The 143,672-nt window shown below is 42.7% G+C and overlaps 3 protein-coding genes across 8 annotated transcripts; 1 reads left to right on the forward strand and 2 right to left on the reverse strand.

Annotated features, from left to right (window-relative positions):
- Positions 1–9,938: 9,938 nt before the first annotated feature.
- GMNN (geminin DNA replication inhibitor) lies at positions 9,939–17,781 on the forward strand. 5 transcript variants are annotated; one of them, XM_067292392.1, is made up of 7 exons: positions 9,939–10,036; positions 11,370–11,433; positions 13,229–13,327; positions 13,717–13,852; positions 14,596–14,678; positions 14,754–14,864; positions 17,298–17,781. In XM_067292392.1, the coding sequence occupies exons 2-7, from the start codon at positions 11,377–11,379 to the stop codon at positions 17,433–17,435; spliced, it is 624 nt and encodes a 207-aa protein (XP_067148493.1). In that variant the 5' UTR covers positions 9,939–10,036; positions 11,370–11,376; the 3' UTR covers positions 17,436–17,781. The 5 variants fall into 5 exon arrangements, with proteins under 5 accessions (XP_067148493.1, XP_067148496.1, XP_067148494.1 ...); XM_067292395.1 differs by having other exon boundaries at positions 13,232–13,327; XM_067292393.1 differs by lacking the exon at positions 9,939–10,036 and adding an exon at positions 10,038–10,116.
- Positions 17,782–20,442: 2,661 nt separating this feature from the next.
- On the reverse strand, positions 20,443–24,770 carry ARMH2 (armadillo like helical domain containing 2). Its single transcript, XM_067292166.1, has 2 exons — positions 24,569–24,770; positions 20,443–20,885 (listed from the first exon to the last, which is right to left on the reverse strand). Exons 1-2 carry the CDS (start codon positions 24,768–24,770, stop codon positions 20,443–20,445), a joined length of 645 nt encoding a protein of 214 aa, XP_067148267.1.
- A 2,413-nt stretch (positions 24,771–27,183) lies between these two features.
- On the reverse strand, positions 27,184–102,102 carry RIPOR2 (RHO family interacting cell polarization regulator 2). 2 transcript variants are annotated; one of them, XM_067290916.1, is made up of 22 exons: positions 101,988–102,102; positions 64,279–64,405; positions 62,860–63,015; positions 62,141–62,219; positions 61,888–61,911; positions 60,509–60,562; positions 57,614–57,763; positions 56,641–56,704; positions 52,261–52,304; positions 50,711–50,836; positions 48,633–48,781; positions 47,474–47,603; positions 43,653–44,342; positions 40,807–40,991; positions 38,768–38,936; positions 37,129–37,264; positions 36,007–36,168; positions 34,302–34,460; positions 33,063–33,265; positions 31,516–31,599; positions 29,186–29,276; positions 27,184–27,551 (listed from the first exon to the last, which is right to left on the reverse strand). In XM_067290916.1, exons 1-22 carry the CDS (start codon positions 102,046–102,048, stop codon positions 27,451–27,453), a joined length of 3,144 nt encoding a protein of 1,047 aa, XP_067147017.1. In that variant the 5' UTR covers positions 102,049–102,102; the 3' UTR covers positions 27,184–27,450. The 2 variants fall into 2 exon arrangements, with proteins under 2 accessions (XP_067147017.1, XP_067147018.1); XM_067290917.1 differs by lacking the exons at positions 38,768–38,936; positions 40,807–40,991.
- Positions 102,103–143,672: the final 41,570 nt, after the last annotated feature.

Consider the following 143,672-nt stretch of genomic DNA (forward strand, 5'->3'; position numbering starts at 1 on the left):
CGAGGTCCGCCCGGAGAAAAGGGGCGCGCGGCGCCCGCCTCCAACCGCCCCCAACCGCCCTGCCCCCAACGCCGACCCCCACCCCCTTTGAAAGTCTTGGTGAGGATCTGTGGTGATCTAAGAGCCGTCTTAAAAGCTTTGTGTATTTTACCAGCCGAAACGCAAGCATTTATAGAGGGGAGGGAAATTTTGAGAGTGCTTTGAACTCTGTTGCAGGAAAACATTTTCTGCGACCTAGGGACTTAAGTTAAACCATGATAGATTCCAGGCATGTCTGTTCTATCATCTCTCAGTATTAAGCTAGGCAGGCTCAAGTCTTTCAGGTGCTTCTGCAGGTCCTGTTTTTTTTTCTTTCTTTCTTTCTTTCTTTCTGTTTCTTCTGAACAATTCAACATTTTAATCCTGCCATGACATATTTGTTCCTGAGGATTCTGAGGCTTTTGCCTTTCATTATTAAACTAGTTGTAGCGGGAGATAGACATAGTGTCCTTAGAGCATAAGATCTTGGCTTTCTACCTCTGAGGGAGTGGTAGACCTTGACCGTATTTAGTTCTGGTACAGACATTGTGATAGGTGCTCCCAAGACACAGAGGAAAACATCATTGTTCTGAGAAGCTCAAAAACAAAAAGGACAAAGAATAGACGTGGAAAATACAAGTAATGTCATGTCTTGTTTTAAAGTCAGGTGCAATAAATTCATTTTTTCTCAGTTCAATCTCCTTTTTATTTTCTTGCATCAATTACAAACTGTAGTTTTTCCGAAATTCCATACTTCCTTCCTTTATAAGAATCCTGTCATAGAGAAAAGGAAAACTTACCTTGTTTCTTTAAAGTTACCTTATATGCCATGATGTGATTGGCAAATCTAGATTTTAAGACTTGCAGGGACCCATTTTTCTAATTTCACTCTCTGGATTTTGCATCAGTCCAGAATGTATATTTGCAGTAAACCATGAATTAAAAAAAAAAATCCAGTACCATCTCAAATACTAGTCTTGCAACAGAAGCCGCTATATTTACAGCCCATGCTTAACTATGTGTTCCTCCATGGTGGTTATATTGCTTCCTGAGTAGATGTGCTAGTTTTTAGAATTAATTGCTACTCCAGAGATACAAATGTAATCCTTGGAGAAAAGTATCTATTTTTATTTCTGTACTACAAGGAAAAGTTTATACCTTACACCCTATACCTTCTCTGCAATGAAAAAGAAGCAAGGAGATAGTTTACTTTTTAGGTGTGTTCTTTAAATCAGAAGACCCAAGAAGAGAAGGAAGAAAAGTCATTTTTAGTGCTTGGTCCAGCTATTTGATTGTCCACTTCTCTTTGGACCCCTTAGGCATGCAATAGGAAGCCTCACCATCAAAAATTATGCAAAATGAAGGTGCTTCTAAAATGTTAGGAAGGTTTGCATTGTGCTGAACCCGGAGTTAAGAGGATGATGACTCATTGTTTTGCAGTTATATATCTCAGCTACAGTAAAAAGTAGGTCGCTGGGGTGAATTCATCTCTTCCACCTTCCCTCTGGTGATGTCTGTGACTCACTAGAACAGAAATAATATTAAAAAAATTACAAGCAGAAGGCAAGTGCTGCTACACTAACTCATATGATTGTGCTTCAAAGGCCACAGAGCATGGTGACGGGCACTCTGTAATAAATTTCATGAGCTTTCAGAGTCTTTTTTCTGTCTCTGCTCTTAGTTGGCTCTGCTGGCTCCCTTTGTTCTCTCCTGTCTTTCGTATTAGTTGTTTTCCTTTAGTTCACCTTTCTTTTACACACTTTCCCTTGAACATCTTGTTGACGTTCCTCCTGCCTGTCTCTTTCCTAGGGAGCTGTCATGTCACTGTCCTTAGATCCCACCATCTTCACCTGCCATCAGTCAAGCCTTCTGATTCAAGTAGTCCTTCAGATACTCTTTCCTGCCCTGTTACAGGCATTATTCAGAACATTTCCCTGTTGTTTGAACAGGAGCAGTGCAAAAACAGACCATTTTTACCCACTCATAGACTTCTATAAGACTGTTCATTTTTCTTCTAATGGCAATGCCTATTGAAAATAGCCCTGTATTTGGAGGTAAAAAGCAAGCTGTCTAAACAGGAGTATTATATTAGCTCTAGACTGTTAGCACTATTTCAAAATGTCAGAAAGCTTTAACTATAATATGAGTCTGACCTTAAAGAGATCTATATTTAGATACCCGCTTTTTTCAGTCAAAGCAGTTTTGTTTGCTGTGCTACCCTTTACCACATTTTGTGCTGCAGCTTGAAATTCCTTGTTGCGTCCACTGCTATTTTAAGCTCTGACTCACAGTTGCCCTGTGACCCTCTTTGTGCTGGCATAACCAATGCAAAGAAGGCCCTGCACAGCAACACTGCTTTGAGTGGGGATTACCCCAGCACAGAGGGCCCTCTGAGGCAACTGGCACCTAGTCTGCCTGCAGAGGAGGGAGGAAGAGTCTTCTTCCATCCCAGTAACTCCAGCTGCCCTCTCCAGGCAGCCCTAACTGTAGCAATACAGCCACAGCTACTGTCAGCTGTTACACAGGACTGGGCAGCCGCCCAGCCCCAGGTAGAGAGCAAGCCCCCCCAAAATTTGTCAAATGTAATGCTGGCACAAGGAGAGTTTTTCTTCTGGAGGGCTTTCTAGAAGGGCTATGAGGAGAGAGACTTAGAGGAAATAAAAATCAGACAATATTCAGTGTTAAGCAGCCACCAGCCATCTTTTGTAAGCTCAGGCTACCCAAATCCTTTTGCAAAATTTTGGAAGGCAAAGAGCAACTGAAATAATTCCTTGTGTATAGATGGCTTCTCTTCCTTATATAGGCAACTGCCTCCCTTACCAGGCTCAGTGAAGATTTTTTCTTTTCGTTCATTGGCTAGTAAAGATATCCTGATAATGTTTACACATAGGAGTAGACCAACCAAACTAAGTATGAGTGTATGTACATAAACATCTGTGCTATTAAAGCCATGAGTAATAGCTGACTCTATTGTCCTACTTTAATAGAGCTGTGCTGGTTTTTATCCATAGCGCACAATTATGAAGCTCATGTAGTAGAAAAAAGATACACGTCAACATCTTAGTTAAAATAACGTACATGAATTCATTTCTTTTTGCTTCTGTGTTACTAAATGAAGTGGGAATTAAAACCTAGCAGAGAAAACTTTAGGCGCTATCCATCCCTAATTCTACTGACCATATAATTGTATGTTGTTATGCTTCTTACTGGTTATGCAATATTGTATCATTTATAAGGGAGACTTGTGTGCCTGAAAGCTTGTGTGTTTTTTACAACTGTATCAGTTTAAAGAGATATTGTCTCTCTCTTCAAGTCTTGTTTAAATCAGTATAAACTCTTCAAATCTTGTTCAAATCATTATAAACTTTATCACTAAGGAAAGGAGAGAGAAATGTTGATGCTATACAAAACAACCCTCAAAAGTATGTTGTGACCGTATATGCAAAAAACATAATGGTTCTTAGGCTGCAATCCCATCAGCACAGCAAAAATATTGTTTCTTGTGCATGCTAAATTGAGGCCGAGCAAAACAGTCAGTAGACTGGGTCAGCTTTTGCTTGCTTAACGTAGCATAGACAGATTAGCTGGTGTCTTTTAGTCTCTCTTTTCTTCTTCCACTCAAAATGAGGGCTTTGTATGTTACTATGTAGTTGGAGTCCTGTAGTTTTTGGGGAATCAAAAGCATGCGCATCCCTAGGGACTTTTATCTCTGCAGGAGGGGGATGACACTGTTCAGCTGTCATCCTAGACAAAAATAGAATCAGGAAGCATGGGCAATAACCAAAGTGAAGGTAGGGAAGTGTCTGAGTAATGTAATTTTGAGAAACAGCAAGTTTGGAATGTTTGGTTGCTTGTATATTTTTTTCCTTTTCTGCTCTGAAAATCCTGCATTTTCTGTTCTCTATTTAATTGTTTTCTTACTCTTTTCCAATGAACTTAGGCACTGTAGTTTTTTCACATTTAAGTTGCATAATTAATTGTGGTTTTGTTTGCAAATTAAAAAGAATTGATAACTTTATAAAAACACCTTGAGTATTTGTTTGAAAACTGACATGATTTCAGATCCTAACACCTGTTTTTAGAATTGAACATTTATTCTTAAGCATGTATGCAAGGTTGGAGTCTACTGCCCAAGTTCTTAATTTCCACCTCAATAACTAGTTTTATTTTTCAAAAGATTGTAACAAAGTGATGTATAAGAGCAATAATTAGGAATAGATGAGATGGAGTCTGCTATCTTCCTGTTACACTTTCCATTCATGCTGTATTGTATGTATATGTTAGAGGTAGTATCAGCCCTGAAGCTACTTTCTTCAAAAGCAGAGCAATGATTGATTCAGTGCCAAATGTTTATTCACCAGACAAAAATAAATTAGAATCCCTTTCTAAATTCAAACAAGACAAATTAGGTGGCAATTAAAACCCTTTAATATACTTCAGGATACACTATGATTCACTGTTTTCTGCCTTTAGAGCAAACATTAATTTCCAAGAAGTAACAGGAATGCTAGTATGAAGGGAAATGGCAATGTTTCATGTGGAAAACATTTCTTACATCATACTATGGACAAGTATATGTCCACTGCTCAGCTATTGCTACAGCATTAAGCTTCATTCATCGCTTCCATATGTCCTGCCTTCTAGCAGCAAGGCTGTCGTCATAAAATTCTTGGGCATGTGAGGTATTGATCCTGAACTGGCTGAAAATACACCTACTATCTTTCTGGGTTTGTTCCAGCTTAATAATTAGTTATATATATATTTTTGAATACAGTTGATTATGTGTGTTGTCATTTTTTGCTTGTCCAACTTATGCTTTCCTGCTCCTATTTAGGACTGCTAAGTATGTGCAGTTATGATGTCAAAAATAACCAAAGGTTTCCAGCACCTTGGCTGAGAAGATAGCTTACCAAAACACTGACACACAGTCAGCTGCCTCTTTGAATTTGCTGGTCATGATTTCTTAAACAGGTTGGCCACCGTATTCAAAGTTTTGTATAATAAATGCAAAGAAATGCACACTTCTTGTTTCTAAAACTTTGCATTTATTTTGAAAATGTCTGAAATACACATTAAAAGACAAGCCACCCTGCCTGCAAATTCAGCTTGAGATTTGTAAATAAACTTGCCATTCAAATTCCATTGCACAAAGTAATTTGATGTTTGAAAAGGCCACTGACTCTTTGTCACTGTGCTGCACCATCTTCAACTTACATTCTTAGTGCAGTGCAAATGCATTTCACAGAATCACAGAATGGTTGAGGTTGGAAGGGACCTCTGGAGATCATCTAGTCCAACCCCCCTGCTCAAGCAGGGTCACCTAGAGCACGTTGCACAGGATCGCGTCCAGGCGGGTTGTGAATATCTCCAGAGAAGGAGACTCCACCACCTCTCTGGGCAACCTGTTCCAGTGCTCTGTCACCCTCACAGTGAAGAAGTTTTTCCTCATGTTCAGATGGAACTGCCTGTGTTTCAGTTTGTGCCCGTTGCCTCGTGTCCTGTCGCTGGGCACCACTGAAAAGAGTCTGGCTCCATTTGTCTTCATTAAGTTTGTCCGATTTGTCAAAAACAGAGATAGTCATGTTTCAAAGTATTTTTTTTTTGTGTTTGCTCTGCAGGTGCTTGCAAGAACAAAATTAAAATTTGAAACAACTTGTTTTAATTACTAAGTCTGTAAATAATATTCCAGAATTGGGACTAGCTTTAGCTTAATAATTCCTAGCCCATATAGAAAATGTTTCATTTTTTAATCTCAAAGCACTACAGAAAAGATATTTTTTCAAAGAAAAACCATAGCTGAGAAGGTTAGGACCTAACAGTGTTTTAAGGGATATCTTGGTGACTCATATAATTCTTTACTAAGGAAATTCAGAGGGAGAGATGTAGATTTTTCTTTTAATTTTTCCCCTCTGAATCACTGAGGATCACTGTACTCACGGGAAAATCTTTTCTACTAATACACAGAAAAGAATTGCAGACTTTCAGGAGATTTGATAAATAGCAGTGGCCACCGTGGACCTGCTGGCATTGTGAATTATACTTGGATTGTGCTGCGTATGTAATAATCTCTCTGGACCGTTTTATTAGAATGCAGCCTTCTGTGATGATTAACCTGGGGGGAAAAAAAAGACAAATGATGAGCTTCTTGCCCATAACACATGATACAGCAAAAAACCACTCATATGATATAACATGGTGGTACCCCAGAAACAATACACTGAGGCAAGGGAAGCGTTAGGCAAAGTAATGCCACGCTGCCACCTAGTGTCGCCCTGAGGAGTGCAAAGGGCTGTTTTCCATGGGCACTGCGAGCTACGCGTGCGTTTTTGGAGCTGGTGTTGCGTTTAACGGTTGTGCACACTTGGTCCAGTGTGTACACCCACAGTTTCCATCTGAACTTCCTAGGCACTTTTGGGGAAGTCCCAAAAGATGTCACACTTGAAGTCAAGTCTGTCAGAAAACAGCTGCTGAGCAAGATGTAGCCTAAGATGAGCAATTAATTTATTGCAGGCCAGGCTTTCTCAATTTTTCTTTTTATCCCTTAATAAATGGCCATTTTTTTGGACAGAAGGGCCAAGAGAACAGCAAGACAAAAGCTAAGAGCTGCAGTTCCTGTTTATTGATTCAAAGATCAAAACCCCAGCCTTGAAGCTGTCCTTCCAGGACCTTTTTGCAAGACTTGCACTCAGAGCAGCACTGAGATAGGAAATTCACATTTCTTAGAGGCACAAGACTGAACTGAGTCTCTTGAGCCTTTCCACAGTAGTTCTCTGCGTCTGAAACGGTTACAGCAGTTGCCTACATTAAGTACTAATAAATAGGAAAGCATTTAAGATATTTACATACATGTGGAAATAAAAAGAGTACTTAAGCACCACAGAGCTAGATAATTCTCTGTGGATTACAAGAAAGGCCTATGACAAAAGCCACAACATGACTGGCAAATAGAAATGTCTTTTTGCTGCTCCTTGTCCACGCTCAATTTGATTCAGATAGCTAAGTCCAGACTCTCCAGTGAGCTCCACTGTATAAACCTTAGGAAGTTTCCGCACATAGGAGTCTAAGCAGGTCTGGATACGAAGAGTTATTAGAAACTAGGCAGTGCCTTCCCACTTATTCCTGGCTTCCCAGATACATGAAGTCCTCCAAGAAGCTTTTTCCAGTTGTCACTTGTTATAAAAACAGGTAACATTTACCAGTGACAACAGAGTATAAAAACTTCAAAAAGTGCACATTCTCTGCTGCCACGAACAACCTAACAAATTGGCTGAGCTCTGTGGGAAATGTTGGCATGTTTGCTCAGGCGCACTTGAAATGCAAATAGTCATAAGTATTCATGACACAGTTTTATTTTTTATGAAACAAGCTGAAATGCAGTATGTCGCTGTGAATCTGAAGAAATATATTTTCTACTAGTCTTGAGACTGACAGACTTTTGCATGTAAAAGTGCCATAACTTCTATTTAAATTTAGCCCTCAACCACAAAAATGGGGATTATTGCAGCAATGAAACCTGAAACCTTTCTGTGAGATTTTTTTATATATAATTATACTGGTTTCCCACAGTTGGACTATGAATAAGCTTCTAATAACAAGCTCTCTGTGTTCTTTCTGATGTGGCGTAGAGATTCTTTACAAATCCTTCAAATTGAAGAAACTGAACAGAAGGAAAACTCTGAGACACAGTGGTTCATTACAGGACATGTTCTTCGGCTGGATAAATCGAAGGAGTGGCACCTTTGTAATAAACCTCCAGATTGCATGCCTCCAGCAAAGAACAGATTAAAAGGAAAAGCAAACAGAACTCTATCACATCAGACCCATCTCCCATTACCTCAGCCCATTCCAATTATCAACCCTTTCAAAAGCAGTTATTTCACTTTTGAATCGTAAATTCACCTGAAAACTTTTGATGAATTAAAACTGAATTTTTAAAAGGTAGTCTTTGAGTTAGCTTCACCTGGAAACAACAATATTACAAATATTATATCGCTACCATGAAATAAATACTCATATTGCTGCGCATGCACATATATTTTAACATACTTTATATAACATATATTTTATGTTTTCTATATAAAAACAACGATTTTTATGTATGCCTTACCTGTATAATGGGTAAAGACAAATTCCCTGTCCAGGATCTTTCTGCAGGGAGATCTAATTCTGCAAAGATCTATGTGTATGTTTAATCAAAGTTTAGCATATCTGCTAGTGTTTTGGAATATGGAAAGCTCAAACTTCCTTCTGCAATCAATGAGAATTAATTTAAAAGCATAAACACTTTTTTTTTACTAGTATAACAGAACCATAGTAATTGAGATATTTCTGCACTTACGTTATTTTTATTTTCTTGATAGAGGACAGCTTATTGAGGTGACAGTTTGCTGATGAAACTAAATTATTCAATGTAATAGGTACAAGGGCTGACTGAAAAACTTTGAAAGAGCACTATGAAACCGAGTAACTGGGCAATACAACAGTCAGTGAAATTCAGTGTAGATAAATGCAAAAGGACAAACATGGGGAAAAAACAATCTTAATTTGACATATCAGATGACAGGCTTGACTATCATTCAGGAGTGAGATCTTGTAGTTATGACAGACAGTTCCCCCAGAAATGTCAGATCAGTGTTGAGCCACCATTAAAAAGGTAAATCAAACTGGAAATAGTCTGTAGAAGAGCAGAATGATGGAGCAGGTCCCATGGAAGGAGTGACCAAGTGGACCTGGAGGAGATGACTGCAAGGGGATGTGATAGAGATGGATGAAACCAAGTGGCATGGAGAAAACAGACAAGGACTGCTTGTTGCCTCTGCCTGTACAAGGACTAGGGATATCATGAGTAGCTCGAGGAGCCAGGTTCAAAAGGAAAAGAAAGGAGTGGTTTTTCAGACAACGGCTATTTGAGCTCTGCAACTCCTTGTGAAAGGATGTTGTGGATAACAAAAGTTTACATGGGTCAACGGGAGACTGAGTGTGTTTATGCAAGAGAGATCTGCTTTATTTGCTTACATTTGTTTAAAGATTTCTTAATTCAGTATTTTTAATATTCTGCCTTTCTTTCTCTTGTCACATCATGTTGTTCCTCTAAAACATTCCTATAAGTGCTATATAATTGACTTCCAAACATAAGCCTGACAGAGTGGCATACTAAATTAATACCTCTTTCTATAATTGTCATCATTCCTAATAGGAACATAATATTTCCTGAAAAAAAATGTTGATAGCTACTCTAGGCTAGCAATCTTTTCTACTGTGAGACCTTGATTGCAAGGAGTGCATCCTTAACCCTGCAAAAATTTACTCACAAGTCAGCAGACAGTACTGTTAGCATAAATAAAAGGTAGAATGTAGTATTTCCAAGATCATACTTGTAACATGGCCTCCGACAAATTTAACGGCATAGCTGATGCGTATTTAATGGAGCTTTATAATTGATACCATATGTAAAATTATTGTAAAATAATCAGGTGTTTCTCTTGTTTGAATGTGGCTTGACCATATTGATTTTCTCCTCCGGTTTTGCAAATACTACTCAGATAGGACTGATGACAATAAAATGGATGATTTACTTTTGCTTTGGTACAACGTCACTGTAAAATACAACAAATAACGGAACTGGGAAAGCAGTCACGGAGACTTAGATCTCGTTTAGGTCTCCAGGAAGGTACTGAATTTGGAGCTGGTAGCCCTCCCGGTCACTACTTTAGCAGTAAAGGTAACAGTCAGACACGCCCGCCCGGCCGCCACCACGGCCCTCTCCGGCCGCGGGCACACGGGGCGCGGCTCCGCCGGCGGGGTGGGGCGGGGCGGCGGCAGCGGCCTGCTATTGGCTCGCAGAGCGCGGAGTCCCGCCTCCGCCGCTGCGGAACGGCCGCGGGAGGAGGGGGGGGTCACGTGCCGCGGTCGCCCCTCCCCGCGGGTGGCTGGGCCGCTTATAGCCACGCGCCGGGGGAGGAGGGGCGGCTCGGTTGCGGCGCGCGCGCGTTCGAATACTGGGAGGGAGCGGGCGGCGGTGAGCGGGCGGCGGTTGCCGCCGTTGGGCCCTGCGCGGGCCGGGAGGGGGCTGCGCTGGCTCGGGCCGCTGAGGAAGGGGTATGGCGGGGGGCGGCGGCGGCTGCAGGCTTTCATGGCCGGCGTTTGGGTTTTGGCGGGTTCCTGGCTTGCTTCCCCATTGGCCGCGCTGGGGAGCGGGGGGGGGGGGGCGGGGTGGTGTCCCGCCACTTCGGCCGTGCCTGCGTGAGCTGCTCTGCCCGGCTGGTCTCGGCTCCTTCGCGTGACGGGGAGCGGGATGCCCTCGGCCCGGCCGGGGGCGGTGGGGCAGGTTGGCCGTTGCTGCCGCGGGCCCCTCGCGCCGGGCGGGCTGTCGATGACGTCAGGCGGGGCGCGGGGCTGAGCGGCACGAGGGGAGGGGGGAGCGCTGGCCGAGCAGGGGGGCTAGCGGCAGCCGGGGAAAAGCCGTAGCCTGGCTCGAAGCAGCGAGGCTCTGCCAGGGTGTCTCCTGAGGCGCTCGAGGGTTTTAGCCGTGCTGCTTAACTGCTGTTACGCTCACGGCGTTTAGTGTGGGCGCTGCCCGCCCACCCCGCTTGCCCCCCTGCGCACGGAGCTGCGTGCGGAAGGGTGTCATGTAACCTTGGTTCGGATGCTGAAGTGTGTCCCGCGGCCCTGGTGCCGGGGGCAGCTCCCCTGGGGGCTCGTAGTGTGCTCCTTGGGGTAGCGCTGCTCTCACCGTGTCCTGGGAGTGCTCTTAGGCACTGTTCTGTGTTGTCTTCAGCGCTACGTTTTGCTCACATCGGCAGAGCAAGTCTTTTGAGGGTTCTGGCACCGGTTCCTCTGGGGAGTAGATGAGGGGAATAGGAGGCTGGCATAGCCAATGCTGCACTGTGCTTTAGCCTCTTATCTCAAGTAAAGGATTACTGTTTATCTGCTCCCTTCCCTCTTCTTCCCCCCCCCCCCCCCATCAAAATCCTTGTGGAAGGATTTAACAATACTCTACTTTGTGGTGGTCTCTGCTACATTTGTGATAAGATTTTTTTGGACTAATGTGGCCATCTGCACCTTTGTGTGGTTGGAGAGCAGCATTGGCACCAACAACATGGGATGTCACCTCAGGGTCTACATCTCTAGTTCAAATGTGTGCTTGTAATTTGCATCTAAAAGAAATTAAGAATGATTTGAAGGACTCTGAAGAGCATGTGTTACCAGCAGAAAGGAGAAAGTCATAACTGACCTTTTAATGCTGTCATAAAAGTTGACAGACAAACTTTAGCATTGTAAAAAAGTATTTAACAACTTTAGTTGCAGTCTAGTGTTACTAACTTCTTTTAATATCACTTCTTATTTTGTAGTGATCCTATGAATTCCAAAATGAAAAAGAAACTGAATGCAGAAAAGTCATCAGGATCTCTACAGGTATAAGCTTTCAAACTCTTGCAGCTAGAATATAGGAACAGATAAAGAACATAATAGACAAAATACATGAAAAGGCCCTGAAACACAGCATTTGCTCTTTTGAAGTGTGCACCCTAATCCTTGGGACATGGTTGCTCTGTCTGACGCAGACTTTATATCCACTGAAGGGAATACAAAGGAATCAATTGCACTGTGTTCCCACCTGGCCTATGTCCTGTTGGCTTGAGCAATCTTCTGGCATGCACTATGGCTTGGAAACACTGTCTCCTGCTTTTAGAGCATATGTGCTTATGACTACTCTTTTTCTATCACTCAGCAAGAAGTTTTCTCTTTAGCTTGACACTAAGGTAGCCTACTGTCTTTCTATGTGATTTAGGTGCTGCTCTTCCCTTAGACCGGTCACTGGATTAGTCTGGTTGCTCAGGACCTGCAAATTGGGTACTAGCCTATCTGTCTTCTATTGGGATGAAATCTAAATGTTGACTCTGTCTTGACTTGAGCATCCTTTAACTGAAATATTTGCGCAGACAGTTCTCTTTCTAAAGCCACCTCATGAAACTTAGTTGCCCTGGAACTGGTGGAAATGCTTGAAGTATTTTAGTTCAAGAGATGACTGGATTAGAAGCTACTAAAGTGTGTATGTAATTTAGTCTTTCTTCCTACAAGACCTTTTTTGTCAAATCTTCTGATGTTGGCCCTAATGGGGATGTACAAGTGCCGTGTAAAGAGGCTAGTATCTCTACCATGAGGGATAAAGAGTGCATCTGTAATAGTCTCTGATATTAATGAAAATCATAGTTTGATAAGTCTGACTTACACACATGGTCATTTTGTCCTGTACTGACTATCAAATATAAATTTCTTAGAGTGGCTTTTTGTACTTTAAAATACTGAAGTGCAGTGGGTTAACTGAAGTATTAGTTAATATTTCCGTGGCAGAATATACTTTAATCTTCAATAGCAGCAAGCAGTGTCTGACACCATCTGATTTTTGTTTTCACAGTAGCTGGTGTTTGTCCTTTAGTTCAATAGTAGGATAATTGCTGGCAGAGACTTTACCGTGGGAAAGGTGAACTCTTGTCATATGAAGTACAGTGTGAATCAGTAACTTTCTCACACTGCTGTGGCATTGTATTCTGGCTATTTTTGCTTGGTTGTCTGCCATTGTTTGCTATCCCATGGTGGCAGCGTAACCAACCCAATCGGAAAGCTTTAATGCAGGAAATAACTACTTATGAATGACAAGAAAGGTGATAAACACGCTGTTTATACAAAATGGTATCCTGTCTGGATCCAAGCAGGGAAGCTTTAGATCCATTTTGATGGACAACTGAAGCAACACAGCTAATTAAATGTACACCACTTCTGGTACTGCCTAAAGTGAGCTGCATGACTTTACTAAGTTTAAATACAATTGCAAACACTTCTGTCACTTCCCCTGCCTTCATCTGATGCTGTTGTGAAATATAACTTAACTGAAGTTTACATGTGTCCTTGCATTGTAGCTGGCCTTGAAATAAAGTCAGAATACTTCTAAAAACCCTTTAGCCTTCTTAAGGAAGCTTGAAGAGGTCTTAAAGATGGGTAGGGGTTGAGACTTCATATAAATAAGGTCCATCTGTGCTACAAATAACCAGATCCCTTTTTGCTTGGTCTGGTCAAGCCTTAAAATAGACTAACATTTTTCATCTTAAAGATGAGCCATGTGTTAATGTAATGAAAACATGACAAACTCTAAGTTTCAGTTCATGTAGAGAAGAGTGGCAACTATTTGATACCATATTCTTCCTTTTAGAAGTACTTCTCAGATACCTCATGCAGTACTGCCCCAAGAAGGACTCTCAAAATGATTCAGCCTTCAGCTGCAGGCTGCCTGGTTGGCAGACATAATGAGGTATGAATTAGAAGATAACCCCCAAATGTGTAATGATTTCTACTCATAGCAAACTGCTTTTGAACTTTTAACTGAAAACCATAATGTTTGACAAATCATATATAATACACTAACTCATGTGACATAACTTGAGCTTATTGTATTTGTGGTGTGCTTAATAATAACCAACATTAACTTCAGAATAAGTCAGGGAAATATTTGAGAACTTTCTGATATTAAATATATGGGTATCAAGGAAGCTGTCATGAACTAGAACTTATAGTGTGAAGAAACAGGGCTTAATACAGATTTAACTTTTAGTCATGGGTGAGCAGACTTACAAATATCTTTTGTGAAAAATACTAGCTAAAGTGTTGCTCTGAAGTCAAACCTGCCTGTATTTTATGCAGGGGAAATCTTCAATCAAAAAGAAACTCTGGAATAGCAAGTTAACTTCAAAGGCATGTAAAACTGAGGCTGATGTGGACAAAGAGCAAGAAAATGAAGAGACAGATGTCATTCAAGCAGTAGATCTCATGATCAAAAGTATGTGGTGGTTTTTGAAATATTTCCTTGCACTTAAAACACTATGCTTTTGTTGGAAGCATAACTTGAAGCGTGTTTTCCTCTGTCAGTTAGATAAGGATGTGGTGTTTTATGTAATGCCTAGCAAGAATTAACTATTCTTACACTCTATAGTATATATATTACTATACTAAATATAGTATAGTAAATACAGTTTTCAACTACTGGCTACCATAAGCTCATTCCATGCAGCAGTGTGAAGTCTTGTAGCTTGTTAGTTTGGCTTAGTTAGCTTTCCAGTGACTAATGATATGTTAAAATAGAAATCTGCTTTGGCTTACTGTGCTGGTACTGGAGTTCTTTAACTTCTCAGAACTAGTTTTGAAATGGAATCTCAAGTTTTGTGAGACACTACTTGAGCCAAGTGTGGACAATGACTTAGTAATAAGACTTGTTTTCAACAAAGCAGATGCTAATCTGACACTTGCAAATGTGACCATCCATCTTGCAATGCATGCTGCCATGCTTGATGCAACTTCTGCAACTTCTTGGAGATTGGGCCTGTATCACCATTAATACAGTGTGAGATATGGGTTTCCTGTAAACTCATATCTCCAGTTGTTTTCCTGGAGACAGCTGAAAACTCGCACTATACTGAGTGCTTATTCTTGCAGTGTATGGAATGCTTTTATCTAAGTTAGATACCTAAAGTCAATCCCCATAATTCAGTCTTAGCACAGACTCACTGTAGCTTCTCTCTTCAGGAAGTCCTTCATCTCAATATTGGAAAGAAGTGGCTGAAGAAAGGAGGAAGGCTCTGTATGAAGTGCTTCAAGAAAATGAAAAGGTAGCTAGTGAAAGATGAGTGATTTCCTTACTGTTTGCTATTGGCATTGTTTTAACCTTTGTTTTTTGAACTCAGTTGCACAAAGAAATTGAAAAGAAAGATGGTGAAATTGCCTGTCTAAAAGAAGAAAATGAAGAACTACTGTCACTAGCTGAACATGTGCGTTATATGACCAGCGTGATTGAGGTACTTGAAGGAATTTTCAGTTAATATTGTGGAATAGAAAAGTGAGAAGGAAGTTTTTAATCATAACTTCTGTTTTGTGTGCTGACATAACATTTCATTGCAAGTTACTACGGATGTGCAGTTTTCTGTGGGGTTGGACTAATCAAGAGACTTAAAGGCTCTTGTATGGAATGAGTCTTTTCCAGATTAGAACCAAAAGAATAATAAGAAAGTACTTAAGAGGGATACATTCTGAAGGGAAGGTGTCAGATATTGTCTAAATGGAACAGGTGGTCTCAGTCATCACAAGCTGCAAAGTCCCCCTTGCTGAAACTTTGTATTTTAGAGATAGCAATATGGGAGAGAAGGGTTCATCTTCACTTTGCCAAGACTAGTTAACATCTATTGCTTAATAGGCTGTGTGAGGCTGCTGGCCGAAAGTGTTTGTACCTGCCATGCCCTTTGAGGAAGTAAGCTTGAAGCAGGGGGCACCTAAAACACTGGAGCTGTAAGAAGGGGGCAACTAACCTTTTGAAGCCAAGGTTTCATGGAGGGGAGCAGTTGGACTGTGTGCTTCTGTGGCCCAAGAAAGGGCTTAGACACAAAGTCTGTAAGGTTCATAAACTTGTAACTTTTGAAATGTCTTGTCATATTTAAATAACTGATAGCTTAGATGCTAATAAAACCTCCAAATTTCCCTATGAACTTTAAAGGAAGCCAAACCAAAGGACTAGTGGAAGTCATTGTTAAAGCATCTGGAGCCAAGGCTTAGTGGTGAAGAGACCTGCAATTTCAAGGAATATTTCTCTACATTTCTAGATACTTTCACAGACTTATGTCCAGGACCTGAAGCTAGCTGAATGAACTAGACTACTAATAACTCATAGGGTATTGGACATATGGAAAGAAGGCTAATTAGTAACTGGAGAAATCTGAAGACTTTAATTTTGAAGGATCTAATGTTAGATATGTCAGACAACTATCCTAGATGAATTAAAAATGTAGTTCCAGTAAAAACTTAAACCTAGTCTAAAAGTTTGTTTAATGAAATTCTGTTCCATCCAAATGCAGCTTCACATAAATGAATAAAAATAGCAAGAAAGAAAATGGATACTTTACACAGTTCTTTACATAGTTTTATGTAAACATAAGCTACCACTGGCCAGGAGAGTATGTATTTGCCCACCTTAAGCAAAGATATTAAAGACTCTGTCTCCTTAGGTAAAAGCTAAGGTTGATACCTTTAGCTATTAAATGTTTTAGGAAACAATACCTGTTTATTTTGCACTTTAAATTGCAAACTTCAGATAAACTAACTACCTGAATAGCAAATCACTGTACACTGCTGCTCTGTTCTCCCTCCGAGATATTCCTTGGGAACAGGTAGCCTTGTCACTGATTCTGTGAAAGCAGGAAAAGGTTGTCTGCAGCAGCTACTGAAGTTTTAATGAATGAGTGTTAGCCATGGAACCTGCAAATAAAGTGATCATCTATGGTGTTTTTGGAGAGTTTGAGTTTTCGATGTGAAGCTGGGTGCCTGGCAGATTATTTTGACTCTAATTAGCTAGGGGAGCTGGAAATACAGCAGAAGTACTACCACAAGCAACATGGTTAAGTAAGGAATCTGATCAAATTAGTTTAATTAGTGCAATTGTTTGGCTCAGTCTTGAAAAACTTCTCTAACTTGCTACACTTCATTTAGTTTTATTAGTGTTCAGAGGACATTCAGTTTGGTTGTTAATAATAAACTTCAAGGCAGAAATTAAATGACTTATGGGCTTAAAGAGCCAAAGTAATTGGAAGCTGTTCAGGAGCTGCAGATGAGACATGCTAAGCTCATGAGGATTGTAAGCTGCTTGCCTGTGAGGCTTTAGTTCAAGAAGCGAGTGGGGATGGCCCCTGAAGTGAGATGTCTAACAAGCTGAAGCCTCAAAAGCAGGCTCTTGCAGTCCTGTCTTTATTCCTTAGATCAGATTAGGTGGAGAACTTAGCACTTCAGTTTGATCAAGTGCTAGAAATTGCCAGGTCAGTATCTTTTAGTTTAGTATTTAATCTAGACTTAATTTAGCTTCATTATTTCTGATTAAAATGGTTAACTGAATATGGCCTTTTTCTAGAGAACTTAGTGCTGTAGTATATAGTAACATAGCAATATTTAACTTGTGAGACAGTTCCCCATATTTTAGATTGTTTAAGACAAATCTGCTTTGCCGAACAACTTCCTAACACTTAAGGAAGACAGGTCAACAAGCCAGATGTAGCCTGCAAATTAGAGGTGGAAGTCTGAGATGAGAATGCAAGTGTCTAAATCATTATTCAGAGTCAATTTTTTTCTAGAATTGGCCATCTCCAATGAAGCTAACAAATCACTTTGCTTAATCTAATATGCAGTCTTATTTCACTGGCTATTACCTACAAAGTATTAAGTTCATGCTATCTTCTGTATTTTTCCAGAGGCTAACTGGGCAAGCACCTGATGGTCTTGAGGCACTGAAGAGTCTGGCTCTAGAGGAATTTGAACAAGAAAATGAAGAACTTAACTTTGGGGATGTTGTAGACAGTCCCCCTGAAGAAGGGCCATCACAAGTATAGTGTGATTTGAGGAAGATTACTTCAGATTTTGTGTTAAATGAAGTGAAAGTTTGAAACTGGAGTGACAACCTTAAACAGGCTCATGCATGTGGCTCTTTTAATTGCAGGCTTCCTCTTGAAAGGATATACTAAAGTTTCTCAGGTATAGAAACTCTTGTGGAAGCATTAGATGTTTGTTTTAACTGGAATTATGTAGCAGTGAGTAACTGGATACTGCTTAGAAAACACATTACAGGCTGTGCTTAGTTGCTTGTATAAAATTCAAATACTGTGTATTTCACACTGTTGTGTAAATAGTACCTTATCAGTTGGTCTGACATGATGCATGAAAATTGATAAATAAATCTTTGCCTTACCAAAACACTCAGCCTCTTATTTGAGTGAGAAACAGCTATTTTTAGATTCATAAATTGTGACTACTGTATATTGAAGTCCTCAAATTATCTAGTGAGTGCCTGGGAAGTCTTGAGCTTCCAAGGTTCGTAGAGCTCTGGAGATCAGAATTGTTTAGGGCTGTTTCACTACCCATGGCTGTGTATCAGGACCTGTATTCCTCTTGTCTATATCCTGCTGTTCCTAAGTGAGCTGAAGAGTGCTGGATATGGGGGGGGTGAGGAAGAAGGATGCTGCTTGGCCAAGGGCATATGCTGATTTTGGCTCTAAGAGCAGCCCTTTGATTATGCCACTCTACAGTATTCAACAGTGAATTAACTTGGCTGATGTTTAAATAAAACACTGAAGACTTCAAATGAACGTGTGCAGGACCCTAGCTTGACAAAATGTTGTCCTTACTAATTAATAAATTTCAATACCAGTCCTTAGTCCCCTGATAGGCAAATACTACAGTTTCTTTTTTTTTAAAAAAAAGAATCTACTGTAAGTGTAGGGAGTCATTTAGAATAGATGCATGGGTTACAAAAGCTAAATGAATCAAAACCAGTCTGTTTTATTAAGTGTCAGGGGAGGTTATGTATTGTTATGCTTCTTTGACCCACTACCTTTGTAATATTTAGTTTGATGCTACAAGACTTTACCAGAGGAGGGGTTCTTATCTAAAGCAGTCTTAGTTGTGAAGGGAAATAAAACATTGTTGTATTTCTTCAGAGGGGAAGATTGCATTATCTTACTGCAAATGCAACAAAGTTAAACTGGTGAGCAAGCAGTGATGAAAACAGTCCACCTCTTTTCCTGTGCTTGGTAGAGGCAATAAGTTTCTCTGGTGTTTGGGGTTTTTCAAAGTACAGTTAAGGTAAAGTACATTATTTGTAATAAAAATATAATTAAAGGTGTGGGGGGGGGGGGAAGGACAAGAGTAGACCAGTAATGTCTGGAAAACAGGCCTAGCCAACTTTTAGAGGCAGGAAGAATATTTTGCTTGTCCTTTCCCCTATCCTGAAACACAAAAACTGTGCTGTTGGTGAGACTTCAAGAAGACTCAAGAATGGGTAATGAGAGTCAGGGTGATCTGAGGCTTATTTAGATTTAAGCTCTTCAGATTTTTCAGATAACTTCCTTTTTCTCTTTTTGGAGGAAGTGTTTTTTCAAGATCTACAACTAAAGGAGAGCTTACATAAGCAAAAAGTATTACTGTCCTCTCTAGAAACATATTTATTGTCTTATAAAGAAAAGGTGGGTTATCATTATTGTTGCCCTTAAAAGCAGCTGCACTGAAAATTAGATGGGAATAAAACAGCATATGCTTGAGAGCTATTCTAAAAGGGAACTCAATGCTTGTTTTCAAAGCAATGTGTTGGTATTTACCAAGAGATGAGGCAATTTATGCTTACTTCATTTTGCAAGCATTAAAGTAGAGAGAGTAAATACAGGTGGGTTTTTTTTGGTCCAAAGTCAGTTTTCAGCAGTTATTCTGTAAGTAACAGTCTTCCCTAGACAGCTTTAAAAGAAGATGGTGGCTATTGCAACATCATGTGAAAAGCCAAATGTATTCAATGACTTTCAGGAGGCTGAGATAATCAGAAATATTCTAGTTTATGGGTCCCTATCAGGACTTCTATGAGCTAGATGCAGAAGGTCCTGGTCTTGCCGAAATGGACACTTCAGGGCAAGCGTGGACAACTGAGAAGCTATCAGATTGGCACTGTGGGCTACAAGTGTCTAGAAGATTAGACCCAAACTGGTCAACGGTTTTGAGGAATGCAGTTCTGAACTTTATTACCTATGTTCAAGCATAGGTAATGCAAAAAAAGCAGAAGCAGCTATACTCTGCTTCTACAGTTATTTATCATTATCTTCATTTATGCATATGGGACATGCTATGTATTTTGTGTAAATCGGGTTTTCTCCATACGTTTCTCAAGCCTTCATTTTTCCCCAAATTTCACCAAAGCGCATACAGAAAGTTGAAACTCGGTGTCTGACAGATTCCTTAGCAGATTTCAATGTAAGTTAGGGTTATTAGGTGATGACTAGTTTCTAAGCACCTTTAGATTCCTTTCATATGTTATTTTCTCCATGTGGATTTCAGAAATTTAGTAGATGTTTCACCACTGATTTCAATGGGAATAATGTCAGAAGCATTATGGGAAGTGATACTCCCTCTAGCTTCCATTTCGTGTTGAATCTGGTATCCACGAGATGATGTATCATCTGTTCCTGGGAATGTAGTAAGCAAACAACTGCACCTTCCAGTCTGTGCTCTAGGGAATGTTTGGGCATAATTCTTCCCATCACAGCACAGAAATGGTGGCCAAAGATGTTTCCTTTATTTTGCACTAGTACTGTTTTTTTTTTTGAAGGAAACTAGATGCTAGATAACTGTTCTGCAGGGTGACCCCAATTTTCCATTAAAGAGAAATGGATAATACTGTCAAGTGACTTTACTGCTTAGTTTTGAGATAGGAAAGAGGGATCTTTCATGCCAGAATAGTTATTTGGGGATGGTAAATAAATAAACAAATGAAATTTAACTTGTTTTAATATTCTTTTATGTTGTGTGTATTGGTTTAAAATATTCACAGATTATAACTGTTCTTTCGAGGTGGCTTTTTTAAACATTTGAGATATTTTGTAGTCTCTGAAACCCTAGAAGGGAAAAAAGCACTGCCGCATAATTATTTGGCCAGCCAGACCAATCCATATGAGACAGCAATTTCAGCTTCTTTTCCAGCTTTTCACCTCCTACTTTGTGAACTGCTGTAATACAGGGGACGGTGCTAGAACAAAGAACTGTCAGCAGATAGCAGATCCAAAATTGGATTGTAATGCATGCATTACCTGAAGCTGACTCTTGCTCTTCATCCAGATGGTCAAGAAGAATGTTTATTAGATTTAAATCTTTTGCCTGTCTTTGATTTTTGGGATTTATATAACAAATACAAGACAGTCCTTGGAGTACTTGGATCCTTACTTTTGTTGAAATGGTTTGTGTGCAAAATATATCATACAAGTCCTGTATGTATTCTGATGCACATATTGCAGCATTTGCCCCACCTGTAATAGACAACATTATTGTTATGTACAGAGGACTTTGGTTAGTAATACAATACACTTGCACAGGAAATCTCTGAACCAAGGCTACTGTGGAACACTTAACTTCATTCCCTTGTCATAAAGAATACAGTCTGCTGTATAAACTCTTCAAAAAATATACTACAGGATAAGGCCAGGTATGAGGACTGAATGGTAGCATGGGAATTGGACCCATATATGTGCTCTTTCTCTCTGTCATGGATGTATTGGACCTTGATCAAATAATGTAATCTCCCTGTGCCTCAGTCATTGTATCAGAAAAACATTAGTATATGAAAATAATCAGGAGTTTTGTGACATTGCATTAATCACTGCATAAAAATGTTCTAAAAGGATGAAGTTTCATTTACTGTCCTCAAAATTCCTTTTCTTTTAAAATACATGCAGTAAGGTTACCCTATATAGGAAGTATAGGAACTTTGTATGCATGTGTGAAGGACTTGTCAAATGTGTAGTAATTATATATGGGTATGTTATTAGTTCTTTTAGAAACTTCTGACCTTCATTATTTTTGTTTAAATATATAGGGAAACTCTCATCTTCCACTGAAACACAACCATGGAACAGCTGACAATCAACATCACTTGGGACAAACAAAGAGATTACAGAGAATGTTCTGGCTGGCAGGATCAGATTATCAGCTCTGGAACCTGACTGCAGAATGGGATTTTCAAAAAGTCGTAAATGCTTTTGTGCACCAACTTGGCCAGCAGGCTGACTCCTTGTCTTTGCACAGGTTACAGCCACAACTTCTTGATTCACTTAAGTATCCTAAGGCTTCCCAGAAGCGGAATCTGCCTACCAGCACCAGGTCCTAGCACTTCTCCCATAAAATGTGCATATCCTAACTGAAGATGGGCTTTCAGGTAAGTCAGGCTAGATGTTTCTCATATTGGGAGTAAGAACATTTTCAGATGCCAGATGTTTCAAAAAGGAACAAACCTTAAAAACCCAAGTTTTGTGTGAGGAAGAACTTTTTAATTGGAAAATAGGTTTAGCAAAAATAACAGTTTTAGTGTAAACACCCATTGTATTCAAGACATAATGTGTGCAGGGTGTGAATTAGACTATAATAACTACTTGGCTGGGAAGCTGAAATCACTTGGTGTTTGGCATTGTATTGCTTACCTGGGGGCCTACACCATTGTCATGTGTTACAGCTTATTTTGCAGGCTTTGCACTAATAGCTAAGTTGCTCAGTAGCTTTTGCAAGGAAGTGCACTGCATATTCATTTACTTTTACTTAAGGGCCATCTGAGGTTGTTTTCTTTTCAGAACTGGATTTGAAATTTTGAGCAGAAGGTTGAAAACCTATCAAGCCTGTGTGTTACTTGTGCTCTGTTGTTCTTGAAACTGAATTGCACTGTTATCAACATTTTCTATGTGGAAAATATTTATTGAATATTGTTAATTTATTTTTCCATTCATGTAATAACACAAAATAGTTCTGAAAATGATAATGGTGTTCTGAGAAACTTTAATTTATTGCCGCTTTATAGATCTGCCTGTAGTGAGAAGTTATCAGCCACATTCAAGGTCAAACCCTTGGGTATAATGATATGTCTGTAGTACCCTCTGCTGGCACCTGAGACATTTGAAGAGGGCCACAGTGGACCTTATCATTAGAAAGTTCCATTGCACATCAGCAAAATTTATCCATCTCTAAGAGTTTTTGCTGCAAAAATAATAAGATAAGGTAGATTAAGAATCTTGCTCTTGAATCTAATAGTGTTCTCATCAATTTACTGTAATATTAATGATAACAAGCTGGACTTTTTATTTTGATGCCTAGAAACTGTGAATAAGGTGTAAGTAAAGATTATGGTTTTAAACAGAACTGATAAAGTCTAAAAAAGGAAAACACTTGAGGACCTGCATCAAAGATGAGATTTTCAGGAAGGCTTTAGGATCTGTGCTTCCAAGTGATTTAGTGTTTAAAATCTTACTTGCTTATTTACAGTAGTGTTAGCTGTAATATTCGCTACATTTATTATGCATATTGGGTACACAGAAACTGGACAACTGTTACTTTGCCAGTTCTCAGAGCATCTTAGTATTTCATTTCCTTATTAAAGCTCAAAACCTGGAATTAGGAGAATCTTATTTTTCACTGGATTATTTTTAGAGCAAATTTCTTACCTTAATGGTTGTAGTGGAAGACTAAAATGTAAACTCCATAGTTTTTAAACTAAATAAACCCATAAAAAGAACAAAGTCTTACTTTATTTTAAATGTTTTGGGCTTGAGTTTTTTTTTTTTCTTTAGGGCTAATAAACATCCTATATATCTGGGATTTCTAGCACATCAAATACAGCATCCCATATAGTATCAAACATATGGGATACTGACTTTTCCTTTAATTCCCATAGACTTATGTATAGGGTTTGAGGCTAAAATACAGGAAATTACACAGCTGCCTTCCCCTAAACATTTTCTTATGGCTTCCTCCAGTTACTTAAATGTATCACCCGGGTAGCAGTGAGAAAGCAGTGGCAGCTGGAGAAGACCCCACTCTTTAGGGCAGATGACCAGCTTCTTGGCAAGCCTAGAGTGGGTGAGGTCCATATGTAAGATGTACTGACAGGTAGTCTTCTTGACTCCTAATTTTGAATGCTTAAAGTCAGCAATAATGAGTATATAACACAGGCTGCAGCTTAGTGTAAAGCTGCATTAGAAGCTGCATTAGATCACTTTCCTTGGAGTAGGTGGAGTACAGGAAGTACCTTATTCATAGCAGTGTGAAACTCTGGGCAGGCTAATTTATCCTGCTGCTGTAGACTAGCGTAGAGGCAATATGGGCTTGTATCTACCAGGCAGAAACCACCATAGTGCCAGAAAACTGTGAAGGTTTTCTGGCATAGCTAGCCATGACCTTTAAATTTGCAAGAGTCAACCAGCTGCAGCCCTAAGTAAGAGGTTTTATAATTAGTGTCTGCTGGGTGTTTCTTTGCTAGTTGGTGTCTGTTTTGTTAAATTCATCTCTACAGGTTTGGTTTTTTTCTACTCCAAAAAGAAGAGCTCTTACATTAACATTTCCTACATTAACAATGTAGGAAAAAGCAGTATTGCCAGCCTTGAGAGCATAAGAACAGGTAAGTTATGAGACAAGTATAATGGTCTGTTTCTTTTTATTTGCCTTCTGGTTTTAGAAGCTTTAGGGTTCGCTTTTTCAAGAGTTTACTTTTTAACCCTGAGGGCAGAAGCTTCTGGGACTTCTGTTTGGTTTTGTTCTTAAATTAAGAGTGTGAGGTTTTTTTTTTCTTTTCTTTTCATATGTTGTCATGAATCATGTCAGAACATAATTCTTTCCATTTTGTTTACCCTTTTTTAAACAGTACTCAAAGAGGGAATTTAGCCTTTATACATCTATAAACCAGGTTTGAGCTTGTCAGTCTCAGATACCACAGTAGGAACTTAACTATGAGACTAACCATTCCAACTGATCTTTCTGTGAATTTTCTCACTGACTTTATTAAGAGCAGGATTTGCTCCTACCTGTTTTGTATGAGCTATATAAGCAGCTGTTAATGGTTATAATGAAGTAGTAGATTGGCTTTGCTTAATACACTTCTCGAAGGGTGGATTCAAACTACAACTAGACAGAAGTAGATATAGTGTATCATCAAACCCATTTGACATAGTACCTGTATATGCCAGCAGTCCCATGCTCACTGCAGCTTTGGCTCTTTGCTCTATTGGTAGTTCTGTGTTCCTCAGGTCTATGCCGTAATCTTGAATTTTTTTATGATGAAAAGCACCTTCATCTGTCTGGTAAGGCTCTTTCTTCACAGAAGGGAAAAAATAATCGATAAAAGTTTGGTAATAGTTTTGGATCCTCTTCAGCATATTTTCTGTTGCTCCTTGTGGAGCCTTTGAAGTGACTTGAATGATATACAAAGTTGTTTTGCTCTGAACTTAAACTAGAAGTAGCTAGAAATTGAGGGTGCTAGTGCTTGTTTGAAAGTAAACTCATCCAGTTTGTAGCTAAGCAACAGTTCAGAATGCATTACATAGAATCTGGTGACTTCAGAGCTTGTAAGTCATGTTCCACACTGTAATACACAAACTATAAGCAAGTTTTTGATAGGTATGTTATGCATTACATGTCATGTATTATGTTATGTAAGAGCTTTCAGTAGTTATGGGAATATAAGAATATTCTGATTTTCTTTTTTAAAAAAGTACGCTTCTTGCTGAGGTTCTAGGATAGGAACAAGGGCCTGTAGACTCACTGTGGAACAAATGGAGAAGGAACACTGAAATGAGACAGTCCCCCCACCCCTTGCTTCTAAAATAATATTTTAGTTTAAAACTTGTTTTTGTAAAATGTGTTTTCGTTCACTTCACATCACATAATTTTTCACTATGTTTTCATCCTCTCTCCACTTTTCCTTCCTGTCTGGTTTACATTTTTATTTTAGTTACTAAAATAGTTTGCCACTTACCTTCCCCCGGCCAGCAGAAAGATAGGTGTCACCAAACCCATTTCCTATGAAAATGCAATGGCTGTGCATGTTAAAACACAAGCTAGCATTGCACCATTTCTCCTAGTGCACAAGAAGTTGGAGTTCTCTGTCTGCCCTCAAACAGAACTCTCTGCTATGTATACTGTTCACTTGCTGTAATTTGTATGTTTTGGTAAGATTTAGAACAAGATTGCTTTAATATCTTCATGAGCTGACATGCTACAAAACAGGAATTATGTATTTCTACTCTATAAGACATTTAGCAGATGACTTCATGTAATTTAGGTAAACTTTCCAAGATTGTGACCAGACTTGAAAAGACAAATATTGCCCACAAACTTTTTGCCTTAATATGATTAAACAACGGTTTGCCCCAAATCCAGTCTCAAGTAGGTTGCTCTAACTGAGCTACCTGGGAGCTGATTTCCATTGTGTTTGGAGGTTGTATGAGCCTCACTTTAGGGAAGCTGCTGATATAACAAGTGACTATACATATGGACTGATGTGCTTAGTAATTAAAAAATAATCTTTATTATAACTTAAATGTGATAGGAAATATGGTGAGTACAAATACCACAAAACTAAAGGCAAAAAAAATTAAAAATAAAAAATAGCAGAAGTCAGTACAAAAGAACACCTTGGAGAATTCAGCTCATGGGATAGATGTGTTATAAAAACCATAACATGGTTACTTCACCTTCTGTAAAAAGAATCTAAACCCCTCAGCAAACCAGTAACTATTTTGAACTGTACAAAATGTACTTTTTTAATTAAAGGAAGAATATATATTTTTATAAATATACAGATATGTACACTGTAACATTCACAGTAAAAAAAAATGAAACAAAACAAAAATCTTTCCTGCCAAATGTGTTTGGCGCACAAGGCTTCCTTTTGATGTGAATTGTTTGCAATCTTTTTTATATAATCTATGCAAATCTGGATACTTTAATTGACATCTAAATAGCATTTCATGCATAATGAACACAGTACAGGAACACTCTTCTGTTAAATTCTATTCATTTCTTTCTCTGTTAACTTAAGGCTCATAATCAACAGCTTGAAGCACTGTCTTTCATTTTTGCAGTGAGGGGAGAGAATGCATTCACTTCATGCTCTGTTTATTACTGCCTCAAAGGTCCACTTTAGTTTGTTCTAGTTCTTTATATTGAAATCACTCTATAGAAGCTATCATCCACTAATTAGAGTGTATGAAATCCAATCCCGCTTGCAACCTGCAGAACAAAATGGCTTTGGGGACTTGTGCAATTAGTTGTACTCACTTTTTCTTCCTGAAGGGGGAAAAAAAGCACTTTACCTTTTCATTTAGTTTTTCCAAACCTACGTGATTGTTTGATACCCCTGGCAAATCCCTGGATTAATGATGGCTTATTGTTGAAGGGCAAGAGAAAGGAAATAAAAGACCAGCAGAAGCATTTAGAATGAGTCACTGAAGTGACACCTCCCAGCGTTTACATCATGCTGTTTCTGGAGGCAAAACTTGAAGAAACTTGTTCTATATTTCATTATTGAGACAAAACTGAGAAAGCAAAGTGGTGTTCTGTGCTGCTGGAGTGTTGCTGGGGACACTGCAAGGCAGCAGACACTTAGCTCATGGTTGAAGAGAAAGCTTCTTTGTAGTTCTGCTCAGGTGTCCTCCTACTTGTTCTTTTTAGATACAGCATCACATATTTCAAGCTTTCACAACAACTTAAAAGAAGCAAATATAATATTCTGTAAAATATATGAAGATGCCAGATTTTAAAAACTCAGAGAAGTTTGCTGAGGCTGAATAACTGCAAATACGTTATTTATTACGGATCAGTCAAGAAAGTATTGTTCCTCAACATCCAACTGTTCCATCATAAGCTGCATAGAGGAGCCAATAGGAACTCTATAGCTGGATCTTACATTTTGCTTTTCCTTAAAAGATCTGTAAATTGCTACATTTCAGGACATTCTCATAGAATTCTTCCAAGTCTGCTTTCTACTTTCCCATACTTAATTACGGCTCTGTCCTAGTTTAATCACTGTTAAATTTTAGGCAGGTTCTTTTCCATCTAAAAAGCTGTGGCAGCTTCCATTCCACGACGACTTCCAACTTTAACAAATTCCCGAGGGAATTTGTCCAGCTGTTCGTATGCCAGTCTCCCGTCTTCACCTGAACACAAAATATTAAAGCATAATAAAATATTATGTCAGTGCCATACAAAATTTAAAATTCTGGATTCTCTGCTGTTAGAAAGCACTGGTCTGCTGGTAACTTCTCTCCATTCTTAGAATTTCTTATATTGTTAAAGGCAACTTCAGAAATTACTTTGAAAAATTAAGTGTGCTCTGAATGTTCACATTATTTCTTTTTTTTTTTATCATTGTAGTTCTGGTTTTATTTAGACCAAAACAGATGCAGATGTGGTTTGTATGATTATATGACAGTATTTGTATGCTTGTCTTACTGAATAATCTATGTCTCTCAAGATCTCAGCTGCAGCTGTAATATAGTTGAGGCAGATGATGTTTATCCCCTTCTAAACTGGACAATATAAAGTTTACCCACTTCTCACTTCCTGGCTTGGCACTTTTAAAGAGTAAGTCTAACCATGTCTTTACTTACTTATACGCCACAAAAAAAAGGAAATACTATGTTTGCTGAATTTAACTGTGTCTGTCAAGCCCTTGTTTCTTAGGTACTGTCATCTGTATGCACCTAAGTATAACACTAAGTCTAGTGTGTAGAACTGACCATTAGGAATCAAAAAAGGTCTCTATATGTCATACAGAAGAATGGCAGAAATTCATGCATAGCCTGCAGAGTCGGGGGAGGGCCAGCAAAACACAATTTTAATTTATATTGTAGCTGTGCCACTGAAGTATTGGAGCCCTGAAACTGTGCAGCCATGCTTCCAGTCACACGCTGATATGCAGTCAGATTACAGGCTGATGAACAGGTTATCTGTTGTCCCAAGGACAAATGAAGGTCTATGCAAGATGTCTGAGTTGCTGCGTGAAGGAGGACTTGCAGATTAGAATCTGTCCAAATAAGCATATAAATACAATTTAGCACAAATGGAACACATGGCAGTGCTAATGGCATTTGAGAGTGTGGTTTCTGTTTGAATAAACTGTTTAGCCAATTAAGAAATGGAGGCTATGCGCATGACAGAAAATGATCACCAAGAGGAGAATGTGTGATACACAGTGCGAGGTGCACCAGGTCTCAGGTGGAGATTACACTCCCCATGAGATGCAAGACGCAACGGCTGCTATTCCAGGTCAGTGCAATATCACTGGGTTGGCTTGAGTCCCTGTTGAACGTGGGCCTGACAAAGGCATCAAATTCTAAATCACAGCAGCCGTGTAATTTGCAGGATGAATGTGAAAGGAGGTTGTGATATACCTCAGAGAGACATCAATCAGGGCACACCTGAGCATGTAAGATAGGAAGCTCTCTCTTTCCTTGTCCAACTTGTTTAAAAGAAAAAGTATGGCGCAAAACATTTATACTTGTTTTTCAGCTTCATTATGAAATATTTCTGTTCGTCACCTTCTCCTTTGCTATTTTTTCTCTTTTTTCCTTCCCTCTCCAAATTCATACAATTTAATTTCTCTTTTTTGGTCCATTTTCATGGTTTTCAAAACCAATGATTTCTAAGAATATATATTTTTAATCTGTTTGAGCCTCTAGGTAAAGTTTTATTTCAATTTAGAGCCTTGCATTTGTATGTCTTAGGTGTCTTAAATAGCTGCTCTGTTTAAAAAAAAATAAAAAAAATTGCTATAAAACATGCAACTCACCAAGTGAGAGCAGGGTTTCAGATGCCACTTTTCTGATCTCTTCATTGTCAGACTGGCAGAGCGTGACTAGCATTTTAATACTCTCAGTAGCCTGGAAAGTGCAAAACCAACCATATTAACATTGCATATTACAATGTGGGTTTTATTCCACAACCTTGTGTGACTATATTGATCATTGTTTACACTTCCTTTCCGAATGTCTACGTGTGCACAAATACTGCCTTGTATCTCTGGGCCTGGCTTGAAAGGGTTCACGAGGATGCTGGTATAGCCAGAATTGCATGATAACATCCACCCCTTCTTCACACAGGAAAAGAAGGTCTCTTGCCCCATTAGCCTCAGCCAGAGCAGTGACTAGAGGAAGCTGCTGGAGCACAAAGGTGGGAGCGCTCACATTTCTGCAACACCAGTGCAGGAAGCCCTGTGTTTAAAACCTCACACCTAGGGGAGGTCCTGGGTGAGGCCTTGGTGGCGATGCAGGTAATGTGACTTTCAGGGGTTTCTTTGCAGGTAGGCGCCCTTGGAGAAGGATACTTTCTCCTGCCAGTGTGGACTCCAGATTTTGTAACCTATGTGCTATATGCATAAATATGGCTGACTAGCTACATCTGCCACTTTTGCAAGGGGCTGTGGGACAAGGCCATAAATGTGCCAATATACGGGTACAGCAGGAAGAAGAATGGGACACAGGTGACAAGGGAGTGAGTTTCATCCTCAGCATGTCAGACTTGATAGGTCAGAAAAGGCTGTTCCTGCAGGCATAACTGTGTCTGTATCAGCATTTTTGCTAGCCAGCCAAGTCACTCGAAGTTATTACTGCAGGCTCCTCACTGATATCTGTGCTGACCAACACTTCTACAATTTTCCTTGCCTCTGCTATTTTGGGAAGAAAGCAAGGAATAATTCTGCTTTGCTCTGCTGCAAAATGTTAGGCCTACAGAGACAGCAGCTGTCATAGTGTCTCTAGGTAGGTCATGCAATACCACAATAATAGAGTGAGTGAAAGGAAGGGCAGATATGACCTCTGGCCATGACACAAGGAAGAGGCTCTGAGCTACAGAGTCAATATTTGTATACATCTTGTTGATGCTGGGAGCATAGGTGCGTTCTGCAATGTTCCTAGTCAGGACTCATCTACCACAGCTGTTAAATCTCATCTCTCCATCTTGAACCCAGTCACTTGGGCTTGACTAAGGGCAAGTCTGTGCAAGTAGTGACTACAGTTCATATATTGAGATGAACAATGGAGCTTGCTGTGGTCTGCAAAACCTGCGAGACACAGAGCAGGACCTTGAGTGGCTGATCTCTATTAGCTCCATGCTGTGGGTGAGACTACTACTGGGTTAGCTCATTTGCAGGGTTGGCTATCGCCTTTCAGTTGCAACATTCACATCCCTGAAATAATACCTTTCAGACAGGCATCAGCTTTTTATTTAAAGATCTCAAAAGATGGAGAACCTTTCCCTCATTAGTTGTTTCTTGGTTTTTTTGTTTTTTTTCCTAACAGTTGCCATTCTCACTGTTCAAGAGTCACTGAAGATGCACTGCACAGGTTCAATCTGTTTGGTCCCAGTTGCCACCACTGATTCTTATTCTGCCTTTTCCCAAGAGACCAAAAACCACTACTGCACCTTGTATACAGCAGAGGTGTAATGCCCCTTTATCACTGCCTATAAGAGATCCCTGGTAGCATCTTGTTCTAGGGAAAACAGTCTTTCATATCTAAGTGATATTGGACTAGGTACTGAAGAGTATCGGTTTTGGATGCAGTTATGTTCTAGAGCTGTCTTCTCTGGGGGCAGTTTTGAGGGAGAACTAATCAGTCTGCAGTGTGTCTGTTCCATTGAATACATTTTTTGGCCTAATGTCCAGTACCAGATAGGCTTAGACAGCTGCTGCCTCCCATGGCTCTATATAGCCAGTGTAAGGGCAACTTTTTTCCTTTCTGTCACAGGAAGAAGTGCAGAATTGGCACCAAAAGCTAGCTGAAGACCCAGTATTCAGGTGTACCAGTTATTTGCCAGTGTAGTTTGTGCTTCCTGCTTACACTCTTTGTGTGATAACACAAAATGAGCTGTGACTTCTCTCTCCCTTTCTCTTTTCTACAGTTGCAAGCCATGTGCATTATAGCTAATTTTATTTTGGGAGAGGATGATATTTTTCTTCTTGGTCAGAACTCAGAATTTTTTCTCTGTTACACAGAAGTCAGTCTCCTAAAATCAGTATAATAGGGAGCAAAAGATGAAATGCAAAAGATAAAGTTTATCATTGGCATATGCCCTTTCTTTAAAGTAAAGCCAAGTGCCACAATTGAATTCCTTGCCTCTTACCTTGAGGTATCTTAGAGCCAGGCAAGCTGCTTTCTGCAGCTGGAGGTTGGGCTGGGTAAGTGCTTCACAGTAATAAATCAAGGCCTGAAAGCAGATAAAGAAGGCTATAACAATGAAAATGTCTGCACCTGTGTGGAGCGGAAAGGTGGAGTGCAGAGGTGCTGCTGCCCAACTGAGAGGGGCAGCCCTTCCTTGCTAGGGGACTGTGTGGTCACAAGTGCAGAGATGAGGTCAGTCCTCAGCACAGATCCAGCCCAGGCCACTAATTATAGTTCTGTGAAGGTGTGTGGTCTGAGGCCAATTTTTGGTGAGCAAATGTTCACATTAAAGTGAGCAGCAAAATCTGGCATTCCTGAGGGCCTTTCTGCATAAATTACCAGGTAGCAAATAGGCTTTGGAGTCTAAATAGCTCAAGAGCTGACTCTTGAGATGGTCTCTCTAATATAGGGATAGTAATGAACAGGCTGGAATGGGCTCCAGAGGGACTGAGAATGACTATTACAAGCTTAGCATGAGCTGCTAGACCAGTTTACTGCTTGATTCTAGAAATCAGTAGCTATTGCTAAGCAAACAAAACCAGCATGAGTGGCAAATCTTAGTGGCAGACGGCTGCATAATGAACTCCATAATGTCTTAAGGCACCTTGTGGTTTTTCCTTCAGGCAGGGAACCAGGTATTGGCTGAGTGCATGTTCCAGGAGAAGGTTATATTTTCCCTGAAATGCTGTCTCCCTGAAGCTGGGAGGGTGAGAGGATGGTGTGAGATACCAAGAGGCTGCAAAAATGGAAAATGAAGTGGGTGGACAAAGAAAGAGGAGGCTTAATTGGCGGAGAAGTGCAGCAAAGAATGAGCTCCCTCTTTTTCTTCCCATTCTGCCACTCTTGCTCCTCCAGCTTCCTGTTGTCTCACTCTATCCTGACCGGGAACAAAAAGGATGCAAGAACAGGAGGATAGTAGGGAAAGGTCTGCCATGAAAGGGATAGAAGTCAACCCATAATTTCTTCCTCTTCTTCTTCTCTTTAATTTCTGTGTTTAATCTGGCCCTGCTTATTATCTTCTGTATGTGTGATAGACTCAGATCTTGGACCAGAATTCTTTGGCCTCGCAAAAGCCATCAAAGCTGATCCTTGTTCACTCAAGGCAGTTCATCCCCTCCCGAAATGGTGGGAGATCCCATAGATGTCTGCCTTCTTTGGAATAAAATCTCAGACCTATGTCTTTGCACAGTGATGATGTTGGGGAGTGTTGCATTGAAGCCAAGTCTGAGACAGTCCATCAGAAATGCTAAAATGTGCAAGGCAGCTGGAGAGTACAGGACTTGCTAACTATTTGCACAGGTTTTGATTAGTACCTGTTTAGTATAATGGCAGGTAGAAACAGACCTACATATTTGCAGAAAAAGTAGACAGGAAAACCCTCTGTATCAGTTTAAATCAAATCTGGAGAAATTATTTTATACATGTAGACATTTGAAACCTACAGGCAGAAATTTATGATGTCATGATTATACAGGTCCCTTAGGTGATAGGTGAGTTTCTGCCACTTACCTTCTCCCTGAAGAGCCTGTTTTCTGCTGTAGCTGTCAAAAGTGATGCCACAGTCTCACTGACTTCGTTTTTATTTTCGGTTAGAAGTAAAGCCAGAGCTCTCAATACTTCTTGTTGTGGTGGAAGGTTATTAGAGTTTATTTTGGCCATGTTCTGCTGCAGTTTCCCATCTTTCACTGACTGCAGCATCTGAACCACAGAGGCTAGAAATGGCAAAAGGAAGAAAGGTCCTTGTTACTTGTTTTATCCTCTCAGTACTTCAGATTGCTCCTTTCCCTACTAGCAATCCTCAATTTTTACTACCCCCAGGAAGGACAGATGAAAAAGCCTCAATTGTCAGCATTGCGATGTGTGTGCTTTTAAGGTGGGCTGGGCTTCTCAGACCTCCTTCCTAAGGAGAAGGAGACGAGTAGATAGATGAGCTAGATGGGACACTAAGGCTCACCCAGAGATATGCTATGTGCCTACTCATCAAATCTTCAGTTCTGCTGGAAAATGCAAATTCTCCCCCTAGCAAGTGAAACCCAGTATTCTAGTCAGTACAATGACTTTCAGAGCATATTTGTGACACTTTTTTCTAAGCAGGTTGATGTCCCCCACCAGAGCCAGGGCTCATGTATTTCAGAAGTGAATTGAAATGCCTTTTCCCCTCTAGGCTTTTTAGCAAAAGCTCTCCAGTATGTCCAAATAAAAGTGGAAACTAGGCAAGGTTCCTCAAACTTTTTCAAATGGAAAAGAAGAAAAATTTGCTTCCCAGGAACTGAAGTTTAGCATGCTTTGTGGAGTGTCTGCTTCCCTCTTTAGATCTCAGTGCCAGAGCCTGCTAAACACTATGGTGCTGAGATCCCTTGGCTCCTGAGAAGAGCTCAACACTTCAGATGATCTGTCCATAAAGGATGATGAAAGATTGGAACTCCATCAAAGCCATGAGCACAGAAAACTTCCCAGACCTGGGGCCCATCCCAGTAGCATCAGCCATTTCCTAAAAAGCAACTCTTTCAACATAATTGTTTCCCATTCTAATATGGAAATAGAAATTACTGAGGATGTGAGTGCATCAACTCTTTCTTTGATATGTACAGCTGTTTAGGTGCAGCCATACATAGCGTCCAAGGCAATTGCTTGCCTTCTTTCCCACTTCTTTTAAAAAAATCAAGCTAAGGGCCAAACTGTTTTGTGCTGACCTCAGAAGGACATCAATATATTTCTCCTTTAGCTTTTAAAATTTATATATCCTACCTTCTTTTGCAAGCTGCAGCAAATAGCTTCCAAGGTCATTAACACTGTGGCTGGCAAAATAGTTGTAATATTGAAAGACTGTTATGATTTCTGAGGACATACTGGAGTAGAGGACGGGCTCTGTTCGGTCCAGGATCTGAGACACCAGAATTCTGAAGACTGCAGGCAGCAGACAAAAGGATGTATTAGTGAGAACAGAAACTGATGGCAAAATCCCACAGTCCACTTGAAAGTCCAAAAGAAAGAACTGTATTTTCAAAGCCAGATACCTCCCAACATTTCTAATCTCAACTATAGGCACAGCTACTTTCCCTCTGTCTAGCCCTCATCCCTAGATAATATCATCGTGAGCTAAGGACTAATTTCTGCCAGTTTACAGGTGACAGGGAAGCCCAAGTTAGACCATGCTCCTTTCTGGGTTGCACTAAGAATTGAAACCAGATCTTGCAAGGCCAGTGCAGCTTCTTATCCAATACAGTGTCCTTCCTAACCAAGCAGTATAGTGAATCCCTAAACACATATCCACATGCACTGCCCAATTACACCTCATTAATGCCACTGAAGTAGGGGAGACTTGCTTAGAAGCAGAATTTGGTTTTGCTTATTTTTATTTTCATATATAAGTGTGTGGCATGCAGAAGGCTAGCTTGAGATACACTGTTTGTGATTTCTATAGCATGGAGCATGAAGGAAAACACGATCCTGTGTAGGCACCTCCAACATAGGTGCTCATATCTGAGCAAGTCACTTTATGTTCCCATTATAGCCCATGGAGAGCCAGCCAATATTACTGTAGTTTGAGATGTGGTACATCCCACTCCAAATAGGAAACTATATTCAGATAAACTTACTTTACTGTGTATGGATTTGATCCAAATGAACTGTAATGGGGCATAGACTGTTGGATATAATAGCATTTGCTTAGCACTAGTAGCTAAATTTACTGAAGCCTAAGGCTGCACATCGCTGAACTTTTCCCTAAATTGTTTGAGCCAGTTTGAACAAGGAGGGAACAAGGAGATAAGAAAGTAACAAAACAGCTTCAACAATGGTAAGTGAGTACCATAACCCCGCCTGGAGACAACAGGGAAACCAGCCAAGAGCGAAGAAGCTACTACTTGTCGAGCAATCGTTGGTGGAACAAATCGGAGAATGGACAAAGAGCTTAACCCATAGGGGTATGAATACTCAGGGAATTTTCCATTTGGGGTCCCTCTGAGGAGGCACCCAGCTCAAGCTGTAATATTAATAAAATCATCTTATAAAGAATTATTTTGTATCTTTTGGATAAAGCGGAAACCTAGAGTTGAACCCTGTTGAGGACGCCGGATTGAACAGTTTCCCTAACATAGACACACTACAGATACCTAAAATTAGGTGAAAGGATTCCTGCTTCACTGAATTGCCTACTAACCTGTATTTAGGAATAAATCTACTTTCTGATTACTTCATAAACCTTAAAACAATGTTTTCTCTGCTGCTGACCTCACCTTTTTCTCCTATTCCAATCTAATTATTTGCGGCCAAAATTGTTTGAAGAGCTGTGGCATTAATTTTCAGATGAAATCTTGGAGCCACATCCAAACAGACCTCCATGGGGTTGGAAAAAAGCAACCAGAGTTGAGTAAAGCCCAGCAGAAAACAAATATACCCAATTTGTCTCCATTCTAATGACAAATACAATTTTTTTTGCAGCAGTTTGTACCTGTTTCTGCAAGCCCTGGACATTCTTCATTCACAGTGGTGGCAAAATTGATATCCAACTGCTTCATCATCTTGTCTGCAGATGTATGATACACTCCTGAAGGACCAGTACATTTTGTCCAGAAAGCCAGTAATGACAGCTTCTTGTGAAACTCTGGAATTGCTAGAGAAGAAGACAAAATGAATGGTGAAAGAAAGTCATGCTGAAAACATTGTGTTCCTAAAAATAAAATATCGTAAGTGTGGAGGACTACTGACCTCACTAACTGACAGTTTTGTTTGGTAGTTTGCCCTGTGTTATTAATTTCACAGTGCATGGTCATGTGTTCACCCCAAGACTGTAATGTGTTGCTTCCGTTTGCCACAGTAGGATGTGAGAAAATTTGTTCCTGATCCAGTTCAGGGCACTGATGTCTCATTCTTTTAAATACCATGAAGTACTAGGGGAATATAGCAAATGGTCTGAACACAGGACTGGGACCCAGGAGCTGATCCTTGTCCTAGCACTGTTTGTGGCCTTGAGTAAGTCATTCAACTTTGCCTCTGTTTTCTGATTTCACAAAAACAAAAAATGCCAAGGTGTATTTACCTATCCTGCCAGAGTGCTCACAAAGATGGGTAACTGAGTGTATGTCAAACTCATCCAAGGTATGAAAATAAATGCAACAAAAGCCATACAAATAGTTCTTTATTGAGATGACTGAAAACAGTCTTCTGGATAAACCATCCAGAGAGTTGTATTATATCTCCAATACTATAAGGCAGATCCCATCTTTCCTCAGGAAAGAGAGGTGGTGAGAGAATTGGGCTCTTTTGGAATGGCAACATCCCCTCCCCACTGCAGCAATTCCTTTTGTCCATCTTCTGCACATCAAGCAGGATTAGGATCCCCATATTCCTTTCTCTTCTGCCCTCTTTATTTCTGGATACCAGTGCTTAGGCTAGAATAAGGCCTCTGACCAACTTTGGTGACTGAGGCAGGATCTGTTCGTAACTGTGAGTCAGCCCTTGCTACAGTGGAATTTGCTGTAGTCACAGTGCGCTCTGTACAATGAATATTTAAGCAGATACACATATCCAAACAAATCCATGTCAGAAGGAAACCCCCTAACTTGTCTCTTACCATCAGTAAGGGAGGTGAGGTTTCCCAAGTTCTCACTGCTGATCTCCGCAATATTCTCCATCACTAGAATCTGCCTGGATAGCTTATCCAGGAGGTCTCTTGCTACAAATGGTGTTTTACTGGAGAACACAATTTGCTGATGAAAACAAGTGGGAAAGGAGGAAAAGGAATTATTGAACTGGAAAAATTCAGGAAAAAAAAAATCCCTCCCAAATTCCTGGCACCTGACAAAGTGCAATGGCAAATTCGTCTGGAATCTCCTTAACTTCAAATATTTTTTGTCTCTGTGATATTTTATGGTCCCTGTTGATAACCGTTACTGCTTATATTTTTAGTATCTACAGCCAGATCCAGGCACTTAAGTATCCAAGTACCATTTTGCATAAGTTATTTCTGATTTATGTGCTCTGCTAAGCTAAAGGAATCCAGCTTTGAGAACCTTAAGGCCAGAAAATATTGTTAGTTTGATTTTTGCATAATATAGGCTATGGAATTTCAGAACACATCTGCCAGCAAACAGACCATAAATTACTCTCTTTCTGCTCTGTTTCAGCTCTGATCAACTACCCAGGTGCCTTTATTAATTTGGTGCTTTTCCCATGCTAACATTTCCTGCTGCTGAGATCTGCATTTTCTTCAGCTGTCCACCTTATTCATATCAAATCAGCTCAGTGTGTGGACAGAGAGTTCCACCTTGTCTTCCCCCACCTGTATATTTATTGTATACTCTTTTATTTAAGCCAAAGCCCTCTTCTTGTACTTGTGAGGCAGCAGCATCTAGCTCAGCACTAAGGATACTGAAATGAGGATTTCTCTGCATTGCTTCAGTGGGGCCTTTGGAAATAAATACTAATTATATCTAACGCAGGAAAGTCAAACTGTAATAAGGAAGTTGCAGTATGTTTTGATTCAGCAGGAAAACTGTGATGCCCCTGCTTGCTGTAGCAGCTTGCTAGAGATTTAAAATCAGATTTGTTGTGTTCAGGCTCTGAAAAACCCCGCTGAAAGGTTGTGCTAGTCAGTCATGAGCACGGATAGACAATTCTGATGTCCCACAGAGACTGTCATGCATCCACTCTGTTTTAGACTCCACATATGGACAATTTTAAATGGAGATTCTTCTCCACTTCATATGCAGAAATACTTTTTTGCTTTTAAACATCACTGTCTGGGACTCTGTTAAAGTAAATAGTGGAGCCATGGGCTTTTAATTTACCTCTGAAGACATGAACTGACTTAACAGGGAACCGCTCTCATTGAGGATCTCTTGGTGAAACCAGTGGAAATTTCTAACACCTGGCAATGCCTGTTTCCTGAGGGAAGCAGGTCTGGCGAGTTGCCCATCATTCTTACTGGGTGGCATCTTAAAAATGCCTGGTAGTTTGTATGTCTGATCTATTCTGAGATGGGCCAGGACTGAAACAATAGAGACTTTTCCAATTTGGGATGAGAGGTGTCACTGGAGCAGCTTTTGGAGAGGTTTTCACAGTGGCAGCTACAACTGTCCCAGCCCTGAGCTCTTGCTGCCTCCCATGAGCAGTGCTAACCTTGGCAGCCAGCTCGTGCCCTATGTCATTGGCACACAGGTGCCTGTAGGAAAGATTAAAAATATATGCCCAGAATGAGCTGGCTCTGATACCTGAATGAGCTGTGTACAATATTGCAAGTGCTTAACTATGGTTATATCAAGGCTGTCACTTCCTGTGGTCAGTGGAAGAGGACTGCCAGCAACGCTGGTACCAACCCCCGTGTCTTCGGTGAGAGCTTCGCTGAGGTGGCCTCTGGCTTCGGGGTGCTCTGGCCTGTAACTGTTAAGGGAGGGAGGTCAGTGAAGGGCTGAGCGCCTCCTTAGCAGACAGAAACACACATTCACTCAAAGTGACTAGCAACAAGCACAGCAAGAATTGCTGAAAGCAGTGATCTGGAACCAAACAGCCCTTGATAAGCCAGAAACCATTTAATGAATACATCATATCACGAATTAGCAGTGTTATCCTCAACTAAGCGCAGAACAGTTGTATGCACTGAGAGGACAAATTTCTTCCATGGTGCCCTGACTTGTTTGCCTTGAACGATGCAATACCCTCACCATCAAGTCTTTCTAACCTGCAATTATTATTGCTTGGTGGTGAAAATGTTTTCTTCCATCTGTAGATAAATTATTTCCCAAATTGGCCTGGACTAAGCAGCATTACAGTTTGTGCCATCTCAAGCATTAAGCTGTTAAGAACAAATCTGTTGGTGTTTTCCTGGTGCCAAATTTAATGCTCAGTGTAGAAGGAAAGGAAAACCACTGCTGGAGTAAGAGACATGATGTTTTCATATGCTGTTTTAGGCACAATGTGAACAGCTAAGTTTGCCAATAGTTTCTGTAAGAGCATAAAGCTATTCTCACTGTGTTTTAAATCATTATTTCCAGCTTTGTCTTGTTGTACAAATGGTCCTCCCTATGTCTAAATGCGAAGCCCAGGCTCAGTCCCTGGAAAGCAAGTGTATATGGCTGCAAGTTGAAGTTTGAACACCTGCAGTCTTTTCACTGAGTCACACACACATCAAAAATTGGAAGCAGGAATCTGCGCTGTCTAGGGATGAGCCAGAGGGGAAAAAATGAAATTTTTGCTTCTAGTTTAACTTAAAAATTTTAGTTAACTCAAAGTTAGTTTGTAACTAACTAAAACTTTTGCCGATTAAACTAAATTTATGCTAAAGTGCCTGCTTAAAGCCAGATCCTTAAATCAATGCAGTTTGAGCTGAGTTCAGAGTGACAGTTTAGCAAGCCACATAATTTTCCAAGTTCTTCTTCCCACCAAGTCTTAATCTGGGAAGAGAATATGCAGTGAGATGATGGGAACTGAATGGTGCTTGCTTGTTTGTACTTGAAATCCTTTTAAACTGGCCATGATAAGCTGTGAGAAGTATAGCTCCCTTCAAAGAAAGTGTGGGGCCTTAGGGAACCGTCCTTCTATTCTGTTTTCCAGTTCCATTGCCACGCAGGTACCTGCTGGACATCGTGTCAGTTCTGAGGGCACAGACATGCTTTTAGGATCTAATGATTGAAACACAGCTTCTTTAGGTCACATGGCAATGACAGACCACAGCACAAACAAAACAGGGTTTTTTGGTGCTTTTTTTTTGGTTTGTTTTTTCTCAGAAAGACCAGAAGTGATGAAAAAAGGGCACATAACACGCAGGGCCATGAACAGAGTACCAGTCATCACTCTTACATTCCAAAGGAAACCTACACCATGCTGCTTAAATCTGGCCCTGTGTTATTGTTACTGACAAGCTTAATCCACTGCAAAGACTCATTCGGCTAGAGAGAAAAGACAAGGGGGGGGGGGAAAAAACCACAGAGGAATTAGTAATTACATCCAAACCAAGGAAAGCCAGGTCCAAACCTATGTCAAGGAAGAGGTTCTGCCAGTACTGATGTCTGGTTAATTTAATTTACCCTTCTCTTTTGGGGGATAGATTGTACGTATTTGAACAGGAAAAAAATATCCTGGAAGCTAAAGATTTTGTATGCAGCAGCCACAGGAAACCCTCCGACCCTATAATCTCCTCAAGGATTTAGTTTAGTCTTCCTTGAATAATGTGTGCACCAGAATCCCCTGTTAGTGACAAAGAGCTGGTACATCAGTTTTGCTTAAGCACAGCTGGCAGTTGCTACAAACTTACCTATGCTTCTCAATCTCAGTATCTGAAAATACTGAGTCTGCACCTCCTCCACCATTACAAACCTCCTCACCACCACCATCCTCATCATCAAAGTCAGAGGTGTTCAGGAAATCAAAGCTTTCTAAAGCACTTTCAACTGTTAGACTTAAACTGGAGGACCTGCTTCGGTTTACTGCTGGCTTGCACTGCAAAGGCAGAACAAACCAATGAAAACCCCAAATATTATCTACTAGTAAAAAAAAAAAAAAAAAAAAGGATAAAGCTTAAAACTTTCAAACTCTTCGTTTTATTTTCAAAACTTCATTTTATTGAGTGTTTTGTTTCAAACCTTCATATTCATAGTATATACAATCAGTATCTGAGAACTGAAAAACCCTTCCCTTCTTCCTCCCCATCCCATCCCCTCCGCCTGCAAAACCCTCAAAGGTAAAATTCAATGTGTTTTATAGAAATGAGAAATACATCTTGAATCCAAGTGACACAGCTTTCAACATCCTCCAAAAGGAGACATGGCAATTAATGCACTGAAAGTTGAAAAGGGAAAGCACATTCCATAATTGCTATTGTAGGTACAGAAGCTTAGTTACATGTATCCAATTATACTATCAGATTTATTCCTAGTGTAACTCCAGTGGAGCTTAGCCAGGAATGAATCTGGTCCCATATCTGCAGGTTAATGCATGTTACGAGAGAACTTTTGTGGGCTTTGAAACCACATAATATCAAGGCTCATTACGGAAAAAGCAGTCATGCATCAGCAGAGAGATTCCTAAGTGACAGAAAAAAGCAATACTGTAACTTGGAAATTAACAGTGCTAGAGAGGGAGGAAACCATCCTATCGCACTGCTGGGAAGACACGTGGCTGAAGCCTTGCTGTTGTTGTAAGAAGTATCAAAGGCCTTGGTCCCATGTGGTGATTCATACAGACATGCCCACAGAGTCGCTTTCAGGGTCATCTTGCAGGATCAGATGCCAAATCAATTACTCGAAGGATCACCTCCATCGGTTTGTGCAATGACTTCTGCACCCCTGGCACTACGTGATAACCTGATCAAAACAGCCGGGATCCACAGGTGCAGTTCCAGAGCAAACCTTCAAGTCCTGAGTAAGAGTCAGGACTTTGACTCAGCTTGTAGAAAGAAATGAGTTGGCATTCAAGTTCAGACTCAAGGCCAGATGTGAACTCTTCTAGAGCTTGAGGAGGCATGGAGTTTGTTTCTAATTCATTCGTACATCTATAATTTTCATATGTTAGCATTTATGATGTTTTACACCTTAAAATGACGGTACAATCATTAAGTGATCAAACACTTCATCCCTGTGACATAGGTAGGGGTTGTATCCTGCTCCCCCTGCGGTACTGACACTCTTAGCTACTGTTCCTTTCAGGGCTGGTAGTGCAGCTTCTTCAGGCAAAAGCAAACAGCAATATATAGGCTTCTCATTTTCTCTTCCCATTTGATATGGCCAAGAGAGCTTTCTTCAGCCACAGCGGGATTCCAGCTCAGCCTTTTTGCATGTAGAGCCCGGCATTGCCTGGGCACTCAGAATTGGGGATGCTGAGTGTCAGTCTGCAAGCTAATCGATAGGCCACACGGAGACATAAAACAGATCTGGAAGAAGTGGCTGTCTCCAGTGTGCAGGAATCTTGTCTGCACTTGTCCATCCTTCTCTTTCCCTCCCCTCTCTCCCACGTCTGTCTCTCTGTACCTTCTGATAAAAGGAACATCAGTAAACACTCTCTATTGCCCTTCTGCTGTTTTGATAGCTGATATCTTTATACAAGTTGCAGAGCAGCCAAGAAATTTAAAAATAATAGTACTGGTTGCCTTGTCTGCCTGAACCAGCTTGGGATATAGTGCAAGGAGCAGGGGCTGTGGGCTGTTAAAAAGTACTTAATTTGGGAAAATACCATGCAGCTGCAAGCACCAATGGAAACAAAGATATAAACCAAGTTAAAAAAAAAAGGTAACGCAGAAGGATAAATGCTTCCTTCTTTCCTTCTCAGCTGTGTTTTTAAATAGTGAAGCTTAAATGACTAGCAGACCAACCTGCACATGAATATGAAGCATTTGAAATGAGTATTTCCCATATAATACTCTACACAATACTGTGTCATGAATTTTTGTTTATGGTGCAGATATAAGTCACAATGATTGGCAGTAAACATATTAACAACACACATGCAAAGCCCTTTTCTTCTTTCTAATTGAAAAACCCATTCTGTCCATCTTGGTGTAATGACAGGATGTCTATCATTTAAAAATTGACAGGGAATAAAGGAAAAGGCTTGGAAAAAGCCAGGTGATGTGTGAATGGCAATCTTCAGTGAGCCTTGTGCTCCTAAATTACTTTGGCAATTTAGAAAACTCAGCTTCTAGGGCTACAAGGCCTGATTCTCAGCTGGTGTAGCCTTGCACAGCTCTACTGGATTCAGCGGTGGTATGGCAAAGTACACCCACTGAGGATGTGGCCACAGATTTTAAAGGCAGAAGGTTGGCTATAGTCTGATCTCGTGCATGGCACAAGCAATGGACTCACAATGATTCTGCAGAGAAGGATAGAATTTAATTACTCTCTTTTATGAGACCTTTTTCTGCTGCCCCCAGGTGCTGAGTAGTTTAATAGATCCATTGCTTGAGGATATAAGGTTATGGTAAGCGCATTGCAGACAAAAGTTTGAAAAGCAACACTGTGAAAGGATGCTCCAGGCAGGAGCAAATCTATTGCTACTGAGGAATTTTACTGATTTCCAAACACCCTGCTTTGATGTTTGCGATGAAAGAGAAGAGATCCTATCCCCTCAGATTTTCTTTAGGGTAGTATTTTCCGAAAACATACTCACTTTTAGGATGTCATCCAGATGCATCACTTCTTGGTCCAGGTCCTGAAACTCTTTATACTGCTCTTTGTGTGGCTCAAGAGCTAAGAGAAGCCCCTGAAAAGCTTCTTCTATACTTCCATCGAGATAAGACTTATATCCTTCTGATTCCCCACTTATCGATCCCTCACACGGCAGCCTCTCTGGGGTCACGGGTGCCTCTGCTGACGTAAGCCTTTTCACCAGCTGCTTTGTGATGTTGCCCTCATAGGTATCCAGTTCCACTGGTTTTAACTCTGAACCTTCATCTGTGTCCTGCAGGAGAGACACCGGGACACTTGTCTCTATAAAGACACTATCGCTCTCGGCATTGGAGGGTTTTTGGCAATCTTCAGAAGCTGCCCTTGGAGTTGCCTTGTTCTCAACCACTGCTCCCTCTCCCTGGGACTTCAGGTTCCTAGTCTCAGGGACTGAGTCTCTGCAGGAGTCAGTGCTGCTACAGTCCAGGCTTGAGCTTTTGGAGGACTTGAGAGCTGGGTGTTGGGCGGGGGTAGCCGTGATATCAGGGCTGGAACTGATATGAGCAGAAGAGGACTCTGCTGAGTTGGCAGGGGACAAGCGGTCTTCATAAGGCAGGTCGCCAAAAGTGAAAGAAAGAGGCCGCTTCTCAGTGGTTGCTGTTCCATTTTCAAAGACATCATCTGGCAAATTCGACTGAAAAGATAACAGAAACTTGTTAAAATAGAGAACATGTTTTCCATGTAGCACTAGACAGAGGAAAAAAAGAGTTTGTGGCTGGGAAAGAAAAATGCAAGGAAAGAAATTAAAGAAACACTTGAGACTTGAGAAATGGGAAAAGTATTTCAAATCCAACTTTTGCTTTCATTTGGCAGAACTCCTGATTTCAGTGGGAGTTTTGCCTGCCCTGGCAGGACTGGAAATCTTGGTTTTAGCATCTCTTTGGGGGCAGGGTAAGCTGAGAGCTCTAATAAGTGTATCCCAAAAACAAAGATCCAAAAACTGCATGTCTTATCAGATTGACTCAGTCAACAATTCCATTCCGCTGTTTTGCTTCCTGATGGATTATGTATCTTTTTAATGGGGTTGTATTTAAGCTACCTTGTATACATTTTTGGACCCATTATAAATTTCCATTGTGTTTATTTTCTAACTTCTAAAGTAGCAATCCCTAAAATGTAAAACATTGTTCCAATGGTTGCTCCAATGGTGCTCCAATTGGTTGCTCCAATAGTTTCTTTTTTATTATAGCATTTTAGTGGTCAGATTACTACACTATTTCTTTTCTGTTGAAAGTATTTTCTGCATATGGCATGGCTCTAATAACTGTTGAACATGAGTTACACAGAACTCATGTTCAGCATGAGTTTCCTTCTGAAAGGAAACAGCAGAATATGTGTGGTGGTGTATTGACAGGACACTGATGATCTAGAAAATAAAAAGAATTTACAGGGACCCAAACTGATCAAGCATATCTCAGTTACATATGTTCATATCTCTGAGTGATGTACAGGGAAAACTCACTGCAGGAGTTGCAACCTACCATGATAATCTGACCAATAGATTTTACTTTAATGGACCTTATGTATAATTCTCTTACCGCACATTGGACAGTATGAGAATCTCGCTGCTGACTTCTTCCCTGTCATCAAGTTTGAACCATCCCAGAGTTGTAGTACAAGTATTATTTTAGGCAATTTTTAAAATTGAGAAAAAAGGGAAAAGCAATAAGGGTGGGAAATATCAGACTCTATCTGGAGCCAGAATGTAATACATCAAAGCCTGCAATTTCACACTGCTGGATTCTGAAGTAACTTTTAGCCTTTGCTATGTGGCACACTCATGCAAACACACAGCACAGACGAAAGGCAACTACTGTTTTGCTGACAATTTGCTGGAAAGAACTGTAGGCATTCATACCTTGGCAAGGTTCATAAGGTTAAAGTGTCCAAAGCTTGCATCTTTTTCCCAGCACTATTAGCAGCTTTTTTCCCTAACCATAACTACGTTCAAAGGTTCATTTCTTTTATCCCCCAAATGGGTATGCTTTTAGCTTCTCTTTTACCACTGAAAGTCTCATTACTAGGCAAATGTAGAACATCAATCACTGTAGCAGGCCATCTTTTACAAATATTGTGTTGGCTTGTATTCCTGTCCTGCCCTTCACCCACAGATAGTTGGCTTCTGATCAAAATCCCTGTGAAAGGGAAGAGGAACCTTGCTTTAATGTGAGCAATATGGGCTCACAGTCATCTTCTCTCCTTTAATCCATCAGCAAAAGTGAGTTGCAACAGAGAACAACACATGAAGCATGCATGGAAAAGCAGATGCATAGGGACCAAAAGACTCCTTCACCAAACGAAGACCAGGACTCACATATAGCTCTAGCCCTGCTTTTGGGCTTAGCCTGAGCGATGGCAGGTCACTGAAAGAGCGACTGCGCCGAAGCTTGTCAAAGAAAGTTTCTTGCAGAGCATCTAAGATTGACAGCTTTGGCCTCTCTTGCAGAGGATGCAGCCATTTCTTCAACAATTACAGCAAATAAGGTGTGAGGAAGGGCAAGTTAATTGGATGCTTTGTACTAAAGTACTTAAATGACAGGCATGAGATGTAGCACTTGTAGGTAAAATTCATATCTGTACAGAAGACCTATTCAGCTCAATATACAGTCCTGATTAAGCCTTCAGAATCTGATTCATGCAAAATGTAAGAGCACCTTGTGAGTATCTTCACTGTAAGGGCAAATGTTACCATGGGATAGATTAAACAACCATTACAGCAACATTATTTTTAACTACTGTTACAAAATGAACACATATTTTAAAAAGATTATGCAAGTATTACAGCAGTCAAGCAAGAACTGTAAGTATGTGACGGGCGAGTGAAGAGTTAACAGGACTGAAGTTTGTCAATTGATATGCAAAAGAACTGATAGGCACATCTTGTGTGCAAAGCTGTTGAACAGAGGAGTCAACAGGACTAAAGAAGTCTACCAACCGATATGCGATATGTGCAAGGATTGATATGTGCAAGGCTGCGAAATGATTAACAAGACTGAAGAGGTCTGCCACCTGGAATCTGCACGGACCCCCGGGGAGGGAAGAAACAATACGGAGGTGTTGTGGTCTTGCCTCGCTAGCAGGGTCCCCCCAAGCAGACCAACAGTGCTGTGATTGTGAAACTCGCAAAAAGTCAGCAAAAGCAGTGTTTGCCCAGAGCCCCAGCCATATAAAAAGAGAGTTGGGAGCCAGGAGAGTTTGAGCAGGGACGGGAACGTGACCTGATCATCCTCTCCGGCTGGACCGTGAGTATCCCCCCCCCTCCCCTTTTCCTGGGTCGCTGGGTTAAGGTAACTCCTCGAGGCTGAGAGCCCTCTCACTGAGAGAGTGAACAAGAAAGCTTTCAAGTAGGGATAAGCAGTCCTTCCAATTAATAACGCAGTAATCGACAGTTTCGAGTTATCCTTTCTAAATTAGTAATCGCATTATTTTAATGGATGTTACTAATCCAAGAACTTGTGTGAGGAAATAAACATTTATTATTACTATTATTATATTACTGTCTCAGTCGTTGCTATCGAACCTTCATAGCATGACAGTGTGACAGTATGCAATAATTGGCGATAGAGCATTTTAAAGAGTACAGGATCATCGTCACCCTCTTTCAGGATTAACAGCTAGTGATGCACTTGTTTTATAAGTATTTGCAAGGGTGTCCTGCTGAAACCAGGGAGAAAAGCTTATATGTGTAAAGCAATGAAGTGTTTGCTGTGTTTGAACGGTGCTAGGGTTTCTCATTATAAAAACACAAAGCTGAACAGAGCTTACAAAGAATGAGTGGTCCTTGAAGGTTGGCGTTTCTGGAGTGCCTTGGCTGTACATGGACATTCTTCTTTGGAGAGCAGATGCCTTGCTCACATTTCCTGTGGAGGGGGTCAAGTCTTCAACATCAAATGGGCTACAGACACACAAGCAGGAAAAAAATTGTTAGGCTGAACTAAAAGGAATTTCAGGTCCATGGAAAAGATTTTTGAAAAGGCACTTTATTAGCACATCAAAAACAAGAGGTAGCGGTTCTTTTACTGAAGTCTTTAAAAGAAAACATTGTTAATTACACAACATGCTCAGAAGTGCATTTTCATTTCTGATAAAAGTGTTCTACTCTAAGAAATCATTTATGTAGCATAGTCTGATGCAACTCTTATCACATGAAGAATATTGTTGGATTTGAGTTGACAACTGTCATACATAATAATGAGAAAGGTGCTCGACTATTACTAGAGCTGTTGCATTATAAAGGAAACCGGTAGGTGTTAGGGCTGGATTCACATTTATTGCATTATAAGAAATAACATAAACAACTGTAAAAGTTATAAGGTTCAATGCTTCTTTAAGGAATGACACTTACTTACTTCATTAAAGAGCTGTGAGAATTAGGCATGAATCTTAACATTATCAGCCTATGCTTATTGCTGCAAACAGGCAACACTAAGAGATTTCCCATCATGCTGAAGCCACATATCAAGTCCATAAAAGCTAGCTTTTAAATCCAGGCCAAATTTTGATCTTAGCTATGCTAGTGTAGATCCAGAGTTTTTCCACTGAATTTTACACCAATATTAAAAACTTTAATGAATATATGAGGGTTCAATCTTATTCCTTTATTGAGTTTGGGGGGGAAGTATATATTTTAGGCAATTATATGACCTCTCATCACTATCTATTTTATATATCTTATAATGTAATTGCTCACTATCCCTATTATAGCAGCTGAAGAAACTAGGCACAAACAAATCTGTCACAGATAATACAGGGAGCTTATGGCAAAGCACAAACTATTCCTAGTCTCCCAAACTCAGGCCACAATTCCTTCCCCATTTGTCTTACCAGGAAACAAAAAGTAAAGAGTCCATATAGACCTCTTCTGTTAGTTAAAGCTTTTTTTACAAGCCCTTAACCCAGTGGCCAACCAGCCAGTTTTACTTACTACCAGGTGATTTCAAGGTTCAGCTTTATTGTGCCAAGGTCATTAATGTCTACTGCAACCACCTGAGGTCGAGCTGCAAACAGGTCTTTTGTTTCACAAGTAACACTTCCTACAAGGATGTGAGTAGCAAGTCCTTTAACTTCTATGACCTGCAAGAGAAAAGAATTGGGTATCTAGGACACCACACAAGGTATTGTAGTTCTTAATTACAAGTCAGTGGTTTTGATTTTCTTGCCTGGACCATTTGTTAAAAGGCTTCAAAATATGATTGTGTCTGTTGTATCTTAGCTGAGAGAAAATACATATAAACAAATGCATAGTTGCATATACTTGTGCTTATAAAACACAGGCATAATTTCTATATTTTCCTTGTGTTCTTATGGGTGTCAGAAGAGAACAACCATACTGGCTCAGACCAAGGGTCTATCTAGCCTTGTATTTGTTTTTTTTGCAGTGACTGTAAGTGGACCCCAAGGGAAGAGTAAGAACAGGGAAAGCATATTTGATGTTTCTCCCTCTAATACTCTTTCAGCTATTGACAATTTTCATCTTGGGGTATTTCCTGATGTAGTTTGTCTGCTTAGTAACTCCCAAAGGAGCTCTCTTCTATGTATTTGTCCCATGTAACTCTGAACCCATTTAACTGTTTGCATCTGCAACGGCCTTTGAGGAGTTCCACAGATCTACTAATGAAAAACCACCTGCATATGTGTTTTTATAATAAGAGCAGAACATATGACTATCCAAAGTTACACATATATTCATCTGAAAATTCAGAGGGACAGTTATGTATGCAGCTCCTATATACAAACACACCTTTGGCTATTTGCTTGAAAGTCAGTTCTTGGATCTTTTATGTGAAAGTGTTTGTAGAGAGTCCATAAAGGGTGAGAATATGCATAATAACTTTAATATATCTGTAACTCTCACTTACTAAAAGAAAGGGTTCTTTACTGACCTCCCACCTTATCAGCCATCCTGTTAGATTCAGGAGAGCCACTCACTGTGTGTCACAACTTGACTTTCTATGAAAACTTACTGTCTCATACGTTCCAGGTTATTTTGTTGGTGGTTTTGATGTTACTTGCTTTTTGTATGTGTGAAGGCTTTGCAGTGTTTAAGTGGGACGTTTCCCTTGAGCCTCTTGAGATGCTCCCTTGTTTAAACTGCCTAAACAGGGATGTCTGGCATATAATCAGTGGCAATTTTCAGATGGGGGTCAGGGAACAGGTGTCTTTGGATTGGAAGTATGTTGGAAGTAGGAAAGAACATGGCTTTCAGCCAGGAGAAAGCTGTGTGGAGAGGCCTGAGGGAATGGAGCGGTGGTGGGGAGGATGCAGTGTGTGGGGAGGAGAAGTTGCTGCTGACTGCTTGGAGTTGCATGAGTGGTTCTTTCCCTTTGGGACAGGGCAGAAATCAGAGGGCAGAAGAGGCCAGAGGCATTAAGAAATCTTGGGAACTGCTGTGCTCTAGAAAGCTGCAGAAGAGTTGCAGTGACTCTTTTACAGGCTTCTGTCTTGTGAGCAGAAACTTAGCAGCACAGACGGGTGGAGCTCTACTGGATCTCTGGACTATTCCAGCTTATGCCCAGCTGGCTCTTAAATGCATTCAAATTATAGGTGCCTGTGTTTCTCCACCCTTAACAGATACCATTCTCTTATCTGAGTAGTAACAACAGACTCATTAGGAATGGGTATTTTGTTTTGAGGTTGTTTTTGTTTTTGCCTTAGTATTGCTGGCAAACAGGTTTCTAGTGCTCTCTTACTTTGCTGCAAAACACATCAGTTGTTGAAGAGCCAAGTTGGCCAAGGGTTGTGTTAGTAAGGTTATGACGCCCTCTGGGGAAATATAGGCCAGGCCCTCCCACTGGGCTCCCAAACCGGTTACAGCCTTGTAGCATTTAAGACTGGATAATATTGTATTGCTCAATTCTAGTAGATGTGTTGGAAATGCTAATGATGGCTCATTTCCACAGAGTGTAATGACCTGCTTCTGTGTGTTTGCTGATGACAAATGGTGCGCCAAAAGGCAGCCTCGATTCCTGCCTTGCTTGCAGGCAAAGGAGTTGGCATGCTCACCTTAATGGAGATCAGTCCAACGATGAGAGGGAGGAAAACCATTTCTTCTCCATCCCAGCTTTGCTTACCATTCACCTCTATTTTGCCCTTCAGTTTCCATCGCTGGCGACCATAACGCATAAAAATCTGAGAAAGAAAAGCCATTTTACGTTCTTGACAAACCTGTTTTCTCAATACACAAATATCGTAAATGGAATTGGGGAACGGGTCTGAAATGGGTCGGAAGAATTAGTGGTATAGACGCTGCCCTTCTGCTTCCCAGCGAGTCAGAAGAAAAATCTGTCCTGCAGGATCTCTGCCCCTGAGCTCTCCTAATTGCTTCTTTCAGTAACGCACGCCTTGCCCCAGCTTTCATCTACATCTAACTAGATGACTCATAAGAAAGAAGCTGCAGGAGTTTTAATTCTCTTTACAGGGAAAGTGGCAGTGAGGGGAGAAGAGGAGGGGCAGCAGGAATTAATTTTCTTTCTTCCTCCCCCATAACACCTACAGCTTCCTGGTCGTGCTGCCTTCCTGGGCAGGAGAGGACAGGTGAGCTGTCAGCCGTCCTCCTTCAGCAGCCTTGCCAGCCACTGCCAGCGGTGGGGAAACCTGACACAGAGCAAGATTTTGGCCAGGTGGTCATGAAAATTAATGAAACCCGTACTGTAACAACACGATTTGAAGTGGTAAGAGCAGCAAGTTAATTCTCAGCTGAGCGGCTGGCTAGGAGAGAGCAGCATCAACTAATCAATCCTGCCCGCACAGAGGAAGCACAGGCTGCTTGTCGGGGTGGAAACTGGCAGGGGAGACCTGTCACAGAGAGTGAGAAGGGGAGCAAATGAATTGGTGATCAAGATATCTGGGAAGTACAGATTGCGGAGAATCCATAATTGAGCCACTTTAAACTTCTTGCAGGTTTAGCTTTGTTCTGGATAGATCTGGATTTTTTTATTTTATTTTAATCCCTCTCTAATTAATCTGCTCTTGATGTTTTCCACTGGAACAGTGCAGTGACCTTAGGCAGTGATACGACTGTACAGTGTGCAGCATCTGCATCTCAGGAAATGGTTATTCTTTGTCTTTCTGCTACTCCACTTGATGATGAAGTAAAACCTGTGTGTCCAGTAAAAGATGCTGGCAAGGATTTGTTCCATTTGCTCTGCATGCTGGGAGGGGGGAGATGCTTTTTCTCAGCAGAAGTGGAAATGCCTGTCAAGAATAAGACAGAAGCATGCCCTCCTTCTGGAACACAGCTAAAAATAAGTTGTGTGTGTCTTTTTGTGTCCTTTTTTTTTTTTTTTTTTTTTTAAAGCTTGTAATTCTCTGAATAACTGTCATCCATTGCTCTTTATATAATTTTCAGGTCTTCAGGCATATGTCCTGATATAGGCAGATATAAAGAGAACAGGAAAGTTCTTCATAGAACATGCAGGGAAAATAATAGCTATTTCTTGGAGTGTTGATGCTAATGAGCTTTAATCATTGCTAGGTAAAAAAAGTGATGGAAATCTATCTTCCTTTTTGCTCTTTTCCTATTAAATAAAACCTTAAAAAGATCACAGACATACCTCGTATTGATCTCCTGGACACAGACGAGCAAAGCCGGCCAGACCTGAGAACGAAAGATGTAGGGGTGATGTTGAGAAGGGCCCCCCCGGCCCCGGCCGGCAGCAGGGGGCAGCAGCGCCCCACCGCGGGAAGCCCGAGAGGGCTTATTTTTTTTTCCTTAAGCCCCCTTCCTATGCTAGTGCAGAAAACACGGGTACAGCCATCCCCACGCCTTCGAAAACCAAGACCGCTCCCCCCCCACCCGCAAATCGTGACTGGCTTAAAAACTTCTGTCCACAAATTCATTGCCTTCTGGATTCTTGCATCTCAAGAATTTACATTTTCCAGCCGTTCCCTACCAGCACAAGAGCAAGAAGTCTCTATATAACAATTAAAGAAAAATAAAGTTTCATGGCATCATCTGGCTTTGGAGACCGAGCTTAACATCCTTCCTATCGTGAGGTGTAGGGCAGCCGATGATGAATGCGTGCCGTTTAATGCTAATCGGACTGAGTTACAAATTGTAACACAGACTCCTTTTTAGGACTGCTTAACAGAGACGGCAAGTGAGAGAGCCTCCCTCTGTTGGCATTTCCATATCATGCTCATTCCCATAGTATCTGAGTATCTTTCAAGAGAAAGTGCATTAAGAAACGTGGCTGACATCGGTAATGAGAGATTTATCCTTTCAGCCTCCCCTCGAGAGGGGAGAAGCAGTGCAGCAAAGCACTGGTTTGGGTATGTATTTGCTTGATTTTTGTAAAGGGGGAAGGGATGATGCTATTTCTATATTGACAGTGCACATATGAAATGGGAAGCTGCATGAGGCTTGTGACCATCCGGAGCTCCCAGGGAAGTTACCATCCCTCTCCCTGTGAATTCCGGTTATGTCCCTCTCCTGGCCTTGCAAGCCACTTTCCTACAGGGTGCAGCTGATGGTTTTTCAGTAACCAAGTCCTCATTCTCCACAGGAGAATCTTACCTTTCTCACAGATCTCTTCATTGGGTAACTATTGCATTTGTTTTGGTTTAAAAATTCACTTTGTTCTTTCCAGTGGGTCTTACTGTTTTTATAAAATGCCTTGGCCAAACGTGTAGGTGTGTTAAAATCAACACAGGTGAGCTAAACCCTAGTGTTGGCTTTATATATTGGACTAACTTAGTCCTACTAGGTGGACTGCTGGATCACCTGGATTCCTGCATCCAGTTATGGCCTGTCCCTGTGATCTGCCAATCTGTTTCTTTGATCAGAAAATTTTTTCTTCAGTCATCTTGCAGCTTTGCAAAACAAAGAGGCCCTTGCTCAGAGCTCATATTACCAATTCCTTTCTAATTTATTTACTGTTTATAAATAATTTAAACTTACTAGCACTCCACTGCTGCTTCTCTCTCCCTAGGCATCCTTTTATAAGTGAATTTGATCTCCGCTGGGACACCTCACTGAAAGTATCTGAGGAAAATAAAAGGCCCTTTCTTTGCTCAGTGGATGGGTGTGTGTGTGTGTGGGGAAACGTGGTTCAAAACCACATGCACACTGTCCTGGATCAAGATCTGTGAGAAGTGTCTGGCCTGACCAAGCAGAGGTTTGGGCAAAGAGACACAAAGGAAGCAGTAGGGGGAAGTAAATCTGGAAATGAGCTCTTGCAGCAGTCAACTCTGGCTTAATCTCTTTAGCCTGAAGAAGAAGAGGCTAAATAGTGACTTGATTACAGGGTACTGTGTACTTCTATAGGAAACAACTTCTGGATAACTGAATGGCTCTTCAGCTTTGCAGACTGAATGTACAGCAAGAGCCAATGTCATACAGCATACCATATATATATATATAAAATATCATGCCACTCTAAATATCACAGCTGTGTAACAGCAGCATCTGAGATGTGTAATGCAGAGGGGATGGGCGGTTGCTCCTGGGAGGTCAGTGTAATTCATTAGGGGATAGTGTCATTAGGTGGCTGTGGTAAGGCAGCAGTGCATTAGCCTTCTCCATCAGCAGGGCCATCTGGAGGGGTCAGGAGGCCCTGGGTCATTCGTGTAGTATCTACAACTCTGTTTCTGTGCAGGGAGCTGGATACTTTGGGCTTTTATGCTTGTTCTGGGCTCGGCATTGCAGAGACCATGGTGTCAGTGCTGCGTGTTGGCATCACGTGCATGGTAGGTCTGGCCTGCCTGGGAATGGTGGCTCTTTTGAGGTCCCCCTTACCAGTCAGGGGCCTGTGCTCTTCTCAAGGTTAATGTCTTGCTCTACCTGTTTGAAATGGCTCGACATTTTACCTTCCGCTGTTCCTGCGCTTCAAATGAGTATGGGGCGCTCCCCTATATGTCATAACAGGATATACAGATTCCATACAGGGACTTCTAAATTTCCGCATTGGGTTTCCCCTGTTTAATTTCAACAGCTAATTAATACTGAACAATAATCTGAACCTGCTGGCAACCTTATTATCCGTATTTTGGAAAATGATTAGGATTTTTTTTTAAACAATATCAATCATAAAAACACAGCGTAGGCCCTTTACTTCCTGACAGCACTGTGTAGGTTGGCTTGCTTTTAGTGAAAATGACAGGATATAAAATAAAAAATAACTAGCACTGGAATGACTAGGAATGGATCAGCTTTGGGAGAGGAGTACTTGGATTTCACCATTAGATCCTAAAGTTAGCTGGGTATGCTGCAGTATAACGTAAGAGGGAAGCTCACCGCATGATCTGTAGACTTAATGCTAGAGCTGTTTTGCAAGCTTTAGCAATAACAGTGGCTGGACTGAAGATTCCTAAGAAAAAGTATCTAGATGGCAATTTTAAATGTCTTAATTAAAGAATACTTAATGATACGGCATTTCTCTTTAACTGTTATTTTCTAATTGGGGGTCCTTCTTGTTATAAGAACTGTATTTTGAAGTAGCTGTCCTCTGCTTATTCTCTGCTTTTGCACGTGGAGGGCAGTATCTGGCTTCTCGAGAGCCCTTGAGCCCTGCTGGAGGATTTGGGCATACCAAAGAGAAGGAACAAGACTTCTTACCCTTGTCATGTGTGATACTGTGACGTCCACTGCAGCTTGTGCTGCCGCAAACTGAACATTGCACTGCGTTTACAAGAAGCAAGGAAACGCTCCTAGGACACGGCCTGCCGCAATTTCCTTTCCGCACTGCGTGGCCTCGTGTTTGCTTTAGTGTGTCCACGCGGCTGTTTTGTTGTAGGTCTTTGTACAGAAATAGCTGGCCCTTTCTCTGTGAGGCCATCTAGTAACTTTGATTTCTGCCTATGCATCTTTGACTGCCTTTCCAGCAACTAAGAGTGGGGGCTTTAAAACACGAGGTACTGTGCTGTGGTGTGGAGTTAGAGTGAGCTAAGCTACTATAGCTGCTGCGCTCGGTTTCTCTATTACAGGATCAGGAAGTAGCTATTTCAACTTGATCTAAGCTAAATCATGTCTCATGTATTGCAGCCATTGGACACAGTCCATTCACATCTCTGACAGGGCAGATGGAAGCAAAACCCCGTATAAGGCTTGTGAGCTCAAATAGTCCAATATCAATGTTTTTTGTTTTTTACTTTTTTTTAGTGAACTCTTATCAAGATTTCAAGCGAAAAATTGTGAGTATAGAGTGCATGTATGTTTAGATCAAGATTTAGTTCTACAGAATGATTTTCATGCCAGTGATTGAAGAGGGTAATGGAATAATAATAATAATAAAAAAATCCCACAATTTTTTATTTGAGACATTTAGTCTTAAAGGGATAACAGCATTTACAATACCTAAGGATTCACTAAGATCACCTAAAAGTATATCTATGTCATTAAAGCAGGCTTCAGGTAAAACTGTTTCCACTGTATTCAAACCCACCAAATCCTCTGTTATAAACACAAGGAATAAAACTGAAAGATGAATTCCACCCCTGAGCTATCTAGGTGTTTCAGTGGTAAACTACTCCCAGTTCTTTGCTTTTTTTACATTTGCTCAGAAATTATTACAGTCAGAATCGGCAAAACTAAAGGACTTGGAAACAGCTGGTGTCAAATTAAGGAAGGATTTGGAACTTCAGCTCCACAGGCACTGACATAATTTGCTAGTTATCTTCTTAAAGGGTTATGGAAATAGAGGCAAAAGGTACAGCTGCCTTTGAAACCGAACTGCTTGGGCTATAGGGAGGAGTGTTTGAGGGAGCCTAATTAGCCCATCTCCCTTCAAAATGAGAAGAATCATCTCAGAAAATCTCTCTGTACAACTTCTATGCTCCTAGCTACGTGATCTGTTCCACTGGGTGTAGGTGTAAGTGGGGGAAAACCCAAACCTATCATAAGTACACCTAAAATTATTGTGCAAATGCTCTTGGTAACATGCACAGAGAGGTTTATTCTTTATGCAGGAAGAAGGGAAAGGTGAAAAGGCACTTACCTTTCATCTTGATGCAAAACTCCCCCAATAGGTTTTCCAGCTCTGCTTCTATGGTACACATGTTCTGAGTTGGAAGAGAGAATACAGAGGTCAGACAAACCCTCTGCTTTTTGTTTTTTAAGGTCTATTTGACAAGAAAAGATTCTATCATGCAGATAAAAGATATTTTGGAGTAAAATCAAAATGCCAGAGTCATCCTTGCTGTTTAGCTAGATCTGGCCCTAAAGATGGCAGCTAAGCTGTGCCTGCTAGCACCAAAGCTGAATGTAACTCTGTGATCTTTTTCTGTTGCTTTCTAATCCTCACGTTGGCAGAAGGAAGCTGTGGCCCTTGGAGTAACCTGTTCACTGTTGCAGTCCTCTCCAGCCAGGACATGTGCCAGCAAGAACTCCTTGCCAAAGTGGTTCTCGGCATGCTTTTTGTCTGTCAAGAAATATGGACTACATTAAGAAAAAGACTGTGGGACATGGCTACTGGCCTGCCTCCAGTTCCTCCTTCAGGTCTAGGAAGGTTGCCACAGGTTGCGTGCTGTGTTGTTTGCAATAGTATTAGACCCTTCTTAATCTACCTCCTGTTTAATAAAATGGACGTTGATCAGAGCAAGTAAAGTTGGCTAGGATACAGCAGATGTCTCTGCATGCATGGATTCCAGGCAAGCTGCCGTTCTGAAATCTGCAGGGTGGGGAGGACCTGGTTGGAGCGTACGTGGGTTCAGGGCATGCCTAAACCTCTGTTCTTGTGCAGCAGTTCCAGGGTATAACCCTGGTCTTGTAGAACATAAACACTATTATTTCAAGGAACTCCTTGGGCCTGTGTCACCCATTTTTGTGAATGGTTAAGTATTTGTCTGAAGAGGAAAAACAAGTAGTAGTTCTTCACTGACTTTTGTTCCTAATCCTCTTATCTGGATGGAATCAGTGGCAAAGTTTCTGTGGACTTCAATCAGTGAAAGAGCAAACAGAGGAGGACATACCTCTGTGTACTCCTTGTAACTCCTATTGATTTCTGTTAAACTCTCTCGAGCTGCTTTGCTGGCAGGAGACATCGCGAAGGCTTGCTTCATTTTGCTGGCACCATCACAGAGACGTCTTTGGATACAATAGGCTTCATAAAGCTCATCCACCTAGTGGGAACAATGAGGGCACATTGGAAAAACTTCAAAAAACCCCCAGCAAAATAAAACCAACAAATAATGAAATAATTTGCATTACACAGGAACCAAGCCAAACAATTGGCAAACTGTTAAGTCCATCAGAGAGGTGAGCAAATGAAGCTGTGATACCATTACAGTCTATGAAACGGAAACACAACATAAAAATAACTTCTACTGTAAAACTCTCATTACAGCAGCAATAGAGGCTGTCAACAATTCACCTGTTTGCCCTTCATACCTTTAACCATTGGTACTCACTACCCTTCCCTCCCCTTCTCCCCCCCCCCCCCCCAAATTTGGGATATGTAGAATTGTAGCAGTACAGGGGGAATGCAGCAAGCTTCTAAAATATCATGGTGTGGAAGAGCCCTTTCAAAGGCAACTGTGATGGCCACGCTGTCAAATGGGACTGTGGCCTGCTTAACAGTGCCAGCAATGTTTTCTGTATCACTAACACCAAGCACTGGATTGAGACTGTTGCAATATCTGACAAGTAGGTGATATAGGAAGCAGGGAGCAGGTTTGAATTCTCACTGTCCATCCTCCAGAAACTGGCAGTCCCTTAGCGTGACTTAGGCACACAAAATTTAGCAAGCACTCTGGAAGTACCTAGTCACGTACAGTTTAAACACTCACCTGGGTCTAGCTTCAGAATGCAATGGATTTAAAATTATCTCACGTTTTAGTTTCCTTTTTCCTTCTAAGCCTTCTACTGAATGTATACATTTACTCCAGCTGAGTTGTTCGGTGGGGCTCCACAGTGATACAGCTTCATTTGTATAAATGTATCTGCTACATGCAGGAGATGTAGGAAAGGAATAGAAGAAACTGTCTCCTTATTTCTGCTTCTAACATGTCCTTGCTGAGATAGGACAATACTTGTTTTTTATCTAGAATAACTTTTCTTCTTTGTTATGATCACTCTGTGCACCATTGTGCTGGTTGTTCAACAGTGGATTTTCACAGTAGTATTTCTAATGCAGCAAAACAAAGTCAAGGAAGGTATGACTTAGGAAGCCAAGGTGATGAAAGCATTAGAAATAAGGCTGATGTGACACTCCAGGTGTGTTCTCAATCCTGTCTTCCAAGGCTGCTTAATCTCTAATAAAGAGTGCTGTAGCTTATCTGTTTGCAAGGGGACTGTTCTTCCTGATAGCTTCAAAGCTATCTTTTTAAACAAGGCTAACTTGGATTCCTAATGGTTGAAGTCACTGGTTTGAGGGATCTCTAACCAAAACAGGAACTGCCTTGCAAGTGAAATAGTTCAACAAAAAGTAATGGAAGGACAGGTAGATTTTGCCATTTCAAAGTTGCAAAAAAAGCTTCTTGGAGTCATATCCACTACCATTTCTCTTGTAAGTCAATACCATTCCTCACGCTAAAGACAATTACTATAAATAGTTTTCTCTTGGTATTTACTTCTGCACTCAGGGTGGAGCATTCCCCGGTGCTCACATTCTGCCCCTGCACATGTGAGCACGGTTAGGACATGCTGCTCTGCCCCAGTAAATAAATGCTGTCGGTTACTGCACATCCTGTTTTCCCCACTTTGTTTCCTGTATAGAATGACAACAGGTACGCAGCAGAAGGCATTGCTGCTGCTGTGATTCGGCACAGTATTTTTTTTTTTCTGCTGAAAGAGTCTTCCCTCCTGTCATTTGAAACAAAAATGTTTCTTTACTTGTACAAGCCCTTAGGGCTTTAGTGCAGTACAGCTCCATTCTTTTTGTATCTGTTGCTGTGGGTTACAAAAAAATGAACTAACGTATTTGGGAAGCTTGAGTAATACTGACCAGCATTACCTCTTACGTTTGGTGCTTTTCACTCCTATTATAAACACAGAAATCATTAGCTTTGAGCAGGCTGGAGTGGGAAGGACTTGAATAGAAATGTTCTTTAAGCAATAATTTTGCCATTCATGCTGCCAACAAGAAAGAAGGTGGTTTGGGGGAGAAAATTTCAACCTTTTGCTTGATGATTTTTTTTCAGCTCCACGAGTAAGAGAACACTGAAATTAAAGGGTTTGGATGGATTGTCATAATTGGAGCACTACAAGCTGCATGAGTGCTTTTCAAATGACTCTCAAAAGACATTTCATCCATCAAAGATAATTCATTCTTTTGTCAGGCTCAGAAAAGTAACTAATCACTAGCAGATATGTTTATAACTAGGAGAATACGTGCCATGGATTTTGTCCAACTCTAAAATGTATTAGTATAAATCACAAGTAGCTCTACTGAATCTGGTGGACTGATTCTCACCAATGTAATCAAGTGGATGTGGACCCCAAATCATACAGCAAAATGTTAGCAGTGAAATCCAGGAATACTTCCCATCTAACTGTGATGTCTAGTGGAGATAACTGTGGAATTAAATTACTTTCAGCTGTAACTCTTTCTACCTGTATCTTAAAAATAAACACGCTATGAAGTAGATTTTTCCCAGCAAGTGTCTGACCCTATGTTCTCTGTATACCTAAAAGCATGTGGGAGCATCTCGGGGCATGGAGAACTGCTGGATCTCAGAGGCTGCAGCCCATTTTAAAAGCCTTTCTTTGTCTCTGCCCACCAGGCCATTACCGTAAAAATACTGAATCTGGGAGAGGCTTAGTGGAGGAGATCTCCCTGGAGTGGAGGGGTAGTGGTAGGCCAAGGGTTTGTTTTCCTAATAACATAAGAGCAGATGCAGAAGAAAGATGATAGGACTGTTCATTACCTTGCTAATGTGGAACTCCAGCCTTCTCATATATCTTTCAACTGCTTTGATTTGCTGAAGGAAACAAAATGGACGGTGAGGCACATTTAAATAAATCAGTGAGACATCTCCACATGAGCTGCTTTCACATCTTCAGGTCCCCATGAGTCTTGATTCATTGTCCATGAATCTAGAATCAGCTGTTTCACCTTACTATAATTAATCTGCTGGTGAAAATGGAGCTCACTAATGTCTTTACCCAACATATTTTTAAACAAACAAAACAAATGCTTTCTAATACAGTTGGCATAGCCTTCTTTGATAGAAATTCCCTCTTTTTTTTTTTCAATTCAAGAGAAAATGGAATCTGAGCATTTTTAGGTCAAAATACAGTATTTTCAGTACCATGAAAACCTGTATTAAAATTCATCAGGTTTTGCATTTCAACATCCATTTTTTCCTTTGTAAACTATTTTTGAAAACAAAAACAAGTTTGGAATGTTGATGAAGAAAGACAGACTTGTTCAGAAAACATTTTTTTGAAAGCTTTTCTTTTGTTTTATCCAAGATTTCCTGTGGGGGAAAAATATTTTCAAATTTTCAGCTTGTTCTTCTTGCAAACTGGCAGGAAAAGGGATGAGCGAGGATGGCACAGCCTAGAGCTACTGTGAGGGCAGCTGCTCGCAAGCCCACCTCCAGCTGAATTCACTCCATTACTAAGTTTGTCCCTCTCCCCTCCGTGAATGTCTAGATTATAAAGCACTGACTGGCCCAGATACAGAGTGAGGCTATTCCTCCCTGAACTCCTCTGAAAATCTGCCTTGGGCCTAATTTGGAGGTGTGCAACCCAACAGAAAAAGCTGCTGCTTGAGCTCTTGACTCAGCTCTCCAGACTTGCTCCAGCTCCCACAGCTGTCCTCCCCCTTGGAGCTCGCCAGGCCAAGTTGCCCAAACCCATTTAACTGCTTGCAGCTGGCAGAAATAGGAGGTCTCACTCTTCCTCTGCTGCCCCTGCTCTGCCAGCATGGGTCTGCTTCCTGCTTTGTGCCCTTGGTGGTGCCAGTTTAACTCAATAAACCCTGAGGAAAACACTGTCTGGGGTGCGGGATGGGCTTAGGTTAGCTTTCTGCTGGGTCGGTGAGCAAGACTGGCTTGCGGAGGAGCCTGGTGGGTATCAGAGCTGGCGTGAGGTGAGCAGCAGGAAATAACTGCTGAGAAGGGGAGTGAGGTGTCTTTCTTCTAGCAGCATTTAGTTTGGCGCAAGTCATCAGGTCAACTTCTCCCTAAACGGTGTTGGTCTGATAATAGACCAGGTTCAGAGAGGTTTCCTGTGCCAGCTACATACACCCTGCAGATAATGACGTTTCCTTGCAAAAACAGTGCCAAAGAGGGTAACGTACCTTATCTAAATCATACAGCACTCCCTGCAACAAAGAAGATGAAACTGTGATTAATTTTCCAACATAACAGCACTAGAGCACTGTGAGAAAGTAATTTTTAAGTGAATGGAAATCTAAAACAATATCATGGCTGGAGACTATGCAGCTAAGGGGAAAGAGCTGCATCTTTGCAAACTCCCTGTATCCTTCTCCCACCCATGGCTGTTCCAGTACTTGTGGAAAGTTACTGTATAATTAAGAGTATAACACGTACCAGGCGTGAGTTTCTTTTCATGTCTTTTAGCTGAGTAGTCAACTTATCCAGCTCCGTCTGGTGAACTTCCAGATACTCGCTGTAAACACAAACCGGAAAGGGACTTGGGAACTCTGCAGCACATAACTGAGCCAGTTGCTGACCATTGGGAAAGAAAATCTGTGCAACAAATGACTTTCCTCCGTGGATGCACTTTCCGACAAAAACCCATTTACGTTGATCTGTCCTAAAAACAGCTTCCTGCTGCCTTTTAGGCAATAAATAGGAGACACTTCCTTAGCTGTGTGTAACAGCTCAGTGTTTTCCTTACACTAAACAACCAGTTTCGAGTGAGCTAATCTGCTCTTTAGTTTATGGGCTGGTGCCTTCCAATTGCTGTTCTTGTATCTAGCTGGTAAAAGCCCTGTTATCTTCTGGGATGTTATGCGTGATATGCATGAGCCTCTGATATGATTCAAGGAAATTCAGAGAAAAATCTATTGCTGAAATCCCAGTCATTGGGAGCTTTGCTATCAATTTGAGCAGAATCAGAATCCCCCCCTCCCCCAAATATTCCTGTTTTCTGTACAAATATTTCAGATGGTAAATTTTACAATCCAGGCTCTAAGAGGTGTATTTTCCTCTCCTGTGATTAAGGATCCCTACTCAGGTGATATGTTGCTTTAGGCTCTAAAACGACACAGAAAGCTTGAATCAGCTAGCATGATAAAGGCTCTTACTCCAAGCCATTCTTTAAGGCTCTGTAGACTTCTTCCACCCTTTTAGGCTGGGGGTCTTTAGGTGTGGTGCTGTTCTTATGACCCAAATTATGCATTTTCTTCACCTTTGCTTGGGGCTTCTTGAGTGCAGAGGAATTTTCAATAAAAGAGTTGCACCTGCAAAATGAACATTAAAGAGGAGGAAACCCCTATAAATCAGAAGAATCTCAAAGGAGCACAGCTTAAGGAAATCTTCCTGATGTTATCCCTGCTGGCATAAAAGGATCTGCTTATGCGCCTGCCTGTTAAAGGCCTGCATTTGTTTACAGGTTAAGAGATCTGAGCAGTCTGGGAGGCATGCTATCAGCTTTTGATGTGCCAGTTGCCTTGCCGAGATGCGAATGCTGGTCTGGAAATGCTGGCTTAAGTCTGAGGCTCATCAGACATCTCTGTTATACCATGTCTGTCCTGTCTCACATTGCTCGGCCACAGCAGTAAAAGGACTGAGCTACAGCCAGATGCTAAAAGCAAAGGAGATCCCAGTTTATCCAAAATATAAAGATGGGGGACGCTTCTAAGAAAGACGGTGGCTTGGCTAAGTGTTTGTGTGGAGAACAGCACCACGCTTCACTTGTCTTGTGCATGGGCCTTGGGTAGCTCTGTATGGCAAGCACAAGTAGTCATGCTGTATATAGGTGACTCTTTGGTTGCTCTCCTGTGAGCAGGTCAGCTGCGAACAGCTATCATTGACTTGAGCTGAAGACAGAGAGATGAGCCTTTGCCTGCTGTTACAGGCTGCTAACTGGTGGTCTGCCATTCAGCGTACACAAGCTAAAATTAATTATAATTAGCCTGGGGAGGGTGGGGGAAAGGAATCAGGACCTGGTTGACTCGGCAAGCATCTGATTCAAAGCCCCCCGTCCTGCCTGGACAAAGGAGGGGGCAACAAAGGGCTCTGCAGCCAACCTCTGCTCCGTTGCTAGCTGAACTGTCAGGCAGCCTTGCCGAGCAAGTGGAGAGGCTTTGGATTCACAGCAGGGTGGCAAGAAGTAAGCTGTCTTTCAGGTAGCGCTGGTCATAAATTGGGGATGGTGGGAAGTGTGTTGTGTTTCTGCACACTTCAGATGTTGAGAAGATCGTAACACAAGTTCATAAATTAAAATAATTCTCTGAAATTCTCTCATAAGTCTGAGGCATGGGAGGAAGCCTTGCATTACAGGGTGGGGGTAGGGGAGAAGGCAAATAGACTCTTGGTAGTTAAGACACAGGATCACAGCTTGCTTTTAAAAACAACAGAGAGATTTTAGCCTACAACATTATTTTTCTGCTAGTCAGAAAGAAGACACTCCTCTCTTCCCTCTTTTCCACCTCCACCCTCTAAACTCCAGGGCTCCTTTAGCATCTGATTCAGAAATTCCCCTTAAAGTGCATAGTACTTGCCTGGATCGTCTTTCTTGAAGACCGCTGAAGCCAGCAAAGGATTGGCTCCTAATAATCCCATTAGGACCTCCTGGAGAGAATGAATGGGATCCTATTGACATGATTTCCGGGAGCCTGGAAGATATTCCTGGAAAACAATAGGAAGAAGGTCAGCAACAATGGTGAGCAAGAGGCAAGCTTTAAGGCAGGGCCTGCCTGCTATTCATCAAAGGTGCTACAGGGGAGCTGCCTCCCACAGGGCGAAGGGAGCGACCAGACCAGTTTATGAACAGTACTCTACACTTAGATTAGTTTGCTTAGCTGGATTGCTCTGTTTTCAGAACAAATAACAAGAGCATCTGCAAAGGGGTTTTGTTTTCATGGAAAAGAGCAGAGATGGCTGGAGCTTTTTTAGTTAACTTGTTTGTATTACCAGGTTGTCCTGCCTCAAAGATAAAATGGTTCCATTTTCACTTCTGACTTAGTCTCAGGGTCTGTATGCCCAAACAGCTGAAAATGCTGGAGACACAAACAGGGCTGGGACGTGGGACTAAACCCAAATGTTTTGGTGTGCAAATTCCAACACTATCCCTGACTTGTGCCTTGCCCAGCATGCGTCTCCCCTGGCCCCAGCAGCTCCATCTGCTACGTCAGTGACCAGGGTGTCCTGGAGATTATTTCAAGGATGTGAAGAGCTCTGAAGGGATGCTCATCATCACTGTGAGGTGTCATTGTAAGAAAATAATACTGAGGGTTAGCTCAGTATGAATCAAGTCCTACAGCTCCCCTCTGATCCTTCCTTGCATTCCTGGTGGCTCTTTCTGCCTTGCTGCGGAGAAGGAAGGTGATGTGGGTGTGTGTGCAGCAACAGCAAGCTGTGACACCCAGGGGACGCTCCCCATGATGGCAAGAGGTGAGTAAACAAGTCCCAGGCACCACATGCTCTGCATTTCGTGTGTTCAGGGGAGCCCTCAGCACCCCTGGGAGAAAGCACTTGGTGCGCGTGTTCATTTTCAATGCCCGGCTCAGCATTTGCAGTGAAATAAGGTGGAGATTCCCCTTCACCACCTAGGAGGCAGGTATCCCCCTAACAAAACAGCAAACAAGTGCCACAGATCACAGCAGATCTAACGGCTTGCTGCTGCCAAAAGGGGAGAAGGGGATGTCTCCCTCTTCCTCCTCGCTCTGTTGCTTTCCTGATCCCGACCCTGCTGTTCACTGAACTCAGCAGCCAACCAAGTGGATTTCTCTGCTGTGTCGGATTTGTGCTGCCCTGGTGAGTCGAATAGCCTCACCAAGCCGTCTGACAAGTGGCAAGGCCAGCTCAAGACAGGCAATAGGAAAACGCGTGGGAAGGGAAGGAGGCCGGGAGAGGAGAGGGCACCGTTCCCGTGGTGTTGGCGAGTGACCTGTTCTCCTGGCTCCTGCCTGTCCCCTGGGACCGCAGCAGTGCTGGCTGGATGCATCCTTCCCCTGTGGTGCCAGCATAGCTATTAACAGGGTCGCACTGTGAACTGGACTGAGGAATGAGGCCTACTTAAAAGGAACCCAACAAAAAATGAAACGAGATTTTTATTTTAAAAAGCTGGACCCAGCCTGCCCCATCACTCCCTGTTCATTTTGCTCCCCACAGCCTCACTTGCAGTTGTGCTGAGAGGGGAGTTTGCTGCATGGACAGGAGTGAGTAGCAGAAGCTGGAGTTGCCTGCAGGCCACTGAACTGGTGTTTGTGAAATCACCGCCTAAGGGACTGTGCTGTGAAAGAGAGCTTAAGCCATCTTCTCATCTCCACAGATAAGGAATGACCATGGGCACCCAAAAAAGAGCAACGTATGGTGTAAAGCTATGCTCTTCACAAGCCTTGACAACCCAATGTATTTATTAAAAATAAGCACAGGAGCTACATGGTGCCTCCATTGCAGACACTCGCTGGGAAAAGCTAATACAGGGAAATGTCGTGTGCAGTCCAGTTATGTTTGATTTGTAAAGCTCAGCTGGGCGAATACTCTTTGAGGTGGCATTAGGCACGATGGCAAGCTAAAGCTTCTCTTTGGAGAGGATTCTGTTGCTCAAGAGGAGATGCTTTGTCAAAAATTTTTTTTTATAAGAGCTCTGCCAAAAATATTTCTTCTAGTCCCAGAATTGTCAACACCATTAGTAATGTGAAGTTTTCTCTATTACACAATCAAAAAAGCATTGATCTTTATGTTTCAAAAGTGAGAACTGGATAAGTCCTGATGCAGCTACACAGCCCTCACAGATATGATCTCGGCTTTGTGACATCTGGCTTTGTAAGTGCTCCTAATTTTCTTCTCTGCTGTAACTACTATGTAGCTGTGATCTATTCAGAGAGTCTTGAAAAGCTCTGTTTGAGTGAACCTTATGCTCCTTTTATCTGAACATGGGGAGCCACCTAACTTTCTCTTAAAATAGACTAAACTACTTCTTGTAATGCATAATGCATCCCATGATTGCCCAGTATAGACCTGCTAGTTATTGAGCTCATTACAGCTCATTAATCAGACCTTAGCTGTGTGCCAGGCCTACATGTGAGCAGGCACATTGAGGATGCTTTAGCGTAGGACTGTTATGTTCGCAGTACTCTATGTCCGGTCCTTCAGACTTCCCTCAGGCTCAAAGGTTGTGTTTGTACCAGTAAATTAAACATTACCAGGGAACATTCCCAGGCACTGGAATTTGACTGTAAAGTTGTTAGCATGCTCCCTGTCATTGCACTGGCAGTGCCAACTAAAACTTTCTTGAATAATTCCCAGGCATGTTTTGGGGATTAGCATGGGCCAAAGGCTATTCCAATAAGCAGTCTGGATGTGGTCAGACCCTCTTCAGAGGGTAAGAGACTTTCACAGTCGAAGGCTGTTCCAGTCTGGCTGGCCTCAGGCCTGGAGAACAGACCCAGGCATGATTAATTTACTAGTACAGAAGTAGCCCAAGGGTATGGCTCCACAGCTGTTTCTGCAGATATGAACCCAACTGCCATGGTCCTGCTCTTGTCCTGCTCCTGGCCAGTGCTTTCCACCCCCTCCTCTGTACTGGCAATGGCGCTGTCACCTGCTGAGCTATTACAAGAAGCTCATCCACAGCAGCTGTAAACAAACCCTTGGATAAAAAAAAAATTGTTTTCAGCCAGATCAACTCCCTTAACTGGCTCTCCATGCCACTGCATGAGCTGGCACAAGCATGGGGCAGAAACTTGTGGTGGGAGGAGAAGGAGGACGGGGAGAGGGTGGGAGCAGCCGGGACGCTGAAGCAGGGCTGGTACACAACAGAACAACCCCCTGCTCCCCTCCCGCTCCTCTGGCCCGCGGAGATCTCCATGTAGGCACAGAAGGAACTGCAGAGAGCACGCGCTTTTGGTTAATTTACACTGGGATAAACATACTCCAGCCACAGCTGGAGATACTTGAGTCTTATGTCAATGAACGCCCAAATTTGGCCTCACGTTCACCTCTGGTTTCGAAGGCTCTCACTGCTCCCTCTGCAGGGCTGAGCTGCTCTGCTCAGACTTGCTGATGCCTGGCCAGCAGCAGAAGCCACTTTGCAGCTTCCAGGGTCAAACTCGCAGCTCTGTGCACAATACAATGTCTACACACACCATCTGGTTCCCATACCCCTGGGTTTTGCACACCCAGTTCTCTTTGTTTTTACAAGTAACTTTAAAATGGTTACACTGTGTGCTGCATGCTCCAATTTGCATACGAAGATTTGCATTAAAAGTTGGGTCTAGAAAGCCAAGAAGCAGAAAATTATTTGCGAGTGTTCAGCACTTGCCTTGTGTGACAGCACACCCCCAGACAGCAGCTAGAGACGTGCAAAGGTAGAAGCTAAACAGCCCTGACAGGCACAGGAGGTTTAACTGCACAAACATCAGCATTTCTCAGAAAATAAGTGAAATAAAAACAAACTTGAAGCTGGGTGCTAGTCATGATGACTCTGGCTATAATAACATAGTTACTTCAGATTCAAAACTTATGTCAAAATGCTAACATCATCCACAAGATGAATATCTTCTGTATTAATGTGAATGAAACATGAGAGTGAATGTTGGTCTGAACAGCATCTTCATGACCATTTGTGAGTGTTTGCATACACACTGGAAGTGCTTAGGCTTTTTTTCCTTTGGGGAAACTTAAAAATTTAGTAATTTTGAAAAGGGCATTTACTGGTTTAAATTTGTTTCTGTGCTTTTTTTGTTTTTTTTTTTTCCACTCAAATGCTCAGGTGGTTTTACATTTCTTTAGTGAGGAACACCTTCCTCACAATACCAAAAGGAAGTGTGGAAGAAGTGTAATTGAAATACAGACTGAAGACTTTCCTAGAGCTACTTTTGCTTTGTGTTTCTATAAAATGGTCAGTAGTCAGAGTCCAGATAGGCTTGGGCTTTATATAATTTTTGTGATTATTATATGTGTTTAATTTCTGTACTGAAGAAAACAGTGACAGAAGGAAGTAGTTGAATGTCAGGAATGACAAGACCACACAGTTCTGTTCAATTGCTTTTCAGTTTCTCATGTTAGAGGTTGACTCTACTGCACAAACGCATGCTGTATTTAAGACTTAAACTTGTGGTGCTGACATCTCAAATATTTCCAACTGACCTCACAAAACTGCCCAGAATGTTTCCAGCAGCAGTCACGCAGCCCAGATTCATACAGGCACCTGTCAATGGATTATTTATGACACCTACACCTAGGAAGTATGCTTTGGGTGATGAGTATTCGTCACATTGTTGTAAAATACTTTGTAAAGGGGGATTTATTTTCCCTGCCTATTAAACCATTCATAGGCCTCTATGCTATTGACTATTTGACTAAATAAATCTAGTTCTGAGTTCAATAGTACAGTTGTATGCTAATTTTATGCATTTAATATATATAGTCACTACTATAATTTCAGTAGGCTCAGCCCACAACCATTTACTCATGAACACCGATGGGAAGACAATACTAAGGGGACTTTGGTGGTACTCTGATGTCATGACCAGGTTTCAACATTTGCATTTAGTAGTTACCTGATATAATGCCACTATCTTCTAGATATGATATGTGTTTTGCTATCAGCATACAGTATATTATGTATCTAAAATGGCAATCAATTCTTTTGATATTCCAGAGTTCTACCTCAGCAGTGGATACAACTAATATGCTTACATTTTTAAACCTATATAGCTGAGGCACCTCTGATGTTTGGTTAAAAACCCCACCAGTCTGCTAACTACTACTATAAATATGCACAGTGTATGAGCATAATTAATGTAATTAGTATTACTTATGCTAATTGCATGGCAGCTGAATGATTAGCCTGTCAGCATAGTCTAGGGATAAGGTGAAATTGTATCAGTATTCTTTTTCTGCCCCATTCACTGACAGCTTATAGTAGGGAACAGCAGATAATTGATAATGCCTCTGTCCCTGGGGAAATAAAAGCCCCATCTCTTCCCATCTCTCCTTTCATTCTGGAAACAGAGTGAAACAGCTGAGTCTAAGCTAATTAGAGGGGAAGGGATTCAAGAATGCACCACTTCCACGGGGCTGCTCTCTTTTAATCACCCTTGGAATGGACGTTCATCTCCCACAATGTCAAAATATTTGATAAACAGCGCAGACTTCAATCCAAGCTAACAGAAGGGAAATTCAGTCACAAACAGGTTTGCTAAATCCAGCCTGATTTTTGTCTGGTCTCTTTTTGTTTGCTTTTTGCATGTGAGCAAAGGAGGCCATATATTGCCTGTGAGCCCAGAACACAGTATTTTTTGCTCACCTGCATGGTGGGGGGAGTTGTTTTTGCTACGGGCATACTAGCAAGTGTATAAACGTGCAATAAACTTAAAAGTGGTGGGGGTGTCCTTGATTTCTCCTGCTCTCTACAAAAAAGCAATTACAGTTATGGCTTTGGGTGCAGGGTTTGTTGTATTGTGTCAGGGAGCCATCTGCCACTGAGGGTGCATGGAAGAGAGGCTTCGAGGACCCTTTCGGTGCAATGTCTAATACTTGGTTAATTGGAAATGTGGGGATAGGACTTGATGACTACAGTGATTCTTGATAATCCTGTGTTCCTATCTATTGTTTCATGTGTTACGTGGCCCAGCCTGGATCTAAGAAGATGCAATCTCTATAGTGAGAGGTTTTATATGTTGTTCCCAGTGCTGATCTGTGGTCTGCATGCTGTCCATCGAGACCTGGTGATAATTGTTTAGGTTATGATAAGCAAAGGTGGTTTGCTAAACTCATGTGGGTAGATTGCTACAGAAGTCAACTGGTTCTATTTTGCATACCAATGACTTTTCTTAACTAAAAACCTGACAATAGGATGTGTCTAACAGGTGAATTGATATCTTATTGAATAATGAAAGACAAGAACATGCTCATCTCTCATTTATGTCAAGGTTTATGTTCTGCTTATCAGATGAGCTGGGCAGCTTACCAATATTTCTATTGCAATAAAATCCTGCGTAGGAACGTGCATCTCCGAAAGAATATATCCAACAAGGGAAGAAACAGATTATTTTCTAGAAGTCATATCTTCATCCCAGGTAGCCAGGTACCATTCTTTCTGCATTGCACTAATGTATCCAAAGATCACAGTTCAATTCTAAGCTTATTCAGCATGCATCCAGCTGGTATTTACTGCATTTGTAGCCTAAAGTCTAGTAATTTTTAATACTAATTTTCCAACTTCTGTCTTAATTAAATCACACTGGCAATATGAGGCCAGTATGGCCAGTAGCCCAAACAATCACCTGGGATTCTTGGTTTCCATGTTCACTAGACTCCTAGAAGGCAAAGATGTATGCATCTTGGATGATAATTTAGACATTATTGCAGATTTTTTTTTAATATTAATTTGACAATAATATATGGGTAAGAATAGCCAGAAGCATTATAAATCTTTCTCAGTAATTTTAACATTTTAGGACAAAAACTCTTATGCATTAGTGCATAGGCTTCTAATTCCTGGGTTTGGCAGGAAGATTTTGCAGGACAGGCTCTCCTGGAAGTGTCTGTAGAAGGGTGTCTTCTTTTGATCATTGGATTACATGAATTACAACTTTCATGGCGCATTTTATGCTCCCAGTGATTAGGTTGCTACTTCCTTGTGCACGGTAACATTTGCCAGAGCTATACAGACATGTGAGCTCCATCTGAAGAACTATTCTTGGTTGCCAGGACAAAATCATTTGCATTTGTTCCACCGAAGTCCAAGTCTATGAGATATTCCTAAACAGCAGCATATGGCTATACTGACAAGCATGCTTCCCAAGCCTGTATCAGCCAGTGAAAGGCCAGCAGATCTGTGAGCTTCAAACGTTAATTTTAGTGTACAGAAAAATAGCTATGTGAGCTTATCAGCATTATTGCATGGAGAAGGACCTACAGCTGAGAGGGCTTCTTCCCCTTCAAATGGGAGATGTGGGGAGCAGCCAGGTCATGGCTGGGTGGGCATCAAAGCAGCTGATGGCCACTTATTCCTGTCCCAGTACAAGGAGGGAAACTTCCCCACCATCTCTTGCACCAGTGGGAATCTTAAACTACCGCAGCTCACGCTGTCCTTGCTGACAGCCTGAACCTCTGCAGGACTGGATGGAGGGATGGCTGATTGCCCCGGGGAACTCTAAGCCTCGCTTCTCACTCGGCGGACACTAGTAGTGGTCAGCGTGATCTATCTGAAGGCTGGTGTGCCGTTCTCAGCTTTGTCTGTGTCAATGATGTTTGCAGCGATACTTTCTCTTATGTGTTGTATTTTGATACCTTTCGTTTGGGTGGATTCAATTTTTACAACACACAAAAAAGTGCTTATGTAACTTGTGTTGTGTCTCTCCTAGTTCTGCTTAAGTCTGTAGCTGAGGGTTTCACTTTGCCATGCAGAAAACCCTGTGAGCAATCACAAGGCACCATCACGTATTTCTAACAAATGAGAACGTTAGTTTGGGGTACTTCAGAACCAAATTTTAGCTTTTGTTTCAAATCATATTTTTCCTGAGACTTGATACTAATTGAGAGACTTGAACTTTATTGTTTCGTTTCCATAAGTACATTTTTTATGTTGTATGTAAGGACATTTCAACCCAAATGCTGCAGTATTTGCTAGCTCATCACTAGATATTCTGAGTAGAAACACAAGTTGTCTGCCATCTGGAAAAGCTCATGCTGTTTGTTCTGCTCCTCCTGCCCAAACTGGATGAAGTACCTAAACCAAAAAGCAATAATAGTAATAAGAAGAAAGCTAACAAGCCAGGTCAATAGCAAAATGGCAAAGGAGTCTGTGGATGTAAATACGTAGGACCTGCTACTTGCTCCCACAGTAATGTAACTCCATAACTTCAATAAGCATCAATCTCTTATTTTACATCAGCATAAGTGCCAAATTCAATGTTGGGACTTAATACTTTTCTCTTTTATTTTTACTATAAAACATGCCTTTGGTTCTAGCTCCCATTGCCTCACTAACACACAAGTATGACTGATGGCCGCTAAGGCGAAAGGAGCACTCTTGCTGTGTTATGCCATTATTAGCTTTCTTCCTGCCCTTGTGGTAGCTACTCTGAGCAGTGGGCTCAATACATGCCCCACTTCTGAGGCTCGGAGTCGCCAACTGCCCTTTCCTTCGCTTACCTTCCCCTCAGGGAAATACCTACAGCAGCGCTCCTTAACCTTGCTTTAGCACACACTGAAAACATAAGGAGAGAGAAATGCAAATGAGTTATTTTGCTGTAATAAACCCAAGGAAAACAAATTTGATGCTAAATGGCTCCCACACATGACAGATGGGTTCATAGTAGCTGACCTCATTTTTTAGTTTCAACATTTGTTTCACACAGGCAGCTGGAGTGATTGTGAGCATGAAATACCTTCAGTGCTGTTAAAGCCAGTCTCTTGCAGCAGTACAAATATACAGTAATCGTATTGAATTGGTTTTAGTGTAGACAAGCAAAATTTGGTCTGTAACAGTATGTATGAGTGTAACTGAGAGAGCAGAATCTGGCCACCTAATTAGATGTGATGTTCATTCATTTAAAACAAACCCTGGTATGCAGAATTATCTTTGATTAGAAGTCAACTCCAGTTCTATTCAGCATTGATTATTCTTTATGTCAATTAAAGAATTAATTACAAACAAAACCACCCTGCCATTCAAGTGCCAGAAAATAATACAAAGAAAAAGCATTTCTGAAAACCAGGTGAAAATGATTGTCTTGTGCTTGAAATCTACCTTTCTTTGAATCTGTAACAGTGGTTCAGTCCCTGTGACCTGTGCACGTAATGAACCATGCTGTCACTTCAGCAGGGTTGTGCTGGAGTAAATGTAGATTTTGTGCTAATGTGCTATCTATCCCTGTATTAGGAGATAAACTAAAAGGAGCGGTCTTTAAGAAATAATAAAACTAGCAGGATGCAAAGTGGACCATGGGAGTTAGCAGCAGCGCCTGGCTTCTTCTCTAACTCTTTCACCATATGCAGATAAACACTCTACAGTTGACCAAATAGGTTAGATCGGATTTCACAGAGACCATTAAAAAAAAAAAAAAAGTCCTGTATTCCTCAAAGTGCTCTGCACTTTTGCAAGCATTAACAGCTGCGGGTGCTCTGGTAAAGGATGAGTGGTGCTGCTGCTGGCCCTTAGTGGTCACAACTGGGCTAACGCAGCCCTGATGTAAATAGATGCAACTCCCGTGGCAGTTAATATGCGAAATTCATGGTGATACTGTGCAGGGCTTAAAGTTGTATGGCACGTGTAAGCAGTAGCGTAACTTAACTTTCCCAGACTGCGTGGTCATAACTTTCTCAGACTTTGTGTGATCAATGAACATAAGCCCTTCCCTCTGGCAGGAGAGAAGAGCAATGGCCCAGCACCATATTTAACATAAGATCCTCATTAAGAGTGCTGCTTTCTCTTACGACTTTGCACCAGTATTTCTTCTGTTTATAAACCTTGGTTAAGGCGGATGGTAGCAGCCCTGACAAGGATAGCTAGCTGGGGCTGCCTCTTTGCATGTGCAAGAAAGTAAACATGTCAAGCTCTGCAGGACGGCCGAGGTACCTAGTGTGCCACTCTGGAGATAATGCTTTGCTCTGGCCAAGACAGAAAAACTGTAGCCCTACTTGGTATCCACCCCAGGTATGCTCTAATGTAAGCATGAGTGAGATGAATTAAACAAATGAAACTGGCTTTTCATCCCTGAAAGGCACATAAAATATCATTGTTGTCAAAGCCTTTCAGTTGCTCATGAGATGCAAACTCTTTGCTGCTACTCTTTAAATATGGGGGATTAGGGTGACTTAAAATGCCTTGGATGTTTATACGATAATTCTGTTTCATGAGGTGTCTTAACAGCTCATTATTTGTTAATATGTTTTTGAAGATACATTGCCACGTATTTTAGGACAGACCATTGTATTTAAAGCTGAATGTTCTTGTCCCAGATATGGGTATTGTAGCAATGTATTTATTTAGTTTAATCTTTTCAACACTTCGCAAGTGTGTCCATTTCAAGAGCACTGCCATAAAAGTCCCGTGTTACTTCATTTATATTTGGCTACAGAATATGTCTGAAGCTTTCTCTCTAGTACATCACCAAGTAGTTGAACATTGTCCATGTACAGCTGAGAGCGGCTGTGTGTTCTGATGCAACTGTGTCATTTCTTGGCTTTAATTCATTTAAATTCAGAACTTGAATCATATGTTAGGGAAAATCCTGCATACATAACTTTTAAAGTTTTTATTTAAAGTTGTGGCAGAGGTTATTATTCTGGTGACCAAAATCTTTTCAACTTTGAAAACTCTCAAAGATGTAGGAGGCAACAGTGCTTATCTAATACCACCCAGTAACCCAAGTGTCTCCAAACCACCACTGTCTGCTCTAGCCAGTTCTGACAGAACAGTATCTTTAAAGGAGCCATGAAAAGCAGCTGAAAAAGGCATTTCATGTGGGATAAAGGGTTAAGGGGAGTCTGCATTAGATAAAGAGTTCATGCTGGAAATGCTTGTGTCAAAGATGCTGGTACTTGAGAAGAGAACTGTCAACAGAGAAGTCAATTCACCAATAACTGCAGAGTTATTGCTATATGCAGCCTGAAGGAAGACAGAGGTATCTGAGGTCCCTATTCCCACACAGCTGTTTTACATTTAGCAATTGCAGCCCACCAGAACAAAAAGCAGCATAGCTTTATAGCCATACAAGCGCTTACAGAAACTGCTTTGGTAAAACAAACAAACAAACAAAAAACTAGAATCTCATGGAGAACTGATCTCCTTGCTGCAAGTTTCTGAAATCACCTTTAATTTCACAGAATCACAGAATCACAGAATCGCTGAGGTTGGAAGGGACCTCTGGAGATCATCTAGTCCAACCCCCCTGCTCAAGCAGGGTCACCTAGAGCACATTGTACAGGATTGCATCCAGGCGCGTTTTGAATATCTCCAGAGAAGGAGACTCCACAACCTCTCTGGGCAACCTGTTCCAGTGCTCTGTCACTCTCACAGTGAAAAAGTTTTTCCTCATGTTCAGATGGAATTGTCTGTGTTTCAGTTTGTGCCCATTGCCTCGCGTCCTGTCGCTCGGCACCACTGAAAAGAGTCTGGTCCCATCCTCTCGACACCCTCCCTTCAGATACTTGTACACGTTGATAAGATCTCCTCTCAGCCTTCTCTTCTCCAAGCTAAACAGGCCAAGCTCTCTCAGTCTTTCCTCATAAGAGAGATGCTCCAGTCCCCTAATCATCTTTGTAGCCCTTCGCTGGACTTGCTCCAGTAGTGCCACATCCCTCTTGTACTGGGGAGCCCAGAACTGGACGCAGTACTCCAGATGTGGCCTCCCCAGGGCTGAGTAGAGGGGGAGAATCACCTCCCTCGACCTGCTGGCAACACTCTTCCTGATGCAGCCCAGGACACCATTGGCCTTCTTGGCCACAAGGGCACACTGCTGCCTCATGCTTAACTTGGTGTCCACCAGCACTCCCAGGTCCTTCTCCGCAGAGCTGCTTTCCAGCAGGTCAACCCCCAGGCTGTACTGGTGCATGGGGTTATTCCTCCCTAGGTGCAGGACCCTGCACTTCCCTTTGTTGAACTTCATGAGGTTCCTCTCCACCCACCTCTCCAGCCTGTCCAAGTCTCTTTGAATGGCAGCACAGCCTTCTGGCGTATCAGCCACTCCTCCCAGTTTTGTATCGTCAGCAAACTTGCTGAGGGTGCCCTCTGTTCCTTCATCCAGGTCACTGATGAAGAAGTTGAACAAGGCTGGACCCAGTACTGACCCCTGGGGGACACCGCTAGCTACAGGCCTCCAACTAGACTCTGTGCCACTGATCACAACTCTCTGAGCTCTGCCATTCAGCCAGTTCTCAATCCACCTCACTGTCCACTCATCCAGCCCACACTTCCTGAGCTTGTCTATGAGGATGCTATGGGAGACAGTGTCAAAAGCCTTGCTGAAGTCTAGGTAGACAACATCCACTGCTCTCCCCTCATCTACCCAGCCAGTCATTCCATCATAGAAGGCTATCAGATTGGTTAGGCATGATTTCCCCTTGGTGAAGCCATGCTGACTACTCCTGATCACCTTCTTTTCCTCCACATGCGTGGAGATGGCTTCCAGGATGAGCTGTTCCATCACCTTTCCAGGGATGGAGGTGAGGCTGACTGGCCTGTAGTTCCCTGGGTCCTCCTTCTTGCCCTTTTTGAAGACTGGGGTGACATTGGCTTTCTTCCAGTCCTCGGGCACCTCTCCTGTCCTCCATGACCTTTCAAAGATGATGGAGAGTGGCTTAGCAATAATGTCCGCCAGCTCCCTCAGCACTCGTGGGTGCATCCCATCAGGGCCCATGGATTTGTGGGTGTCAAGTTTGCTTAAATGATCTCTAACCCACTCCTCCTCCACCAAGGGAAAGTCTTCCTCTCTCCAGACTTTCTCTCTTGCCTCCAGGATCTGGGGTTCCTGAGGGCTGGCCTGAGCAGTAAAGACTGAAGCAAAGAAGGCATTCAGTAACTCTGCCTTCTCTGCATCCTTCGTCACCAGGGCACCCACCCCATTCAGCAAAGGGCCCACATTTTCCCTAGTCTTCCTCTTGCTCCTGATGTATTTGAAGAAGCCCTTCTTGCTGTCCTTGACATCTCTTGCCAGATTTAATTCCAAACGGGCCTTAGCCTTCCTCGTTGCATCCCTGCATACTCTGACAACGTTCCTATATTCCTCCCAAGTGGCCTGTCCCCCTTTCCACTTTCTGTATACTTCCTTCTTCTGGTTGAGTTTTGCCAGGAGCTCCTTGCTCATCCATGCAGGTCTCCTGCCTCCTTTGCTTGACTTCCTACTCATAGGGATGCACCGCTCTTGAGCCTGGAGGAAGTGATGTTTGAATATTAACCAGCTCTCTTGAACGCCCCTTCCTTCTAGGGCCCTCACCCATGGGATTCCTCCAAGTAGGTCCCTGAAGAGGCCCAAGTTTGCTCTCCTGAAGTCCAGGGTTGCGATCCTACTTGGTGCCCTGCTGCCTCCTCGCAGGATCCTGAACTCCACCATCTCATGGTCACTGCAGCCAAGGCTGCCCCTGACCTTCACATCTTCCACCAGTCCTTCTTTGTTTGTTAGTACGAGGTCCAGCAGCACACCTCTCCTTGTTGGCTCCTCCACCACCTGTGTCAAGAAGTTGTCACCAATGCTCTGCAGGAACCTCCAGGACTGTTTGTGCCTAGCTGTGTTGTCTTTCCAGCAGATATCGGGGTGGTTGAAGTCCCCCATGAGAACCAGGGCCTGGGATCGTGAGGCTACTTCCAGCTGTCTGTAGAAGGCCTCATCGACTTCCTACTCCTGATCAGGTGGCCTGTAGTAAACGCCCACAACAGTGTCACCCATGCTAGCCTGCCCTTTAATCCTTACCCATAAGCTCTCGACTCGCTCTTCATCCACCCCTAGGCACAGCTCAATACATTCCAGTTGCTCTCTCACATAAAGAGCAACTCCACCACCTCGCTTTCCTGGCCTGTCTTTCCTAAAAAGCACGTAGCCATCCATGACAGCAGTAGTTATCAGTAGTTTCAGTAGTTATCAAGTTTCCCAGAAGAGTTTGAAACATCCATAGAAAAGCTATTTTTCCTGTCAAATTTGCAAGGGCTTTCTGCTCCTTGGGGCAGAGGAGATAACGCTGTTTGAGCAACCACTGGCACAGTTTTGGCTTGGGTCAATTAGCGCCTTCCCAAACTACGAGTGGGCATGGTTTGGGAAGTAGCATGGGCCAAGAACCATTCCCAAAGCACAGTCTTCATGTGCTACTCTGTTTTGTAGGACGAGGGAGTTTAATAATACTGTGGATACAGGCTGCACGGTGCCTGCTGTTCTTAGTGCCAGAGAACAGTCCTGAACACACTTAGTTTACTGGTCTGGACACAGCCAATGCAAACCTGATGAAATCCTTAAATATATTTTAAGTAGACCTAGTCAGTCTAAATTGGTACATTTAATCTCTAATGAACATTAAAAAAAAAACCTTGAGTTTAAAATGTCGTACACTCCATCTATGCTATAAGATTAGTTACCATTTAAGTCTTTTAGATACAGAGAAATTAAGGATAAACCAGGTATGGCTTAATCAGATCTGACAGCACTTATTATTACTGAACTTCAAGATAATTATCTTGCATAACTTTTCATTGCATAAATTAAATCTGCATACATCTCTGAACACCTCTCCTTTTTCTCATTCTGCCATTTAAAAAAGAACACACTAGGGCCATCACAGGCTGCTGAAAATTTTACAGGAATGATGCTGTAGTTTGTCCTCCGTTGCCATCCTACCCTTTCCTCATTTCCTTCTTTGCTGTGGTTTCTGCATCTTCCAGTTTGCATAGTAGTAATAGACTGTTGTTCTGGGTTTATGAAAATGAGCATATAACAGTTTGCTGCCCTGTCTGGTTTTCTCTAAGGGAAAACTATTTTGTCCTTCTGCCAACAGAAGTAATTGTGTCTTTCTTACCTGGTGGTAGCATGACGTGCCCGTAGAGCACACGACTGACACTAGCTGTACTTGAGAGAAGCCAGTCTTTTAATCCCAATGGCTTTTGCATTGCAAAGCGCTCAGCGCTACAGAGGTGATAGACCGGCGTCTTGGCGGACAGCCTTCGCCAAAGCTCTGGGCTTCCCGACAGCACCGAGGCCCTGAAGGCCCCTCTCCTTCGGCGCGTGCATGCGCAGCGCCACTGGGAGAAGCGACGGCGTGAAAGTGCACGTGTGAACATTCAAAGTCGGGAGTCCTGCGGCTGCTGTAATTTCCTACTTCCCACACAAAAATACAGTGCCTTGAGTAAACACCTATATAGTGCTCAGTTTATGCTCGCATAGAAGCTGTTATGCTAGATTCACCGGTGCCTTGTTACGTACTGGGAAGAAGAATTATTTTCTTTTTACGGAGAGAGTCAGGAAAGAATGGGGCAAAAGACAACCCTTATGGGATAACTGCAGATGAAAAGCTGCCTAACCTGCAGGGAGCTTCTGCTTTTGGTGAGTGCCATGGGAGTCAAATATATTGAGAGCACTTCCAGTCCAGCACCTGCATGTAGGGAAACATGGCCACATCTGAAACACAGGCCTTCTGGGCCCACTGACATCTGGCGAGATAAAGACGCATCTCCCTGTGATTTCCCAGAAAGCAGAACATCGGTATATGTGAGCAGAGTTTTAACCTGATTATTCGCCAGCCTCAGCATCAGCTGAAGTCTTAGCATGTTTAATATGGCCTCTGTTTGGTTTTGTGTAGCACAGACAACTTAGCATTTCCAGCTCTTGGTTTTATTAATCTGAACATCTAATAACCTAAACAAATTGATTTCTATTTACTTTAGCTGGTGTCTGTTCTTGTTAATAAGAGTTTGTGAGTATCTAAATAGATGTGGTCAGCAAGCACTAAACTGAAGTCAGGAAAATGTTTCATGGTACAAAGAGCACCTCTCAGCCAGTTGCTTCCTATCCCACAATCGATTCTGTGCAAAAACCCAGGTCTTTCTGTGAACTAACAAAATGGCATTTTGTGGTTGTACTAAGACGAGGAAAGGTCATTCATTCATTCATTCATTCATGCAGGACTTGACACATCATACACTTAATTGAGCAGTGGCTTTTGTTCAACAGCATCATCATTCGACAGACATGCCCGTATGTTTGGGAAAGTGCATGGGGATAGCTGTTGCTGCCATAATTCAGTCACGCTTGCAGCGATGAGGCTGGAAAAAGGTGTCTCCATGCCCAGGGAGGTTCCCTGGGCAAAGGCTACTTGCTTGGATGTTATTGCACAAAGGTGTGACATGTGGCCCTACTTTTGTACCACCATTAAAGTTTTAAAACCAAACATTTTTAACTTTATCACAAACAGAGGATGTCAAGTTACTTAATTACGAAAAAAGTCTTTTCCCTCATGTCATACAACCACAAAACGCCCATCAGACACTGAATACAGAGCCACATCTACCTTCTCAGCTGTTGACCTGAGAAAGCACCAAGGACCAGCATGACCGTTTCAGCCCCAGGTTTAAGCCTCTCTCCCCAAGAGCTCTGAGGCTTCTTCATGGGATGTGTCCACTATAAACCATATTTTTTCTCTGTTGTGCTTCAGTCTTCTAGCAGATGTAAAATAAATTCAATGAAGTGGAAAGACACCTCATTCAGAGACAAATTAAGCTGTTTTGGCTGCTCAGACAGTGAAATGGTATTTCAGAGAAAGAGGGAGGAAAAGGCAGGGATTACGCTTGCCCATCTGTTGAAATAAGAACCTCCTGTGGCTATTTGCAGGTGCTTATTTGCCTATTTGTCTCCAACAGATTTCACTGTAAATGACTTCCTCCCTTTGGTCAGCCTGTGAATAGAAAGCTTTAAGTAGTAATAAATAGGGCCAGTCTAGCCTGATCTTTTCTAGATGTTAAGGCACAGGCTAAAACCATCAGCGATGAATAGATTTTTCTCTGCTGCAGCTCCAGGAGCTCTTTGAGGCAGACGGATCGCTTGAAGTTTTCCAGTCAGTGATGGTTTTAGGACAAAACTGTTTGACTGATCTCTGGGTGCTGCAGCTAAATGGTTTTTTGAATTAAAAAAGAAAAAAGCCTTGCACAAGTGAGTATTCAAAATAGATAGATACAGTGTCACTTACGGGTTACCAGCATGCTGGCCTGACCTGGAAAGCTCGAGCTGCTCTAGTTAAGCTGGTGGTTTGAGTGCTGGGAGAGAGTGCACCCTGGGAGCAGTGGTATAGCAGTAATTAGGTGCCTGGCTCTGGCAGCCAAGGTCAGCTTGCTATATGCAGCAGGGACTGTAGTGTTTCTGATGCTTTAAAAGGGCTGGAAGATAAAATGTATTATTGCGACTACCTCATGTATTGCACTGGTTCCAGGGAACTGTCAAGTTCAATTTGTTCCTCGCCTTGAAAAGAAGAAAGATGCTCGCATACTTTTGTGCTAATCTGTCATCTCTTTTGTGTTAGTTGAGAGGGAAGAATTAGAGGATACCCTTGTAACACAAAAACACAACAGAAAAAAAAGTTAGGTCTTGCTTCACGTTTAAAAGACTCACTTCTCAAGGAGGTCATGGAGTGCCGAGCTTATATAAAAAAGACCAAGGCAAGGTCTGCACTTGTGGCTGCCAAAAGGCAATCCTAGAGCACCAAGGCTACCTGCTTTCCCCTGCGTGGCAGCGAGGGAGCGGGTGTCTGCTTTCTGATCACTGCTGGGATGCAGATGGCGCTTGGTGGCCTCACTGCCACTTCCTAAGTAACCTGGCACCAGAGAGGAGGGCAGCCTCCTCCTTGTCCCCAGGAGCACCAGACCCAGCAGCAGGGATGCTTAAAAGTTACAGCTGCAGAGCCAAAAGTCAGGGAAGTGAAGAATAAAACTGCTGATGACTTAAAATAAGAGCTGGGCCTTCCGCACAAGGTATTACATGGAGCAAAGGAGCACGCCCTCTGCTCCCTTTTGCACTAGCTGCCCAGCCTTAGCTAAGGTATTCCTTACGTTAGTTCCTCGCACAACGGCAAGAGCTGTAATGTGATCTGGTTTATTGAATCCAGGGTTGGCTCCCACCACTGCTCACCTCAAGCTGTCCCTGAGAGGAGGGACCCTTGTACCTGCAAATGTGCTCAGAGGGCAGTGGCAAAGCCCATCCTCCGGCCGCCCAGCACTTCGCACACACTGCCATCCCTCCTCGCTCTGGCAAAACTAACTCTTTGAAGGACAGTGAGGGAAATCCTGAGTTGCCAACTCAGGGACATGAAGGAGAATAAATCCTACTGACAGTTTGTTGCAAATCCAAAGCAGATCCACCATGGTTCATGCAGTCCCCAGGGCAAAATTGTTTCTTCTGTCAAAAGTCTTTAAATTTGTTTTTAAATTCACCATGGACCCAATTCTTTCTCTCTCTCTTCTAATAGAGCAAGCACATTTGGGGTCAGTGACGCAACCGGTGCAAAGCTGGCAGGGAAAATGGTAGTGTGCATCCCCTCTTGTTCATTATAGTTTTGAAAATCTTGTACTGGGAAAAATTTTAACAACCCCCCTGGAACTGCTGTTCCAGCAGTGGGAACTGGAAGTCGGGTGAACAGAGCAGCAACCTCTGAGCTCCTGCTAAGTGGGAAAATGAGCAGTTTTCTTAGCATTTTCTTAATAGAGTCATCTGGGGACCATATAGCTTGAAAGTGATGTGACAGGACCAGTCTGATACTAGCATGTGTCCTGGTGCTCTGAGAAGCTGTTTCCAGGAGCGCAGCACAGGGCCCCACTTCCCTTCCTCCCTTCACTGGCTGCTCTCAGCTGACGATCTCTGCTGCCTGAACAGCTATGGATACAAGCTGCCCATCTCCCACTGCTTGCAGCTTAGCCGAACCCAGTAAATGGCTTGTCCAGGAGCAGCCCGTGTTGCTTGTCCCTACCACATGTACAGCACAAGGAAAAAGTCAGGCCAGCCATCCCTTTTTTGGAAAAAGCAAATGCAGCCTTTGCTTTTAACTCGCCCTTCCTCCTGGCTGGGAAGCAAGCTGGCCTTCCTCTGGATCCAAACCTTTCTTGGCAGCGGGCTTTTCCTGAAAGTTACCTTTCTTCCTGCTCAAGAGCAAAAGGTAACAGTGAGTGGTTCGTGAGCACACTGCCGTGAGTTTTGAGGCTGTGCTTTGTACAGCTGTTACTCTGAGTGTTTGATCTGCCATACAGTTGAATAAAATGGTCACAGGCCCTGAGACCACAAAAAAAGTGAAGCAGCCTTTTTACTTAGGGATGCTGGGCATCTCCCCTTTACAAAGCACACAGGTCTCTCCCCTTACACATTCCCAAATGTTTAAGAAATACTAATTCAGCTTCAGAAAATCTCTAAGATGTCACTGTACTGTCATTCCAGAGGGGAGTAGAGAGAGGCATGGAAAAGCTAATTGCTCTGTTCCTCTGGAGGAACCTGTAAATAAATTCATCCTGTTGCTTCCAAAAACCAACCAAACAGACAAAAATGCCCCAAAGCCAGCCAAGAAAGGGCTTCTTGGATGTAAAAAAAATAAAAATAATAAAAATAATAATAAAAAAAAATCAAACCAGCATCAAGTTATGGATGCTGGGATTTAAAAGTCCACACAGCCCAAGTACCTATCTGCACTAACAAGCTGCATAGACACTATCTTAATTGACTGTCTTAGTGACTTTGTTACTTGCTGAGAAAATGCTGAATTTATGGAAGAAAATGATACATTTGCTGCCTTTAGACTCACACTGTCCAATACATAACAACCCATACTTATTAAGTGAGAGACTGGCCTGGAACAACCCGTCAGGTTTGCCCTTTACCATTGCAACTCAGGGCTTCTCACCGCTCCCAGTGGATACCTTGCTTGAATCTGGATAGAGTAAACCAGATCACATTTTATCTCTTCTGATGGTGTGAAAAACTGATGTAAGGGATATCTTAGCTAAGGCTGGGCCGCAAGTCTTGCAGAAAAGACTCCTTCCTTGAGCCCCCTCTTTGGGTCCGCTCCCCCTTTTTGTTTATTCAGATGGAGGGCGATGCTTGTGAAGCTTAATTAGCCATTGGAGAATACGGAAGATAATATTCTTGTTTGGGAGTGCTCCCGGCTCGGGGCTCCAGCTGCTTGACAGCAGCTAAAACATGGTAATTAAGAGCAGCATGGCAGAGTGCAGGGCCAGATTAATGCATGTAGGAGTTATGCTGAAAATAAATTCAGCTTTGAAAGAGAGATGGATGGATGGATGAAAGGATGCAAAGACAGAATGGCTACACACGCGCACACAGAGTTTCCAGAAAGCTTTTTACAACTTTGAATGAGAGACAGCAAAATGATTGGTTACGCAGCAATAGGAAGATCAGTCACAGGATTAGGATGACCTTTTGCAACCAGGATGTTCAGAGGTAAACTGAAGTGCAATGCCAGTGGGTAATACGTTTGCATCAGTTCTTGGGCATGATCCAAAGACTACAGGGAGAAGAACTTAAGAGGGTCTAATCTTTCCTCAAACCGGTAATGCCATGAAAGCTCACTGAAAATAGAAAGACAAAACCTAAGGAAATGCTGAGTGGTTTTTTTTTTTGGGGGGGGGGGGAGGGGACAAGACTAAGCACTTCCATGCACCATGAGCAAAAACTAAAACGGTTCTCCCACACATCTTGTCCGACCCTTAAAGAACACCCATAAAAAAGAGGATTTTCTTTACATGTCCAGCTTAGCACTACACACAAGAAACTCCACAAAAGGCTCTTTTCCCTCCCCGAAATCTCACGCCGGTGCTATACAACCTTTAAAGCGACGGGGCTGCGGGAAGAACCACTTCGGTGACAGCAGCGCTCAGGCACCAGAAACCCCTAGGGAGCAGCGCGCCCGCTCCCGGGCTCGGTTTCAGGCAGCCCCTCTGCTTCTCCACCCCAATGTCTTTTTCCTCCGCCCGCCCTCCCCTTGCCCCCGGTCGGTACCTGTGGCCGGCGGCGGGGCTCGCCTCGCCAGGGGCTCAGAGTCCGTCCCGGGACGCCGCTCGCCCGCCGTGGCCGCCCAGGGCTCCCCGGCCACCGCGGCGCCCCATCCCCGGCCGGGCGGCCGCAGCAGCGAAAGGAAGAATAATGCTAGCAATTAAAATAAAAGCCAATAATTATAACAAAGCTAAAAGGCGGAGCCGGGGGAGCAGCCTGCCTCCAGCCGCGCTGCCTCGCTCCTCTGCCAGCCGGAGCAGCCGCTGCTGGCTTTTCCTTGCGGAGTCGCGGGGGGGACGAGGAGGAGGAGGAGGAAGAGGCGCTGCGCGGCCGCGGCCCGCCCCTGCGCTGCGCTGCGCGGGCGGTGCGCGCCAGCCCCAGCCTGCCTTTGAATGTGCACCTTTTTGGGGGGGGGGCAGCGCGAGCGGCGCAGTTATTTCCTTCCCCCTCCTCCCCCCAATATTCTGGATGTGTCACCCAATAGCACCGCTTGTTTGACCGAAAAAGTGAGACTCGGTTCCTTCCTCATAGGACAGGTGCAGGAAAGGGGTCACGGCGTTTGTCATCGCGGTTGGCCTCTCATGGTCAATGCTCGCTTTACCAAAATTGCCCTTAGCAGTGTATGCAAAACCAGGCCCTAAACAGATAGGATATACAGGATATACTGAAGAATATAGAATAGATAGGATATAGAATCCTATCCATCCTATTTATTAAATAGAATATGTCTATTCTATAGAATATATCTGTCCTATCTATCCTATAGAATATATAGGATATACTGAAGGCTAAAAACAGCAGTTAAAGGTGAATAGGAATGAGAGAACATTGCAATGAACGAACCTTACATTTTTTCCTTGCTCCCTCCTTCCAGTACCCTGAGAAAGATAAACAGACATGAGCACTGTATTTTTCCGAACACTGCAGGCTATTTGCATCAAATTCAGTCTTCCTTCTAAACTATATAGACCTAGTTATTACAACTACATCTCTCTATAAATGTTAAAATTCTGAATATATTTATTGTTGGCCTTAGGACTTTTTCCTTTCTCTGCTGCAGCTTTCTTTCGTACAGAATTTTACTTCAGGCATCACCCAGCAGAAGGATAAAACACCCATGTCGTATTTTCTATGCGATCTGCTGTCCCTTTTCCAACATTTTTAGCTGCTGCGGACTCCTTCAATGAGCTTTCCCTTATGCCTCTTAAACAGCTGCGAGGATTTTTCTGGGGGGCAGCAGCAGACACAATTTGGTAGGTGGCTTGAGGAGGCAATAGTGACACTCTCCCTATATACCTACATCTTTCCCCATTTTGGTCAGTATAGATAGACCTACCCCTTCAAATGCAGATGTTTTTTGTAGAGCCTACAGACCTGTCACACACAGGATGATACTGTATGGGTAAGTTTATGAAGTGACAACAGAAAATAAGATTTAGGGCTTTACAGAGCACTGAATAAAAAATCCAAGCTGCCAATTCCAATTGACCTATAATCTTAAGTAATTTTCAGCAGTATTCATGAACATGTATTATTTATGTTGTATGCTGAAAATAAACAGCACCCTGTATCCTCAAGAAGAAGTAGAAATGAGCGAAAATGATTCCAGATTCACTAAAAGCATAAATGGATGCTTTCCGCGCTGGTCTGCTGACCTCTGGGGCCTCTGGATGACTTCCAAGCTGACTAAGTTGAGACATGCTCTACAGCAACCATGTAGGTGAAATTGTCAAAGGCCCCACCTGGTTCCACACCATTGGAAGAAGTGCAGGGGCCCCTGCAGAGACTGTGGTACTGGTGTTGCTTCAAGGCAAAATTTATCAGGTGATCTTTATACGTCTCTGACTGAATCGACTATGCTCCTGCCTGTTTCATTTGTTTCACGGAGGACTTGAACTCTGAGTCCAAGGCAGAGAAGTTGCTTTCTGGAAAATGCAGCTGGGAGCTTTGGGCCATGGAATGTCAGGGGAAGAGAAGAGGGAATATTTGTGGTGATGCTGAAAGCTATAAATGTCTCATCATGCATGCTTAATATGCTTTTGAGGCCGTTTCAGCCTTTTAGGGGGTGGAAGCTCTCAATGTGGAAGGATGGTTCATTTGTTTAAGGTTTGCAATGCTAAATACTAATCGCAGCATCTTACTTCAGCCTTGAGTCTCCTACAGAAGTTCTTGGCAATTACTTTGTGTGCCCCATGTTGCAGATTTCCTCTGGCTCTTTTGGTCTTACCTTTCAGAAGATTTTTTTGAACTTAAGCTTGCAGACGCAAATGCCTCATCTGTTTGCAGCCTCCTCTTCCAAGGAAATATCCTCTCTCCTTTGCAAATACATGTGCTGGGGGGATATGTGAGCTGTTTCTCTTGGTATCTCAGTACAGTTTTGCAGCAGCAAACACAGAAATCTAATTCCCTCCTCTCTGTCACCCCCCTACACCCTCCCACTTCCCTGCTCCCAGTGCTGCAGCTTGCCAAAACTGCTAGGAGACTGAGCAGGTTTAAGGATGCTCTAGATAAAATCTTTGCCCCATTTAGTCCTTCTGAACGTGCATTCAGACTGACGTGCATGCTTTTGAAAGGATGGTTGGTCATTGCATGTGGTGTATTTTATTTTGCTAATTCAGTAGAAAATGCCAGAGAATGCTGCCTACCTCCATAGTCAGGCAGGAACTGAAGCTGCTGTTGTATTGTTGCTGTGATCATGCTACTACTCCTATAAATTATTCACTGTATTGCAGTGTAATCTGCTGTTATGTTAGAAATAGGTCAGCATGAATGTCCTAAGTGAAATTTTGAAGGGACAACAGCAAAACCAAGTCTAGTTTAATCTCCAGAAAATGGAGTAACCTCTCCAAAACAGCAGTTGCCAATTATGTTACGCTTACATTTCCCTGGCAGCTTCAGTGTACCTTTGCAAACATTAATTCTCAGCAATGGTAACTCCACATAATATTTGAGAGAACTAAGCCACAGTTCTTCAATTACCTGCTAGGCTTTACAGGAGCAATTTGCTCTCTGTTGGCCTTTGCTCCGAGGCCAAAGAGTAAATCAGGATTATCAGAGATTAGAATTTGAGAATGCCTAATTGCTGTGCTCCTCCCAGAAACCTGGAAGGTTTCTTGCAAGGCCTGAGCAGGATTTTCTGGCTGATATACATCAGCTACCAGCCTAGGTGGCGAATATAATGAAAAGTACTTTAGTTTTCCCATAACCCCCCTGGCTCCAGCCCACCCAATCCCCAAACCAGCAGAGCAGGAGAACTCCAGGCCTTCAGGTCCATTGTAGCTGTATCATCTAGAAAAACCTAGAAAGGGGAAATGGGACACTATCATCTGGACAGAGGTCTTAGGGCAAGCCCGCTTCCCCTCATAAGATATTCTGGAGGAAAACTCTGGGAGGACCCTGTGAAAATGTGGGCTATCTTTGTGATTTCCCTTGTTTAATGTGGGGTCTTAGGTCCATTATGCGAGCATAAGGACTTAACCTGGTCCTGGATGATTTCAGACATCTGAAAGCAGGGGTTAGTGGTGGTAGACAGCTCAGTCGCAATGCTTAGCAGACCATACAGATGGCAATTCATGTGAAGGTTTATCTTTAGCACTTTCTGATCAGCCAGAGATCAGAGGAAGCGGGGATGGGTGCGCAGACAATGTCTTAGAGCTTCAGATGTCTGAGGTAAATTAGGCCTGCCTTAGCCTTTCAGGAAGACAATTTGAATATTGGCTTTTGCTCTTGTAACTCCTCTTTGTTATATTTCTGTGGGTCTATCAGAACTCCTTTGTTTTGAAGGGGATGTCTGGAAGCACACAGCATTTTCACACTCCTGACAGACGTCCCCAGGGACGCCTCCAGCAGGTATCATACCCAGCCAAGCCTCCTATAGGAACACAGGTAGCAATCCTGAGTGCTGTCACCTCAGGACCCCAGTCTAAGAAGAGATGAACAAACAGGTTTGAGATTGGGAACCACTATGGGTGCTCGAGCCATCACTTGGAAAGGCTTTGACTGGAGAGTGTGGAGAGAAGGTTAAAAGGCAAAAGCCTGACCCCTGTCATGATCAATTTGGGCAAGGCCTGAGTCTTTAACTGGAAGATTTGGTTGACCATAGACAAATTTGCCATTACTCTTTCCAGCTAAACCTATTGCAACATTGCCACAACTCTCCTACTCTCTATAGTTTACCCTGCCCAGGCTGCTCTTTGGACTGACTTCATTCCCATATTTATACCTTCTCTCTGATGTGTACCTGCCCAGCTCATCCAGCTTGCATTCATGGTCATCCTGTAACACTTCTTGCTGTTCTCCTAAAAGCTTTTCATACCCACTTGTTTTTCACTGCATACGTCCTCTGACCACTGTGCAACCATTTCCCCCCTTTTACTTCCCATCACTGTATTGCTACTCCACCCTCAAGTTCCTCATTTTACTTTCTTCTTTATGTTGCTTTTGCAAATCTTTCCGTTTGTAGATCTTGGAGCGGTAGATGAAGAAAAGTGACCTGAGCCAATGTTCTGCAGTGATTCAGGATTAAATTCAGAAAAGCAAGCTGTGGGTGTGGAGGGAGAGGATTAGGGAGAGAAGGGAGACTTTCCTTTAGTTTCTAGTGCACAGCAAAGGATAACCATTTCCATGGGTTACCCTTCTTTTCTCTTCCTTCATTTGCATTTGTGGCAGTCTGAGATCACCTGCTGTCAGAGCAGGAACTTCTTCCACTGACCATCTGAAGAGTGTGGTGTGTACCCACAAGCATTTGAAGATAACATGTTAACTTCAGAAGACATATGCGCAAGCGTACACTCTACCTGCCCTCGTGTATCACTTGGGGGAGCAGGAGGGAGGAGCAACCAATTGCATTTTTTTCCCCAGAACTCTCCCCCATCAAAATCCGACATTATGTACTCCAGCCCCTCTGCTGGGCAGGTTTTTCCGTGGCAATGCAAGGAGTTCACGGGAGGGTCCGGCTGAGCAGTGCATTCCAGTTTCTCAGACTGCCTGGCAACCAGGGCCGGCTGGGCTGCTCTTAAGTACATGCCAAGTGTGTGGATGGCATGTCTATTACTGTAACTCTGGCCTTATTTTTCCTCCTGTTGTTTTTGAAAAGCATTCCTTGTTTTCTAATTAAGGTGCATGAAGAACTGCTGGTAACTTATTTACTCTCCTGGACAGCTAAAAGTCAGCTATGTGATGAGATGATCAAAGAACTGTAATGATCAGAGATCCCAAGTGCCAGGTATGGTACTGTCAGTCTGTTTTGGGGGAGTGTGGCTGTCAGACAGCCTCTTCCATGTTGTTAGGGATGAGCTGGTTTGAACTACTGCTGGACAGCCTTGAAACCCTCTCCCTGCATTACCTGAAGGAATATGGCAAGTGGGACTCAGCCCTTCACACAGGTCTCCAGGGGGTGAGATACCTGCCTACAGCTGCCACACAGGTAAAGTACATTGCCCAGTACAACCAATGTGTATGTAAGATCAAGAGGGCTCTGTTAGGCTACCTCCAGGAAAGGATTCAGCTTTGTAGACAAAAAGACAGTCTGATGCCAGTTTCCACTGTGGTGTTTCTTTTGAATCTTTAAATAATCTCTTGGCTGCTTCTGATTCCTTGGCTCACAGGTGCCCAGACTCAACTCCCTCCAACAAGCCTCCTGTTCCCCACGACCGTCCCAGGAGCTCCCCCCATGCACTCGCTAGAGGAGTTTCTCAGAGAGTGACATGATCTCCAGCCATGGTGCTAGCCTGGAGCAGCTGCTGCCTAGACTTGCTGGGTCCCCCAGGGCTGTACTTCAAACCTGGACCAAGGCCTATGTCCATCCCTTCGCAGCCTCACCTGCACTTGAGCAGCAAATCTGGGGCAAGCTCTGAAGTATGGAGGAGGAGAAAGCCTGTGCTTTCTTAACGCAGGCCCAAGCACGCTCTCCATTTGCAGTATGAACTGCAGGCACAGACATGGGTCAGCCAACTCCCTCCTTGTCCACCCCTTGTTATAAAGCCAACAAAGGACTGGAAGGACTAAGGGTCATGAAGAATAGATGCTATATGGAGTGAGACAGTGGGATATGTTAGCAACCACTGAATGTATCTTAGGTCCATCAGTATGGTTTTAAAGAGCAGGTCAGGGAGCACCAGTCTCTTCAGCCTCCCTTGATCTGCACTCCAGTGCAGTGTAGAGACAGCCTCTGTGCTCCTTCTACTCAGGGTGTCCCACAAGTCACTGCAAGAAGGGGAAGAAACTGCAGGGATGGAGGGCATGCTCTGGGGAAAATGATGGCCAAGTAGAAGAAGGATGCAAGAGTTGGTATGGAGGGAAAGGAGCCAAGTAACGCCATTCAAGTTTCAAAATCAAGTACCGTGCATGAATACTGCAGTGCTGGATGCTTGGATTCCTGCATGTTCCTAACATGATGATTTCATAACAGAAACCTAGAAAGAGTCATTGGGGAAAATGTGCCAAGGCTGCCCTCAATTGTACTAGTATAAAACCAGAGGTGCCCGGAAATCAGTTCCAGATAGACCTCAGTATTAGTGGGACCCAAGCTGGGTCCTCAAGGTTCACAGCCATCTGACCTGACAGCACTCCTTCCCCGTGTTGGCCTACCATTCTGCACACAGGATCACAACCTAGAGAAATTATTTTCATTACCTTACTGCCTCCAAGACACTGCTATAGCCCTCTTTTCCTCATCAGCACATATTTCTGTGGCTTAAATATAGCAAATATGAAGCAAGTGCAGCGTGGATGAAATGCCATTCGGGGGAGCACAACGAAAAGCCTGCCTGTGTAATGTAATGATCCCAAAGTGCATCTGTCACGTATTTAGAGTGAGATTCTTGAGCAGAGGGGGGTCCCCAGCAGCAAGATGCTTGCGACCAAAGCCCAGTGCGAGTGCTCCTACACATCTTTTGGGAGAGATACAGGTTGCTCGTTGATCCAGCCAGCCTTTCACGTGGGAGTGTTTCACCACTTGTAACAGTCATTTCCTCTAGGAATGGTGAAGAGCAGCTTTTCGTGCCACATCACTGGGGCTGTGAGTGGATTTGAACTAAAAAATCACAAAGGTTATTTAACATAAAGCAAGAAATCGTGTTGATTAGGGGCACGGTGTGGCTTTGTATCTGAGGTTAAATGACACCAGTTAAACAAGGGCAGCATTTGAACATCTGACCCTTGGTACTATTTTCAGTACAGTGATTTTTGAAGGGATTAATAACAGCAGCTTGGCACTAGTCAGTGGCTGGTGTTGCTGATTAAGCTAACTCTTCCTTGGCTCACAACAGGCATCAGGAGCAGAAAGGGCAGAAAGCACCACAGAGAGCTAGAAGAGGCAGAGAAGATCAGGACCTTCCAAACTGCCTGCCTTTCCATGGGAAATTGAAAAAGCTACAACCGCGCAACTCCAGGCCTGAACTCAGCAGTATTGGAGGGCTCTACTTCTCCTGTGGCTTCATTTAATTTCGAGAACATTTTTACATGGACCCTTTTCAACGCTTCCCCCTCTCCATTAATAAGAAAGACCCTCCATTGTTAAACATACAGTAGTATTGCTAGTGCGGTATTCCTTCTATATGTTTTTAGCAGGATCTCAGAGAAGCTGTCTAGTTTCAAATCTATCTCCATCTCAAAAAGCTTTTCTCAGTGCAAGATGCTCGTGAGAGAGAAAACTGATGGCTCAGTGCGAATGCTGCACATTATGACCCGATCCTTCAGTCCTGACATATCCACAACTCCCAAACTCAACCTGTTTATAACTAAGACAGATTCTCCACATGCCACCACAGAGATCAGGGATTTGCTTGAGGAAGTGGGCTGTGCTCTCCCTGCTCTTTACATCATCACCATCCCCAGCTGCACTGAGCTCTGAGGTTGGCTGGTGATGTGCGAGGCAGAACAATGTCTCATTTGCTCTGCACTAACTCTGTTAGCTCTGTGACATTAACTGGGTCCTGCCCTATCCTGCTTTTTTTTTGTTTCTTCTGAAGTGAGAAAATTCAGCATGCAGGACTCTGACTTACAGGGAGCTCTCAGTTGGGAAGACTGTATTTCTACACAGTCACAACAACAGTGCTAAGACAAACACAGTGCCTGCTAGGTCACGTCCATGTTTGCAGTAGAGCTATGCACTGAACTGTCATGAAATGAGAAAGATGAGAACAAAACTACATTTATTCCATGGACTCTGTATGCTAAATGACCTCATTAGCCACATGCTTTTTATTCACAAACTTTGAATAGCTTTAGGGGAATGACATACATTTTTATAAGACCATCTCTAACAGGCTTCTATAGGAGTCCTCTGAAAATTTCGTGAATATGATAACTTTAATGTTTTCACAGATTTTTTTAGGCATCCTGTCTAATTCCTTTGAGAGGCTGTCACTCTCTTTTCTGTAATGGGAGGCTCTGACAGATCCCTTCAGGGAGCTCCTGTATTTTAACTCGGTTGCAGCAGTTCTTGAATTATAGGTGCGCTCCTCAGTGGAAGGGTGGGATTTTTCACTTCCATATTGTGCAGTATGAAGAAAGGAGTGCATGAGATTTCAGGAAGGGAGAGTCCCTTTCACAAGCAGTTTATTAGAATTGGGGGCATCATGGAAATGCTTGCACAAAAGCTTGTTGCTTCTGGCTGCTTCCCCTTCGCTGTGGTCACAGGGGAGGCAGGAAGACAGGCCTCGCCGAAAGAGGAGCCTCGCATGACGAAATGGGAGGTGTTGCAAGTACTTGTTTGCGATGTTACATGCACCTCAGACAGACTGAGGCTTTTGGTGCAGCTGACAGTTTTGCTTCACAGGGTGGTCATTTCGCAGAGGGTCCAGGCTCAGGGAGGTTGAGCGTTTAGGGGTTGGGGTATTTTCGGTACCTTCCTCCCTGTACTGTAGAGTTTCGGGGTGGGTCTTTGTTAATTCTAGCCAGGATCGTGCGATGTAGTTACGTGGGCAGCAAAGGCCTAGATTTGGTGGTTCCCGTGGTGCCGGCCACGCGTGGGTCTGGTCAGCAATGCTGCGGGAACCACCTGGGTGCTGAACTGTCCCTGCCAAGCAGCAGGGCAAAAACCAACTGTTTTCCCAGCAGCTGGCGGGGCGAAAATAAAAACACTGCTGTGGCCAGCACCGACTGCTGTGGCAACCTGCCTTTGTGTACGCAGTACCTCAGCTACGAAGTCCTGTTTAGAGGCAAAGCATGTGAGGCCAAGCAGAGCATCGCTGTGATGGTAAATGGTTGCTGCAGGGCACACACACACACACACACACACACACACTATTGACTCTATGGGGAACCTAAGGAAACCAGCTTGAGGACATAGGAAACAATATCTAATAAAGTTGGAAATGAGGTCATTCAGACTGCCCAAATTTGGATGCAGTCCAGATGTGTTTATTCCTCTGCCAGTTGTTCAGGCAGGGGTTGGTTCCCAGTGAGACTTCTTCAAAATTCTCCCTTTCTATTCTACTCGGTCTCTTGCAGTTTCCTTTCTTTTTCCCCTTGCCTTTTGTCTTTTCAGGGAGGTTCGATTCTTTTTACTGGTTATTTAAACTGTAGGTATCACTTCCTAAGCTCTGGAGCTGAACTTTCCAATTTCCAGGCTACTTGCAATTAAACCCCACTGTGCCACTCTCAGCCCCTTTTCATATTTGTAAGTTATGCAACTCAGGCCTGTTGTGCTCCGGATTTCCGTAGTGGTTTTGCTTCACCTGTTATCCCGCTGCCAAAGGCACAGGAATATCAGTAGCTCTTCAGAGAGTAAATGTTTTGGTGCAGCCTGCCGACCCGACCTTCTCCGGGGGCACAAATGCACACCCACACGCACAGAGGCACAGCCTTCTGCCAGAAGGTCTTTAGGTAGAGCTGTGAATTTCGACAGCGAAAACGATTGTTTGGAAAACAGCCACAGTGGGACCCTTGTCCAAATCATTTGATCGCTCTCCTTCAATGCCAGATCAAGACTTGGGAGCTTTGTAAATGTTGCTTAAAACTGTTTGGAGCCTGACAACCTCACCCACCCCTAAGCGCATGATGAGACATAGGGGAAATCCTCCTATAAGGAAATCATCCCGTTATCAATTTTTAGTGCCTCTGTGACACTGTCAAGTGCTTGACTACTCTGTCCTGTCTCTTTAATTTATTTTCTGTTTTCACTGGTAGCCTTTAACTCTGCACTTCCTCACCCTGTTGTTTTGTGACTGTCACACCCTTGATACACCAACCACAAAACCTTTGTTTTTAGCATATATGCAGGCGGAAGCTTATTTCACAGACTATGAACTGTGCCTTGAATTGTTAAAGGAGTGAAGTTGTTTATGCCATCAACTCATTCTAACCCAGCTACATTTATTTTGTTACTTTAATAATGGCACTGGACAACAAAGAACTTGCATTTCACCGAGCTTTTTACAGAGACAACCTAAAAACATTAAAAAGCCCTTGGAAAGAATGGCAATTTTGTTTCAAATTTTGGCCAGACACTTGTTTTGAAAGCCTAACAGATTGTCTGAGTACACCTTGTAAGTGGTTTCTAACTGGCTTGTAAGTACCTTCTTCTTTTCTCTGAGGACTGGTTAAATGCCACTTATTCAACCTGTTTTTTTTCCCCCTTTGCTGTTATTATTAGTGATCTAGAAATATTGTCAACAGATGTGAACCAAATAAGTTGCCTTCAAGATACAGAGAAAAAAAAAAAGGATCAAAGGCCTTTAACTAAAAAATAGGGAGACAACAAAGTAGAAAGTGTCTCTGATTTTGATTATTTTTAAATCCCAGGCATCATGGAATCAATCATTTCTGCTGCAAATGTGGAGCTTCATGCTCTGTTAAAAATAACGCTCCAGCTGCCAGGGGCCAGCTGAAGCGCTGAGGAGCAGAGGCTTGCGAGGGCTCAGCGTGGGGGCATCCAGGGTGGGGACTGTGGCTCACACTGACTCTCAGCCACAACAGGCTCCCACAGCTCTGCATAACTCTGTATCTGCCCATTGACCAAAACCCAAAAGAAGCAGCTGTAAGAAGCAGGTGAGTGAAGCATTTAGCATAAACAGGAATAACCATACATGCTCCATATGTCACACCCTCTTCTCAGCACCATCCTTGCCCTGCTTGCTAAGTAGGTCTGTCCGTGTTGTTGTTGAACTATGCTTTAAATCTGAGCTTAGGGGCTAAACATCTCTTATTGAGATCTATCTATCTAGTTCAAGTAAACAGTGTTGCCTTGGTGATGAAGTGTTGGGATTTTTCTTTCCTTACACTGCAGTGAGTATGCCATACGCATTCTCTTTCTCTGGCAACATGAGATAAGCTGAAAGGACAGGTAGGGCTGGTGGGGAGCTGTAAAGATTTTCAGAACATTTATCCATAACCTCCCAGTAGTCAGAAAGCAGAAGCACCCATGGCATAGATGTTGATCATTACTGAAGACTTCTTAGGTATTTGGCATTCAGTGTTTTAGCAAATGGAGATGTGTAAAATATTGTTTTGGGTGAAAATATAAGAGGGAGGATGTCTCTATGTTTCTTTGAGGTACACATCCCCTGCAATACAGTGCTGATATGTACACATGAATATCCTCAACAGACATAATTTGCTTGAAGTTGCATCAGTCTGATAGACTCTGTGCAAGTGGATATACATTAGCTATCTCTCAGCAAAGTGTGGCTGGCTGTGGTGGGTGAACTGCTGGATGGCTACGGCATGGAAAGAAGCCTAGTCTGATGGTTCATGGACAAGCCATGACGTTGACCCTCCCATGCGACTTCAGACAAGTCATTGAGCTATATTTCCAAGGAAAGAAGGGCATCTTGTTTTATTTTGGGCAAAGAAAAGATTGATTAACCTGCACTGCTGCTGAATGAAGAGCATGTCTCAACTTTCAGATTGCATCCAAGGCTTTTTCCTCATTTTTCTCTAACGTCAGCAGGTATGTTACAATACATCAGGCAGAGCATGTAACCATGAGCAGTAGCTACATTTCATTTCAGCTAAGCTTCAAAGCTGATCCCAAACCCCAGAGCTAAAATTCTTTTCTCTCTTAAAAAGGAAAGCTCACAAGGATGTTAAGTCATCTTGCACATTTTTTAAACATACTTTAAAAGTTTGATGTAATTACAGTTCTGCTGGGAGCCTTGATGGACAGCAGTGCTGGGAGAGTGTCTGTGTGCCATAGCAGCACATCGGTATTGGGCAAGGAGAGGACCTCTGGGACTCCGACACCTAGCTGTGCACTGTCTAAAATAGGGCACTTGTCTACTGCACTGGGGCACTTACTTACTCAACATTATGAAAAAGACAGCTTTGCATTTTTTTCTCCATACTTTGGAAACATTGACTGGATTTTGTGTTGGCTTTATGGGAACAACTGAAAAGTAGGTCAGTTACCATAGGTACAGCCAGAAGGCGTAGACAGGAGGTGGGAAATGCAGATGTGAGGAGAGGTCACTGTGGAGCAGCTGTATGAAAAGGTCTGTAATCGCTGTAATAAATCACAGTCTAATTTCTAATTCTGTGCATTCTCAGTCTAGATACATTGATCAGTGCTAACTAAATGCCTGGGCCCATGTGCTTGCAGTGTAGAGCTGAGGGCTTGCAGACTCTGTGCATAGATGTATCTGAGTTGATCTCTGAGGACCCGCTGTGCCAGAGCCCTGGTCCTAGACTGTGCTGGAGGCATGGTGTTATGCCTCCTATCCTATGTGAGCACTCAGCTTTCTTCTCTGTGGACACCAGAGCCTGTCAAGAGAGCTGACTCACACCCAAATCTCATTCCAGCAAGCTGTCAGCCTATGGCCAGGGATTGTGCCTAGACCCAGAAGCTGCAGAAGTGTTCCCAAGTCCCTCAGTTTAGACAGACCTTAGGAAAACTCGTGTCTGTTTGGCTACAAGATAAGGGAAAGCTTTCTGCTGCTGGAAGTGATGTGTTTTTAATGAAATATCATGCCAAAATCTCAGGCACTTACAGTCACTAAAAATTAAAAAGTGTTTTCCCCAAAATAGGTATATTGACTGTATGTAAGACTTAAGTCACTCTCCTTGAATTAGTATAGTGATTAAGGCCATGAAAGAAATGAAACCTATCACCAGCTGTACTTTCAAGTGGCTAAAATAGTTCCTTCTCTAAACTTTTGCATAATGCAGCTGTGCTCTATTAAACAATGACCTTGTTTCAGAGAAGAGGTAGTTGCACTTCACTGAACCTAAGCATAGTCATCTGCAAAGTCTCCTCAGATCCTTCAAAGTAGATAGCAAAATGTAAGGGCAAGGCTGTTACTAGAAAACAAGCAAATTAACTAAGAGATCTTCTTTCAGGATGAACACCTTCGAGCTTTGAATAGCTATTGCAAGAGTCAGCCTGAGTTTATGTGAAGATATGTATATTATACTCTGTATATACTTTGTCATCCAGCTATGTGGCCTGGGATTTCAATGTACAGTAAGGAAAAACAATGCTTTGGACTATTAGTAGGTGAAAATGCTGGAATCATCGATAATACTGCAGAAAATACAGAAGTATTCTACAAATATTTTTGTTTGCATGTGGTAAAGTGTCAGAGCTGGATTATAGTCTGTATCAATGGGAAAATATTTTCCCTTTATCTTTCTCGAAGAAGGATTTTACACTACAGCTTAAAAAAAAAAACTATTCAGGGAACTCTTTGTTGATTTTCAAAAAACTTGCAACATCATGGGATTTCCAGAGAACTATGAGTTAATATTCTGTCACTAACAGTGTGATAGCTTGACAGTGATCCTGGCTTAGTCATGAAATAGCGGATGCAGGAGTCATATAATCAAAATTAAAGGACATGGAATATAATCAATGGCACTTTCATAGAAAGTTTCACAGAAAATAATTGTGTTGATACTATGCTTGGGCTTCTGTAAGAAATGTGACATGGCACTGCATGAGGTCTTGCCTAAGAAATTTGAATGAGATTAGATCAATTTGGGACATGCAGAAAGGTTGCAAAGCAAGTCTCACAGATCTAATCTAGCTGAGGAACCAGCAGGGGTGCCAGTTGCTAGTGAGGACCTGCACAGATTGGGTCTGTCCCCATGGGATTTAACACTTTTTTTCAATGACCTTGAACGACACTTTAAATTGTGACTGACTGATTTTACAGATGGCACAATGTTGGGGTAAGTGGTAAGAGTGGGGTAAGTGGGGTAAGAGTGTTCTGAATGCAGTCTATTGATAGTTTTATGAGAAATATCTGTATAGTAGTAGTGAGGTCCTTGCTCTCCTGCACAAGAGAGCAGCAAACTCCAAAAACTAGAGAAATATTACATTAGAAGTAAGACGCAGCTATTTTTAACTGTGATAATAGCTAACCGCTGGGACAACTCAAAAAGAGTCTGTGCGAAGCTGAAAGTCAGAGCTCAGCAACTGACAAGTGGCTCCATCTGGCCTGAAAACCTATGACTATGTTTTGGCTGGTCTACGTGTCTCTTCATTTTGAGGTTTTGGGTGTCACCGTAGGTGCTGGCTCTGCCTCTCTTGTCTGAAGTTCATATTCCTTCTGAGTTACCAGGAGAGAAACACCCAACCCCCCAACATTGCCAAAATTAGCAAGTTTCTGACAGGGAAAATTTTAAACAGATTTCTTGTATGGTCATAAAATGACATCTTTTTTGACGTCCAATCTCAGCCTAAACAGGAGTAAGAGCAAGCATGCTGGCACAGCCCTACACAGGATTAACTTCTTTTGGGAGTTCGGGTGCTGAGTTGTGCTTCCTCCTACCTCTAAGCCAATAGATGAACTTTTTTCTCCTGGGTGACACAAGCGGATCCACCACCCAGCACGGCTGGATCCGTGAGGCCCCGGTAGCTCAGCCAAAGGGACAAGAGGGAGGAGCGGCGTTACCTGTGTGGCTGCGCAGGATTTCTGCAGGCCCAGCACTCCCTCCCTCCCAACGTCAGCGCTGCTGGGGTTCCCGCGGCTACTACTTGCCTATTTCTTCCCACCTGAGTGGGGGTGCCCCATGACCGAAATGGGCCTTGCTACTCCCTGCTTGGATCCCACCCAGCCTGGGGGAGTGACCTGGCTCTCCCAGGGTCAACAGTGCTGCAGAAATAACAGCCAAAAATTTAATGTTTCCCTGCTAACCCACTGACGAGAAAGGAGAGAAGGCTGAAGGAGGAGGATAGAGCAGTGCCCTGTTTATTTGGGCCTTTCACCTGGCAAGTCTGCAAAGCAGACTCTCGGGTTGAGAGTACAGCCGGGGTAAATCTGTTCTCGCTTGCACACAGACGAACTGAAGAGGCTATCGCCAGCCTCGTAGGGTCATAGGATAATTCAGGTTGGAAGAGACCTCCAGAGGCCATCTAGTCCGAACTCCTGCTCCAAGCAGCGTCATAGAAAGGTCTTTAAAAATTTTCCTGCCTTTGAAAGGCCAGCCTACTCTAACTATTGCTAGATTGGCCCTGCCAGAAACAACTTAGCTGAGAGGCTGGAAAAGATTTCAGAAGAGCTGTATCTTTGCCTTTAGATAATGCAATATAAATGTCAAATAACCTGTACACATTTCTCTCCTCCCCCACTGCATTTCTAATTAAGAACATAGGCTACAGGTTTCAGAAACAGAGCAATGAAGCCTAAATCCCACCGGCTCTTCAGAGCACTTAAAAATGTCTATATTGAATTGGAGCATGGGTTTGGCTTGCTGCTGGAAGCAGTCACCACCTGTGTGAGGGTAAGTTATAAGGAATGCAACAGGGTGCTTTTAATATAAGTTGATTTGCCCAGCGGCATCAGATCTTCTCTTGACTATTATGATTTTTGTCTGAATGAAAATGTTTTGACCTCTGCTTTCCGCAAATCCATTGCCCTCCTGAGCTAGGACTACGTCACAGAGTAGAGATATTTATGTGAGAAAGGTATTTGAATACAGGCAGTACATCACTGAAACTGCTTTCTTTTCTATGTCGATGTCTTCACTGAGGCTCAGATAACTTGATTTGGCACTATTCACTGCTAAGTTTTCCATACCAACCACAGCTAAGCTTTGTTTAAATGAGGTTTGCTGAAGCTGTGCTGAAAGTGAGTTTAAAGGTTCACAGTCTTTGGAGCTGATCCAGGCAGCTCTTTGTGCTTTCAACTCCCTTGGAAACTATTAAGGGCTGGGAGAAGATTTGCATGAGCAGGTTCTCCCCCCGGCCTCCACTCAAACACAAAGGGGAGCAGTGAGCAATGGCAGGGAATTAGCCACTGAGGGCTAGATTCGTCCTTCTTCTCTAGCCAGTCTTATCTGCGCCTCTTCCATTTTGCTCTAGTAGCATTTGGTACATGCATAAATGGTGGCACAGGATGCAAGACAGTGAAGAATCAGGTTCAGGTCAAAACCTTTTTAGGGATAAGTAATTACAGCACTGACTCTGTGCCCTGGGTTGTGGCAGTCAGAAAGGAGGAGGCTAATTTTGCTCAAAAAAATTAGGTAGCAAGTCACCTTCAGCCCCTATGCATAGACCCAACTCCTTTAGTAACAGCTGCACCTGCAGCATTGAATGCCGAACACACTACTTTGCATAGTGCAACCACTGTAGAAAATATACTTGGTGTCCCCCCAACTTTCTTCTTCTGCAGTAACCTCCTTGCTGAGGAAGCAAGCTGCTGAACTGATGTGAAAGTTATTTTATTGTATCTGGTAAGCTTTTGTTCTCCATTCTCTTGGGCAGAAAAGAAAGTCTTTTTCCTGATCACCCTGTGACCTTGGAGCCCGTAGAGAAGTTCACGTTTATCCGAGAAATATCACCAAAGCTAGAAACCTGTCTCTGGTCCGAGCAGGAGAAGGATTAGTTTAATAAAAGATCACTTTACCTTCCCCAAAGGCATCATCTTCTTCTCCGGGTGCAGTTGGATCCTCTTGGGCATGCTGCATCGTGGCTAGGACACAGCTCAAGGGAGCAGCCCAAGAGCCGAATGCTTGAGCTGGTTCCTATGCTACAGAAAGACTGTTTCCTTTTACCAGTTTCCTAAACATTTTGGTGGTAACAGCTTCCGCATCTGCACTTATGAAAATAGACTCATTCATATGAATAACGCTTCTTGTTTTTGCTGACAGCCTTTGTGATCGGTTTTGAGGTGGGGTGCTCCTAATGCTGAGAGAGGAGTTAGTTTTGAGAGCAGGTGCAGGCAGGACAGGCTCCAAATGCACACTGCCCTCACTGCCTTATTGCAGCAAATGCTGCTGTACAGCAACAGTGTCAACTCTGAGCGTGGGGGGTTTTGCATATGAATGTGAATCCTTTCTGGTGGCAGTGGTAGAGCCAGGGAATAGCTCACACTTGTCCATCTGTAGAGCAGCTCAGTTTCACTGCAGAGACAATTTGACCAGAGTAAACTCCCCGGCTCTGTCAGTGTCATGCGTTCACAGGATTTTATTTTTTATTTAGCATGGCAACAGTGAGAGCACTTTTGCACCTGTGTGTGACAATGGGAATTTGGACAAGTTGAAAAGCTATAGGCAATTCCAGTTGTCTCATGGACAGAATCACTAGCAGGGACATAAGCTTCCCCGAGTTATCATTTTTGCTGCACTACCAAACTTGAGGACCCTCCCGATGATCAGGTGATTAATGCAAAAATATCTGAAGTAAAACTCGCTTTCTGTCAATAATAGGCATATTATTTGAATATTTCTGTCAGTACTAGTTCTGCATCACTTTGGTCCTCATCTTCCGCTGCATCTTCTGAATTTTATAAAGCAAGCGGACTCTCTCCTGCCAGGTCTCTCAGTCTATGCGAGGACCATGCCCACAAACTAGCTTACCTCTAGACTTGCACAAAAATACATTTAGGCTTCAGGTAATGCTTGAGCCTTGAATAGTCCTGCTGGCTTCATTGGGGCCACTCACAGGTTTCTTCATGTGCGTGTGTGTGCACATACAGGACTGGGGCCTAAGACTGGTAATCTCTCACATCTCTGCTATCAGAAGTTAATTTGTAGTGACAATAAACCTGTACTGACTTTTGATTACTCAGTCTAGTAATTGCACGTGTCGCCACACCCGTGAAAGAGAGACTTTCAGCACAGCAGTGGTGTTCACTACAGCTTCCAATAGATGAGTCACGAGCAGATATAATGAGCTCATCTTTAATTATTACGCTTTTTTAAAAAAAAACTCTAACAGTAGGTTTCTGCAGGGCTGAAAATGGAGACAGTCAGTCTCCTAGGCAGTTCACAGCTTAAACAAACCCAGATGGAGAAGACAAGAGAGAAGACAAGGCAAGTCCATTTAGGGTATCTAACCAACCCCAGCACTGGCCTTAGGTCCTTGCTCACTAATTCCTGCAGCAAATCCTCTGGCAGAACTTTTGGCTTTGCAGGAAGGCCAAAGTCCCCTTCTTGGCTCTGCCCTTCCTCTGAGCTTCAACGAAGCTGCCTCCCAGGCCTTGGAGAGCCATGATGCCTTGCAGCAGAACTCCGCCTTCTCCCTCCCTGTCCCGTGCTGCCTCGCAGCTGAGCTCCCCTCAGGACGTTGTCTTGCCAAGGGCAGGGAGCTGGGTTTTCTTGGCTGGTGTGGCAGAAGCCAAGAGCCTCTGAGGATTGCTTTGTGGTGGTGTGGCGTGGCATGGCTGCTAGTGTGTTCCTCCGCCTAGCAGTGCTGGCGCAGCAGTGCAGCATCTTTGACACAATCACCTCCTAGGAGGACCCTATCTTGCTTTTCTTTGCTTTAAAATTACATCTGCTTAAGTCCCCACAGGGGAAAAAAGACAGCTTGAACTGATGTATAGGAGAGAAGACTTAGGTCTGGCCCTGCTGAATAGACTTGTGAAAATCACTTCTCCTTTCTAAATTTCTCCCCTCACCCTTTTTCCAGTCTCGTTTATTTGAAGTGATTTTTTTCAAGCAAGGACCATCTCTGATTAGGTGTTAGCTGCACTCTACCGCACTCAACAGGAACATACTTCTGCCTCAGTAAAGGCCTCCTTCAGTTTAAGTGATATTAAGTAAAAGAAGAAAGTGGTGAAAAGAAGGAGGCACCATTACAGGAGGATGAGAAGACACAGTGGAAGAAGGGAGCAGTAAAAAAAAAAAAGAAAAAAGGAAAGAGATATCAGAACAGGAATAATAAATTAGTGAAGGGCAAGATGCAGCGACAAAGCACTGATGTGGAGGGAGGGGAGTCCGCTGCAAGGGGAAAGGGCCCCTCTGAGTGCTGTCTCCTCAAAGGTGGACAGGGTCAGGGTGCTGCACAGCTCGAAACCACTGAGCTTGCAGAGGGTGGCTGGGCCAAAATGTGAAGAGGGTGCTGAAGGGAAAGGGAAAGGAGAAGTGCTAAAGATCAGAGAGTCACACTGCGTACCTTGCATTGAAACACTTCCTGAGCAGGGCTGCTCCCGGCAATGGGCGGCCATTGCCTTATCATTTCCTTGAAACAGCAGGAGGGTGTACGGGAGCAGTCTTGAACCCCTGTAAAGTCAATGGCTAACCTGCCCCGGGTGCTGCGGAGCCACATTTCAGTCTCTGAGACCAACACGGACCAGAAGAGGCTTCAGTGTTCCTGCTGAGGTTTTGGGGGGCTTGATTCAAATAAGCTTTAAGATTAGTGATGCCACACATAGAGATGTGAATTACTCAAAATACACAGCCAGCCCAGCAGGAAAAAATCTGGAACAAATGCCCTATAAAAGAAATGCGAATTTTTCTGTGCTGCCCTGCAATTGTAGCTCGTTTATAAATTGAGCATGGAAAGTTTTAGCCATTTACCATTTCCTTCAGAAACCTGAAGGAGCAAGCCATGCTGTCCTGGTTATTGTGGCATTTCCCTTTTGTGCTACATTTCCCTGGGACTTAAAGTTATTTCCTTGCACACTGTTTTCAGTCAGCCTTTCTGGATGCTTGTTACCTTGATAGCCCTTTTTTCTTTTATTTTTGGGAATTAAAAGGCGTCAAAAGCTGTTCTCTTTCCTGAAAACAACTGTCACCAGAATGAACACACCAACTGGGCTGGTGATGAATGATAATGACTCAGTCTCCATTGCGAATGTACAAAGACGAGTCACTTTGATTCGTTCCCACTTGCCACATCGTCTCCTGATGGCAGCCTCACCTACATCACCCTCAGCATGCGAAGTGCCTCGCAGAAGCCTGTCTGCGAAGGCAGCACGAGGCTCTTTCCTTTCAGGGGGAATAATTTAACATGTAGAAAATGGCCCACATCATCCAGATGCCTGGGCCATGAAATTTTGCCATCAGGATGCATGCTGATGTCTTTGCTGTTTACTGTCATCTCAACTGTCCGGCCTAACAAAGTGGCTTGCTCCCTGTTTTATTTTGAAGCACCTCAGCTTTTCTTTTTCCCTCTGTACCCACAAGAATTACTTTTATCTCGTTCTTGTAGAGTTGTTGCAAAACACAGCAGCTTTTCCTTTTGCCTGTTGACTAATGAACCCCTCCCCCCCCCAAAAAAAAACAAATCGATCCTGCAGTCACTGCAAAGCTGTCGTGTTTTTCACATAACCACATCTGATGTTGCTGTCAGAAAAGGCCATCACCCGTCCTCTGAGAACCTGTCAACACCGAGCCGGCGTTGGAGGGGAGACAAGGGAAGTGTCGAAAACAAGGGTGGATCAAGCAAGAAGAGACAGCTTTTACAACAGCTCATTTTAAATCACCTTAACCCTACTCTTCTTCCTCTGTGACTTAGGGAAAAGAATACCAGTCTCACTGATGTCTGTAAGGCATGATGCCGCAACAGCTAAGGGTTAGCCCAGGTAGTACATAATTTGAACTTCCACATGTTTGATATTTTGAGAGCATATCTTCTCCATAGGGGACTTCTACGAGTCTGATTAGAGTCCTCAGGCAAATAGACCAGGCCTGAGCTGGACACACTCATTGTCTTAAATATGTGATAAAAATAACAACTTAGCACTTGCAGAGAGGACAGAAGCTGCATCGTGGTTAACCTGCAGCGCAACAGGGTAGCATTATGTTTAGTATCATGGGTTCTGATAGTGTAGCCAGGGAAATCACATTCAGTGGTGAAGGGCTGGCTTCTCGCATGGCATTTTGGTCTTCCCAAGAAAGGTATCTACTGTACCTAGGAAGGACAATATTCTCTCTTTGTTGCATTTGTTTGCTTGTTTGTATTTTCTGTGACAAATCCAAGATATAGTACCAACAAGCCCATATCAGGCAGTAAAGCTGAGTGAAAATAAGGATTTCTGAACTAGGAGAAAAATCCTGTATTCTGGCATTTTATTTTCAGATCCAGATCAGGACTAAAAGCCAAGATATTCTTAATGGAAAAAAAAAGATGCAAAAAAGTGTGCCATTTGGCAATGTCAGATGGGGTTGTTTTAATTCATCCCTACACTAAATTACCAACATCTCCACCAGCAGCACGAGAGACGTGTCAGCCCTTTTCTGCCCTGTTACGCTAGTGCAGAAGGGAGGTGAATTACACAGCGTCTGCCTTATCGACACCCCTCCTGCTCCCCCACATGGGTGATTTACCACTGAGGGCAGCTGGGACTGCCGGAGAGGAAATTTCCACACCAGCTGGGCAGTCACTGTGTCTCCGGAAAAACCTGAGGCATGGGGCACCCCCAGTGTTGTGCTGGGGCACCAGCGGGGCGGTGGGGACCATGGCGTGCCTGCTCCCGGTGCTGTGCCTGTGGGCAGCGCTTGGTCCTGGCCTCAGGTTAGGTGCTAGAGAGCAGTGACAGTTAGTTTTTCTTCTGATCCCTTCCCCTGGGGATGTGTGAAATGGGTGAATGCAGACCCCAGATCCATAGGCCCCCCGTTGGGCCTGCGAAGGGAGCAGTTGCTTGCCCAGGTGGTCCAAGTAGGGGCAGGCCAATGCTAAGGACAGGAGGAAATTGTGCAAAAGCAAGGGGGAATAAGATGTGCCTGAGGGGAAAGGGTGACACCTGGGGTCCCAATATACAGGTCCCAAAATATGGGCAAGATTAGACACTGGACTAAGCCATCCAGCCGTGATAGTGTTGCGGCTCTCTGGCGTTTATTCTCCCACAGCCAAGAATCACAGTTTCACACAAGGCTTTCTGCCTGTTACGGTAGTGCCAAGGCCTGATAAAGGAGGAGGCCCGCTACATAGCATGGCCCTGCCTTCGTGGGTTAGTTAGTGCCGTGTTTTGCTCTGAGGCTATTTTGGGGGTAAAGATTGAACTGGGGGGATAAGCTATACAGAAAACAGAGAAACAAAGGAGGGGGAAAGGTAGATAATGAAGGGCAGGTGAGTCTAAGGTGGAGAAAGTATGAAAGAGGGCATAGGAAAAGGTGATTAGAGCCAGTTACTGCACAGTGCAGAAGAGTTCCAGTGCAGTTCACTTGGACTGAGAGTACCTGTAAAAATTTTGCTCTGAGTATTGCTGCAGTTTCAGTTCTTGTAAAACATCCTCCTCAGAAAACTCAAGGATTGAGCCACAATATCTTGTCTGGTCTATCAAGTCTATCTTGACTCATTTGAAAGTTACAGGGACTCCAGGTACTTAGATTATATTTAGATGCTCTGGATCAATAACTGACTGAGTTTAGTATAGTTTTTTCCTTGCCTAACTCTTGAAACATTTTGCACATTTTTCTCCAAAGCAAAGCTCCAGAGAAACCTCTACTCCTTCCTTCTTACTGTATAAGAGGAGAGCCAGCAGGCCAGGCTGGTAGAGAGTATGACTCATTACACACAATTTTACAGATGTGAGGGGCCCTGTGCACAAATCTTCATGAAGCTACAAAATATATACTACATATTTTGAAGCACTGAGAAAAGGACAAGCTTTTGCTTGAACTGAACAGTTCACCCAGAAGAAGGGACAGTGCTTTCTGAGGACTCCTGTACTGCATTAGATGATGGAGATGAGCTGGGTTTATGAGCTAGCTTCTGGAAAAACTAAATTCTTGTGCCAGGGAGGTTATGGTGCCAGGTTGGGATGTAGCTTAACATGGGAGCCATACCTGAACTATGCAAAAGCCATGGTGGCTCAAGAGCCACAGGTTGGCTCCCCTAATGCAACCAGTGCCCATGCTCATCTCAGGCACCTCAGTTTGGGGTCTGGGGGAGGTCTGTGTGTGGTCTTTCAGTCCATGCCCTGTGGAAATGCACATCACAGTGCATTGCAGAAAATTGTACTCAGTGAGTAGTTCTCAGTGGTTCATTATCAAAATAGAAGAACACTATCAGGTATGACTTTGCAAGGTTCTCCCTTAGATCTGTTGTTATTCAATATATCCTTTAATGTTCTAGATGATAGAATAGATTTGATCATACTTACTACATTTGCAGATACCAAGCTGCTCAGTAGTGTACGTTCACTAGAGGACAGAATTAAATTTCAAACTAATCTTGACAAACTGGAGAAGTGGTCTGGAAAAAATTAAATGCAATTCAAAAAGATAGCTGTGAAGTACTATGCTCTAGCAAGAATAATCAACCTCATAAATGCAGGATGAGGGATGATTGCTTAAGCAGCAGTTTTTCAGAAAAGAGGCTGGAGGCAGCCAGTTGCAGGCTAAATGCGAGTCAGCAATAACACCTGAAAACAGCAGACAACATGCCATCAGGGATGATCAAACGCGGAGATGTGAGATAATTGTCTCACTGTGCTCAGGGCTGGCAAGGCCTCTGCTCAGGTATGACATCCAGTTTCAGGCATTGGATGGAGACCACTTGGTGACGGTTCTGAGGAAAGCAATGAGACTGTTCAGAAAGCTAGAAAACAAAAAATTAAAGAAAAGATGGGAGAAACGAACCATTTTGTTTGAGGGAGGGAAGATTGAGACAGGACAGCAGTCTTCAAGCCTCCACGGTGCACAAGGCAAGGAGCCATGGACTTAGATTGCAGGACAGAAGAAGCAAACTATCTAGGAAACTAGCAGAAACTGTGAAGAAGCAAGTTAGGAAAAAACTTTCTAAAAGTGAAGATAACGAAGCAGCAAAAGTGATTGCTGGGATGAGTCACTGCTGAGTGAATCAGACTACTGCTTTGAACTTATAAAGCATCAATAGAGCTTTTGAAGAACAGACTAGACAAGTGTCTATTGGGAATGATATAAGAATAGTTGATTCTTCCTTAGGGAAGGGCAGTGAGAGTAGGTGATCTCTTCAGGTTGTTCTCAATCCTATTTTGCTAGAGCAGCTATTGAGTAATGTTGGATTTCTATTTGTTGGACTTCTCAGTGATACTTAGCTGAGAACCATGTTGCCCCCCTGTTTGAAGGTTCAGCACACTCCAGGGACTTTTGATTCAGAGGCGAATATGTTTGTTGTTTCTACCAGTTTAAGTATCCCCATCACCTTTATCCTTCTGTAAGAGATATTCACATTCATCTGCTTTTGCCTTCACTCTTTCTTCCTAGTTACTTTCATACCTTTTCCTCTGTGATCCAATAAGGTCATTTTCTTCAGCAGGAACTATCAGCAGGGAATCATCCTTTGATGATTAAATCCCATGGGTTTCTCTAAGCACTATTTAAGATTTGTTCCATAGCTTGTTAAAGAGAAGCAGTCTGCATACAATAATACGATACTATCTGATGCTATCCCCAGTAAAACCAGTAAATTTGTTCAATCCCTAAGAGCATCAAAAATCTTATGTCTCAAAAAGGATTACACATTAGTTATATAATCTTTTTACCAGCTTGAACAAATTCTAAAATCGACCAAAGAGATCTGTGCCTTATTCTAATTCTTTTGCCAAATTTACAGGGCATGTTCAAACCTTCCCAATTTTCTCTACCATAGCATATGTAAATCAAACATTTTTTCCCAGTACTACTTTTTCTTGTGAGTAGGGGGAAATACAGGGGTGAAACTCATCTCATTGCTCAGCTGTGTCTTCCATCTTAGGCAAAGCAAACTCCAAGCTGATTCACAGCAATGTTTTGCTAATATTTCCATTAAGGAGATGAGTTCCTTTTTTTTTTCTCTCTCTCTCCAAATGAACTATTAGACATTGAGTGGAAGCTCTGGTCATTTATTTTAGACTCTCGAGTCACACTGATAAAACAAATGGTGTCCATAGATGAATGCCTCTCTGTCACATTAAATTAATTCAGCTTGTAGACTATTCAGTTTGGGGCCTTTATTATTCTTTGTTGTCTACACTGTGCTTCCGGTTCCTCTGGCCGTTGGAAGGGGTTCAGGAGCCAGCCTTCTCACATAGGCTGCTCTGCTTCTTCCAGCTCCAACACAGCTCTCGTTCAGCTCGTGGGATACAGTCTCCAGCAGTACTGACCCCAGGCTTTCTGCAAGACAAGATTTTTCTTTCTGCCAGAGGAATATTTAGAGAGATTCTCCCATATTCCCACCAACTGTGGGAAAGGTGGGCGGCCTCAGCTGTGTGGTGGCTCAGACACTGCCTGTGGAGCTACAAAAGGAGCATGCACACATTGCTCTGAGACAGTCTGACTTAGCCTTTCGCATCATCAGGACTGTCAAGTCTCAGTATTTCCTCCTAGCCCACAATGCATTCCTTTCATTGTCCTTTTAAAATGCTATAAATTACTGTTTAACAAGATTCTGCAGCTCTCTCACAGAGCACCATTTGGCAGGGCCTGACAGACATAAGGAATTGCTGCTGTAAATAATGTTCCAGCAGAACTATGAAATTCAGCCCAAGCCTTTGCCTTGCAAACCTTGTGACAGAGAGGGTTCGAACACTACAGCTCCTCTCTAGCAGGGTTTCCACTGCCAGGCTCTGTCTTTGCAAGAGCTGGAACAAAATTAAGCCCTGAACATTGTCTGTTTTATAGGAAGGCACCATTTTAGTCTATCTCGCAGAAGTAAAGGCAAAACTGGTGTGCCGAAGCTGCTTCGCTGCAGGCTGGGGACAATAATTAAGTTGCTGGGTTTTTAGCCCGGCCTGGTTTCTACTTTGCTGGTCCTGGTCCTGAGTTAGGTGCATTTTCCCAGGCCATTATGTACTTGCTTCTGACACCAAGATCCCAGGGAAGGGATCTGAGCATTTATTTCCACATTCAGTGGCAAAGCCAACATTCAAGCTGTTTATCCTTCCCCAGTTCCTTATTCCCATCCTTGCATTGCAGGTGACCATACTTTCAACTGTGCTGGCACAGTTAGTTGTGGGGTTGCATTAAAACCGGAGTAAGGAGCTTATCTGGCTTTTAAAAAAATAAACGCTTGGCTATGAAGGATGGAAAACCTCTCTTATGCTGGCTGTTTTGGATCTGATAGCAGAGGAGAATTTTTTTGCAGAGTTATGGCGGGGATATTCTGGTCTGACTTCCAGGCGACCTTGCGAGAATTCTTTCAGAAAAATGTCCCTGCTTTGTATTTGCAACCTCTTGGTACATCAGTGCCACCCTGGGAATGAGTTCTCTGAATAATTGCAACAGCAGGATTTACTTCTCTTTTTTTCTGAAACCCTAGAATAAATGTATAGCTGAGAACGGAAGCTGTGGTAAAGGAAATCTCACCGCAAGGGATCCCCACCCTGCCTGCCTTCCTCCTTGAGCAAGCAGCGCAGAGCATGTGCAGAGATGGGATCATAATAGCTCTCCTGGAGGGATTGCTTCATTTTTACTCCTATGAAGTAGGACAGAAAAGTGGATTTTTTTTTTAGCACATTGTCTCACATTTGGTGAAGTGATTGGGATCTCAGAAGCAGCGTAATGGTCACAGCAGACAAATTTTGCATTTGTGTTTTTGGTTTGTTTTGAACTGAGGAGTGACACTTCTCCCTACCCCACAAAGTACACAAGGTCATAAGAAGGGATGTGGATTTGGCGACCAATGAAAGAAAGAGGTGAAGAGCCACATACATGTCTTTCCAAAAGAAGCACTAGCAGCTGGGTGGCCAAGGGTTGGTGATATTAGGGCACCCTAGACTAAAGACATCACTAAGGATTTTATACACTTTAATTGTTAACTGAATTAAGAGCAGTATTAATTTACCCTGAAAACATTTACATGCATCTGCAATTCCATACCACCAAACAGGATAATTGTTTAAGAGAGGAAGTAAAGAACACCTTTCTCACCTTGAAGTGACAGATCAGTGTGTACTTAAACTGGCTGCTGTTGACCCTGGTACCCTGATCAAATTTTGCTTGTAAAATGTACTTAAAGCTTTCCACTGGCCATACATGGATAGGATTTTGGTCCCTTGCTACTGCACTGCTGCACTAATACTTAGCTGATTCAGTAGAAAATCACCACCCACTGCATCACTATTTCTTCCGCAGCCTTGATTTTCTTAATAGGTCTGTCTTTCATCCTGGCCGTGTTTGCTAAGAGCTACTTGAGAGAGCCTAACAACACAGATAAATAAAAAATAGCAGCAAGAGTTTCACCAAAATGTGGCATTATAGGCTATTAGGTTTTTTTTTCCTTTTTGAATCTCCTTAACTTTCTTATTCTAACTAGTTTAGCTCTTGTGTAAAGACCCCTGCTCCCAACACATTTAGGCTACTGAGAGACTCTTAGCGGTAGCGGTAGAACTGAGAGTTAGCTTCTCAATGTAAATAAAAAATAGCTCTGTCTGAAATAAAAGTGTTAATGGGATTTAGTATTTTACACAACAGGCAGTTCAAAATAATGTTCATGATAAAAAATAAGGTAAGCTGGCCAAAAAGAAAATCAGAAACTACCTAGCTTATGTCCAGAATTTTTGTTCTAGTGCAGAATAGTGCTGTGGCTGATTTAACAGCCTCGGTACAGCCTTCGGCATTGTGGGACAAGCAAGGATTGGTGACAGCAAAGTAGCAGCTTAACCGTGAACTGCAAAATAGCTATTGTCAAAGACACACTGGCATGCCTTCCTTAATACTCCGCACAAAGTGCTATTTTAAGGAGAGGAAAAAAAAAAGGTATATTTTATCTTAATTAGACTTCACGCTGCCTACCCGGTTCCTATGATAGAGAGACGAGTGTTGTCGGCAGGGGAGTGCTGCAGGCATGGAGCCGGCCCTGGTGGAGGCTGGCTGGGTGGGCAGCGTCGGAGCTGCCCAGTGCACGCCCGGGCTGCACGTCTGACCCGCTCCACCCCCCTTCCTGCAAATCCATCCTGACTACAGGCTCATCACCCCCCTTTCTTGTTGCTGAAGCCACCACTGCTCTCTGCCACACTGCGATGCCATCAGATGCAGAGCGGTCAGAGAAGCGGTGGCTACAGAGGGCCGCAGCGGTCTCCAGGCAGGCAAGAGCGCTTGTTTTATCTGCAATGTCTCCCATCTGCATGGCAGGTTGCTTCTCTCACTGTGTGCACCACACCAAAAGGACTGCTCTCTCCCTGTCCCTCAGCGGCCTTCCCCTTACCCCTCCCGCAACTCCTCCCTCCCCTCCAAAAATACAAAGTCGGAGGAAAAAAGGTTAATATTTTGTTATTGTGCTTCTTAGCAACACCACCTACACGAGGTAAAGCTTAAGTATGAGATCTTTTACCCTCGGCCTTTCCAAGTCATTAGCATGCTGAAATAGAGGCGAGGAACAGGACGGTGATGTCAAAGCGGATAGACGGAAAGTGTTTCCCTTCTGCAGGAGCTTCATGGGATGGACCAAACCTACCGAGAACAATTTCTGAACCTTTCTCCTTCCCCATGGAGAATCCCCTCTGTATCAGTTTGGATAACTGTCCAAAACTACCTGCTTTTTGCGACTGGCTCTCTCCTGGTAGCAGTTGCCCAGAAGGTCTCACATTTTCAAACCAAAAAAAACCCCAGCCCCCTCAGACTAATCTCTCCAGGCCTCCAATACGGGGGAAAGGGGAAAACTTAAAAAAAATAAAACAAAAAAAAAAACACCCAGAGAAACCAAATTCATGGGTAATTGAATCCTCTGCTAGGAGGCATTTTTAATTCTCTGCTTGGTTTGTAGCTGCCACCAGAGTATCGCCTGCTGACAGCAAGGCTGAGTTTGGCTCTGAGCATTTATTTGAAGCAGAATTTGTCTCTCCATCAGGCAGCACCAGTCCTGGGTTGGAAAGGGGATCTCCTGTGGGACCAGATCTGGCGGGCACCGCTTGCTGGGGAGCAGGACAGCCCTTCAGCAGAGGGGCAGGCAGGGCAGAAAGCAAGAAGGGCCTCCTTCTGCCAGCAGGCTTCAGGAAATACCCTGGAGGAGAGTAAAGGCACCATCTTTGGAAAGCTGGGATGTTCACTGAAGCCTCTTTCATTTTGGCAGCAGCATTACAAACTACAGGGGATGGATGGACTTTGTGGCCCAGCTCCCTCTGCGGCCTAAATTGGGATGCTTTAAGACATCCGCAGATTACATCGAAGAAGTGTTATACATAGAGAAGTGAGGCTGTATCTGATGGCAAGCATTTCATTTGAAAGAAATGAAAGAAGCTGCAGTCACTTTTATTGTCAGAGGTGTTCCTCCTTTTTCTTACAGCCCTTGAAAGAAGCTGCCAAGCTGAGCTCCAAATTGCAGATCAGTGAATCTAGGTTTCTCAAAAACATCTGAGAAATGTAGAAAATGAAGGCTGCCTGTTTGAAGTATGCTGTCTTTTAGAGCAGAGCAGAGAAGAAAGGCAGCTGGTGACATATTCAGTGCAGTGCTGGCTCCATCAGAGCCTTGTTTAATGGGCCAGATTTTAAAATTAATCTCGATCCAGTCTCTAAATCTTGCCTGCAAGTTTCCTGGTAAATGTAAGACTTGCAGGAGACTAAGGAAAGATGCTAGTTAGACCAATTCATGCTGCAGTTTCCAGGTGTGACTAATGGTGCCTGGGAAGCTCTGTCCGCAAAAGTAGCGGCTGCTGTTCCCTGCTTGGCCCTGCACGTCCAGAGACCCCCTCCAGCTCCGCATGTTTTCTGGGTGCAATTCCCTGGTGCCATGGACAGGCCAAGCCCCTGCCTGAAATGCAGCCAGGGGTACATGGTTGGCCATATAACCAAATCTGATTACACTTGTGAACTGATACTCAGGTCTTACATCCTGAATAATCAAATGAATCCAAGCCCTCAGCTCTTGATTTATTTTTCTTCCTAAAAGCAAACAACAGTTGTTTTCTTAGCAACCAAGCAATGTTATTTCTGCCCAGAAAGTTTGCTCTTCCAACTCACAGCTGATAAACTGAGCAGACAATGCAAAGCATAGCAGTGCGAGCGGACTGAAAGCTCAAGGTGGGAAGGAAACATCTGATAGTTTCCTCAAACTAGTGTTTAGGAAACTGAGATCTCCAAAGAGTTTTTCTCTTCATTTCTTCACATTTATCGAGATTTGGCCTCTGATTGGTCTGTCTGACTGATAGTCTGACTCCTTTTCATCTTTTCTTGCTCCATGAGTCTGAAACGCTGCATAATGCCAACTTGTCAGAGCACCTATTTCCACTTACCCACTTGCCCCTATACTGAGTCTAGAAACTTGTGACTGACTCCAGACAGACAAATGGTCTTGTCATGAAAATCAAAATAAACCCCCCAAGAATCCCCACTTCCTTGGTAGTTAGGCCAGCAGTCCATCACCACTGTGCTTGCAGGTCTATCCCTTTAAGTATGTCTCAGTAAGGCTGTTTCCATTTTCAAGGCCAAAACTAAACTTTTGAAGCAGGCTATAAGCCTGCAATTAAGCCGTTTAAAAGTAGATTGTGTTTTAGAAGATGTAGTAACCTGTGGAATGAATCACCAAAATTGATGTTGTCAGAATTTTTTTTCTTAGTGGTCAAGGTTCTTTATAAGAAAGTAACTCAAGTGTAGGAGGATCACAAAATATGTTAAGAGCATAACAGCAATTGAAGGACTGATCCAACCCTATGAATTTGTGGGTTTGACTTTCTTAATGGCTCTTCTCTCTTCAGAGAGAAACACACTTGCTGAGTAGCAACACACTGAGCTTTTAGCCCTTACTCTCCCATTCTTAACTTCATCTTCAGTCAAAGCCAAGCAACTCGGTCTCATTCCCTCTGTCATTTGCCCACAAGAAGGCTTTTGCTCCACAGCACAGTGAGCTGAGTACGATGTGTCTGAGCCGGAGATGCGCGTTCCTCAGAGGCTGGTCTGCATCCATGGAAAGGATTCCTGCAAGGACTGACCAGCCTCCTTGGCCTGCCTGCTAGTGCACGCTGCTCTTCTGTAGGCTGGCTTTCCAAACACACACACACACACTCACACACAGAGCAGTTAATTACATACATTAAAAAAACGCCTCAGAACCCAGAAACAAACAGTTCTCCGAAACAAAACCCTCCGCTGCACACTCCTGTGCCTTTGGGATAGAGAAAGCAAATAACTCAGCTCTGACGGATGTAGTCGCACTGCTCCGCACACCACTGTGGGGCTTGCTCGTGGGGATGAGCCCAGCCATGAAGCCAAGCAGAAAATGGACTATAGCTTCATGCAGGCTCCCACAGTGCTTGTTTAACCTGGAGCTGAGAAAAGCCTTTTAAGCAAAGCTCTTTGCATAAAAATAGCGGCCTACCTGGAAGATCAGGGTTATCTTCCATTTTCTAGACAATCTCAGAAGCTCTGCTAATGGGCATATTAGCACCATCTGTGGAGAGCACTATCTCCTGAATTACTTGGAGGAAAGGCACCACAAAGCAGAGCTGGGCACTTCTCTTGCCTGAGCTGTGTTTAAGGTGATGCTTCCTGTGCTCTAAAAGGGAGAGGTTCCCAAGGGCACATAAATATATTATAGAGCAGCAGAATGCTCAATAATTAATTTTCAGGAGGGAGAAGATTTTATTTCAACCAAAACAATACAAAAAGCCTTTTGGATTCTCACAGCCAGTGAGCGAAAAGCCAAGACAATTCAGTCTGAAGGCTGTTGAGAAAAAGCCTCAACCATCATGTTCTGGTCCCCATGCAGTGACATCCTGTGCCCGTTCAGGGGCAAATACAATTTTCAGTGTTATTTCCCAGTAACAGAAAAACTGATTCCACCAAGCAGCTGATCCTTTTTCAGTCCTTTTATCTTATTTTACAATTAGAAATGTTCTTAAAAAGTGTCAGAATTATACCAGCCTGGAGAATCATGAGTCTCTTTTCCATCAGCAGTATACTCTGTTCACTTGCAGTGTCCATCCCTTCTCATATACAACCAATTGGTAGTTTGGGAAATCAAGTGTTTTTAATGTATCATTGCTACTTTGCACATATTGTGAATAACTAAATATTAGCTTTGATGAATTAATGAAATACAAATAGGAGCTCCTGATGGACTCAGTCTTTACTGGGACAAATCAGTCTTCTTTTTATGGACACTTTGCATGGAAGAAGGAGGAGAAGCAGTTATGTACATATCAGGAAGATGCCTGTGTGGTGTAGCTAGTTCAAGAGAAGAACCAGCAAAAGAGGAGAGATTTCCTAAAGACATGCAAAACCTTCATAAACAAAGAAGCTGCTACAAAGCCAATTATTATAGTACTTTTCTGCATGCAAAGATGTATATATAGGATTCTGACTGAATGACCTGTAAACCACCTATACTAAATGTAGGTGATTAATTATATACTACATACTATATTAAATTTTACTCTTCATTTATTGTCTTTGATGGTGTCATGTATCAACCTGAAAGAGGGTATCATTTGATGTCATATGGTTAAGTGAGTGTATTAATTTTACAGTGATGCTCAAAATGCCAGCAGATAAATGAATAACCCTATGCAGTGCATCAGCCTAGCTTTCTTTTGTTACTGGCCTTTATAATACTTCCACTCCATTACTTTTTGTGTCATTCCTAACAAACTTTACCAAACAAGTATTTGAGGGTCAGATACAGCAAGGCGCAGCCCCTGTGGGGGTCTCCCTGACCCTGCAAAAAGCTTGCTCTGCACCGCACTTCCTCTGCTCCGCAGTATAGGCAGCCACGCAGACCCACTGGTGATCTAATGTCCGAGAGAGGCAAAAGAAAGCTGCAACTGCTGCATAGCCCCCAAGGTACAGGATATTAATAGAAATAAAAGCCAGGCATACCAGCTTCTGGTGTAACTGTTAAAGTTAAAGCCAGGAAGATTTCAAGTGACGTTGGTTTTTCCTCACTGTTTTATCCAGGGGGTGGGGAAATTAGAGACGGGGAGGTCACATTTAGTGAGACTGCTGTAATTAAAATGTATAAATAAACTTCTGCATGTTTGACAGACAGTGGTGGTATTACTGCCTTGCAACAAGGACTGAAATGGCTCAGGGAGGAGGGTAAACTGTGCTCGTCTCCCAGTGAATTCACCGGCAGCTCCGGGAGCAAAGCAGCTACCGAGGTGCTCCCACAGCCCTGGCTGGCTGTTACTTGTCATGTTTCTGCTGCACATAGTGATGTGTTAGAATAACTTTTTCACATTCCTGATAGCCTGGCAATGGTTCTGGTAGAAAAAAATATCTCTGTTTCATATGTGTTCTGTGAATTTTTATGGCAGCTATTTTAGAACTCATTTTGGTGAGTTTCCTCAGATTTCCCTAATCTGAAATGCTATGCATTCCTGTAGTAAAGATGCTACTCACAGCTCGGAGGCATTTTTCCTACATTATTTATTCATTTATTCTTTGTGATGACAGTGGGAGGTGTTATGAATCTATGATAGGAGACCTGGAGGTAGACTTGTTTGCTTTTAGTACTGATTTCTTTGGTGTGATTAAAAAGAAACTCTCTGCTTGCATAGGCAATAGTTACAGAATTTCTCTTATCACCTAGATGGTGAAAAACTTGATTTTTTAAATTTCCTCCATCAAGGAAGCAATGACTGCCCGCACAAACATACAGTGTGATTTATTCAGAAGACACAAAGTTACTAGACTAGATCTGTTCTCATCACTTGCAAAACGAAGAGCCAGGAAGTATGCATTTAGAGGATAAAATCAAATATTTAGAAAATTAAATCTGCATGGAGTATAAAATGAAAGATTTAATCTGAGTCTTACCTCAAAGACCTGGATCTGGTTTAATATCTAGTATTTACTGTCCAAATCCAAATGAAATGTTAGAATAGATTATTTTGGGGTATAGACAACGTAGAATTCAAAATCTCCTGGTTTGGGAATGCTCTCACTCAGAGTTTTGTTTTTGCCTGTGACAGAAGTACAGACTTCAAATGAACAGGTGAGCTGGTTGGAGGTTTAATGCAGATTTAAAAGGGAATAAATGAAGGCACATCTTTTTGTTCTCTTTATAGTCCTAAAGTTTCAACTTTTCCTTAACACCCCCCCTCCCCAAACCCACAAACCCCAGCAACCTGAACATGCTGATGGCATTTAGGAAAATCTAGGGGAACAGGCACATTATAATATTGGCACTTGTATTCCTCAGCAAGGAGGACCTGGACTTGCAGCCAGTACCAAGAGTGTGGTCTGGATGTGGAACAGCGAAAGCAAGAGCCAGCGTTGCTCTGAGCGAGACAGGGGCCTGCACAGCAGCTCAAAGCTGCTGAGGAGGGAGGAGCAGGCAGATGGGCATGCCCAAAGAGCCAAAAGACAGTATCCTCCTAGGGAGAGGATAGTCCTTCTTCAGGCAACTGACACAGCACCATGATTTAGGAGTCAGTAGATGACACCAGAGACACTGGAGCGGTTGCACACCAGTTCCTTGGGGCACAGGACTGCATGGTTGTGCTGCTGGAAGCACAGCAGAAACCTGCTTGACTATAAATGCCTGAAGTGGGCTGCTGTTTGCATATCCATGCTGTCCTCAGCCCCCGGCTTTCTCCCCAAACTTTCCCTCTCCTCAGATCCCACAACCCAGCCATCGTCCTCCCCAGGCAGAAACGCACTCCCTGAGCCAAGGGCTTAACAGTATCTATTTTTGTCTAGAGCTTTCCTATCCTTAGCTTGCATGAATTCACTACTGACCCTGTTCATAATGTTTCCTTTAATAAATTGTTGCATTGTGTTTCTTAAAATTTTTCTTGTGCAGCTATTTTGCTGGGTATCTAGTGTTGAAGGAAAGGACAGGTACAGGATGTTCCAGAGTTAAAACGTCCTTTATTCAGTAGCCCACAGGAGGTTAGGGAGCCTGCAAGCTGTGAGTCCCGTGCTGCAAGGAAAGACCTGCTTTTAAAGGCCTGTTACGTTAAAAATCAATGCTGACAGGTGAAGTGAGGGCTCTCCTGTACTCCCAAGTCATATATAGGCCAAGTAATCATCAGACACATAGGCTGCAGACTGAAACTGAGAATTAAATGAATGTTCAAAAACTTAATTTCTTTGCTTTGCTTTCCAGAAAGCACACTATAGCAGCCACCACTAGTACTGCAAACACATATGCCTCTTTTGTACTACTGTCAGCATTTTGTATTTGAGCTAGCCTTCCGGGTTTTTCTGAGGAAGAGGAAGGTGTTAAGGCCGTTCACAGCACGATGCCACCACCCTGCTCCCTGCTGTCAGCTTTCACCCGTGCCTTCATGCTGGTGCTGGCAGGCGCTGTGCAGAAAGCAGCAGGCAAACAAATCCCTTGCCTGGAAGCTTTCAGCAGGGCTGCAGAGAAATTCCCTGGCAAGGTCCGGCTGTCATTAAGCAGTTTCTTGTGACAGCCAAGACAGCCCTGGAGAGCTTCATAGCCCACAGCAGTGAGGAGCTGGCCAGGCTGCCAAGTGCTGGGGCGGGACAGGGACGGGGACTCCACAGACCTCAGCTGCTTCCCCAGCAATTGCTTTTAAGCTTTTAAAAAGGCTTTTGGGGTAAGTTGTGGAAAACCACAGCATCACGCCCTCTATCAGAGTGCCCACAACTGCTGTGCGCAAAACAGACTGGTAGTTGACAACAGACTGAAGGTCAATGGAGAAATAGCTTTCACCATTATGTTGAAAAGGGAGGAGAGAGGGCACAAATAGTTGGGATAGGTGTATTTTTGATCATCCCAAAATGAGGCTGTTTTGCAAGAACAGCCTGCCAGTGGACCATGTGTTAGTAGCTGCTACCTATCAGATAGAGGCCATTTCCCGAAATGCTTTTGCATGGGGATATCTTGCTGCGCGTCTGACCATACCCTTCCTCTCCCTGGTGTAACTAGAAACCAAATGGAAACAAAGTAGTGCTACAAAGAATTAAAACTTCCCCAAAAGTTTAAACACAAAGTGAGGTTGCCCCTCATCACTGATGTACCAAAAGGAATATAAGGAGTATAAATATCATTTCAATTAATTTCATTTAAGCTGGACCACCATTCTTGAAATAGGAAGCTGAAACACAAGGTAAATCAGAAGAATGAATTCAAGACACTCAGAACGAGTTGTGTGTGATGAAGACAACATGAAATACGGACTATTCCACTTCATCAGAAGTTACTGCAAATTTGTAGGAATTATTTTAGCATTCTGAAAATGATCCAGTTCTTAAAACACACATTATTCACTGGGATGCTTTTTTAATAGCTGAGTTCATTATGCTTTCTAGTGCAACATGACAGTTGCATATACTTAAATAACTCCATTAACTTTGCCGATGGTCGTAATGTACACTACTCTAAGTAAGACAACATCCAGATCCAAAATATTTATTCCAAAACTTTTGGCAATTTATGTTAAGCCTTGAACAAAACAATGTAGAGAGTATGACTTGAAGCTTTCAAGTCTCTCCTGCACAAAAGGCACAGAAAATACTGCCGTTCAGAAAGCTTTTCTAGAGGCATGTCATATACTCTTAACCAAGACTGCTTGGAAATCAGCACTATTTAAAGCAATGAAAATTCAGACTATGTGAGAAATAAAAATATTTTGCTATAGCTTTCTAAGCACATCTTTACTGGTACAAATTCCCTCCCCTGCTGTTCAAATAATGGGAATTTGCTTATTGACTTCAGAGGCAGGAAGTTGGTTCCAAAGGGTGGTTTTCTATTACTACTCCTTGAAAAGATGCCAACAAAATGAACAAACAAACAAACAACAACAAGAAAGACTCTCAAAATACCCACAGTGGGAATACACGGCTGTATATCTTTTTGGTATACAGTTAATATTCTTATCTAAGCATACAAGACATATTTTTTCCTAAAACAAAAGTCAAGTAACTGATACAAATCCACTATACTGGAAAGTGAATGCAAATCACATGAAATCCTTGTGCCCTGCTGTCACAGCTGGTAGTTTAGCAAAGCTCTGCTAAAGCTCTGGTTAGGAAGCTATCAAAGTGACGGCGCCTCAGATGGGGACTGTGAATGCCGATGGCTCCTGCAGACGCATGGGCAAGGGCAGCGTCCCAGCAGGGGGAAATCATGAAAATCGTCTTACATCAGTGCTCCCTCATTAGCGAAACACCAATTCATACTGGCTACGTGATCACTTAATCTGATTATGGTCTGGAAATTTAGCTTTTAAGAAGAAAATTTATAGAGAAGTGAGGGGGTTACAGAACTGCACAGAGAGTGGAAAAGACCCATGGGTGTCCCAGCTAAGCGGTGGGTACAGCTGTGCCAGATTTTTTGCCTGAAGGAAAGGAATAAGAGAAAAGGAACATGAAGGGAAGGAAATTGGAGAACTAGTCAAGCAGCAACAGCTAAACATAAAGCCCCCAGTCAGGCTGAGACCAGTCAGCTGGGTAGAAAACATCAGAGAGCCATTTTGGCCAGAATGAGATGCTGAAATACCAAATTAAAGTTAAGTTAATCTGGAGTTAAAAATCTTTTTTCTTGGAGAATATCCCCACTAATTTTCTGACAGGACATTTTGTATCTCTGAAAACCATCTCAGTGAAGTTACAAAACTTCTGGCAGAGGCAAAAATGACCATCAATTATAATTTCCATTCGATCTGAAAACTGTGGTCAGGTGCCCTGTTTGCAGGACCCGTTTCACCAGAAAACAGCACCTTGTTGCAGCACCTGACTCTCATAAACATTCGAGAGATGAGAAAACTCAGGCATGGACCAGGAAAATGGTTACCTGATGTTATCAAACAAATCAGCAACGAAGAATGGAAGAGGAAGACTTCTTGCTGAAACCACTAGGCAAACTGTCCTTTCAGAGTAGAACCTAATCTTGACTCAATATCATCTGTAATAACACAATTGCCAGGAATTCCAAATTTGACAACAAATCTTCCACTTAATGGAAAACACTTTACACTATTTGATCAGGCTGGCAAGTCAGTCTTTAAACAACAGGAAAATGCTGAAAGATCAAGCAAACAAAATAATTATTAAACTACCTAATCAGTAGTTTCATGGAAATTCCAGGATGTCTTCTACATTGCGCGCCCTATCTTATCAAAATAAAGTGCAAAGCAGCTGCATCTTGGCAGCAGCGAGCTGGTGTTTCTGGACCTCTCGGCAGCTCTGCGAGGAGCAGTGCAGCGTGGAGCTCCACTTCAGGTGGCACAGGAGCAGGCGGGAAGGACCTCTCTGCTCCCGGGCTGGTCCCCGCTGTTGACTTCCACCCAAGGCACTGTACCTCATGGTTGATTGCGGACGTAAACTGAGAACAAAGAAAAACTATAGAAGTGTGGAAAATAAAAAAAAAATAGAAAAATTGGGCTGGAGGAGACCTCAGGAAGTTCATTCTCCTGCCCTATGGCAAGATCACTCTTGACAGACACTGGCTAAATTATTCCGACTGGTCTTTGGAGACCTGAGCGTTCCCAGGTGGTGTTTCCCTGCTTCATTATCTCTACCCTTCGAAAAGGTTACCTAAAGTCTCATCCAGATCAGTCCTGCTGCAGTTTAAGACCAAACATCAATGCAACATTTACTGTTTAACAAATATGTTTAATTTATATACACTTTAAAGGACACACCTTGATTAGGGATTTTTTTTTTTTTTTTTTTTTTTTTTTTACTTTTCATGACCAAGGTATTTAGGATCCCTTTAATCCTAATAATCTCAATCTTTTCACCCAAATTCTTTTTTATAAACAGTAATGACACAAAAACAAAGGTTGTTTCAGGAAATAAAAATACATCTCAAAAAGAGTTATGGTTTTGAGTATAACATCCCCTTTCTGAAGTGAAATGAATGCTGCGGTTTCTTAGCCTCAACTTTACTATAGTAATGGGCTGCAGAGCAGAAATAGCTGGTTTTTGCGCCATGGTGCGTGGCAGTGGCGGGCTGGCCTGCAGAGCTCACTGCTGGGCAGCCAGCCTGGGACAGCAGGTGAGTTGGCAGCACCATGACACCCATGGGTCAGCGGTGCCCTTGCTGAGAGCAAGGCTGCTCCCAGCTGCTGGCAGCAGCTCTTGGCCCTGGTGCAGGGCCATGCTGCAGTGGGGAAGCTGGGCTGCTCCTGCCAAGGATTCCCACCTGCATGGCCCTGCTCCGACCCCACAGTTGGGTTTGCATGGGAAAACTGAGCCACACCTGATCCTTGCTGTTGCCAGGAGAGGAGGTTTCAGAAGTTTAACTGCAGCCACAGTCCTCACCTTTGGCTCTGGTTCAGCTCTACTTGTTGCTGGCCACTCCTGCTAGCAAGTACTTGATATCGTATCGTCCATTAGGTGTCACTGGGAAACAAGCTGCCTGGAGATACAGGGTGAGGGGGAAAGAGGCTGCCCCTGGGGGAAGCAGTCCTGGGCTTCCCTTAGTGGGAAAGACTTCTCTGCACCTGACAATGAGGGGCAGAGCTTGTGCTGCTTGTGGCAATGAATGAATGGGTTGAGGCAGCCAAAGCTAAAGAGTGTCACACATCATCTACTGCTGGTAGCTTTCATGAGCAAAGGAAATATTTAACATAAGCAAAGGGTTATTAAAAACAGTAGCTGGGAAAAAAAAAGCCAGACAGGCTCATATCTAAGTCAGAATGTATTGGGAAAGGCTCAATACCCAGCTGTGCTAGAGCAATCTGATCAGCGGTGTAAATAGATGATACTGTGTTGTATTGCTTTAATTAATTGCTGCTTAGAAATGTCTCACTGAGAAAATAGAGAAAAGCCATCAAATAGCAGGGAGTTGTTTATCTGCATGAATGTCACAGCAGGAGAATGCTGTTTTGCACAAGGCTTGAAATTGCAGCAAGGATAGGACGGTAACAAGATGGCTCACCCAAGATTGCAAAGAATGGTCCAGCAACCTCCAGTGGAGAAAAACGCTCTGAAGTAAACGTTTTGCATGACTCCTCGGTGTCATAGGGAGGTTTTGATAGGAATGGAGCCTTTCTGTGTCTTAACAAACATTTTACTTCAGCTACCATTTTGATAAAACTTTTAGAAAGCCATTCCTGGATATTAGCCACAAGAGGCAGGACCTGGTATGACTGTTTGGATGTTTCTGCTGCTGCTTGCTTCACCAGGGTGAGATGCTCAGTTTTTGTGGGGAATGAGCAGTTTTTCCTCACTAGTTTTCAGTGTGGTGGAACTACTGATGTCCTACAGTACAGGAGTTTTTTTCTTTAGCCTCTCTTTCAGTGTCTGGTTGTGTTCAGCTTGCCAGGGCTGAGTGTCATCAGCACTCTGGAGCAGCAAGCTCAAATCCTTCCAACTTAGATGAATGGAGCCTGTTCCTTTTACTGTGCGCAAAATTTTTGTCAGGGACCTTGCATTCCTGCCTACTTCATGGGACAGTCATAGGTGCCAAAGCTAATTTTCCATAGGTTTCTCAGTTATAGTCTCTCCTTCCATCTGTTGCAGCACATGCTAGTCTGAGCTGCACTTTACCCCATACACAACTGCAGTTTCTGCATGATATGTCTGTACAATATGCAAAGAGCCTTAGTTTCACTGATCTGAGATATGCTATGGACATTTCTAAAAAGCAGTACTAAAAGGTATGCTTAGTTTCAAGTATGCCAATCTTTAAAGTTAACACAGGCTGTGAAAATAAGTAGCCAGGTGTGAGAGGGAATGCAATAGTCCAAATGAATCCCTAGGGTTTTACTGCCTGGATCTCACCAGAATGAATATGCCTCCCAATGCCATGCTGCTTCAGCAATGTTAGCCTGTGGGAGCCTGTAAATCCAAGAAAGAGGTCAGAACACAAGGTGGGTCAGGAAAGATTTTTTTTTTTTTTTAAATCATCAAATACAAAATCATCCAAAAATAAAAGATGTTCTCTTCTGTTGAGAGAGAATAATACCAGACACCAGAATAAAGATTTGGGGGTGTTACATGCTGTTCTCCAGCTCTGAGCTAACCTGTGTGCAAAGAGCAAGGGCAATGTGGCCGTTTCCAAACTGCTGCCAGGCTTGCCGAGCCCCTGCAGCTCTGAGGCAAACAGGAGCTGGCTTTAGCAGCACAGCTGACAACTGATGCAAAAGTTTATGTGAAGGATGCTGAAACCATCAACGCCCTTGCTGTGCATGTGAGGCATTTCAATAATTGCTGAAAAGCAGCTGCCAGAGGAATTCCCTTGGGGACACCCTACATCTGCAGTAAGCTTTTAGGAATCAGGAAGGGACATTTATTAACTACTTGTGGTATTGTATCATTTAGGGGCACTAGTCACAACTCAAAACTTTGCCATTTTGATACCCATGTCAGTGTGGCTCTATTGGCAGAACTTCAGTGCTTTTAGACTAGAAAATTTTAGCAATCTTTGAAAAGATTTGTGCACCAAGTTAACTGAAGCTAGAGGGGTTACCTACCTGTGTAACAGGTGGTCTGTTAAAGTTAGGCGAGAGGCAATCCAGCAGTTCAAACTTGAGCTAGAAAGTCTGTGGCACTTCACAAACTGAGTTATTGGTACAGCCCAGGTAACACTTCTGCCCCCTCTTCATTGACTGTGGGTCTCCAGGGCTCGTGTTCTCTGAGCCTGAGTGTTCAGCTTGTTCAGTGCCTCTGTTCAAGGCCAGATCTTCAAGAAAACGCAGCTCCTTCTGAAGCAGCAAAATAGCCATTTTTTTGTGGGGGGGAGAAGGGCCCAGATTGGAGGTGTCGAGCAGTTAAATGTTTGGATTTTCTAGAAAAGTGGCCTACAATGATTTCTGGCTTTGCCTTCCTGGTCATTTCACTGCCACCCTTTTCTATGGAAGCAATGTAAAACACACCCATATTCAAAACTCAGACCATATCTGCTCTCTCTAAATTCAAGTCAATTTTTTTTAAGAGAGCCTTGTATCTCTGTTTTTAATTTCTCTCTTAAAAGGATATAGGTGTTGGCACTGACATATGATCCTTCTATTTTCAAACACTACCATCACACTTCCCCTAAGGGGAGTGGTAATTGTATGTAACTTCTGACTGTGATAAAATATGTAATGATGTAATCATCTTTATACATCTTAATGATGTAAGATACATTAAGGAAATATGATGGAGATAAGATCAAAATAACTTGAAATCAGAACTTTTCAAAACTTGGCAGAGAATTTGCTTAGAAAGTTTACATGGAAAGGAGTGCGATCCCCCAAATGCTGCAGCTTGAGTTTCCAAAACTATAGCAGCAACGTGAAATAACAATTCCATAATATTTCGATTTGGAGGGAAGCAAATAACATACCGCAGGATACTGCTACTGCAGCACATCCCTTGGCAACACCTTCTTTAAGGAAAAAGAAAAAAGAAAAGGAAATCTTCCAGTTGCTTGAAGATAGGTAGGGGCAGAATTCAATGCTCAGAAAAGGCGTTTGCAAGCACTGCTTCCCTTATCACCATTTTCCTCCCTCAATCCATCAATCAGTAGTCTGTGTTTACAGAAACCTGGTTGTACCCAAGTAGAACAACTTTTTTTAAGACTTCCCGGACAGTAATGATTTCTTTGGCCTCTGACAAGTCTATCAGAATTTCCTCTAGTTTTTATAAAAATTCTCTACTTTCTGATGTCTGATAAATTTCTGATAAATCCTATTAATTCAACACAAACCTTTCACAGTCTCTAGGCTCTCAGACAGTGACATGCAGTGGACTCTCAAGTTATGAGAGGACAACTTGTTTTTTAATGTTCCACTTCTTACAGTTTTGGGATTCAGGCTATCTGAGGTTTAAAGATGCAACTGTAGCAGGAACTGTTCTTGCTTTGTGGGCTAGCTTGTTCTTAAAACCAGGTTGCTTCCTGTTAAGTGGCACTATCAGTTCCTCTCTCATGAGTGCCCACCACATCACATAAAATGGAGAAGTGTTCCAAAGGCTGTTTGTTTCTCTACAGCAGAGAAGGAAGGTGATATGTTAGTCTTTTCAGCACTGCATTATCAGCAGTCTATGTATTTGAGGTCTGCTTTCATCCTGGAGAGACTTTATTGTTGCATGTCATGAGTGGCCCAAAGTCTCTAAAATGAAGGTAGGCCTACAAAATATTTCTAAAGACTAAACTGGGAATGAAAATTCATAACTTTAATGAATATTAAAAAAAATCATAAACTCAACAGAGAAATTGATTTTATGGCATATAATAATTCTCCCACATCCTATTCCAGCTAATTCCTTAATTTGATAATTGCCTCTCTCTTGTTGCCTGTATTACAAGGGCTAGTGGCTTCATCACCTCTGTTTTCTCCAGTGTTCCCCAGTACTCCACATTTGCAAGCCACCCTTTTCTCTTGCGATATCTAAATGATTAGCATTGTTAAGATAAATGCAGAGCAGTTGTTCTTAACCTATACTTATCCCTGAGTATGCTTAACTCGGAGTCAAAGTCTGCTGCTTCCAACCTGAAAAAGGGCTTCTGGGCCCAAAAGTATGTCTTTTTATTCCCAGTTATATCGACTATTTGTTAGTTCCTCTCACTCATATCAGAAGTTTTTGGTATACTGGACAGTTTTATTGAGAAAACCAGTGAGTGTGTATGTAAGCAATAAAGATGGTTCTTATCATCTAGGAGTGTTCTTACTTCAGCTGGAACAATTATCTCGTAATAAGAGAACAGACTTGGAAAGAAAATGCTGTAAGTCAGAAGAAGTGGGTTATATTTCTGACCCCTCCGTTATACAATCTGCATAATTATACATAAAAACAAAGTTAGTCCTTTGTGTCTGGCATGTTCTTTGCATTTTCATCACTTTGGTCCTCCCACAGACTCCAGTAACTTAATGTAGCTTCATAGCTTTTCCATGTTTTCCGCCTTAAGTGTTCCTATTGCTAAATGTTAAATGTCAGCAGTTTAGCACATAAAACCACTCATATATAAACGGCGTTCCAGCAGAACGACTTCCAATCCAAAGCAGAAATTTTGCTCTTATTCCACCTGTTCTCTTGACACCTTAAAATGGTTTTTAACAGTAACTAATCTACTTGAAGTTGGTCACTGGAAAATAGTTTACCAGTTATACTGTCTTTATATCATCCTCCAAAAAGAAAGCAGCACCAAAGTTAATTTATAGTCATGAATCCTTCATGACTATTGTCACAATGATAACAAAGGTGCAGAAGGATTACAGAGAAAGGACAGTATTTTTCAGAATCTTAAGAGTTGTTACAAACATCATTTTAGCGATATCAAAAGGCAGTGAGTACAGCTCCGTGGAAGGCAATCACAAAACTCTCAGAAAGTGTTATGAAATTAGAGTTTCACCTACTATCTCTTGTGTTGTCCTGTTTGGTTATCTATAATGGACAGATTTAACAGAAAAGCAAAAGAGAAGAGAAAAGTATGCTTGTGCCTACAGTGTAACTTTGATAGACCTTGGCCACCTACAACCTACAAGAAATCCCCCAGAGCAGCTGGTCTCCTGGGTGTGCTCGTGGTACTCCTAACACATGCACCAGCATGCGGTTTGGCATGGAACAAAGCAGCTGTGTCACTTCACTGTTCACAATTTACAATTGTCAGGGATGATAGACTCATCTAACCCCCCCGTAGCTCTAGGCTTTAATTACCAACATGTTCAAAATACTTTCACTGCTTCTAGCCAATAGCCCTAGGCGCCTGATAGATGATGCCTGGTGGCACTGGCAGCCCGGTTTGTAAAGAGAAATGTAGCTGTATGTTAATGAATGTCACTGATGCTTGGTATCACTCATGCAAGGTAGAGAATTAATTTCTATCAACATCTCTATTGACAGCATCTCTGGATATTTAACAAAGGAACAACAATGGCAAGTTAGTTTTTTAAAAAAAAAAGACAGGTAAAGGAGGTGCTTAGATCATTTAAAACTTGCATGAAACTATGGTGGTTAATTAGCATGAAATCAGGAACAGAAGGTAGCGAGAACAAAGTCAGCTTCCTCCATATCATGCAAAGGCTTGACCATAGTAATAATGAGATCCAAATCAAACAAGCAGGAAGGAGCACTAATACAAATAACCCTCCAGCTGCTACTTTCTACCATCGCAGGGAGCTCTTCCCAGTGCATGGCCAGACCAGTGCTAACAGGGCAGCAGTGACCCTTCCCCAACATCTAGTGCTGTTGGCTGCTACAAGCAATTTGCCTTGCTTCCCTCACCATTTTTCCTCCTTCTGCTGCAACCAGGAAAGGGTGTTGAAAGATGGGTGTTGAAAGTTGAGTGTTGACCATATGGGAGGCAGTCTCCAGGTGGTGGGTAACTGGCCAGCTGCGTGCCTGGGTGTGAGGCCAGCGTAGAACCTCTGCGCGGCAGCTACCAGCAGCAACAGGGCTTCTGCTCCAGCAGGCAGCTATTGTCTTATTAGAATCACAACTCTTGGAAGAACATTTCACACAGATCAGAAATGCCTTCTTACAGTCTGCCAGATCATCCAAATAAACATGTGTTCGTTTATATTGCAACATCTCAGCATGGCTTTGTTGGCTTCAGTCTGTCTTCAGTTATTAACTTTGTTAATTTTTCTGTGTAAATTAAGCTACATAATGTTTAGGAGTAAAAAAACAGCCACATTATGATGTGTATTACAGAAAGGTTGAACAAATACTATGAGTAAATGCTTTTGTGATGATTGTCAGCTGCCTTTCTTGTAGCAAACAAGCATGAAGGTGTTGTGAATGAAGCAGGTAAGAAAACTTAAAGGACCTCTGAAGAAGCCAGGAAATTCTCTCTTACCTATGTCTTCTCATTTTAAAATCTTCTTTTTTGGACAGATTCTGCAACGAGCATTCCTTCTCTTTTTGGCAGCCAGAAGCAAACCAGGTCTCACTTCCCCCAAGCAATGTACAACAGATGATAATTTTTTCAGCAAAACTTCGCGAGTCGCAGGCTTTGCCAGACAACCTCGGTCTGGCCAGAACTGTAGATTCACTGAGCTTGGGCTGTCTCACCCAGAACATGTCATGTTTGCTGGACTTTTTTGCTAAACCCAAGGCAGGAGGTTGATGGGACGTTTTGTGGACTTCTGGCAGTCTGCCTTGGGCGTTGTGCCCGGCGTCTTGGGGATGGACCTCCCAGGTGGAGGGACCAGGGTTCACAAGGCTCTGCTTTGGGCCAGTCTGCCTAGGCATAGTCGCTCAGAGGCTCATGGTTGGTAAGAACTGTCATTGACTTTTCCTCTTGTTTTCCCCAAACATGTCAGCAGACCCTTTGTAACAGCTTCTGGGCCCTGCACAGCACAGGGAGTACATCACACAGACAAGGATGCCCCTTTGACTTAAAAGGAGGGAGAATATCCTATCTGTGAGCATGTGGGGACTAACTTTGAGTTCAAAAGGGGGTGCACCTGTAATGAAAATGCTTTCTGTTATAGCCAGACTTTGGTAATTTTTCTTAGAGATCTCTAGCTAAAAGTAGAGTTTATGTAGGTTTTTAGGGAGGAGTTGTCTCCTTTAATAAATTATTTTGTGTGAATTCTCACAAGAGCTATATCCAACTGAGTGCAGAGACCTCAGCAATAACGGACTGTAGCCCAGACTAATAGGGCTAAATTTTGTCTGGTTTTCTTCTCTGTGGCCTTCATACGCAGACTCCTTCAACTAGTATGACTATGCTCTTTACTAAGCAGGCCACAGCAAGCTTAATCTTAGGCAGATTAATTAGGATGTTTTAGTCCTTAGTCCTTTTATGGCCTTCAGAGGAAATTCCTACTCCATCTTAATCAGACCCATGTAAACCAACTGAGGGAGAATTACACTGCTCTTCCTCAGCTTTACAGGGTGGCTTGTTTGTTCTGCATTGCTTCATTTTCTAGAACATAAATGCTTGGCAAATTGTGTCTAATTTTGCACAAATTTTGGTCATCTGAGGATCAACTGCACCTCACTGAAAGCCCTAGCCTCCAGAATACCTCCTCTTTTCATGAAATCTAGAGGGGAACTTTCCCTTGAGACATTTTAGGACTTTGTGCTGTGTGTGAGCTGAATGCAAGCCCATCAGTGGTCCTCAGTCCCAAGGCCTGGGAGGAAAGGCTTGGGTCCTATAAGGGGGAGCACGTTGCCACAGGGTGGGCCGGACAGACTGCAGGCAGTTGTTCCGCATCCCTTCCTGAAGAAAATAAGCCAGTTACAGCCTCCAGGGGGAACCCTGGCATCTGGAAGGGAAAGGAAGAAAGCTTATCTCATGGGGCAGGGGGACTGGACTGCTCTACCTGCTGGTTACGGATGTTGGGTCCACAGTGAATAGGCCTGAAACAAGGCTGAAAGCCAAGGTTTGGTTTGCCTTCGATCATTGTGGGTACAAGGAAACTTTATCCTCTAACCTCTGCCTTGAATTCTGGAGTGTTTGCTGTAACAAAAATGTGCTACCAAAGAGCTGTGACAAATGGACTTGCTCTATATTGTGTTAGCAATGCAAGTAGACTTATCAGGACATTTATCAGGCATATGAAATATTTGCAATCATTGAACCTTACTCTGCCTCCAACTGAATATTTGCAATAACAAGCTGAATATTTCTGTTGAGACAAACTTTGTTTCTATAGGACTGAAAAATCCTCATAAAGTAACTGATAAAAAGAATGGCCCCTCATTTTTAGCATGTCCTTTTTATGGAGAACTTAAGTAGAGGGGTCTGACATAAGCAACCCACCATCTCTGCCACAACCCCATTGTAACATCACCATGCAAATGAAATCATTAGCTGAACACAGATCTTTGCCATCAAGGAATAAATGCCCCCAAATGCCATCTGCCACATCAGCAAGAGGCTTGTAAACATCCACATTTCAACAACAGCAACAGCAAAACCTGCAAAAGGATGAAATTCAAAGCAAAGGTGTTCCACAGAGAAGTACTCTGCGGGATGAGCTGCTATGCAGAGTAGAGAGCCATTTCAGGAGAGGGGCTCTGCAGAGCTGGGTAAAGTTGCAGCTCTCCCATTGCTCTCCGGGGGGATGTACAACATCCTCCCAGAGCACTGCCTCCCACAGACATACCCACCAGAGCACCCTTCCAGCGAGCAAGTGCACACATAGTGCCCGCTGCCATGGGGGTCCAGGCTGCTCACATCACTCTTATATGCAGTAAGCCCATGTCAGAAGAAAGCTTAAACTAGAAGATATATGAAAACTTCTTTTATCACTGTTTTTTATGTAAATTACATTTAATGAAGATATCTGAGACACAGAGTACTTTGTTTTCATTTTAATTAGCAATTATGGTTGTTAATTAAAGTAATACCAAAATAAATGTGTCATAGTACAGAAGTAATATTTATTTTTCTGTGCCAGAAAAATAAGATTATGACCTCCAGTCATAATTCCAGAAGAGATAATGCTTTACTAATACTTTCACAGTACTTAATTCAACCTGTATATGACAGAAAAGAACTATGTAGCTTTTGATGTATGCTGCAGAGCACCGTATCGCATAAAAATGCAGAGAGATCTCAACAGTCCATTTCTTAGGGTTTCAATGCAATTAGCCACTAATTTAAGGTCCTCAGAATCAGTTTCAAGTTATGTCACATTCCTAGCTTTCTTTTCTTTCAAATCTTCTTTGTAGGTTAAAACATCATAATCTATGATTCTGTTGGTATTGCTTTTCTGCACCTAGTGCCTTCATTTAGACATATCTTTAACCATTTACTAAAGGAAACAATACTAAAGGAAATAGTCATCTTTTAAGAATAAAAGAAAGGCACATCCTCCACAAAAGCTAATTCATGCAGTGTGACTCTGATTATATAGTCTAGCAATATGCAAGTGTTGGAAGTGGCACAAAAGATCCTCGAAAACACTTCTAATTGATTAATTCAGCAGGGTAGCACAATGTAAATGATTGATTTTAGTCTACCAGGCCTCCTTCTGACCTTTTCAGAGACTCTGTTGATCAGTACTTGAATAGCCAAATTTGAATACAAATGGCAATATGGCAATAGCACCCAAATTCTTTAAAGCAAACTTTTCCCATCATTTTCATGTATCAAATTAACTGCAACAGGATAAAGAAATCACCAAGGGCCAACAAATTTTAAAAAAGTCCTTAAAATAGTGAAAATATTAATACCAATAGTAATGACTGAGCTAAAATTAGCAATCTGATTGACAAATAATAGCTGACTGCATTCTTCTTAGACAACAAGGAGGCATAGCAAACACTGTAGCAAGGATTCTATCAGAAAATAATGATAATAGATTTTGGTGTTCATCAAGTTAGTTTCCTATTTGTACTGGGATTTGATACAGCCTTTGCAAACCAAGCCAAGAGTGTGTACATAACTGACACTTATTTAAACTTAATCTATCCTTACTTTTTCAGTCAACATATAAAATATTAGTTGCATGGGCCGATATTTCTTCTTTTTAGATGGAATTTAGGAGAAGGGTGATGAGATACAATTACGAGGTACCGAAATGAGAAATGGTTGTTGCAAGCAAAGAATAGAACCTTTTGCAGGCGCATTTTCAGTCTAATACTACATTTCTTCTATAAATGCCCGTAAATACATCCAGGGACCTGGCGAATATTTTTCCTGAACATGGGAGAGAAGTTATCTTCAGCTCGTTTTTATAGTGTCTGTGCAGAAGCACGCTCGCCCTCTGGTAGGAGCTCAAGCTCGGAGCAGCTAGGCTGTGCTGTCATAGCAACTGACATATACACCATTTATGCTTCAGGTTGTGAAATGAGCTCAAAATAACAAGTCCCTTTCAACAGGGACTGAATGTAACATGAACGGCTGTGTCTGAGTTACAGCAAGAGTAAATGCTAATAGCTTGATCCTCCAGGCTATGGCAAACTCCTGCTGCCATTCTGATCCTGCTTTAGGAACCGTACAGATCTCTTAAAAATAGAGGTGATTTTATAAGCCTTACTTCAAAAGCATAACGCTTGAACACTGCTTAAGTTTTTGAAAATAATTATTTCATTGTACTTCCAAAATATTCACATGAAATATCCGTATGTTGACAGCTAAGGAAGCAGGTTGTGGCTGTGGAAGAGCCCCTCACTCTATGGAAGGAGAGTTACAACTGTCTCCCCCATGTCTGCCCCTCCCAAAGAAAACCACTTTTTGGTGACATAAGGCTTTTGGGAGCTCCCTCGCCTCCCCTGGGCCCTGTCCTGAGACAGGGCCACACAGTGATGCGGGTCTCACATCCACAGGGGAGATTATGCATTAAGGGCCCACCAGGATAAGTGGGCCACAGGGCCTGCAGTTTGAGAGGTGAAGAAGCTTTCATTTTTACCAACTTCCCTAATACAAAGTTAAATATGCAGTTTGCTTGTAAGTGATGGGATCTGGCTAGATTGCTGTGTGCTGCAAGAGGGGGAAGCATGCAAATGCTTGCTTATCAAGGGTATTTAAGTACCAAACCAAACTAAACCCATGTCATCCCACCCTACAACTGCAGAAAATTTCACTTAACAAGTTACAAATATTTTTTTTAGCTATCATGGTGAGGACCTATTCAGGCTGGCTGTGACTCAGTTCTATATGCATTTTTTGTCTTGAAATTTGCCAACTTGTTCTCCAGATTCTCAGCATTTATTTATATGCATATTCAAAAGCTCTTATCCTTATGATTGTAAAGAAAACTGTGAAATTATTCACAGAGTGTAACTGAGCAGCAACATCTCCCTGAAGGATTAATTGCTTGAGTGAAGTGCCAGGACAGACCTTCCCAGCTAACACCAAGTGGACCTGTGTTTACCGGCCCATGTCTCTGGACCAGGGAACCAATCAGCTCTGTCTCCATGGGGTTGCAGTAATACCTTTATTTCCATTACCTGTGCATGAAAAACCACCACTGAAGTATGCACCTGAGTCCAACTCTAAAGGGCACAGGGCCCTATTAGCAATCATATTCATGCAGCTGTGATGAGAAATGGCTGCAGCAGGCCTATCACCACAAGCAGGGTGTTAATGAGCTATAATTAGTTCACTCAAGAGTCCTGGGCCTACCTCATGTGCTTAAAAATTAGGATTTTTCTAATTTAATGCCAACTTTAAATGCAGAGATATCATCAGCTAAAGCTCATCTCAACGCAAATAAGGTATTGCAATTTCATAATTCCTGCTGGAAAACTTGCTGAAATACTGTGTTTTCTCTAAAGAGCATCTGGGCATATTAAAGAGACCTGTTATATGCATGTGTAAGTAAAATATTAATTACTTAAGTTTTAAACCATACAAAACTATCCAATACTAGGAAAGTAAAAGGAACGTAAGCAATTACAGGCAAACTGAATTGTTCTGTCTACTTTCTTCTTAGAATTTTTTTTCTGTTTTGAAGTTGTCTGACATTTTTGGGTTACACTTTAGGAATTCAGTGCAGGAGCCTGGCTTTGTGCTGCAGTTGCAAACATGAAATTCTTTCATTATGAACCGACCCACCCCTTCCTCAAATAGATCCTGAGCTCCCTTCAGCACAGGTTTTAAATAGAAAGGATAAGTAGGGTAAAGCTACTTTATCTTCTATATTTTCCATCAGCCTGATTCCTTCTGACCCGGTCAGGTTCTGAGGTCCCTGGCTATGTTTTTTCCCACTGGCACTGTGAGATACTGATCTCTTCATGCCCATGAATTAACAGGAGCCTGGGTAATGGAGATACTTCTGCCCTGCAGATCTGTCTTCCGTAACTGGTTCTAGCTGCTATTGTGCTGTGATTTGGCAAATACTACAGCCACTCTTTAATATTAAGGTTCAAGTTTAATCTCAGATTTTACGTTAAATAAAAAGGCCTAGTTTTGCTGAAGTGTGTTTGTTTAAAAGAGCAGTTCTGTTTATAAGCCTCTACATAAAGGTTAGGGGGGTTGAGAACTTGGTGACTAGTTTATTGTTATTATTTTACTGCACACTGTTTCCTTAACACTTAGAATATATTTGTTTTTTTCAGTTCTTGTCTTAATGTTCTAAAATCCTGAAGCCACAAACAAAATTGAAAACTTGAGCTTTAATTTTTTTGTTGTTGTTTTCTGAAATGCTAGTTTTCATTCAGAAGATTTATCCCAGTGATTTGACTGCTGTATCAGAGCTAATGGTGCAAAATTTTTGGAAGTAGAGAGTTTTGCTTGTCACAAACATAAAAGCACCTTGAGGTGGATACGTTGGAGAAAAACTGTTATGAAAATTAGAAGTGAAGAGCTTACTTCAAAAAAACCTGGCAATTCTAAGTAAAATGAAAAGTATTTTTCAATTTTAGTAGTACAATGGAAACAGGAAATATTTGGAAATATTTAACTGGAATCCTACATTCCTCTCAGTGTTTGGGTGATGCATACTGATATTAGTTATACCTGTTATACTAGGTTATACTTAGAAAGCAGCTGCTTTCTCTTATTGAATATAGATGCTTTAGAAATACTTCTATAATTTAGTTTTTCTTCAAGAGAAACACCCAGCTCTTGCTGAACTACCAGAGCTCAGCTGTGGGCAACTACAGCCTATGCTGGCTTTTGAAGGGGACTTCCAAAGAGGACCTCAGGATCCTGTGGCTTAAGTGGAAAGCTGCAACCAGAGCTCTGAAGTTTTGACAAGTAGAACTGATGCCCATGGTACAGGATTATAATCCACAAGGGATTAAAAACAGGTTCAGCATAAACACAGTGCCATAGATGCTCCCCTGAAGACATATTTATCCTGCCTGGGTTTAAGTCTTCGCCTGAAAAGACCTAAGTTTGGTTCTTTCCTATCTTTTAAAACGTTACAAGCTTTTATCTGAACTTTTCAAACAACATGCTCAGGTTGATAAGCACTCTGTCCCTGGTGACTGTACTGTTGCTTTTAAGACTCCTACATGTATTTTGCATCTCTGTAGCTGTGATGTCCTGCACTCTGCCCAGGCACTACCTGTTGTTTTTCCTTTTCATGGCTTTCTGTTTGCTTCCCACCTTATTTTTTCAATGTGTTATTCCTTACTCAGATTGAAAGGATTAGTAGGGCTAAAAAGCTTAAGCAAACCAGTTGTTATATTTGGCACGGGCTGCAGTGCCTACACTGTAGACACCAAAACCACTCTGTTTAAATGACCAGCTTTGGACCAGCTCACTCACTGTTTCTCTTCAGCTGACTGCTCATAACTGATCAACTGCTACCTACTTTGAAAAAAGGTTAGGTCTGAAACCCTTTTTCCAAATCACAGTGATCACAGTGAGTGGGGTTTATCTTGACTAATTTTATCCATCTCAAAGGTTTGGGGCTAGTCTAAGCCATACTGTCCTCAGTGGAGGAGAACAGAGGAACCTAGGTTCTCCAAAGGGGCAATCTCACCCATCCCCTGATACAGGGGATGAAGCGCCCTCATGCCTTGGTCTGGCATGAGTGCTAGAGTCTACACTGGACTCCTTTTTGTGGTGATAAGCCACAACGGTACATCTGAATGTCAGCTGGGCAGGTTTCACACCCCTCCCACCCCCAACACACACACTCTCTTCAGCAGAAGGCAGTGATATTAAAAATATCTAGATCATCCCACTCCCTTCATCTGTAGAGTGCTATCTGCTGGGCCATGTTACGCTCAGACTAGACTCTGTCCTGTGCCCTCCCCTTGGGAGCAAACGGTCTGTGGCAGTTTCCATCTCTGCTGTATAGCACAAGGCTAACGCCTCTTTTCAGAGTAAAGCGTAAGCGGGATTTAAGTGCGATTGGCCCTAGGCCCACCGTGAGATTTAATTCTCTTGGATTTTATGTGAATAGTTACTGAAGCTACTTAGCACAAGGCACTAGGTAATGTAACCTGCTCTGAAGCTGTGGGGCTTGTGGGTTTTCCAAATGTTAGTTCACCAGAATAGTAAAGCCCTCTTGTGAACATAATAGCTGTAATCCAAATAAATGGAAACAGTTGGCTATGGCAGGACAGAGTTATTTCCTTACACTGCCTCTAATTCTTGGCAAGTATTGTTTTATGCATAGATGAAACTCATTTTAAGTCACACAAATGGTGGGAGAATTTCAGTGGCTGTACGTCTTTCTTTTATCCAGTAGTTGTGATCTAATGTCCAGATATTTTTGGTAAGACTTCATGGGATGTCTGTAAGCATTTTGTATCAGGGTGAGGAACAGCAGTGCCATTTTAACAAGAGCTATTGCATCAGTGCTATACTTCCTAATTGATGGTGGGAGGTAGGGTGAGACCCCTACTGCTCTGTGTGAGAATTATCATATTTGCTGATAATTCAAGTTTTATTGTATCCCAAAGGATAAGATGGAGAGGGTTTTATATGCAGAGTCTAAAATTATAAAACTTGGCATAACCCTCCAAAGGATGGGAAAAACAAGCAAAAAAACTTTCTCCTTTCTTAAGTCACAAAAGTTTTTGTCTTTCTTGCGCAGGTAATTGCAATTATTGCCTGTTTCCTAGAAATTATAAATATTAGCACCTGTGAATTATTATAGGTCTCTGAAACGGACCTAAAATAACTGAGTGGATCGCTGGGGGGGATATTCAAAACAAAACATGCAAATGTTCTTGAGGTTGTTTTCAAAGACCTATTGATACGAAGTTCTTAGTATTTTTATTTGTGTTCAAAATGTACCTAGAAATCCATTATGATTTTCCAGTTACTGAAGAATCAAATGTGAGCATAATATGGGAACAACTCTAACAAAGGCTCAGTGGGAAAAGGTTTTGCACAGCAATGGCTGAACGTTAGTCATACTTACGTATTCTTTTTCCACCCATTAAAGGGGCAAAAAGACAAGGAGCTGTGCCCCTGACAATTTTTAAATTCATCAATTTAAATCCATTCTGAATAGACGCCTTGAAGTGGAAACATTTTATGCCCACGCAAGTATCAGAATGTTTCATGGAACATTCTGCAGTTGGATTTGTTACAATATATTTTCCAAAGAACATTTCCCTTAGGAAACAGGCAAAATATAGCTCTTGTATCCGATATTTTATAAAGTCTATTCATCCACCGGAAAGCAATATCCTCCTTCCTACCCCAAACAAACACCATTTAAAACCTATCACACTATTACTGAGAATGAGTAGGATAAATGGCAAACTTTTTATTGCCATTTAAGGGTAGATTAAAGTAAGACTCATCTACTGGCTTACAGAATTTTATTTTCCATTTATGAATATGAACAATTAATCTGTACTGATTTTCTTAACACCAATGGCTTGTATAAATTTATTTTTTTCTTTTTTCCTATGAACCAGTTACACAAGCCATGAAAGACAGTAGGTTTTGATATTGTGTAAGGCTATGCAGTTTTTGCACAAATTGAGCTTTTGCCATTTTTCTTTTCCAGATGATGCTCTTGCTCCTTTTGCTTCTTGCTTTTCTCTGGGTTATGTTGGCAATTGATTTTTTTTTTTTTTTTTGGAAGCAAACTGAAATACTGAAAAGTGCCTAATAATGAATAATACTTAATAGATTTGATCAAAGCTCGTCATTGATGATGTCTCTAGACAAGGCGCTTAACCTTTCTGCTGTGCTTTCCCCAGCTGTGAAATGGAGATAATAACCTTCTTCCCTTTTGCTGAGTGCTTATGACGACTTGCTGTGTTGTAAAATGATACAGATGACACAATCCAGCAGAACAACTGCAGAAACCCTCCTAAGATTGGTGGCATTGCAACCTCTAAATCCCCAGGTGACATTGCAAGCCAGCAAAAGCCATTCCAAAAGCCTTGTCAATCATATAGCCAGCAGAATTTTCCAGTTTTCCATCCTGCATCAGGGATATACAATCATTTTTCTCTGTGTGAAGTTTTACCTTTTTTGTATAAACAATGTCTGTCAAGTTTCAGGAAAACCCATGGAATCATTTGCCTCCCAGATCCGCAGGTCCTTAATATGATTCTGGTGACCAGTAGCCAAATATATTTCGGGGAGTAGCAGCAAAAGTTTTTCAGACTCTCTTTAACACAATATTTAGACTTGCTCTGCTCCTCTGGTTATTACTAGCATGGTTCAAACTCAGCTTCCAACACTGACATGAACAGGACTTCTTAGCCTGCTTTCCTGAGGGAACGTTTTTATGGGTGATCACACTCTGTTCTTTCCATTAATATTTTTGAACCCACTGGCCAGCTTCAACCAGATCTAGCTGTGAAGCAGCAGTCTTGGAAACCCTAAGTTCCTACAAGTTTCATGAACAGTATGTGTCTGGGCAAAGGAAAAAGAAATAAAAAGCTGTTCGACCTGGATGAGACCCCAGAGAATCCACGGAGAAGGGAGATGTTATGGATGCCCCCCATCCAGGAAAAAATCCCTAGTTTTCATCTCACCAGGGAATCCGAGGAAAGCAGGCTTCATCAGTTCCATTATTGGTTTTTAGAGCGGTGTCATGAACTTTATTTTTTCTTTTCAATTTCTCCTACATGAATGGAATCACCCCTTGCTGAGAGGTGAAAACCAAGAGTAAATTTTGTGAATGTCAAAAGTCTATCAGAGGCCTTCTCTGGCACAAGCTTCATTGCATTCCCTTGGCTGGAGGGAATAGCCAGATCCACCAAGACAGGGAAAGCTTTGCTCACTATTTGAAAACACGTCTTTGTTCAAAGCAGCATTTTTGCCATGAACACATATGCCTGCAGGGAGCATCCTTCAGGGACTCAGCCGTAAAATGGGGGCCACGTTGGCAGGCATGAATGGAGTACTGCAGAAATCCTCAGTCTGTTCCTTTGAATGAGTACTTTAAAAAGAAGCTACAGTGACAAGCTGCAATCACAGTGACTTCAGAAACCAGCAAGCAGTAGTTTCCTTACTGGATTTTTTTTTTTTTAATTCTAAAATGCACATTTATAAACAGAACAGTACCACATGTCCTGCAATAGCATCAGTTTTGCTGCAGAGCCTCAGCACTAGCCCTCTGAGCAGGACACCCTGTGTCTGGGCATGAGGAACATGTAAGGACCAGACCCTTGAGACTGGCCTCTCAGCACAGGACGCAAAGCTCACGGACAGCCCTGCTCCTTGGCTGATGCAGGTTAGCAATCTAATTAAAGATGCCAGAAGTTGTTTCTAGTAACAAAGCCCAAGAAACAGTCATCTAAGTGATTAGCATTTTTTTAAAGTCTAATTTAAAAAATATATATATTCCTCTTTTTCTTTCTGTTCTGTGCTGCAATGCTGCCCAAAGCCAGTGACAAGACAAAAAAACCTGCTCTAAGAGATGTGCAAAGATAACACCATTGTCAATCAAAGAAACCTCCTTCAATTATTCAAGAGTATCTCCCGTTCTCGAATTTCCCATTCTTACAGCTCATACTAAGTGGTGCTGCATGCATTTGGCAGTAGCTCTTATTAACGCGAGCAACAACCGGAGCTGGGCAGATATGTCTTCATAGGATAATTAATGTTAAAGGGGAACCTTGTGGTAAGAAGTTTCCATAAACCATTCCCACACTATCTGCCAAATCCATGTTTGTAGAGGGTTGGAAACTTCAGGTAAATGTAATCCTAAGCAGACATGAAACAGGACTGCTCCCTTTTTTCTTCTCCATTAGCAACCAAAAAATTGATCATAAAGCCAAAACACTAACATACTCACAGGGCAGCAAGCATTTAAACTAGTGAGCAGCTGAGCACAGTCAACCAATAACTAGGCAAATCAGACTTTCTGACATGGACCAACAATATTTTGAATGCAAGAGGCAAACTGGAGTTGAATTCATGACAACACAACATTAGGAAGACAGCTGTTAGAGTCTGGTATCTCTGCTGCCACGCTATGAGTAAGAAAAATTCAAACTGATCTCGGTAGCTCCAGATAGCACGGATAAACTCGGGTAGCGAAATGACATGAGCTCCAGGCAGCGGTGCAGACAGACAACACACTTGTTTTATCATGTTTATCCTTTTGCAGTGTGCCCCGAACAGCACGCTCATTCCAGGATCTCTTTTTACAATATATCACCTGTTTGACAGGCGACACTTCAGTTTGCCTCCTCACTCTCCTGAACAACTGTGGTGCGTCTCGGTGTGAGTGACCAGACACCACAGTCACCTTTTTTCTCCCCCCCCCCCCCCCCCAGTTTTCCCAGTGTGTGGGTTGCTCCCAGGGCCTCCCGGCAGCCCCCTGGTCGAAAGCCGCTCCTCGCGCCGGGCCGGGCCTCGTCACAGGCCCAGCCGAAGGGTCCCGCGCGGGGACCCCGCCGCTGGGCTGGGCCCGGGGGGAGGCGGACGTGACACTTACTGCAGAAGCGCCGCCGCCGGGCCCGCTGTCGCCACAGCTGCGTCCTCACCCAGTGCAGGCATGGCGCCAGGTCCATGGCCGGCCGCGGCGGCGGTGCCAGCGCCGCGAGCCCCCGGCGGCGGCCGCACCTGCGGGCAGCAGCGGTGTGGCCCCGCGGGCGGGCCGGGGCCCAAGGGCACCTGCCGGGCCCCAGCGTGGCAAGCGGGCGGCAGCCCCCGGCGATCCCCACTGCCGTGGCCGGTGGCTGGCTGCCGAGGCTCTGCGGCCCCCGTGCTGCCTCCCCATGTTTTATGCATGGCCACCGCAGCGCGTAATTTCATCCACGCCCGGCCTGGCGGGGCCCGATGCCAGCCCGGCCTGGTGCTGGGGCGCGTGGGGGAAGCGGGACCTGGGGAAATGCAGGAGCGTGCCGCGCTC

Source organism: Apteryx mantelli, chromosome 2 (genome assembly GCF_036417845.1).
Source record: "Apteryx mantelli isolate bAptMan1 chromosome 2, bAptMan1.hap1, whole genome shotgun sequence".
In the NCBI taxonomy this organism is placed as follows: domain Eukaryota; kingdom Metazoa; phylum Chordata; class Aves; order Apterygiformes; family Apterygidae; genus Apteryx; species Apteryx mantelli.

What these genes read in the sequence shown, in the direction of transcription:
- ARMH2 (XM_067292166.1), bottom strand. Translation starts at nt 24,770, where the DNA reads ATGCTGAAGAGGATCCAAAACTATTACCAAACTTTTATCGATTATTTT. An exon ending in GGGACTGCTGGCATATACAG is followed by an intron (nt 20,886 to 24,568) that starts GTACTATGTCAA and finishes TGTCTATTACAG; the next exon opens with GTGGGGCAAATGCTGCAATA.
- GMNN (XM_067292392.1), top strand. Translation starts at nt 11,377, where the DNA reads ATGAATTCCAAAATGAAAAAGAAACTGAATGCAGAAAAGTCATCAGGA. An exon ending in TGGTTGGCAGACATAATGAG is followed by an intron (nt 13,328 to 13,716) that starts GTATGAATTAGA and finishes TATTTTATGCAG; the next exon opens with GGGAAATCTTCAATCAAAAA. An exon ending in ATATGACCAGCGTGATTGAG is followed by an intron (nt 14,865 to 17,297) that starts GTACTTGAAGGA and finishes GTATTTTTCCAG; the next exon opens with AGGCTAACTGGGCAAGCACC.
- RIPOR2 (XM_067290916.1), bottom strand. Translation starts at nt 102,048, where the DNA reads ATGCAGCATGCCCAAGAGGATCCAACTGCACCCGGAGAAGAAGATGAT. An exon ending in TTGGACTGATCTCCATTAAG is followed by an intron (nt 48,782 to 50,710) that starts GTGAGCATGCCA and finishes TTTCTCTTGCAG; the next exon opens with GTCATAGAAGTTAAAGGACT. An exon ending in GCTGCAGCTTGCAAAAGAAG is followed by an intron (nt 33,266 to 34,301) that starts GTAGGATATATA and finishes TGCCATTTCTAG; the next exon opens with CCTCTGTGGTTCAGATGCTG.